At 38.5% G+C, this 144,099-nt stretch overlaps 1 protein-coding gene across 2 annotated transcripts; it reads left to right on the forward strand.

Annotated features, from left to right (window-relative positions):
- The first annotated feature begins 9,271 nt into the window (after positions 1 to 9,271).
- On the forward strand, positions 9,272 to 115,991 carry LOC145983952 (battenin-like). 2 transcript variants are annotated; one of them, XM_083117156.1, is made up of 9 exons: positions 9,272 to 9,308; positions 86,825 to 86,976; positions 88,889 to 89,022; positions 92,739 to 92,897; positions 93,850 to 93,993; positions 108,967 to 109,384; positions 110,471 to 110,620; positions 113,154 to 113,294; positions 115,177 to 115,991. In XM_083117156.1, the coding sequence occupies exons 2-9, from the start codon at positions 86,836 to 86,838 to the stop codon at positions 115,303 to 115,305; spliced, it is 1,416 nt and encodes a 471-aa protein (XP_082973282.1). In that variant the 5' UTR covers positions 9,272 to 9,308; positions 86,825 to 86,835; the 3' UTR covers positions 115,306 to 115,991. The 2 variants fall into 2 exon arrangements, with proteins under 2 accessions (XP_082973282.1, XP_082973281.1); XM_083117155.1 differs by lacking the exon at positions 9,272 to 9,308 and adding an exon at positions 83,294 to 83,388.
- The last annotated feature ends 28,108 nt before the right edge of the window (positions 115,992 to 144,099 follow it).

Here is a 144,099-nt window from a genome sequence, read left to right on the forward strand (position 1 = left end):
GCATGTTTGTTCCGGCATAACTCTCGAACGCCTAGAGCGATTTCAACCACGACTACTCCCTCTGGGTTGGGCAGGTGGGTGTGGATTTAAAATGGTTGAAGGATATGATGGTGCTGATGTAATGAGTGGTAGCATTAAGGGGATGAGATAGAAAATTTAAGAGAACTGTACATTGTTCAGCACATATTTTAACCCTGGCTGTTGGCCATTTCTGCGGAATTTCTGCGATATTGAGACTGTCAAGTCAGTTATAATTTTCCCCTCGAGTCTTCTCAAAGAAGATGCCCCCTGCAGTCAGAAGAGTGAATGTATGTATGTATGTGTGTATGCATGTATGTTCCGGCATAACTCTCGAACGCCTAGAGCCATTTCAACCAAATTTGGTACACATATCACTTGCAATCTGGAAGGAAATACTGTGGGGCTAAGACACCCCTGGCACCACTAGGGGTGGAGGTGGGAAGGGGAGACATGTAAAAATAATCGAAAACGACCGATATTAGTGTGGAATCCATAGTTTTGGGTGTCGCTAAGATGAATAGTGACACTCCCAATGTTTTCCAACTCTAAGACAACCCTGGCACCCCTAGATGTGGGGGTGGGAAGGAGGTGACATGTAAAACGACCGATATTAGTGTGGAATCCATAATTTTCGGGGTCGCTAAGATGAATAGTAACACTACCGCCGTTCAACTCCAATACAATACGTTCAACTCCAATACTCCGGTACCCCTAGGGATGGGAAGGGGGTGACATGTAAAAATAATCGAATACGACCGATATTAGTCTGAAATCCATAGTTTTCGGGATCGCTAATATGAATAGTACTACTCCACTACTCCACTATGGGGGGCATCTTCTTTGGGAAGATTCGAGGGGAAAAATTATAACTGACTTGACAGTCTCAATATCACAGAAATTCCACAGAAATGGCCAACAGCCAGGGTTAAAATATATGCTGAACAATGTACAGTTCTCTGAAATTTTCTATCTCATCCCCTTAATGCTGCCACTCATTACATCAGCACCATCATATCCTTCACCAACCATTTTAAATCCACACCCACCCGCCCAACCCAGAGGGAGTAGAGGTAGTAGCAGTGGCGTGCCCAGGATTTTCCAAAGGGAGGGGTTATGTATACTTTTTCTTGGTAGTCAGCACTCATTTTGTCATATTTTCCTTCCTTTGACGTTCTTTTCTATAGGAATACTGGGCGAAAGGGGGGGGGTATAACCCCCATCAACCCTCCTTGGGCACGCCACTGGGTAGTAGTACTAACCCAGTTAACCCAGATGCAGATACAATCTCCAATAGGGACAAATCGGAAAGGAAGTTTCCCATTCCGATGTAGACCTTCGGAAATGATTTATCGACCCTTCGGGATTATCAAACAGTTGAGCAATTTAAAATTATCAAAAAAATAGAACCTGAGGAATTCTTGAATGGTAACAAACCATATCGGGAACTTATAATGAAATGATAATGTTTGCACTGTAAGTTCACAAACAGCTGTTTCGGGCAGAAATTACATGTAGCAGTATAGAATTTGCGAAATGTCAGAAGTTTTCTGAGTATTTTCCAAAGAAATTCAGAAACTATCAGTAAATTGTAGATATTTGCTATCCAATACCATCTGGTGTGTGAAATTAATATCATTGCCATCCGTATCCCATCCTATACGCTTGTACGTACAGTAATTTAGGAGAACAAAATAAGTCTGAAGATATTTTTACGAACAAGTCTCTGTTCATAGCGGATAGAACAGGTAATCTGACAATTTTGCTGAACCAAAGGGGGGTTGGACCGGTTGACCACCCCCCCCTTAAATACGCCATGCACACATACACATATCTACGTACTAGCTGATTGCCCGGCGTTGCCCGGGTATTTATTTATACCAATCTTCTATTAGACAGGAAAATGATGAATTCTAACTATAGTGTAAATGAACTTGGAGTTAAACGGCATTGGGAGTGTCACTATTTATCTTACAAACCCCGTAAAGTATCGATTCCACACTAATATCAGTTGTTTTAGATTATTTTTACATGTCACTCCCTTCCCACTCCCATTCCTAGGGGTGCCATGGGTGTCTTGGAGTTGAATGGCGTTAGGAGTGTCACTATTCATATTAGCTACTCCGAAAACTATGGATTCCACACTAATATCGGACGTTTTCGATTATTTTTACATGTCACCCCCTTCCCATCCCTAGGGGTACCGGTACCGGTGTATTGAAGTTGAACGGCATTGGGAGTGTCACTGTTCATCTTAGCGACCCCGAAAACTATGGATTCCACACTAATATCGATCGTTTTAAATATCACCCCCTTCCCACCCCCTCCAATATGGGTGCCAGAGATGTCTTGGAGTTGAACGGCGGGAGTGTTACTATTAATCTTAGCGACCCCGAAAACTATGGATTCCACACTAATATCGGTCGTTTTCGATTATTTTTACATGTCACCCCTTTCCCACCCCTACCTCTAGGGGTGCCAGGTTTATCTTGGAGTTGAAAGACATTGGGAGTGTCACTATTCATCCTAGCGTCACCGAAAACTGTGGATTCCACACTAATATCGTTCGTTTTCGATTATTTTTACATGCCACCCCCTTCCCACCCCTACCCCTAGGGGTGCCAGGGGTGTCTTACCCCCACAGTATTTCTTTCCTGATTGCGAGTGATATGTGTACCAAGTTAGGTTGAAATCGTTCTTGGCGTTCGAGAGTTATGCCGGAACAAACATGAATAACTCACGTTTAATAACATTCAGATACATGAAAGTTGTATAAATGGAAAGAGAAACTCAAAAAGTTTCAGTGGTTGGTACAACTGTCTCGAAGTTATTGGTTTCGTCGCTAGGGGCGATAGGAGATAAAATGGCTGCCAACGAAGACAGGAAGGCTTTTTATGTGCTGGATTTTGAAGTCTGCAAATCTGTTATCACTGTGCAACGTAATTTTAGAACCAAGTTTGGTGAAGATGCACCCTGTGGGCCCAGTATCCGTAAGTGGTATTCTGACTTTAATGCAAGGGGATGCATCTGCAAGCGAAAGTCAACCGGCCGTCCACCAGTAAGCGAGGCAACTGTGGAGCGTGTGAGAGAGAGTTTCGTAGGAAGTCCACAGAAATCCACCACCACAGCCAGCAGAGAATTAGACATCCCGCAACCAATATTGTGTGGAAGATTTTACGCAAACGTTTGCGGTTCCATCCTTACCGTCTGCAATTGCTGCAGGCCCTGAAACCGGACGACAAAGCGAAGAGACTGGTTTCTGCGAGGACATGCAAATCGAAATGGAAACTGATGGTTTCACGGAATCATTGATGTTCAATGATGAAGCCACCTTCCTCCTGTCGGGCAAAGTACACAAAAAAAATGTCAGGATCTGGGGCCTGGAAAATCCTAGAGGATATGTGGAGCATGTATTCGACTTCAAGTAGCTGAATGTTTTTTGCGCTATCATCCATGAAAAGGTGTATGGCTCTTTCTTTTTCGACGAGAACACAATCACGGGGATTTCGTACCTACAAATGTTACGGACATGGCTTCTTTCACAACTGGAACAGAATATCGAAGGTTTAATTTTTCAACAGGATGGGGAACCACCCCATTTCCACGTAGATGTCAGACGTGAACTGAATAGGCGATTACGAAAGAGATGGATTGGGCGTGCTGTTCGTTTGGGTTGGCCTCCACGTTCCCCCGACCTTACACCCTGTGACTTTTTTCTCTGGGGTTTTGTCAAACAACACGTGTATCGGCCACCTTTACAACCTACCATCCAGGATCTTCGTGTTCGCATCATAGAGGCCATTGCATTAGTGACCGTCCTATGTTACAACGTGTATGGCAGGAATTGGACTACAGGCTCGATGTGTGTCGCGTGACACAGGGAGCTCACATTGAGCACATGTGATGTGATGTTGCGAACCAAATGTAATACAAAACGTTTTGAGTTTCTCTTTCCATTGATACCACTTTCATGTATCTGTGTGTTATTAAGTGTGAGTTATTCAAGTTTGTAATCGGAAAGATCATTTGTAAAAACCCTGTATAGATAGATTTATTTCGTAGAAAATGTTATCTCCAATGACGGTTGTATAACAAGAGATGAATAAATGAAATAGAGATTTTTCAGATAACTTTTAGATCAGGTTCTATTGTTGAACTTCCTTTAATAATGTATATAAGGGAATATTTTTTAATCTATAATGATGTTCCAAAAAAAAAAAAACTGTGCATACGCGCGTTACGAAACCAAAGGCTTTAGGTTCGAACTATCGTCAAGGCATGGATGTACAATTGTATCATTGTGTTAGTCTCATCTTCCATTTCATCTGTTCGTTCATCCTCGTCGTCGCGATTAACTCAATACAAACTGATAGAAATTTTGTGTAATGTATGTATGTAAATGAACACATAGATATGCACCACACGGAAACACACAGTAGTAATAGCGGCTCTATAGATCGTCGAGTCAGCAGAAATCTGACTCATCGGGTGCTATGTTACATCCGGTGACCTTGACGCAGCAATGATCAATGATCAATGACGCAGCAGAAATTTGATCCCCTGTTGGCCTTGAAGCCATCCGTCTCAGAGACCAGTGCCGAGGTGTAAGTGGGAGGGGGGTAATTGACCCCTGATGTTGTTTCTCGGTGTTTACTAACCTAACATGTGTGTGTGTGGAGGATATGCGCGCGCATTCAGCGTGACTGCGTGAAACCTAAGGACATGACGAAAGTGTTTTTAAGATGGCGGCAAAGGTGTTTTACCCCGAAAGCCTAGTGGCTAAGGTTATTGCTCTGTAATCAAGGGTGTCGAGTGTTCGAATCCTGGTAGAGTTAATATGGTACCGTAAGTTGATTGATAGATTGATTTGTTGTTTTAAGACCACTTTATACACAAAAAGGTTAATCGGGACGACCTACAGTTTAAAGCGGGAGCGGAACCACTGGGTGCCTCCACCGGGTATCGAACCCGGGATCTGTTGATTACAAGGCAATTACGCAACCACTGCGCCATCGGGGAGTTAACATTGTCTCGATTAGTCTGTGTGAGCTCAACAAGCAAGATGGCGGCGAAAAGCGAATGGTTAATGTTGTCGCCTGGTAACGAAGAGTTCCGGGTTCGATTCCCTAGGTAGTCAAATGGAGACAATTGTTTTTTCCCCTATTATAGGTCCCGATTAGCCCATCTATGCATAAATAGTATTTGAATAAAAACAATATGGCGGCCGCGTTTTGTGTGCGGCGCGGCGCGGGTGGTGTTTTTATACCCCGCGATATAGATAATAGTTTAACTATGAAATTATTAATTCTGCTGTTTTAATCAAGTTGTTCCGGATTCGATTCCCGATTTTGGCAAAATTGGATATTGAATTCTATTTGTTTAAAAGTCCCGATGAGCTTTTGTTCACAAATTGGAAATGAACTAAAGTGGAAATGGGGTGTAAAAGTTAATGCCGTAATCAAGAGGTTCCGGGTTCGATTCCCGATGTTGTCAAATGGCCTAATAATGATTTTGTCTTTGATTAAAAAAGAAATGTGTTATCACTCCCGATTAGTATTTATGCACGAACAGATAATCAAATAGCAAAACAAGATGGCTGACATTATTGTTTTGTATTCAAGACGTTCCGGGTTCGAGTCCCAATTCTGGCAAATTGCAGAATAACTGATTTGTTTAAAAAGTGAGTTACTATTTCCGATTAACATTGATACACACATAGTCCTGATTAGCCTATCTGTTCATAAATAGTATTTGTATAAAACAATATGGCGGAGGATATGCGCGCGCAACCAATTGTAAGATGCAAAGTTTTGAAGGAACCTGATTATGAGGTGGTGCCGAAGCTGGCGTAACCTCGAAAGCCTAGTGGCTAAGGTTTTTGCTTTGTAAAGAAGGTGTCGAGGGTTCGATTCCTGGTAGAGTCAATAATGAATTGTCTCGATTAGCCTCTGTGTACATAAACCCCAACAAGATGGCGATGTTCGAAAGTCGAGTTGGGTTAGTGGTTAAAGTTGTCGCCTGGTAACGAAGAGGCCCACTGTTCGATTCAGTAATCAGTCAAATGGAGTCAATTGCTTTAGCATTGGTCCCCCAAATATAGGTCCCGATTAGCCCATCTGTGCAAGAATAGTATTTGTAATAAAACATTATGGCGGCTGTGTTTTGTGTGAAGTGGAGGCGGCGCGGTTGTGGGCGATATAGATATTAGTTTAAGTATAAAATAGTTAAAGCTGATGTTTTAATCAAAGGGTTAAGAGTTCGATTCCCCAATATTGTCAAATTGCCTAATAATGATTTTCTCTTTAGATATAAAAGATGTATGTTATCAACCCCTCGATTAGCATTTATGCACGAACAGATATTCAAAAAGCAAAACAAGATGGCTGACACCGTTGTTGTATATTCAAGAGGTTCCAGGTTCGAGTCCCAATGCTGGCAAATTTCAGAATAACATTGATTTTTTTTAAAAAATGAGTTACTAATCCCAATTAACCTTGATACACAAATATAAATGGCTGACTTTGGGGTTTTGTAACCCAGGGGTTGAGGGTTCGATTCCCGCTGGTGCTATTGTTGGCGTTTTTTAACGAAGTATTGATTAACCGTACTGCATAAAGTTGTTCCACCGGATATCGAACATGGAACCCCTTTGATTACAGTGCAAAGACTTTACCACTAATGTATAAAGAGAAAGCAGATTCTGTTGTTTCACCGTGTGGACCTAGTACCGATTAGCTTTAATGCATAAATAGTAGGCAAGATAAGCAAGATGGCCGACACTATCGCTTTGTGATCACAGGGGGTCGCAGGTTCGACTCTCCCCAATGTAGGAAACAATCTATGTTTCAATTCCATGTAAAATTATAAAGTTATGTCTCGATGAGCCTTAATGCATAAATGGAAATTAAACAAAATAACAAACAAGATGGCGACAGATGTGTTAAAAAATACTTAGTTTCTATCAGTGTTTTTTTTATAGTGACAAGAAAAAACAGAGAATCACTGCTAGTATGAGAATAAAAATGAAGATACTTGCCTTTGCATGTCAAGCGTCGTGCAGAAAAGCTCTCATGCTTGTATCTCCGACAAGTCCACAATACACACCTTTTTTATTATAGTTAATTATTAATGTTGTTATGAAAACCGTTTATTAACAATAAAAACATAAACCATATGGATTTTTTATGGGGTTGATAAGTGATAGAAAAAGCAAACACATATATTTTGCCCCTGTTTATTACCAATATTTACAAATTCAAGAGAAACACATACACACACACGCACACCCCTACACACACCACACACACACCACACACACACACACACACACACACCCACACACACACACACACACACACGCACACATATGTAACATGTGTATTTTTACCACCAGTTTACCAGGATGTTATTTAGCAAGTTTTATTTTTAACCTTTGTTCACTCACTCACGAAAAGAATTGTGCCATTGTCATAGCCACTGTCTGCTGCAACCACTAAATTAAAATGTTTCACTATTTTTTCCACAAACAAGTTCTCACAAAATACAAATATTTCTTTGGAAAGTATTTTCCCGTCAATGTTTTGTATAGACAAAGGCTCAGGTTTTGTATATCCATGTAGGTGGGAAAGCACAAACTTCTCCTTATTACATGCATGGACAGGGGAAGATTTGTGCTTCGGAAACACTGTTCGCGAAGGTCGAGAATACAAGATTCCACATACTTCCCAAAATATGATTTCGGATATGGCGACACTGTTTCACACATAACCACCGCATGCTTGATGCATATGAATATGTTTATAGAGTTCCACCACAAACGTTTTGCGATGAACACTATCTCCAGGGAGCGGTAAGCTGTTTTTGTCCTTAGTATGATCTGACGGCGGTTGTACAGTGTGGTTAACATCAATTCTTGTTGCTCACTTATTGGATAGGAAACACGAGGCTGCTCACCTGGAATAGCGATGTAATTGTCGATCACTGGAAACAATTCGTGAAGAGCGTGCCACTCCTTCAAGTTCAGTTCAACACCAGCAACTCTGCTTCTGTGTAGCCTGATTACAGGTTGGAAATCAAAAGGAGAGGACAGTCCGATTGAGATAACCTTTCTTTTCGAAGCATTCAAATAGTAGATGTGTTCGAATAATATTGTCGGGCGTATATGACTGGTTAGTGGTTTCTGTTCCTCAGGCACTTGCTGATCGCTGTCTTTATGAAGAACCCCTTTGAAATTAGCGTACGGTTGAAATCTCTCTTTCAGCGGTATCGAAATAGAGGATTCCATGACGAAGAACTGTGAGATACTGTATGTTGCAGCAGCATGCACATATAGATTTGAAGAAATGTGCATGGGCGTGTTTTTTGGGACGCATGTGCGCTTAGCAAACCAAACATGTGTTGGACAAAGAGGTGGAGGGGGGCGGAACCTTACGAAGTGTAATGGTTAGAGAAGAGTCAGCAGAATATCACGGTCTCCACACCAGTCTCCACACCACATAGAATTGAATATCCAACATTAACTACTCGCTTTTCAACACCATCTTGCTTGTTGAGCTCACACAGACTAATCAAGACAAAGTTTACTCCTCGATGGCGCATTGGTTGCGTAATTGCCTTGTAATCAACAGATCCCGGATTGGATACCCGGTGGAGGCACACAATGGTTCGGATCCCGTTTTAAACTGTAGGTCTAGTCTCTTACTTCGCTCTTTGGTGCTACTTTTGGCTAAGTTGCGAAGATGGGAATGAGTGATGATATGATGAAATTGATGAATGAACACTCACAAGCATCCACGCCCAGGCCGGGGTTCGAACCCGGGAGCCCTAGAGTCGTAGCGCCATGTGCTAACCACCCCACCACGGGTGGGGGGTTATGCCTGTCTTGCACATGGTAAGGTTTTGAAATCGTTACTACTGTTAATTTGAATGTATCTGACCGCCACAATAAAGTAATTTAGCAACACTCGTTGAGGAGACAAACGTATGCTTCAAAATGTTTAAATTACTTACAAAGAGTTATTCGTAATTGTTCTGTACTTCCACACGGTCATATGGAACTTTGGGCAACCTGTCTGTTATCTGTATATTTTCTTTCAAGGCGTCATTACAGCTCACAGAACCAGCTACGGAAAACTGCCCACTCGGGTAAGGTATACAACAGTTATACAAGAACTCTTATCGAACTAAGACAGGCGAGAAGATAAAAAGTTTACTACCAAACAGCAAAGGAAAAGCAGGAGTCATCAGTCTATTCCATAATTTCAGTGAGTGCACATGATAGTCAAAGGCAGGTAAGGACTTAACAATCTGAAATACTCGTATTTATTACATTGTGCGAGTATGATACAATCTATTTTTAAGTGCCTTCTACAAAATTGAAAACTATGTTGATTTTTCCATTTCTTAATTAGAGGGTGAAAGTTGGGAGCAACCAATCGCTTTGAATCTGGAGATTCCTCCTCAAAATCAGTTGGTGGCAAAATTATCATTATTGCCAAAATGATTTCTGCCATATTTGGCTAATTGTGAAGATGAGAATGAGTGATGATATGATGAAATCGATGAAGGGACACTCAAATACCAGCAATGTCCAGATCAGAATTCGAACCCGGGACACTTGGCATCGCAGCGTACTAACAACTCCGCCACTGAAGTCGGAATCAACGCCGATATGATTGATTGATTGAGTTGGTGTTTTAAGTCCACTGTATTCACAGTAAGTCTAATTGGGACTGGACCTACAGTTTAAAGTGGGATCCGAACCACTATGTGCCTCGACCGGGACCTCAACGCCGATATGGTATCACCTTCCTGGAGGTGATGCGAAACGGTGTAAAATGAGTGAAAACGATAGAATCAACTGAATTTTTATTTAAGGATGTAGCACTACAAGTTAATGGCACTATATTCAGGAAAAACTACCGTTCCGTCGAGACGAGGAATAAAAAAAAAATGCTCGTATAAATTTATGAACACCTCCGCCTCGTTTTCGTCTTGATCTCAAAAGGACAAGATTCGGCCTCGTCTGGAGTCTCGAAAATGAAATATATAGGGCAAGCAACATATGTATCCAGCTTATCACTTCACAAAACTTTCACAGCGTATGGAGATCATTAAAGCAAATATAACGTTTCTGTTGTTTCTTGGGCGCTTCGATTCAACCCTCGAAAAATACGGGATTTTATCCTGAACATAATAAGCAACCATGCAGCACTGACTCACAAATTATCACTAAAGGATTGACTCTGAAGTGTCAAGGTAGATAAAGTTCCCCATGCAGTTTGAACAATGCCATGGGTAGGGGGATGTGGGGTAGAGCCGCATACATTATATCTCGCCCATGTTGGAGGTGATGTGAACAGCACCACTTCGCCTTTACCCCAAGTACCCATTGATTTGAGGCTGGGTGAGTCCCAGAGCCGCTTTATGCGGGGACAAGGCTGGAAAAATTCCGACCTTAGATCAAGGGAATCGAACCCGGGTCTCCCGCGTGGCAGTCAGGCGCCCTATCGAGTAGACCACAACGGCTCCGAAATGAATTAATGAATTCATTCAATTTTGGGGTTCGTCGGCAGGTATGTCCATTTTGCACCCTTCAATGTATGGATTGACTATAAACACAATATATAACTTACCTGTAATCAGACATATATCCGTTTGATATGTTCGAAAAAGTCGCATAGTAAAGTATATTTCGTTTAGGAAATTTTTCATATCAAAATCTCGAATGAGACAAAAAGTCTCGGACAATATGTCACGGTCTCGTCTCGATTTTCAGAGATCTTTCTCATCTCCTCTGGCAAGTCTTCAAGGGCCTGGTCCAGCGATTTGTCCACACACGCCCAACACCCCCCTAATTCTTCTCGCACAAAGCCCAATTTATGAGCATTTTGGCGCTAAATGTATCCTCCTAAAAATAGCCTTGCACCCCGATGGAAAATTCTGGATTATCCTTGGTCTAGTCTCTTTCTCATCTCAATGTTTACAAGGCCGTCTTAATCTCGGTACCATCGCCACGGATGAGCCATTAACACGTTTCGTTTGTTTGTTCCTTCATGTATTCCATCAAATCATCGTTCATCCTCACCGTCACGATTAACCTATAGTAGTATACAGTTGGACCGCTAGATAAGTAACTGCCACGTTGAGTGGTCACTCACGATTTCAACATCAACGGTTCTGGATTCGAATCCCTGCCCGGGAAGACAAATGCTACCACTACCTAGATAGAGGCGGCAAAATCTCCCTCGGACAAGCGAAATAGCGTTACGGTCCAGGTTAAGTTCGTGTGTAGGAACCGGTGACCAACAGTGCATAGTAATAAGCCATATCGAATAAAAACAAAGACATATGTACTTCCAAATTACCACCTCTTTACCTGTAGCCGGGAAGCGGCTAGCTGCATACCTGAAAATCACGGGTAGCGACATGCATACGAAAATGATATAGCCCAAAATTAACATGAAAATAAAAAGTATATTCTATTCATAACCAACAAAAATGGAACTATTACAGGTCCCCACACTTGCACTCTCACATTCTCTCTCAGATTCAATCCTCATGGGGTTATCGACACTAGAAATTATACATGACATGTACAGGTTTTATGACGACAAGCCCTAATTATTGCATTCTCAATTAATATTATCTTACTTTTTGTCTAATCAGGTCATTTGTGATTTTGCTCCAGTGCTACTTAAATCCTAGCCAGCCCTTACTTAAGTTCACCTTTTGTTTTTTAAAAAAGAACTTAGTCGGCGCGGTGACCAAACATTACTTGACCAGTATAAACAAAGGCGTCTCAACGGCAATTACATTCACGTGGGCGGACGTTTTCCTTTTACAAGACCTCACGTGGTTCAAACATAACAAATAACCTCCGTTGAGTGACGCAAACATGTACTCTCTAGCAGGCGGGACTTAAACACTTCGCCGCGACGAGCAATTCACATTACCAGGCAAATACTTTAACAAATAATCACATATGCGACCGGACATAGCTAGCAGCGACACAGCGCTGACACATAAAAATGAACAAACCTCAAGTAGAATATGCAAGTAGGCGGGCGGCGCTTTACTCTAATAGTACGCACTTTAAACAAATACAAAGGAGCACAAACAACAATGAATTTAAGATCATAAAAAAAAAATATCACAAGGAATAAGAAAAATTGACCTGAGACGAATAGATTACAAATGACAAGCGCGACGGGAGTTTGATGTAAAATTTCGAGTTGAGTGGGCGTTTTCAACATGTCGACGAATTTCAAGGGCGTTCTCTAAATCAATCGGGCCGTCACGTGGTAAGGTTCACACAGATGAATACTTTACCATCTCTCAGCTCCCGGGGTGCATCCTGGCGTCTTTATGGGCGATTGAAAACACATAGTATCCACGCGAAAGGTTTCTTTGATCGCGACGATGAAGATGCGAAAAGGATCCAAACACCTAGTTCCCCGGCTCCTCTTCCTCTCGGGATCGGTGGATCTCCGTGGTATGACGCGGTTCGGACGTCGCATCTGAGCGGTCGTTGTAGGCGTCGTCGGCGTCGTCGGGCGTCAGCATCTCTCTCTACATCTCTCTCTCCGTGGCGGGTAGGCATCGTCGGCGTGGCTCATCTTTCTCTCTCTCCCTCTCCGTGGCGGGTAGGCATCGTCGGCGTGGCTCATCTTTCTCTCTCTCTCTCTCTCCGTGGCGGCTGGTAGGCATCGTCGGCGTCGTCTCGTCTGACATCGGGCGAATCGACGTAGCGCCCCCATCTCTCTTCTTCCTCTAGCCCGCCATAGTTTCCGGTGTTCCTCGTTTCTCAAAAATTATAAATGGCGTAAGGTAATCACGGAAACACGGTTTCGCTTCAACTTCCCCCAGCGGTTGAGGTAGGCGCACTCGTGTAGACTTACTGCCTATCACACACACTGGTGTTCGCACAACACAACAAAGTCCACTGTACACGAAAGGTAGCACGAAGGTGCTCTCGATCCAAGAATCGCGGCAAAACTGTATATGGAGAGGTAGCACGGAGCTGCTCTCCCTACAAGGATCGCGGTAAGACTGTGTAACGAAAAACCATGTCCTTCGTTTTATTTGGATTTTGAAAAAGGACGCTATGCGCACGTTGGAGTAACCTTCCGAAGAGGTCAGTCCACTTTGCTCTATTGTCTCCCAAGTGGGACGAGCCGTGCTCGAAGTTGAGTTCGTGCGGATTAAGCTTCCGCCTGGCTGTCGCCCATAGCTCAATTGCAATCGCTGTCCACAAACTGATCAATTAGAACCGATTTGATCTGGCGTCCGTAATTGTCGCTTGATCGTGACGAAACTCCACATATCCGTCCTTGCACACATGCCGCTGCGCTGGTATAAGTTTCACATGAATCGGACCGTTGGAAACCGAGATATTTAAATGTTTGTCATTACGGTCGAATTTCCTAAGCTTTAGACGCATAGCGTGACCCTTCAGGTGCTCGCCCTTAACACACGCGAACCTCTCGTTCTTCCCGTCGGCTTGGCAAAAATCAAATATGTAATCTTACAAATTAAAACACTCAACACTTTGAATCAACACGTCTTTTTACCGCTACATACATGAATAATAATGATAATAATAATGACGGTAAATCTGACTGTCACAACCTCGCCCCTCTCCTTCTTCCAAGGATTTCGTAAGCGTGAAAAATTCGCTCTACACAGGGACAGAATTTTTTTTTGTTACAAATCCTTGAACACTCTGTATATAATCTTGACCAACAAATACATTAACACCCTGTATATAAAAATTGACAAACAAATACATGAACACCCTGTATATAAAAATTGACAAGCAAATACATGAAATCCCTGTATATAAATATTGACAAGCAAATACATGAACACCCTGTATATAAAAATTTACTCTCCGCACTGCACTGACACTGTGAACTTTCGGTTACTTAACACATATAATAACATCCTGAATATAAACATAATATGGAGAGTATATATATATATATATAACAAGAACAAGATGTGAGCATTTACGTGTCAGCTTGCATTCCTACGTCGCTCTTACTCTCGTACAGTGCTGTCCACTCTCTGCGCTTCTCATCGGAACAGTTCCACCTCTTGCAGTTCTCTATATGCTGGGGTGCTATGATCTTCCCAGACGTGCAGTCCACTAACTCCAGAATATTGGCGGCGAGCTTGCTCTTGCAGAAGTACGGACCATCATACATGAAAAAGAGCTTCTTGATTTTCCCTTCAATTTGAGAGCTAAGTCCGTGATTTTTTACGAATGCGAGGTCTCCAGTTCGAATCTCGGCGCCGTCTCTTGCCTGTCTTTCATTGGCCTTCCTCCTGGTTTCTCTCGTCCGTTCGACGGCCATCAGGATCTTTTGTTTGACAGTTGGGTCGCGGTTGTCCTCCCTCAATCCAAAGTGACGAATTACGTCTCTCCGAGGTGTGCTGCCGAATTGTAGCTCCGCTGGTGTGAACCCAAGGGTGTCGGATTCTGTGTTGTTTAGGAGGAGTACAATCGAGGTGACGTGCTTGCTCCATTCCTGATGCTGTTTATGGCAAAATAATCTCAAGAGGCGGTTCATTTCACAGTGCATGCGTTCGACCTTGTTTGCCTGCGGCCTGTAGCTCGGGGTCCATATGGGCTTCACTGCGTATGCTTCCAAAGTGTCCCTCCAGAGGTTACTTGTGAACTGAGCTCCGCGGTCCGTGAGAATGTAGCGCGGAGTTCCGAGGTGTACAAAGTAATTTTCTGTAAGCTTACGGAGCAGCACTCTCGTCGCGGTTGACCTGACTGGATACGCAACCAGAAAACGACTGCATCCATCCATGACTGTGAATAGGTACTTCATGCCGTCCTTGCTTTTCGGGAGTGGTCCCACGCAGTCTGCGAACAACACTTCCCGCGGTTTCTCTGCCACAAACGATGTTGGGTTTTTTGCTGCTCTGACGCGGTTAGGCTTAGTTTGCATACAAATGACGCAATCGCGCACCCATTTCTTAGCGTCTTTCCGCATCCCTTTCCAATAATAGGTACTCTCGAGGTATCTCCACATTTTCCTCCCCCCGAAGTGACCTGATTTGTCATGCGCTTCCTCCAAGATTTTCTTTCTCGCTTCAGCTGGCACATATACCCTCAGGCGCTCCGGGTTGTGGACATCCGTCTTGCACAGGATCCCGTTCGCGATGACAAAATGCTCTTTCACGCGTCGCTGGCGACGTGGATCTGCGGGTTGCTGGTCTTCCAGGATACTGAAGTACTGTGCGAGCTCGGCATCTTCGTGTTGCATTTCTATAAACCGCCCGCGGCTGAAGGTGGTCAGGTACAGGGAATCGAACTGCATCAAATTTACGTGCACTTTTGTTAATCCTTTTCCCCCAACGTATCTTGACAGGGCATCAGGCACAACATTCTCTCGCCCTTTCACATACTCCACCTCGAACGAGTAGCGCTGAAGGCGATTGCTCCACCTCGTTAGTCTCCCACTCCAGTTTTTTGCGCGGTGCAGCCATTGGAGATTCCGGTGGTCTGTTCTCACAATAAAGTGTCCTCCGGCCAGATAAACATGAAAGGTTTCGATGGCCCACACCACGGCCAGGCACTCGAGTTCTCCGACGGTGTAATTTCTCTCTGCCCCCCGCAGGGAACGACTGGCGTACTGAATCACACGTTTCTCCCCCTCCTTTTCTTGATAGAGTACTGCGCCCACGGCCGTGATCGAAGCGTCGCACTGGACGTAAAAAACGTCAGAAAAATCAGCGTGGTAGAGGCGAAGCTGTTCACAGACGGCATCCTTCAGTTTATCTAGGGCTCCTTGGTGTTGATCCGTCCACTTCCATGCCTTTCCTTGTTTCAGCAGTTCAAATATGGGTGACGCAAGTTCGCTGAAGTTCTGTATGAAGCGCCGGTGCCACGTAAATATCCCTAGAAGGCGCTGGACTCCTTTCCTTGATGTCGGGGGCTCGAGCTTCCTTATCGTGTCAAACTTAACTGGGTCCTGCCTCACGCCTTGCGCGTCTATGATGTGGCCCAAAAATTGCACTTCCGGTTGAAAGAAAGCCGATTTCTCGAGTTTAATTGTCATTCCCGCGTCTCGTAATTTAGTGAGGATCAGGTTTAGATGTTCGAAATGTTCTTCCTTGTTTCTTGAAAAGCACAAGATGTCATCAACATACCACAGACAGAAATCTTTCACTTCGTCTCCGAGCACTTCCGCCATGGCGTTCGTGAAAGCTTGCACGCCGTTAGAGATTCCGAACGGAACGACGGTAAACTCGTATAAGTTATCCTCGAATCCGAAGGCTGTATAAGGCATGCTCTGTTCGCACAAGGGGACCTGCCAGAATCCAGATAACATATCGATTTTTGAGAACACGTGTTTTCCATGGAACAGTTGTAGGGTGTCCTGTAGTTTTAATGTTCTGACGCGTTCCAGCTTACACCTTGTATTTAGCGCGCGAAAATCTCCGCAAATTCTGAGGCTATTGTCAAATTTCTTCACCACGAGAAGAGGATTCAAATGTACGGAGCGTGATTTCCTAATTACGCCCCACTCCAGCATCTGCTGCAGCTGCCGACGCACTTCCGGTCGATGTGTAAACGCTATCGGATAAGGCTTACTGACAACTGGACTTTCTCCCTCGACACGGATTTCATGCGTATACTTCCGGCACTTCCCTGGCCTTTCATCAAGAACGACGGCATTATCCCTCAAAAGATTGGCGAAAACTTGCTTTTGACTCGCCGAGAGATTCTCACATGAAGCAACTGCGGCGTGCAATCTTTCCTGTACTCCTTTGTCGCGGTCGACCTCCGAACATAAAGCGACGACGGGCTGGAACTCGCCATCTTCTCCTGCGCCTGACCTCCAGAATTCGACGTTAAACTCTTCGTCGCGATTATTCAAGGTTACAAAGTGTCGACCGATGTTGAGCACAGACGCATACCGGCTCAGGAAATCCATTCCTAGCAGCAGGTCCACGGACAATGACTGGACCACCAGAACCTCAACCTCAACGTGATGTTCATCCAGCGTTGCCTGCAGAATGGTGTGACCGAGGGGCCTCTCCCTCGCTTTGCCCGAGAAATCGATGAGTCTAAAGTCTCGTACGTGCCGAAGTTGTGGCCTGCGCACTCCCTTTGTCACGCGCCGCCAAGTTGCCTCCGAGCATAAGCTTGCCTCACTTCCCGTGTCCAGGAGCCCCATCACAATTTCATCGCCCACTCGCAGTTGTACATGTGGCGATTTCGAAGGCCAGCGGTCCTCGCGACTTTCCTCGGCTTCTTCGTCGGCGTGGATCTCCTCGTCCAGCCAAGCGGCACGAATCCTGATCGGCGTGGTCTTTGTTTCATCCGGGTGGTTCGGCTCAAGCGAAGGTGGATCAGGTGTAGTCTGCCCCGCATCCGAGCCCTGACGCGAGACTTTTATTAGTTTCCCGGATGCTGGTATCCCGACGGTCCTGGCCTGGGCGAACCGCGTCTGGAATTCGGCCTGGTCTCTTCTCTCGCTGGGCTCCGTTGCGTCCTCGCTCCACGGCGTCCTGCATCTCCCCGATCTGACTCCGGGCTGACCGACCTGCTATCCGCGTGGCGCTGATAAAATCCATCCCGGACTTGGCCGTTTTGAAAAAAACCGTCGTTTCTCCTTGGCGACGCACGAGTCGGACCTCCACGCCGTCTCCTGCCTCTGAACGGGCGTCTTCGTTGCGGTGAAGGTGGATCTTGCAGCTGGCGGTTCCTTTCAGCCCCTGGAGCGTGGTGCTGTCCTCTCCATCCCTGCTGGACTAGATGAACGCGCGGGTGTTTATTCCGGTGCGACGAATCATCTTCCGGTCGGCGCCGCTTGTTAAACTTCTCACCCCTGGTTTTCTGCCTCTCCTCCTCGCACTGAAACAGGTTTTCCAGTGTGAGGGACATCGCGTCGGCGTCAAACACGCATGCTCCATTGAGATGACGACGAATCTCGTGTGGAAAATGGTACACCAGAGCGGCTATTATCTCCGCCGTGGTCATTTGGGGTTGCAGAGACTTGAACTCATTGTAACGTTTCCAAAAGTACTGGGCATACGTGAGTCCTCCGCCCCTGTCGTATCGTTCGTTTCGCACCTGCATTAGCATCCTCTCGACCTGCAGGGGACGTTGAAAATAAGTGAGAAACGCTTCTTTGAACTCCTCATATGAATTGAAGTTCCCCTCGTTCCTGTCCATCCAGTTCTTGGCCCGGTCCTGCATTAAACCTTTCAGAATCAGAAGCCTATCCTCGTCCGTCAGACCTAACTCACGGGCGGTAGAATTAAATTCCTCGAGGTACGTGGAAGGAAGGATTCTGTCAGCACCCGAAAATTTTTTGAAGTGCTTCCGGTATTCGGGCGGAAACAGAGCTCTTCTGGCGGACGGTTGTAGTAACTGTAAATCCTCGTCCCTCTGCTCGCGGCGCGGACTCACCCGTGGTGACGCAGTGTCCTCTCTTCGAAGGGGGCGGGGCGTTCCTGGAGCTCGCTGGTCGCTTTCCCCGTTCGAACAAGTGGCGACGTCGGCTGCCGGTGGTGACGTCAATCTGGGCTCGCGCGACGATTGTGAAGTGCCGCTGCTAGTCATGCTCAGTTGACGCACTTTCATCTCGAGGTCTTCAATCCGTTCGGAATTCCCTTCGGCTCGAACTGAAATCCCTCTCACTTGTCGCCCCAGGGTGTCTATGCCACGGTCACATGTCGCTTCCAGCTGCACGCATTGTCGGGCCATCTGCTGCATACCATCCTCCTGGTCGCGCACGCTCTGAGACAGTGTTGCCATCTGGTTCTCTTGCCGCTCGACCCGCAAGTTGGTTTCGGTGATTTTGGCTTCGACACGGGATTCGCATTCCTGTACCCGAGTGACGAGTTCTTGCGTTATCACCTCACCGGAAGTACGGATGGTTTCCTGGAGGCGGTCTTCCGTCACTCGCATCTGGGTGCTGATGGCCTCTATCTTGCTTTGGGTAGCCTCCATCTTGGCTTCGAGCGAGGCTTCGATTCCGCTTCGCGTAGCTTCCATCTTTGATTCTAGCGAGGCTTCGATTCCGCTTCGCGTAGCTTCCATCTTGGCTTCGAGCGAGGCTCCCATCCGCAGTAGCATCTCGATGATCTGTTGGGAGTTGGTACCAATGAGGCTAGCTGCTTCGTTGACCCGTTCTGCTTCTCCCAGAGATACCTGTTGCACGATGGTCTCATTGGCTTGCCCCCCGCTGTTCGGTAGACTGGTTTCTTCACGTGGACCTAACGGGAGATCGCACCGGGAACAAACCTGTCTAGCTGTGCCGACGTTTTCACTTTCTGGGAACTCCTCGCTGCAGACATCGCAAATCACCCTTACGTCACTCATGTTTAAGTTCTCGATGCGGCGGTTGCGCAATTTCATGAAATCAAATATTCAACCCTCGGTCGATTCTCAATGCTCGCTGACAAGCGTAAACGTGAGCGCTCACAATATATACCAATATATATTTAAACAATTCACAAACGAAAAAAGATAAGGGCGGTCGATTCCCCCTTTGCCAGAACTCAACGCCTAATGCCATATGCCAAACAAATAAAATTTAAAAATGCCTAACGCCTTAAGTAGCTGCCCTACTACCTTGACAAAAATAAACGCCTAATGTCTCAATTACCACCTCACGTCAAAAATAAAACAATAAAATCTCACAATGAAACACAGTTACATGACACCAAAATACGCCTGACGTAGCCCTTACAAAAACGACATATACCTCTGCACTGAGGGTGCTTTCGATTTAAAATATACCGGTCCCTGTTCGGGCGCCAAAAGTTGTATGACTGAATGAAACACCCTCCCTTGCCCGGGAAGACAAATGCTACCACTACCTAGATAGAGGCGGCAAAATCTCCCTCGGACAAGCGAAATAGCGTTACGGTCCAGGTTAAGTTCGTGTGTAGGAACCGGTGACCAACAGTGCATAGTAATAAGCCATATCGAATAAAAACAAAGACATATGTACTTCCAAATTACCACCTCTTTACCTGTAGCCGGGAAGCGGCTAGCTGCATACCTGAAAATCACGGGTAGCGACATGCATACGAAAATGATATAGCCCAAAATTAACATGAAAATAAAAAGTATATTCTATTCATAACCAACAAAAATGGAACTATTACAGGTCCCCACACTTGCACTCTCACATTCTCTCTCAGATTCAATCCTCATGGGGTTATCGACACTAGAAATTATACATGACATGTACAGGTTTTATGACGACAAGCCCTAATTATTGCATTCTCAATTAATATTATCTTACTTTTTGTCTAATCAGGTCATTTGTGATTTTGCTCCAGTGCTACTTAAATCCTAGCCAGCCCTTACTTAAGTTCACCTTTTGTTTTTTAAAAAAGAACTTAGTCGGCGCGGTGACCAAACATTACTTGACCAGTATAAACAAAGGCGTCTCAACGGCAATTACATTCACGTGGGCGGACGTTTTCCTTTTACAAGACCTCACGTGGTTCAAACATAACAAATAACCTCCGTTGAGTGACGCAAACATGTACTCTCTAGCAGGCGGGACTTAAACACTTCGCCGCGACGAGCAATTCACATTACCAGGCAAATACTTTAACAAATAATCACATATGCGACCGGACATAGCTAGCAGCGACACAGCGCTGACACATAAAAATGAACAAACCTCAAGTAGAATATGCAAGTAGGCGGGCGGCGCTTTACTCTAATAGTACGCACTTTAAACAAATACAAAGGAGCACAAACAACAATGAATTTAAGATCATAAAAAAAAATATCACAAGGAATAAGAAAAATTGACCTGAGACGAATAGATTACAAATGACAAGCGCGACGGGAGTTTGATGTAAAATTTCGAGTTGAGTGGGCGTTTTCAACATGTCGACGAATTTCAAGGGCGTTCTCTAAATCAATCGGGCCGTCACGTGGTAAGGTTCACACAGATGAATACTTTACCATCTCTCAGCTCCCGGGGTGCATCCTGGCGTCTTTATGGGCGATTGAAAACACATAGTATCCACGCGAAAGGTTTCTTTGATCGCGACGATGAAGATGCGAAAAGGATCCAAACACCTAGTTCCCCGGCTCCTCTTCCTCTCGGGATCGGTGGATCTCCGTGGTATGACGCGGTTCGGACGTCGCATCTGAGCGGTCGTTGTAGGCGTCGTCGGCGTCGTCGGGCGTCAGCATCTCTCTCTACATCTCTCTCTCCGTGGCGGGTAGGCATCGTCGGCGTGGCTCATCTTTCTCTCTCTCCCTCTCCGTGGCGGGTAGGCATCGTCGGCGTGGCTCATCTTTCTCTCTCTCTCTCTCTCCGTGGCGGCTGGTAGGCATCGTCGGCGTCGTCTCGTCTGACATCGGGCGAATCGACGTAGCGCCCCCATCTCTCTTCTTCCTCTAGCCCGCCATAGTTTCCGGTGTTCCTCGTTTCTCAAAAATTATAAATGGCGTAAGGTAATCACGGAAACACGGTTTCGCTTCAACTTCCCCCAGCGGTTGAGGTAGGCGCACTCGTGTAGACTTACTGCCTATCACACACACTGGTGTTCGCACAACACAACAAAGTCCACTGTACACGAAAGGTAGCACGAAGGTGCTCTCGATCCAAGAATCGCGGCAAAACTGTATATGGAGAGGTAGCACGGAGCTGCTCTCCCTACAAGGATCGCGGTAAGACTGTGTAACGAAAAACCATGTCCTTCGTTTTATTTGGATTTTGAAAAAGGACGCTATGCGCACGTTGGAGTAACCTTCCGAAGAGGTCAGTCCACTTTGCTCTATTGTCTCCCAAGTGGGACGAGCCGTGCTCGAAGTTGAGTTCGTGCGGATTAAGCTTCCGCCTGGCTGTCGCCCATAGCTCAATTGCAATCGCTGTCCACAAACTGATCAATTAGAACCGATTTGATCTGGCGTCCGTAATTGTCGCTTGATCGTGACGAAACTCCACATATCCGTCCTTGCACACATGCCGCTGCGCTGGTATAAGTTTCACATGAATCGGACCGTTGGAAACCGAGATATTTAAATGTTTGTCATTACGGTCGAATTTCCTAAGCTTTAGACGCATAGCGTGACCCTTCAGGTGCTCGCCCTTAACACACGCGAACCTCTCGTTCTTCCCGTCGGCTTGGCAAAAATCAAATATGTAATCTTACAAATTAAAACACTCAACACTTTGAATCAACACGTCTTTTTACCGCTACATACATGAATAATAATGATAATAATAATGACGGTAAATCTGACTGTCACATCCCTTCCTCAGTTGGATTTTTATCCGTGGAACCACCCTCCAGTTTTATCTTCGCAATTAACCTAGAGGAAGATAAACGGCATAACATATTAAAAGTGCAACTACAAATTTGTTTTTTGAATTGAGATATGATATGTTTTATAATTTTTGTGATATTTTTTAAGTGTTTGAGACTACAAAGTTTCAAAATACACAAATTCTAGTTTATTTCCTTTGAACTGAACAAGTTGTGATCTGAAGTGTAGTGATTGATTGGTTTAGTTTATTTTACTTCGCTTTTCTACCACTTTGGCTCATTGCGAAGGTGAGGATGATTTTCGATAAGAGGAAATGAATGAAGAGACAATCACAAACATACAGGAACGACATATCACGAGCCAGTGGCGGATCCAGAAGTTACAGTTGGGAGGGGCGAAATTCAGACTAGTACCTCATCTCACCGAGAATCAAATCCAACCTACAGTTACACTATTTTATGTGAACAATATATCATGCTGTAAATAGGAACCAAGCTCCTTTCATGTTCTAGACATTAGAGTAGGTATAGTGTTGCCCACGAGACGAGACGGGACGAGACTTTGGTCTGTCCCGTCCCGTCTCGTGAAAATGCTGTCTCGTCTCGTCTCGTGTCTCGTCTCGAAAATATTATTTGTCCTGTCTCGTGTCCCGTCTCGAAGGGTTCTGTCCCGTCTCGTCTCGTCCCGTCTCGTTTTGTCTCGTCTCGTCTCGTAAAAGTGATCCGGGATATCATGCCAACAAAAGTCAAAAGTAGCAGAAACACAATATTTTCCCGGAAAGTGGGATAAAGCTCCAAATATTTTACCCATTGCGTGGTGAGAATAAATAAGGTTCGTTAATCATGAGGACATTAATATTAAAAATGCAGTTTGTTGGTCACTGATTGCTAGGTATCTTATGAAATCTACCTTGTGGTTTTTCTCGCTTCATACAACTATCTATCCATCGTACATTTATACCGAGTTTGTTAGAACCTGTCCCGTTTCCCGCGCCAGCGATCGCTCGACAGTTTTGGTGCCAATGAGAAACGAGAAAAAAGTCGTCTGCTGGGCAGCGAGGAGCGAATGGAAGCCAGAAGAGAGGAGCTTACGTAGACGCTGTTGTCACGTTGCGTATTTTAATTTGCTGCCTGGCTTTGGCTTTCTCCAGCACGGAGTTCAGGCGGTCTTCAGCCGCAACACCGCTTGGTTTATGCTAGAAAAGCCAGCAATCAGCTACCGCGGGAAGCGGGACAGGTTGTAACAAACACGGTATAACTATGGGTCTGGGAGGGAGGGGAAACCGTAAACGTCGTACAGTCTAGATTCCTAAAACAAGGGCTAGGAGTAGGGAGGGGTACGGCAACATGTGGCGCACTTAGGGAAATGGGAAAATTAAGAGAGGAAGTGGATGCCAAAATGAGGAGCATTAAATACTGGGCAAAACTGATCACCATGGAGGGGGGAAATTTGAAGAAACTCTGTGTACAATCACAGATAAGGGGGGGGGGGTGATGGGAGGCAATGGGTAGCAAAAATAAAGACGGAATTATACAGTATAGGGCTAGGATGGATGTGGGAAGAGGGAAAAGAGGGGAGGATTGATACGCAGATGCTAGGGGCCATACGTGCCAGACTGGAAGATATTACCAAACAGAAAATTTTGACAGAATGCGACGCAAAAATATCGTTAACATCGGCGAAAATAGTGGGTACGGATCGAGAATGGGGAAGGAGGAACTACGTAGATTTGTGTGGGGCAAAAGAAAGGTCAGGATTGGCCTGGTTCAGACTGGGGGGATGGGCACAAGTTAGACTTAAACGGGAGGACGGGAGCGTAGAATGCCCGTTATGCGGCGAAGACGAGACGAAATTTCACATTCTCCTCCAGTGTAAAGAAACAGGGGAGGCAAGACAAAAATATATCAGGGAAATAAATGAAGATAACATTGAGAATATAATGACAAGCGTTATTAGGAGGGAGAGACCGAGAGGAGGGGAGGCGCAAATAAGAAATCTGGGAACTTTCCTACACTACGCCTGGGTAATGAGATCAAAGAAGCTCAGTGGGGATAGCGAACATGTGTGAAAGGGGTAATAAATAAATAAATTAATAAATAAATTTGAGGAAATCTAGGAACCACTCAGGTAACAGGGCAAGTATAGGGAAAGATTTCAAATGACATAGTGTTTGTGAACTCCCAAGCAGTGGTGAAGGTGGAAGCAGACTAGAAAGAAGGAAGGGTGTAGGGAAAGTACACGAAAATTTTGCACTTGTATGGTATGTATAGCTGTAAAGGCTCATACTGGAAATAAATTCTATAGGTGAGTGCTCTTTTTCATTACTGCTATACCTTTTGGAAGTCTTGAAATGTTTTCCAATAGACCTTCTTTCTTTCTGAATGTCGAACTTCCGTGCACTATGAAAATGTACATTTTTTCTTTAAATTCTAAGCTTGGCGCTGGGGAGCAACAAAAAAGTTTTTAAATGTGTAGTACGAACACAAAAGACTATTTAAAATTTCAATATTTAGTATATTACAAATAGAAATCATTTATTGTTCTTAATATTGTTAAACATCTTCTATGACATACGTTTCAAAAAGTGTTTCTTTGTGATATTGTACTGTTTCTTATGCTCAGCTTATGACGCACATACTTCTTTGTTTTCCCTTTAGTCTCTAAGTCCGGTACCACCACCGCTTGATCTAATTTATCCTTCGGCAGGCACGCATCTAGAAATATATGTCTTGGGAGGGTGTCAGAGCCAAGTGTTTCAGAAAAAATGATAATAATAACATTAACGACAACAATTAAGCAAATGTTTAAATTAATGCATTAATATAATTCATAGGTCTATTCACTTGAATATGTAAATTAATCAATTCTATTATTGTTATTGCATGACATGTTACAAAGAAGGTAGAAGAATAGTAATATAACAGCACGAATATTAGCTAATATCTAGCTTACGTGTAGTTAAGATTGTCAAAATCTGCATAAAAACAGCTGTCCTGGCAAGAAAATTAATGTCAAAAAAGGTGATGAATTGAATATTTGCTGAATAACAAAAAATGATGTTACATCCAGTTGACGAAAAATAAAGTTCCTGATTAATATTTTATTCTCATTATTATAAGTAGTAGCGTGCATAAATCTTCATTGATACTGTCATTCAAAGCAGTATGATCCCAATAGAATCCTTGTTTTCTAGTAAGTTCGGCAGGAATATGTAAGCCTCGATTATGCTAAACAAATATATTTTTTTTAGCTAGAGCAAGGCCCCAGGAGGATGCAAGAAGCCGTTTCTGCAAAAGTGTATGTTTTACGAAGCGAAGAAACGTGACAAAACCACCACGTATGGAAGGCAAACCTGCATTTATTTTATATCGCACATTTACAGAGCCGTGCCTCCTGAAGTTATAAAAATCCCAACTTCCTGGATTCTTTTAGACATGCTATAGTTGAAAAAAATATGTTTAGATGCACCAAAAGTGCATCATTATCATATAACGTGTTATTGGAATCAACATATTTGTGTAAATTGGGTGCCTTCCTGATGGCGTAGTAATAACGTCGAGGTCTTGTAATGAAGGGTCCTCGCATTCGATACCCAATGGAGGCACAAAGAGGATCGGATCGCACTGTAGTTCGGTTCGCGATTTAGCCTATTTGTGAATCAATTGGACTTAAAAAAAAATTAACCTTAAGAATATTAGAATCCACTAATTCACCCGCAGGTAAATCAAATTTCACATATCCCTCTTCATCCTCGTTCATAGACTTCATGCAATAATCTTGTGTTGCATCCCACGAGGTGCGAGAAATGTGAAGTTATTATTTCCTTGTACTGCGTTATTTCTTTTCATAACAGTAAGGCTAAATTCTAGTTTTATCTGAACTTTTAATAAATGTGCAAAATACGTCTCTATCTTTAAACAACCACCCTTTCCCATGTATGTGTAAAATAATCCCACTCTGTCTCAGAAAACGTCTTCCTACGATCAAATGAAGGAAACAACTCTCCAAGTCTCAACAATTATAAATTTTTGCTTAAATTTCCTATCATTTATACAAACCGTAGCACATATCACGTCCTTTGGTGCAACACTGTGAACAGCTAATGTTACTTTTCTCGTCCTAATAAATTTACTTCCAACCAGTGATGGCGCCAGGGAAATATGACTGGGGTGGGGGGAAGGCTGGCAACAAAATATTGTAAGGGGGCAGTCACATTAAAACGCCCGAAAACACTACACATATATATGCTTATATAATAATACTTATAATAATAATTATTATTATTATTATTATAATTATTATTATATTCATGTATGGTGTTTTGTGTTTGTTTTTTATTTAGAGTGGACGTTTACTGTTTAAATTTACTTCTTGATTACGAGTTTATCTCCACATGATTCGTTTTAATAAAGACATTAATTTTTTTTTTATTGGTAAGTTGCGTTGTCTCTAGTGGCCTATTTCAGTATTGAAAGACATTCATAATTTTATAATTCATCGTCTTTCTTGAGATGAAACTACTGATATAAATATTTAAGTTATAAGATAATAATATAAATGATGAAAATAATGCTTCGAAGAGTTTAATTTTCTTGCAAAATGTACGTGACCTTGGAAGAAATGAATCTTCTTAAGTATTAGAAACAATGTGAGGCACTTAGTGAAGTGCAATTCTCCTGTAGGAGAATTCTGCTCTATGTGCTTTGGAGAACACATTGCCACCTTTGGCACGTCCAGGACTTGACATTTCTTCTCAATGGCAAGAACAGCCAAATGAGGGAGGCAGTTTGCATCCAGCATCCTGTTTCGAGCAAGCTTTTTCAAATATTTTAAGGACAACCATCTTCGTAACGCTGAAGAGTTTTGAGCAAAAATTGTGTTTCGCCTTTCAGGGAAATGTTATCACAGGATAAAAGATCAGACAAAGGTTACAGTTATCTCATAGTTCAAGAAATATTCGGACCCTGGCATTACTTACTCTTACTCTACCACTCCAACGTATGTCTGTGCTGCACAATTACAGGCACCTATGGATTTCGCGGGAAGAAGTTCTTCGATTTTGATATGTACGAGAAAGAGCGAACCTGCATCTAATGATTGAAGAGTGGCAAATCCTAATAAGCATTCTTTTACCTGCCCGCGATATGTTTTGAATCGAATTTTAAGTGTAATTTGCATTTTAAGGTTCACGTTCAATACATTTCCAAATATTATCCCCTCATTAGCTTCAAGAGTATCGAAGAAATTCCCTTTGTTAAGGTTTCCTCAGACTCATCATCTCGAAATTCAAGTCACTGAATAGTAAGAAACCGCGATGAATCCACAACAACTGACACGTAGTGTCGGGTTTTCGTCGATCACCTTTGGTCCTGGGTTCGATACCCAGTGGATGCACTTTAAACTGTAGGTCCAGTCCCGATTAGCCATACTGTGCATAAAGTGGACTTAAAACACCAAATCAACCAACCAACCAAATCTTGAACCAACTTTGAATGTCTTTTAATAATTAGCGTTGTCACTAACGACCACGCTTAGAATAATTTGCGCGTACTACAGATGATGTCTTGTGGTCCTGAAAATATTCGTGATGTTTTAAAACCATCCACATTCAACACATTTTCCCAGTTCGTAAGACTGGTTAAAAGTTAGGTTAATCTCGGCTATTACAGGACATAAATGAATGAGAAATCACCTATGCCCAGGTCGGCGCTCGAATCTTGGACGAAACAAATTAATATTTGTTAATCAAGTTGGTATTATAAGCAGGAAAGTGATATGATGCAGAATACACCACTTTGAAAAGGTGAACTCTCTTATTATTCGATATTTAATTAACTTCAGTTTGGGGCCCGGGCGGGGGCGGGGGGCGAAGTGTCTGACATGGGGCGTCCCCCTGCTCCCCTCTGGCGTCGTCACTGCCTCCAACCCTCTAATAACTTCGCTGCTGATAGCATCACCTTCTAAATGGAAGCTTGTGTGTCGGCGAATAATACAAAGAACGTGTGTTCACTGTCCCTCTTCCATTCAAAGTCTGCCGTTTTCCTTTTCAGCTTTTCCTGCAAAACTTTCTGTCAGCAAGCAAACCAAATTACAGAATTTTTATTGCATCAACTTTCATTCCTTCTTTAGGCCTGGATTTATGACACGTACCCGTTACTGCAGGTCAACCTCGCCCTATGTTTGGTGTTTGCACCCTGCAGCAACGGTGTCCATTGTTCAAAGCGAAATCTCTGTCAGTGGGGAACGGCGAAAAATAGTCTCGGAATACACCCTGGTCGTAAACAAGCTCCCGCCACCCTGACATTGCTGTCAGCTTCCCTCTGAAGTTCGATAAAACTACTTTGCGAAATGTGCTTAGTAACGAGTGAAAATGTAGACAGTAGATACTACATGTATTTTGCTCATAAACTTGAAGACTAAATTTACAGAATAAAAAGAACAGCAACAACATTCCTTCATCTGATTTACAGAAAGGCTAATCGGGACTGGACCCACTGTTTAAAGTGGGATTCAAATCACAATGTGCCTTCACCGGGTATCGAACCCGGGACCCCTTGATTACAAGGCGACGACGCTACCACTGTACCATCGGGGAGTCCCCTCATAGAACAAAGTTTCCTTCTACGACGATTATACAGAACTTAGTGCACTTCCTTCATTTGAAATCTATTCTATATCAGCCTCAGTATTTCGTTATTACAATCCAAGGAATAGTATTCTCCTTAAATAAGAAATTAATAAATAAAATAAAAGCATTGGAAATAATCTTCAAACGGACGTAAAAAAATCGAATCCAACCACCTGTAGAATGCCTGAGGGAAACAACAAGAATTTTCTCAACAAAGACATATCCGAAATTTCCATAACATTCTAATAATTTCGCAACCCGTGCAAATAATCATGTGGTAAAATCTTGTCGTGGTTTCCTGTAAACACTAAAATCACCAAATTACTTCTTTCCATCTCTTTAGCTCTCAGCTGTTCGGAGTGGGATAATGCAAGATTATTTGTCCCTAATTATCTCCTTCTCTTAGTCTTGCTAATATCTTGGATTCCTTAATAACTTTCCTAACAACTCCTTATCAATTTGTACTGCCATGTTTCCTACAATGTTTTTCCTACTTCCTAATAACATTCACTTCTGTACACCCTTTGATGTAAAAATTAAATAATAAAAATAAACCATATCCGTCGGTCCGTTTATCTTTCCAACCTATAGAGCTAAGACTATTTTTACAAGATAAACCTCGGACGCAGACATTCCACGATCTTTTGGCCCCTCCTTCCACCTTCTCTACCTGCCCTTTTACTTGACGTTATTCAGAATTGTATTAGTATCTGGAGTACTATCGTAACATAAAGTTATTAACCTTGAATAAAATGAAAAACAAAAATGGGTAGTAATGCTGTGTTTGGAAAGGGTATTGAAAATAAGTTTAGGTATTCATTCAATACCTTATCAACGTTTCTAATTGAAATACTTTATTTCAAGCAAACAAGTATTTGCAACTGATTAAATATTTTGCTTTTATTTTTTCGAGACATTCGAGACGAGACGAGACTTTTCAAAAGCCGTCCCGTCCCGTCCCGTCTCGTGTCTCGTCTCGAAAACGAGACGAGAAAGGCATTCCGTCTCGTCCCGTCTCGAATTTCAAAAGGCTTGTCCCGTCTCGTGTCTCGTCTCGAAAACGAGACGAGACACGAGACGAGACGGGACATGTCCCGTCCCGTGACCAACACTAAGTAGGTAGAGTAAGATGGGGCAAGACTGCGCAGTTTTTGTTCATTATGCTTTACTGAAGTTATAAATTTATAATTACATTCGGAAAAAGTAACACAGAATGCAGTATCCTTTGCCAACATACAGTAAATTTCCGAAAGCCTATAGCTCTTTTCAGTTGTTACGGCGTGCGCTCTAGAAGCTGGCAGGGTAGTGGAGAGCGGGGAAACGACCTATCCAGCGCAACGAGACAGGCCGGTTAGAGAGAGAGACTGCAACGTTGCCAGAGTAGCGGGAAAGGGGAGTTGAAATCAAAAGGACCATGAAATACAGACGTCCCATTGTTCGCGTATGGCCTGAGAATGCGTATTATCCCCATCTTGTGGTCAGTAGAATACCGATAAGTGTATGATATCAAGTGTATACGTTGTAGGAATTCTTTCCAACTGTACCGAATGTTAGCTAGCATTGTCCATTACAATCACTGCGTCTTTGATGTCCCTTTCGTCAAGCGTATCTAAAAACTGCAAAAACCACTGAAAACTAATTTACATTCCTGTAGAAAACCAGTGTGACTGGAACCTACGTGACAAACAATAATGTGCCCACCTTTACCCACGGGCAATTTTAAACCCCCTGTACCCTCTTTATTTTGCCAGATTTTCGTTGGAGTGTAATTCTGATGTATGTACGTTTCATCTAAATGAAATACCTATATAGGGCAAAGGTTCCTTATTTTTTAGAAGATGCATTTTTTGCAAAAACGTTACTCTGGCTGTAACTATATCGGCTCTCTCCATCAGAAATCGTCTACCGTCATTGCTCTTTTTGTACTTGAACCCCATATACTTCAGTATCCTCCACAACGACGAAACTCCCCACTGAAGCTTTATTTGTGTTTGCAAATGAACGCGTAACTTGTTCAGTGTTGGATATTCACCCTTTACATAATACCCGAGGATAATTCTTCTTATTATATCTTTATCGCAACCGTCTATTGCCTTTGTGGTACTGTTCCGTTTGATCCGTTTGCGCGGTGATTCAAATTACGTTGAACCCGACGCCTCAAGACTGTCTTTGCCTTCCCTAACAATACGCTGCACAGTTCGCGTACTCACTCCACAAGCTTCCGACACACTCTGTTGCACTTTGTGCACACTTACCAAGGGACCACTGTTTTCTGTTTCCTTTTGAAAATATCCATGATTGATTATTTTCCTGCATTGGCTACAAACTACCTCTTTCCTGTTCGCCATCGTACGATACTTACTGCGTTAATAAGCACAACGCTCCCTATGGAACAACGAGAGTACAAATAAACGTCACATTACATGCCACATACACGTTTATCGAAGAAACAATGCAGTTAGGCAATACACGACGCGACAACAATTACTCCCACGTATGTTATTCCTACATTCCGCTCATAACAAACAGGAATCAACACTGGGGCAAAACACCATCAGCAACGCGGTGAATTGGCAACACAGCAACGTGCAGAACGAAGTTAGCGCTGCAGCTTCCTCCCGCAACTGCGTAACTCTCGGCTCCACCGCTAGGTAGTCTGTTCTCTGGTTGGTCAGCGGCATGTTCCCCGGTCCCCACTTCCCCTGCCAGCTTCTAGAGCGCACGACGTAAGAACTGAAAAGAGCTATAGTAAACAATATTTCAGCAGAAAACAAACTAAAAACGTGACCATGCAAACGCGCAGTCTTACCCGCGGCGCGGGGTAAGACTGCGATCACGTTCGGGTAACACTTTCTAAACAGAGTCACATTCGTGTGAAGGTTCTATAAAAACGAACACAAATCACGAAAGAAAGTTCCTCTCTCATATGAGAAGCATTTGTCGTACCATCCAAACATGTGACACAGTGAATCAAATCCTCGGTTGGGGGATCGCTAACACAAATCACAAATGAAGGTTCCTGTGTCATACGAGGTGCAGTCTTCATGCCGCCAATCGTCACATGTGGCAAACTGAATCCAATCCGCGATTGAGAGTTCGCTGTACTTCTCATCACAACCAGGGCAACTGTACTCTTTCTTTTGACGTTGCCAGCTTGATACGTCTTCTTCAGCAAGGATGTTCGTTTTCATCATCGTATCAATAGCAGATGGCGGTACCCCATCAAGTAGTTCTGCTTTCATTATCTTCCGTGGAAAGATGAATGCTGGAGGAATGACGCGCTCATACGACATACAGCAGTGATGGTTTGTCCACGTTCTCCTCTAACAACTTTCTTAACAGATCCTTTCCCCTACACTATCTGTTCACCTAAAATTTATTGCGCATTCTTGCTCCATGCTGCAATCGGGAACAAAACACTCGAGGCTGTCGAGCCATTGCATAATGCAATGAAAACGAATACACAGGTGGACTCGGCATTAACACAGCTGCCTCTATGAATCAACAACGTCATATTCTCTTTTACAGTGAAGAAATTCTAAGAAAACTAGCATCAAAATAAATAGTAAACACCTCAAAATTGTTCTCGCTTTCCTTTCTCAGCACAACAAACTACCTACATGTCTTCACTAACATCCACGGCTAGCTTCTACCTCGGGCGAAGTGATGGTGGAGCAATGCTGCCAACCGTGTATTATTTTCACCTGACAAAAGCTGTTCGCAGTCTTACCCGATGCGTATTCTTACCCTTCTCTACTCTATATATTGCAAAATTAGGGGTCCTGGGATGGAATAGATTGTCATTGTACGTCGTCGTATCATAATTCTCCCCTTTGCACGCAAAATTGAACGACGAGATATGAGGAATAAAGTAAATAAACAAATGGTTCGTGTTCAATCCCTTTTTAGGCACATTGCACAGTTGTTCGGATCCAAATTTAAACTCTAAGTCCAGTTCCGAATAGTTTATGTGTATAAAGTGGACTTAAATAAAACTTTAAAAATGTTCCCGAGCCTGTTAATCTTGGTGATAAAAGATTGAGTATCTGAGTCTTCAAAATATTAGGCATAATGATATGTCCAGAAATGTGGCAGTTGGGAGGGGCGATCGCCCTTATCGCCCTCCCCGTGGATCCGCGCCTGTCCGCTCCACAGTTGATTATACTGGCTGTGAGTCTAGACTTCAGAGCCTCGCTAGTCTGCAAATGCAGTCCAGGGGTAGAGGGGTTGACATTTGGGTGTCTGGAAAACGTCACTCCTTACACCCCTAGTGATATTTGGTTTGAAACAGAAGTCAAACTGTAGAACTGATTGCCCTCTGTGACGCAAAGTAGACCTAAACAACATGCTATGGATTATGTTCGGACTCTGGGACCTTTGAAGTTCATGTACGAACTGATTGACATGAAGTGACCAGTTTGCACATATCTCTCTCAAAGATAAAGTTATCTTGAATGGCAAGGACATCAAGATGAATGTAAACGAAGTGACCTTATCAGACAATAGAAGACATTAAGTAACGTGATATCAACCTTTTGTAAATAACCCAAAAATAATCGGAATCTGGGTGATTCTTCTCTAGCAACAGAAAACCTCGTCACTGCTGTCATGTTCTAGGAAACGAAAGGGGTGAATTAGTAAGTACGTTCATACTAACAAATATTAGACTTGTTTGGATTTCGTTTTTCAATTAAATTCACTTTGAGTAAAAACTAAACAACGACGAACTTTTCGAAGGCACTTCTTTGTAGTGCTCTTTCACATCAGAGTGCCATACTAAAATGTTCTTAACAATATTTTAATTGTAAATTCAGAACAACCCCTCTTTCTTTTTAAACATGAGCCGGACCCTGTAGCCGAGTGGTTGTCGACCTCCGTGGCGAAGTGGTTGTCGACCTCCGTGGCGAAGTGGTTAGCAGAGCGCGCTACAACGCCAGGGGTTCTGGGTTCGAGTCCCGGGTAAGGCATGGGTATTTGTGTTCGTCCAGTTGATAAGAAACAAAGAAAAATGTAAGAATTGAAAAGTGTAAAAGTGAGAAAAAGAGTGAATGGTGGGGGATACCTCCGTGTAGGGGGTATTTCCTTTTTAAAAAAAAAAAAAAAAAAAAAAAAAAAAAAAAAAAAAAAAAAGTGGTTAGCAGAGCGCGCTGCAACGCCAGGGGTTCTGGGTTCGAGTCCCGGGTAAGGCATGGGTATTTGTGTTCGTCCAGTTGATAAGAAACAAAGGAAAAATGTAAGAATTGAAAAGCGTAAAAGTGAGAAAAAGAGTGAATGGTGGGGGATACCTCCGTGTAGGAGGTATTTCCTTTTAATAAAAAAATTTAAAAAAAGTGGTTAGCACATAGCGCTGCGACGCCATGTGTCCCGGGTTCGAATCCCGCTCGGGCTTGGTTGTTTGTGAATGTCCATTCATCAATTTCATCACTCATCCCCATCTTCGCAAATTAGCCAAGAGGCACAAAATGCGAAGTAAAATAAACTAAATCAATCAATCAATTTTTAAACATGCCTTTAGTTGATCTTCGTGTATTCTTTTTTTTTGTTTTGTTATTTTCCGCAATTTTTCTACTTCTCTAGGTTAACGATGAATAATGAATTGATAAAAGAGGAACAACATTATGGGTCCATTCCTCAGCCAAGATTCGAACCAAACATCTAAGGCTTCGTTGTGTAAAGAGCTAACGACTTGCCACAAAGACATGGAGGCTGACACATTTTAAGTTGACGAAGTGTTTAAACAGTATGTCCGATAAAGTGTACAGACCTTTTGAACAATTATGAACGTAATGTTCATTAGGATACAATCAAGTTTTATAATCTTTGATTGGTTGATATTTTTCCCCTTTGCTTTTTTGCCACTTTTGGCTAATCGCAAAGATGAGGATGTGTTATGATTGAGTAACTTTTTCTATTTTACTTCGCTTTTCTGTCACTTTTGGCTAGTCGCGAAGATGAGGATGAATGATGATATTATGAATTTGAATAAAGAACACTGGCAAAGAACACTCATGCCCATCCCGGGATTCGAACCCGGGACACCTGGCGTTGTAGCGCGATGTGCTAACCACTCCGGCAAGGAAGTCGGCATTCAATTATGTGTGTGTCTATGTATGTATGTATGTATATACGAGGCGTATTCTTTAAGTAAGTACCGTTTTGATATGTACAAAAAACAAGTAAACTTTTTGTAACAATTTTATTGTTATATGAAAGACCACACTTTTATCTACTTTTCCACATAATTGCCACCAATATTAAGGCACTTATCATATCGAACAAAACAAGCTTTTGTATTCCGTCGTCATAGAAGTTTGCCGCCTGAGTTAACAGCCACTGCAACACGGCCGTTTTGAGGCTATCGTCTGCTTAAACTTCGCTTTCTTGGGCGATGTTGAATGCCGCCATTCCATGGATTGTTTTGTTTCGGGTGTAACGTAGGCCACCCATGTTTCATTGCCTGTGACAATTTGGCTTAAGTACGCGTCACCTTCAGCTTCATAACGCACAAGAAAAGTCAAGGCGCCACCTAAATGTTTGCTTTTGTGTGCCTCAGTTAACATTTTTGGTACCCATCGTGAGCACAATTTTCGATAGTTTAAGCGTTCGGTAACAATTTCGTAGATAACACTTCTTGAAACTTCAGGGAACTCCTCTGATAACGAAGAAATCGTGAAACGTCTGTTCTCTTTCAAGTTTTCGTCGACTTTCTGCACCAAATCGACAGTGATCACCGAGGGTCACCCACTCCGTTCCTCGTCATGAACATCCTTTCGGCCATCTTTGAAAGCTCTTACCCATTTGCGTACCATTCCATCACTCATAATGTTTTGTTCGTACACTTCACAAATCTGACGGTGAATTTCAACTGCTTTCACGCCTTTAGCACTAAGAAAACGAATAACAGCGCGTATTTCACAGTCGGCGGGATTCTCAATCGGCGGAGGCATTTTAAATACGCAAAAGCAAATGTATACACGATCGATTATTGCCGCAATGGCGTCTGCGGCTCGCCAACAGATGTAGGTACACAGTTTTTCTTGCACGGGACACCGACCGCAGCGTTGCAGCGTTGCAGCGTTGCAGCGTCGGAATTTCTAAACGATACTTACTGTATAATCTAAACTGAAGAAGAAAGATTTAGATTTTTTAATTTTGTTCCAGATGTAACTCTTGCCCTTTCTGGTCCAGGCATTTCTGATATACAGACGAATGGAATTGCAAAAATCACAATTATTTCATTGGCTATTTGGGCGCTTTCTCTTTTAATGGCTCCTTTCAGTTCAGCGAATTTGGCCGTTTTTGTTCCATAAAAGCCATATTTGATGTGTCTTTATAAAAAAAATAAGTCCAACACTGTGAATGTAGAGTGATTTATCCACACACACACTTAACACCCCCATTAACTTTTTCACAAAGGTCCAATTTAAGGTCACTTTGACTTATCTGCGCTAAGATGGAAAATTCTGGACAAACACCTGATTCTGTGTACCTACCTTTACACCCAATTATTCTCGTCAAGACTGCTCCTCAACCTCAAACTTCTGTTGAACGAATGCATTTTAGATACGCAGTGTTTGGAAATATGTAGTTACTTATTCTTGTATACGTATTCTAACTATAACTAGTTACTTTTAAAAGTAAGTAGCTGTAATTCTAACAGAGATACGTTTTTGCAAATAGAGGTAACGTTAAACAACAGTTATTTTACGACACTTAAATTGTTAACTTGAAAGTTCGTAACTTGAAGGAAGATCTAAATTTGAGAATCCTGTTTCCAACTATGTGTTTTCTCTGGATGCTAAGGTGAAATACGTTTTTCCGTGGGATCGGCTAACGACAGGAAGCTAGGCATGCTAAATTTAGAACATCCACACTTTGTCACTTCTAATTGCACTTGAAGACTTCAGTGTTTTGTTCCGTCTTATTGCTTTGTTGTTAAGCGTTGGGGCACGGGGCACGTGCATGGCTACGTATTACAAAAAGTCATGATGATATAATTATTTCCAAAGGAACAAAGCCTTCTGTTACGTAATGTAGAATCCTTCAACAGCTTCCTTAAGTTTCCCAACTTACTTTTATAGAAAAAATAAAACAAAGTTACACAAATAGGCTAACCGGGACTGGACACAGAAGAGTGCTGCCACTATAAATGTAATCCCGAACACCTTGATTACAGGCCAATCATGTTAATACTACATCAGTACATGGCCTTAACGAATGACATACTGGTAGAGATTCTACGTAAATTTGCATTGAATGAAGAATATTTCCTGAGAATGTAATGCTCAATCTTATGCTTAATCGTTTGTAATACCAGCACCGTAACCAATAGGCGGACAGGCCCCGTCTTCGTTTCCTGATTCTTAACATTAATAACAACATACGACAAGGCCCCTGTGATCACCTGTACGCTAAGTCCGCCAGTAGAGATTTGACAATAAGCACTCAAAGAAAGAGAATAAAAGAGAGAGAGAGCGATAAAAGAGGGGAATAGAGAGAGGTAGATAAAGATGGAGAGAGAGAGAGAGAGAGAGAGAAACCGAGATACAGAAAGAGCACACACAGAGACACACACAGAGAGAGAGAGAGAGAGAGAGAGAGAGAGAGAGAGAGAGGAAATGAGAAAGAGAGAACACACACACACACAGAGAAAGGCAGAGACAGAGAGAGAGAGAGTGAGAGAAACAGAGATACAGAGAGAGGGAAAGAGAGAGAGAGAGAGATGGAGAGAGAAAGGATAGAAAAGTGTTTTTAGGCGTTTGTTTTAAGAGTTAACACTCAAAGAATAAAATAGACGATAGAAAGTGGATAAAGAGAGAAAGAGGGAATAAGGAGGCGAAATATTATAGGTGGCGAACCTGAGAAAGGGAGAGAGTTGAAAAAAAGGGGATAGAAAGATGTTCTTTGATATTTATTCTGATTGCCTGTTACCACTCAAAGAAGAAGAACATAAGAAAAAAGGGATAAAGATGGGAGAAAGAGAGAGAGAGAGAAACCGAGATACACAGAGAGAGAAATGGAAAGAGAATGGGTTGAAAAAAAGGGGTAGAAATGTGCTTTTAGGTGTTTATTTTTAGATTTAACACTCAAAAAATAAAAGAGACGATAGAAAGTGGATAGAGAGAAAGAGGGAATAAAGAGGCGAGAGATTATAGGTGGCGAACACGAGAAAGGGAGAGATTTGAAAAAAAGGGGGGTAGAAAGGTGTTTTTGGGAATTTATTGTGATATGTTTGACAAGTAACCCTCAAAAAATAAAAAGAGACGATTTTGTACAAAAAGAGACAATAAAAGAGGGGCTATAGAGAGATAAAGAGGGTGAGAGATCATAGGTGATGAACAGAAGAAAGAGAGACACGCGGAGAACGATGTTTTTGGATATGTTTTTGTTATCTACCACTCAAAGCCCAAAAAGAGACTATAAAAGAGGGGATATAGAGAGATAGAGAGGATAGAGAGAGTGAGAGATCATAGTTGATGAACACGAGAAAGAGAGAGAGCTAAAAATGGCGGAGAACGATGTATTTTGGACATGCTTTTCACACCTATCTCTCAAAGAAAGAAGATAAAGAGAGAGAGAGAAGAAGGAAATGAGAAAGAGGGTGTGTGTGTGTGTGTGAGAGAGAGAGAGAGAGAGAGAGAGAGAGAGAGAGAGAGAGAGGGAGGAAGACAGAAAGAGGAAATGGGAAAGAGGGTGAAGAGAGCGAGTTGAATAAGTGGTAATTGATGGAAGAATATTCACACAAAACAGAGAGAGAGAGAGGGGGGGAATAAGAAAGAAGGAGAGAGAGAAAGAGGAAATAAGAGGGAGAGAGAGAAAGATGAAATAAGAGGGAGAAAATGAAAATGAGAAAGAGAGAGAGAGAGAGGGAGAAATTAATAAAATAGTAGCCTAATTGATGGAAGAATACTCACGCAAAACAGCCATGCTTTGTTTGGGAGTGGAACCCAGTGGTGAGTTTGAAGGCGAGAACGAAATCTGAGCTGATTGAGAATATAGGAAGAATGGCATTGCTGATCATCCGTGGAACTGTTGTCTTGTGCTGAATTTTTGAAAGTAATGAAATTTCCGATGTTGTTTTGAAAATCCTAGAATGGAACTGTGACACCCTTTCTCCAGCACATTTACTGGTTTCCAACAGGAAGGTTTTCCAAAGGTACTGTAATGGCACACTTTCTTCGATCTATGACCGTTCATCGGCAGGAAGTGTATTTTCTATTTTGATGTCGATTGTCTGTTAATACCCTGAAGTGTTAACGGGAGACGCACTATTTCGGAAGATTGACTTCCTCCGATTTCGAGTCGTCGGATTAAAAATGGAGACAAACAAGCACAATGTGTTTGCGGAAAATTTTGTGCACCGATGACGTTGAAGTAGTTACTGTATCGACAACAGTATAAAATTAGATGATTGTCACCAGCTGTCACATTTCCGAAAGAAGCTCAAGAAGACGCAAGCTGTATTTGCTGACTTGTATCTGTAAATTAATACCAGGTAAGACTGTAGTAAGTTGTTATAATTTTACTGATTAATATTGCATTGTGTATTTGAGATAACAGTTTAATGCGAATTTTGTGCATTTTGTTAACTTTTTATTAGACTAATTGCGATGATGATGATGACAAAATTAAAAATGGCTTCTAGAGTTTATTTTATGCTCGGATAGGTTAATCAGGACTGGGTTTACATTTTAAATTAAGATCCGAAACAGTGCTCGGTGTTTCTAGACCGATATTTTAATACATCAGTCGCGGTGAGGGTTCACGAGTGGGAAACGCCACAAAGATGCGAACTTAGAATTTTTTTTTGTATTACAGTGAGGATTTTCTTAACTACCCAAGAAGCTAGCGTAATTTGAAAAAGGATTTTTTTTACTACCCAAGAAGTATTTGAGAGAGATAGATATTTGTATTTAGTAAAACAGAGAAATTTGAAGAAAATGGTGCTGGCGCATTTACGATTCGAACCTAAGACTTTTGATTTTGATGTCTCCCCCTATGGCGCAGTGGTAGCGTCTTTGCCTTGTAATCAAGGGGTCCCGGGTTCGATACCCGGTGGAGGCACAAGTGGTTCGGATCCCACTTTAAACTGTAGGTCCAGTCCCGATCAGCCTTACTGTGCATAAAGTGGACTTAAAACAGCAACTCAAACTTTTGATTTTGATGTGCACCAAGATTTTCTATTTTTATTTTATGTTATTTTTTCTACCACTTTTGGCTAAACGCGACGATGAGTGATCATGTGATGAAGGGATACTTACAAATAACATCTTTGCCTAATTCGAAATTCGAACAAGGGACCCTTTGGCGCGCCAGCATTCTTAAAATATAACTTTTGTAATTTAATGTAGCTTTTCCTACCGATCCGTAACCGCGACGGTAAGGATAAGTGATGATATGATGCAATTGATGAAAGAACACAAAGAAAAAAACCAATGAAAAAAAAAAAAAAGAGGGCGCCCCTCTGCGGAAATTTTTGTGAGTTTTTTCTAAGCGTGTGTGGCGATGTGGTTTCAATTTTTTATCCCATTTTAAATTGTAGCCTTACTGTGCATAAAATGAACCTAAATTACCAAATCAATCAATCAGCCAACAACCAAACGGTATGATATTTGGGAATCTGGTCTTCTGACATAAAGTTATGAGCATTGGAATATAATATTGTGTCAACTATGTAAAAGTATGTACTTTCACGGAAGTATCGAAGAGGAAATGATTGATAGCAATTATATTATGTAATAAATTTATAAAATTAAAAAAAATAACTAGCTTGAGACTTACCCAGATTTTATTTTTCAGCGAAATGACCATCGACGCAAACATGGTAATTGTGAACCCCATGGAAGTGGACGTAGTGTGTGTATGAAACGACCGAGGATATTACCCATGTTTTCACAGTCGAGTATTCATGATGGCAGTGAAGAACACCATCGAAATAGGCAATGATATTGTTACGGAAATTTTAACGTTCTGTACATGTTCGCACGATTATGTCGACGTGTACTGTCTCTGGAACTCATTGAAGCGTTACACTCCAGATTACGCTGTGATTTCCAATGGATGTTACGAATGTTTGGATAATCAGGATGGACATTCTTGTGAGATGGACCATTTCTTGAAATGCGGCGGCAAAGGTGTAGAATCTGAATGTCATCGGTGCATATGGAGCAAGATAAGAAGTGTGAGGCAGTATTTCCAGGAACCAGAGAATACGTTACATGTATTTCAGTTCTATCAACGGAGCCACCCTGAATTCAAGGGAGATCCGCTAGGTGATGAGCAGGTATTCTACAATACCCTTTGCACTCTTTGTGAGATGTCTTCACTGTTGAAAGAACTGGTGCTATGCATTGCAGAGAATGAGCGGACATATGGTGCGACCAGATGGCGAGATAGGTGTTAAGGTAATGGATGTTTTGTATAGATAAGTGATAATTTTTAAACAAGAACAATATTTTTTTGTTTTATTTTTAATAGTTTCAGTTACAGTGTAGCGCAAATAATTATTTTATTACTACGAAAACTAGTCATGTTGCTTCGGAGTTTACTACTAAGCGTATTGAGGGGCGGTGGAAGATGAAATGTGTTAATTATATTCACAATAGAATAGTTTGTATTACCGTGAGGATTTTTCTTTACTACCCAAGAACCTAGCGTTACTTGAAAGAGATAGATGTTTGTATTTAGCAAAACAGAGAAATTTGAAGAAAATGGTGCTGGCGCATTTACGATTCGAACCTAAGACTTTTGATTTTGATGTGCGCCAAGATTTTATTTTTATTTTATGCTATTTTTTTCTACCACTTTTGGCTAAACGCGACGATGAGTGACGATGTGATGAAGGGATACTTACAAATAACATTTTGACCTAATTCGGGATTCGAACAAGGGACCTCTTTGGCGCGCCAGCATTCTTAAAATGTAACTTTTGTAATTTAATGTCGCTTTTTCTACCGTTAATGTGAGTGAAGTATAGGTTTTGTTTAAAACTGTTGGTCCACTGCTCTTTCTACCCCCCCCAAAAAAAGTAAAATGGGTGGATAAGTTATTGTTAGAGAAAATGTTTGTCATATGAACTTGAATGTCCACAAGTGGATAGTGTGAAGCGTTCTTTCACGCTGTTGAAAAATACCGTGGTATTATGAAAAGTAAAAATGTGATAAGTATAGAGAACATGCCAAATGTGAAAATGTAAACGCTCATGCAATTAAATGTTTGGAAATTATACTGTTTTTTATTGTAATGATTACAAGAAATAAAATATGTTTAAAGTTTATGAATGTTTAGTTACAATTTTTGAAGTACATAATTGGTGCATATATAAATTATTTACAATGAAATGAGGGGGGATGTATATAAATGTATGCAATATGTAATAAGATAGAGGGCATGGTGGTTCGGATTTCACTTTTCAAACTGTAGGTCCTATCCTGATTAGTCACTTTGTGAATGAAATGGATGTAAAAACATACTGAAACTATTAACTCAGAGTGGTTGGAATTCGACTTTAAATTAATTAACTTAATGAACTAATGATGAAATGGTAACCTATTTTATTGTCTTGTATTTAACTGTTCTGAGTTTGACACCTAATGAAAATATCTATTCTATGTCCATCTCAAATTTACCAGCAGTAATGTTGTCACCTTGTAATAAAAATGCCTGGCTGAATACCCGGTGGGAACACATATTGTCCGGACCCACAAGGTCTTTGGAGATGTGTGGGGATAAAGTTCTCGGAATTGTAAGATTTGGGCGTAAAGTCTTGGAAGTTCACAACAGTCAAACTTGATAAATGTGTGTAAATTAAGAAGAGAGATTCCATAAATAATAGAAGTGGTTAACACATTTAATCTATGTGAATATGGAAAAGGTAAAATAATTGAGAGAATTATTTCTTTTGTTTTTCGCAAGTTGTAGTTGTAATGTTGTTAACATGCAATGATGCAAATAATATACTTATAATACCGGTTAACACAAATGTTCAAGGTTCCAAGGATGGAAACATGGTGGAGACACCAGTCTACGGTCGAACCAGGGACTCTTGAAGACAAATTTAAAAGGTTCAAAGGTTGCTGGTTAGATACCCGATGTATGTACCATCACTCCAATTCACATTGTTGTAATGAGAGCAAAGTGGCAGGAATACTACAGTAAAGAAATTAAGATAGTCAAGCAGTGACATTATGATCAAGGGGTCCCAGAATCGATACCCGATGACGATACACCAATTTCAAAGTTGCATCTTATGCCTTGATATTTTAACAGAGCTGTGTTCGAGTTCGAGTTCTTGTGATAAATACGTCCAACAGAAGTGTTATTTTATCGCATTTTCTGAAAAATGAACCGATTCGTACAACGGAACTAACATTTTCTGATTTTGCATATTAAGACAAAACCGGTGTCAAGCGGAATAATAGCATGCAGGGAGAAAAGAGAGATGAAGATAAAGAGAGGGAGAATAAATAGAAAGAATAACTATTTTTCTCTTGTTTTTTCCATGTGCGGCTGTGAAAAAGGAAAGATAGAAACAGAGAAAGAGTCAAAGAGATAGAGGAAAAAAACAGAAAATAAAAAGATATACAAATTCCCTCCTTTAGTCTTCTTCCTTTTTTTATCGTAACTCGAAAGGAGAGAAAAATAAATAAAATACAAAGAGTGATAAAAACAAACCGAAAGAAACATGAGAGAAAAAACACTCCCTCCCTTTTGTCTCTCAGAGTATATCCTTCACTGTTGTTTTCTCTCTCTTTAGATTCACACAGAGCTGCGACAAAGCAATAAAATACAACACCAATCATTTGTCGAGCAGATAACTGAACAGTAAACGGACTCTCGAAGACAAATTTGAAAAGGTCAAAGTGTCCCTGGTTCGAGACTCGATGGAGCATTCGCCTACGAACATCTCAAATTCACCTCATATACCTATTTCATATTTTGATAAGAAAAACCGTTGGAACAATTTGTGTGTGGTTTTTTAAGTGTGGTAGGGGAAAAATGTTGAGAATGGAAGAGAGTAAAGGAGTGGTGAGGGTTGGAATTGAACATTGAACAAACGTTTTACAAGGTTGAGAATTAAATAGTATCCAAGAATGTTCCAGAGTGTATTAGAATTTTGGAAATCTCTTAGATTATACCCTTCACTGCACTGTTGCTTTTTTTCCCAATACATTCACACAGATCTGATATAAAGCAATTAAACACAACGCAACACAAAACCTTTGACTAGCAGAAAACTGAACAGTAAACTGACTCTTGACGACAAGTTTGAAAAGATGAAAGGGGGTTCCTGGTTCGATACTCGATGACATTCGTCTACGGACATCTTATATTCCTTTTATATGCTTTTTCTTGTATCTTGATAACAAAAACCGTTGGGACAATCTGAAGGATTTAATGGTGATAAGGGAAAAAAGTTGGGAGTGAAGGGAAGTAAAAAATGGGCGTGTGTTGGATTTGATCAGAGAACAAACTTTTTTACAACATTGAGCATGAATTATTATCCGAAAATGTTCTAGGACGTATTAATTTTTTGGAAATTGAACAGTTTCTGCACGTCATGCGATATATTACTACAAATGGGATGATTTGTAATTGAAAAATTTGTCAAGACGGATTTGTTATCACCTAAGTAATATTTGGTGCAAAATTGAGTATTGACATGCCAAACTGGGAAAGAAATTGCAAAAGGGCGCATATGAAGTTTTAGATAAGGTATATTTTGTGATGTCATGTGATCTATGTTTTACCACTTTTTGATAATGGTGAAGGTAAAGGAATAGTGGTAAAGATTGATTGAGTTGGTATTTAAGTCCACTTTATGCACAGTAAGGCCAATCGAGACTGGACCTACCGTTTAAAGAAGGATCCGAACCACTATGTGCTTCCACCGGGTATCGAACCCTGGAGACAGAGAGAGAAAGAGGAAATGAGAAAGAGAGAACACAAACACAGAGAGAGAGAGAGAGAGACAGAGAGAGAGAGAGAGAGAGAGGAAATAAGAAAGGGAGAACAACACAGAGAAAGAGAGAGAGAGGGAGAGAGACTGGTGGAGCTTATAGTTTGTATCTTATGCCTCTCATTTCCTCTTTCTCTCTCTGTCTCCAGGGTTCAGGGTCCAGGGTTCAGGGAGTGTTTTTTCTCTCATGTTTCTTTCGGTTTGTTTTTATCACTCTTTGTATTTTATTTATTTTTCTCTCCTTTCGAGTTACGATAAAAAAAGGAAGAAGACAAAAGGAGGGAATTTGTATATCTTTTTATTTTCTGTTTTTTTCCTCTATCTCTTTGACTCTTTCTCTGTTTCTATCTTTCCTTTTTCACAGCCGCACATGGAAAAAACAAGAGAAAAATAGTTATTCTTTCTATTTATTCTCCCTCTCTTTATCTTCATCTCTCTTTTCTCCCTGCATGCTATTATTCCGCTTGACACCGGTTTTGTCTTAATATGCAAAATCAGAAAATGTTAGTTCCGTTGTACGAATCGGTTCATTTTTCAGAAAATGCGATAAAATAACACTTCTGTTGGACGTATTTATCACAAGAACTCGAACTCGAACACAGCTCTGTTAAAATATCAAGGCATAAGATGCAACTTTGAAATTGGTGTATCGTCATCGGGTATCGATTCTGGGACCCCTTGATCATAATGTCACTGCTTGACTATCTTAATTTCTTTACTGTAGTATTCCTGCCACTTTGCTCTCATTACAACAATGTGAATTGGAGTGATGGTACATACATCGGGTATCTAACCAGCAACCTTTGAACCTTTTAAATTTGTCTTCAAGAGTCCCTGGTTCGACCGTAGACTGGTGTCTCCACCATGTTTCCATCCTTGGAACCTTGAACATTTGTGTTAACCGGTATTATAAGTATATTATTTGCATCATTGCATGTTAACAACATTACAACTACAACTTGCGAAAAACAAAAGAAATAATTCTCTCAATTATTTTACCTTTTCCATATTCACATAGATTAAATGTGTTAACCACTTCTATTATTTATGGAATCTCTCTTCTTAATTTACACACATTTATCAAGTTTGACTGTTGTGAACTTCCAAGACTTTACGCCCAAATCTTACAATTCCGAGAACTTTATCCCCACACATCTCCAAAGACCTTGTGGGTCCGGACAATATGTGTTCCCACCGGGTATTCAGCCAGGCATTTTTATTACAAGGTGACAACATTACTGCTGGTAAATTTGAGATGGACATAGAATAGATATTTTCATTAGGTGTCAAACTCAGAACAGTTAAATACAAGACAATAAAATAGGTTACCATTTCATCATTAGTTCATTAAGTTAATTAATTTAAAGTCGAATTCCAACCACTCTGAGTTAATAGTTTCAGTATGTTTTTACATCCATTTCATTCACAAAGTGACTAATCAGGATAGGACCTACAGTTTGAAAAGTGAAATCCGAACCACCATGCCCTCTATCTTATTACATATTGCATACATTTATATACATCCCCCCTCATTTCATTGTAAATAATTTATATATGCACCAATTATGTACTTCAAAAATTGTAACTAAACATTCATAAACTTTAAACATATTTTATTTCTTGTAATCATTACAATAAAAAACAGTATAATTTCCAAACATTTAATTGCATGAGCGTTTACATTTTCACATTTGGCATGTTCTCTATACTTATCACATTTTTACTTTTCATAATACCACGGTATTTTTCAACAGCGTGAAAGAACGCTTCACACTATCCACTTGTGGACATTCAAGTTCATATGACAAACATTTTCTCTAACAATAACTTATCCACCCATTTTACTTTTTTTGGGGGGGGTAGAAAGAGCAGTGGACCAACAGTTTTAAACAAAACCTATACTTCACTCACATTAACGGTAGAAAAAGCGACATTAAATTACAAAAGTTACATTTTAAGAATGCTGGCGCGCCAAAGAGGTCCCTTGTTCGAATCCCGAATTAGGTCAAAATGTTATTTGTAAGTATCCCTTCATCACATCGTCACTCATCGTCGCGTTTAGCCAAAAGTGGTAGAAAAAAATAGCATAAAATAAAAATAAAATCTTGGCGCACATCAAAATCAAAAGTCTTAGGTTCGAATCGTAAATGCGCCAGCACCATTTTCTTCAAATTTCTCTGTTTTGCTAAATACAAACATCTATCTCTTTCAAGTAACGCTAGGTTCTTGGGTAGTAAAGAAAAATCCTCACGGTAATACAAACTATTCTATTGTGAATATAATTAACACATTTCATCTTCCACCGCCCCTCAATACGCTTAGTAGTAAACTCCGAAGCAACATGACTAGTTTTCGTAGTAATAAAATAATTATTTGCGCTACACTGTAACTGAAACTATTAAAAATAAAACAAAAAAATATTGTTCTTGTTTAAAAATTATCACTTATCTATACAAAACATCCATTACCTTAACACCTATCTCGCCATCTGGTCGCACCATATGTCCGCTCATTCTCTGCAATGCATAGCACCAGTTCTTTCAACAGTGAAGACATCTCACAAAGAGTGCAAAGGGTATTGTAGAATACCTGCTCATCACCTAGCGGATCTCCCTTGAATTCAGGGTGGCTCCGTTGATAGAACTGAAATACATGTAACGTATTCTCTGGTTCCTGGAAATACTGCCTCACACTTCTTATCTTGCTCCATATGCACCGATGACATTCAGATTCTACACCTTTGCCGCCGCATTTCAAGAAATGGTCCATCTCACAAGAATGTCCATCCTGATTATCCAAACATTCGTAACATCCATTGCAAATCACAGCGTAATCTGGAGTGTAACGCTTCAATGAGTTCCAGAGACAGTACACGTCGACATAATCGTGCGAACATGTACAGAACGTTAAAATTTCCGTAACAATATCATTGCCTATTTCGATGGTGTTCTTCACTGCCATCATGAATACTCGACTGTGAAAACATGGGTAATATCCTCGGTCGTTTCATACACACACTACGTCCACTTCCATGGGGTTCACAATTACCATGTTTGCGTCGATGGTCATTTCGCTGAAAAATAAAATCTGGGTAAGTCTCAAGGTAGTTATTTTTTTTAATTTTATAAATTTATTACATATAATACAATTGCTATCAATCATTTCCTCTTCGATACTTCCGTGAAAGTACATACTTTTACATAGTTGACACAATATTATATTCCAATGCTCATAACTTTATGTCAGAAGACCAGATTCCCAAATATCATACCGTTTGGTTGTTGGCTGATTGATTGATTTGGTAATTTAGGTCCATTTTATGCACAGTAAGGCTACAATTTAAAATGGGATAAAAAATTGAAACCACATCGCCACACACGCTTAGAAAAAACTCACAAAAATTTCCGCAGAGGGGCGCCCTCTTTTTTTTTTTTCATTGGTTTTTTTCTTTGTGTTCTTTCATCAATTGCATCATATCATCACTTATCCTTACCGTCGCGGTTACGGATCGGTAGGAAAAGCTACATTAAATTACAAAAGTTATATTTTAAGAATGCTGGCGCGCCAAAGGGTCCCTTGTTCGAATTTCGAATTAGGCAAAGATGTTATTTGTAAGTATCCCTTCATCACATGATCACTCATCGTCGCGTTTAGCCAAAAGTGGTAGAAAAAATAACATAAAATAAAAATAGAAAATCTTGGTGCACATCAAAATCAAAAGTTTGAGTTGCTGTTTTAAGTCCACTTTATGCACAGTAAGGCTGATCGGGACTGGACCTACAGTTTAAAGTGGGATCCGAACCACTTGTGCCTCCACCGGGTATCGAACCCGGGACCCCTTGATTACAAGGCAAAGACGCTACCACTGCGCCATAGGGGGAGACATCAAAATCAAAAGTCTTAGGTTCGAATCGTAAATGTGCCAGCACCATTTTCTTCAAATTTCTCTGTTTTTCTAAATACAAATATCTATCTCTCTCAAATACTTCTTGGGTAGTAAAAAAAATCCTTTTTCAAATTACGCTAGCTTCTTGGGTAGTTAAGAAAATCCTCACTGTAATACAAACTGTTCTATTGTGAATGTAATTAATACATTTCATCTTCCACCGCCCCCTCAATAGTTAACTCCGAAGCAACATCACTTGTTTTCATAGTAATGAAATAATTATATGCACTACACTGTAACTGAATCTATTAAAAATAAAACAAAAAATATTGTTCTTGTTTAAAAATTACTTACCGCTTCGTATTATCAAATACACTTCAAACAAAATAGAAAAGATGATCCGCACGAATAACCTGAAAAGAAAAAAAATGATATTAGTGTTTTCCGTACATTGTTCAATTAATTAAAATTCTAATAAATTTAAACAGATTATCGTGTGCAACAAATTTTATTTGAAAATTATTTGCATGCATTGCTACCATTCTTCCAGTCGGTGAAGTTAGCTAGAATTCAAAATCGTTAAAATGTCGGACCCCGTGGCCGAGTGGTTAGCATCGCCCTCCGACGCTAGAAGTCCCGCTTGGGCATAAATGTTTGTGAGTGTCCATTCATCAATTTTCATCCCCATCATCGCAAATTAGCCAAAAAGCACAAAATAAAATAAAGTAAATCAATCAATCAATGAAAATCAAAATCGTTCAAAATTGTTTGCATCCTATAATGCCAAAAACAATCTAAGTTCGAATCCTATATTATGTTTGACTCTTGATACTCGAGTATCAAGTATCAGTAGCGATGTATTCAAGGAAATCTTGGTCTAGAAAGATATTGATACAGTAATAATCTGCATTTAAAATATATAGATCCAGTCATCCAGTCAAAATTAACCTATGCGAGCATAAAATAACCTTAATAAAACAGTTTTCATCTTGTCAACATTCAGTCTCATCGTCGCGATGTATTCAAGGAAATCTTGGTCTAGAAAGATATTGATACAGTAATAGTTGTGATGTGTCTTGGCGTAGAAACATTGCACACTAGTTATAATCTGCATTTAAAATATATAGATCCAGTCATCCAGTCAAAATTAACCTATGCGAGCATAAAATAACCTTAATAAAACAGTTTTCATCTTGTCAACATTCAGTCTCATCGTCGCGATGTATTCAAGGAAATCTTGGTATAGAAAGATATTGCACACTGACTCGTTTTTTCAAGTTAGCAATAACCAATGCATAGAAATAATATCAATATATTCACTGCAATATTCACTGAATCGTTAATTTTAAAAAATAATGTTCCTTTAAAATTTACTTACCGATTTTTTTTATTTTCAAATATGCTTCACACAAAGTAGAAGGGTGATTCTGCAGTGTTAATCTGAAAAGAAAAAAAATAATATTAGTGTTTTCGGCAGATTTTTCAATTCATCTTTGCTCTAAACTAAAATCACAACAAATTTTATTTTGAAAGACATTCAGATGTCTTACTACCATTCTCCGAGACGGTAGCTACAAAGCAAAAAGTTAGCGGTTGGTTAACATCCTAGAGTGCCAAAAAAAATTTCTAAGTTCGCATCTTTGTGGCGTTTCCCACTCGTGAACCCTCACCGATGTATTAAAATATCGGTCTAGAAACACCGAGCACTGTTTCGGATCTTAATTTAAAATGTAAACCCAGTCCTGATTAACCTATCCGAGCATAAAATAAACTCTAGAAGCCATTTTTAATTTTGTCATCATCATCATCGCAATTAGTCTAATAAAAAGTTAACAAAATGCACAAAATTCGCATTAAACTGTTATCTCAAATACACAATGCAATATTAATCAGTAAAATTATAACAACTTACTACAGTCTTACCTGGTATTAATTTACAGATACAAGTCAGCAAATACAGCTTGCGTCTTCTTGAGCTTCTTTCGGAAATGTGACAGCTGGTGACAATCATCTAATTTTATACTGTTGTCGATACAGTAACTACTTCAACGTCATCGGTGCACAAAATTTTCCGCAAACACATTGTGCTTGTTTGTCTCCATTTTTAATCCGACGACTCGAAATCGGAGGAAGTCAATCTTCCGAAATAGTGCGTCTCCCGTTAACACTTCAGGGTATTAACAGACAATCGACATCAAAATAGAAAATACACTTCCTGCCGATGAACGGTCATAGATCGAAGAAAGTGTGCCATTACAGTACCTTTGGAAAACCTTCCTGTTGGAAACCAGTAAATGTGCTGGAGAAAGGGTGTCACAGTTCCATTCTAGGATTTTCAAAACAACATCGGAAATTTCATTACTTTCAAAAATTCAGCACAAGACAACAGTTCCACGGATGATCAGCAATGCCATTCTTCCTATATTCTCAATCAGCTCAGATTTCGTTCTCGCCTTCAAACTCACCACTGGGTTCCACTCCCAAACAAAGCATGGCTGTTTTGCGTGAGTATTCTTCCATCAATTAGGCTACTATTTTATTAATTTCTCCCTCTCTCTCTCTCTCTTTCTCATTTTCATTTTCTCCCTCTTATTTCATCTTTCTCTCTCTCCCTCTTATTTCCTCTTTCTCTCTCTCCTTCTTTCTTATTCCCCCCCTCTCTCTCTCTCTGTTTTGTGTGAATATTCTTCCATCAATTACCACTTATTCAACTCGCTCTCTTCACCCTCTTTCCCATTTCCTCTTTCTGTCTTCCTCCCTCTCTCTCTCTCTCTCTCTCTCTCTCTCTCTCTCTCTCTCTCACACACACACACACACCCTCTTTCTCATTTCCTTCTTCTCTCTCTCTCTTTATCTTCTTTCTTTGAGAGATAGGTGTGAAAAGCATGTCCAAAATACATCGTTCTCCGCCATTTTTAGCTCTCTCTCTTTCTCGTGTTCATCAACTATGATCTCTCACTCTCTCTATCCTCTCTATCTCTCTATATCCCCTCTTTTATAGTCTCTTTTTGGGCTTTGAGTGGTAGATAACAAAAACATATCCAAAAACATCGTTCTCCGCGTGTCTCTCTTTCTTCTGTTCATCACCTATGATCTCTCACCCTCTTTATCTCTCTATAGCCCCTCTTTTATTGTCTCTTTTTGTACAAAATCGTCTCTTTTTATTTTTTGAGGGTTACTTGTCAAACATATCACAATAAATTCCCAAAAACACCTTTCTACCCCCCTTTTTTTCAAATCTCTCCCTTTCTCGTGTTCGCCACCTATAATCTCTCGCCTCTTTATTCCCTCTTTCTCTCTATCCACTTTCTATCGTCTCTTTTATTTTTTGAGTGTTAAATCTAAAAATAAACACCTAAAAGCACATTTCTACCCCTTTTTTTCAACCCATTCTCTTTCCATTTCTCTCTCTGTGTATCTCGGTTTCTCTCTCTCTCTCTTTCTCCCATCTTTATCCCTTTTTTCTTATGTTCTTCTTCTTTGAGTGGTAACAGGCAATCAGAATAAATATCAAAGAACATCTTTCTATCCCCTTTTTTTCAACTCTCTCCCTTTCTCAGGTTCGCCACCTATAATATTTCGCCTCCTTATTCCCTCTTTCTCTCTTTATCCACTTTCTATCGTCTATTTTATTCTTTGAGTGTTAACTCTTAAAACAAACGCCTAAAAACACTTTTCTATCCTTTCTCTCTCCATCTCTCTCTCTCTCTCTTTCCCTCTCTCTGTATCTCTGTTTCTCTCACTCTCTCTCTCTCTGTCTCTGCCTTTCTCTGTGTGTGTGTGTGTTCTCTCTTTCTCATTTCCCCCCTCTCTCTCTCTCTCTCTCTCTCTCTCTCTCTGTGTGTGTCTCTGTGTGTGTGTGTGCTCTTTCTGTATCTCGGTTTCTCTCTCTCTCTCTCTCTTTCTCTCTCCATCTTTATCTACCTTTCTATATTCCCCTCTTTTATCGCTCTCTCTCTTTTATTCCCTTTCTTTGAGTGCTTGGTGTCAAATCTCTACTTCCGCCTTATTTTAAAATGGCGGATAAATTCAAGTTTTCAAGAAATAAAGGAATTTTTGACAATAGCTTGGTGTTTGATATATGTCTTTCTTATAACACTAGTAACATCAATTACAACATATTATGTTTTCTGCAGATCATTGACACGGTAGGTAACGGTGCCATATTGGAAGCACGGCGGATAATTTCAATATTTCGCATGAGAATGGAAATGACTTATAACAGAATGATATTTGGCAAATGTACAGCGTGTAACAAAAGTCCGGGAACACTTTAAAAAATTATTGTAGCCAAACGAGTAGCATTACAAAGTGACAAAGTACATAATTTCAAAGAGTAAAGTTGTAAGTTTTTTCTCATTGAAGTTGTTACGTGTAGTTCCATATATCGTCGCTAGGTGGTGTCATAATCAAGATGGTGCTTTCTGGAGCTGAGAAGGCTTTCTGCGTGCAAGAATTTGACAAAAACAAAGAGTGCAACGGATGTCCAACGAAAATTTAGGATGAAGTACGGGAAAGCAGCACCAACCAGGAAGGCAATCTACTACAATTGGCATGTAAAGTTGTTGAAACTGGGTGTTTGTGTGTCAAGAAGAGAAGTGGTAGGTCAGGTGTGAATGAAAATGACACTGAGCGAGTGAGAGAAGCTTTCAAAAGGAGTTCGAGAAAATCTATACGCACTATACGCAGAGCTTCATGTGAGTTGGAAATGTCAACAATGATTTTGTGGCAGGTTTTGCGTAAAAATTAAACATGAAACCGTGCAGACTACAGTTAGTGCAAAAGTTATATCCTAAAGACAAAGACCAACGATTCCAGTTTTGCTGTGCATTGGAGGTCAAAGATGATGCTTTTGTGAATTTGATAATTCTTTCGAACAGGCAAAATTGTACATTGCCTTCCTGGTTGGTGATGCTTTCCCATACTTCATCCTAAATTTTCGTTGGACATCCGTTGCACTCTTTGTTTTGTCAAATTCTAGCACGCAGAAAGCCTTCTCATCTCCAGAAAGCGCCATCTTGATTATGACACCACCTAGCGATGATATATGGAACTACACGTAACACCTGCAATGAGAAAAAAACCTTGCAACTTTACTCTTTGAAATGATTACTTTTGTCACTTTGTAATGCTACTCGTTTGGCTACAATATATTTTTTAAAGTGTTCTCGGACTTTTGTTACATGTTGTATTTGGTGTATAAGGTATGGCAGCATTCTGTAATATTTGCCGTCTCATCAGGCAGGCTATTGTTTTCACGTGTCTCGTTCTGTTCACAAACTAAATCAGATTGTCACTATGGTAATGCACACCTGTAGGCAACACACCACAAAAGACATATCTGAATCAAAGAGTTCGTCTCTTTCATCGTTGTCATGTTGGTCATCGACGTCTTCACCACTGTCTTCTCTAGAAACACTGAAAACAAGAATGAAATTCATACAGGAACACATTCGCAAGGGGCACATTAGGGTGTCAGTGTCGCCAGGGGAAAGTTTTACAGGGACGCTTGCCTCTACTAACGTTGAAGAAAGGTGAGGAATACATCTGGAATTGTTTCTATTATTTCTTAGAAATGGCATTTGACTGGTGAGAAAATCAACTGCAACCTGAAACTAAATATCAAGTTATAGCCCCCGTCACTACTTTGATAACACCTGCTCCAAACGATATACTGAATTTAATTTCACGAGGATGTACCAAAAACTGTGATACAGAATGTAGTTGCATGCAAGCAAGCTTAAGATGTTTCAGATTATGTGCGCTTTACGAAGACATTCTTGTTTTCAGTGTTCCTAAAGAAGACAATTGTGAAGACGTTGATGACCAACATGACAATGATGATTCAGATATGTATTTTGTAACGTGTTACCTACAGTTGTGTATTACCATAGTGACAATCTGATTTAGTTTGTGAAGAGAAAGAGACCAGTGAAGACAATAGTCTGCCTGATGAGGCGGCAAATATTACAGAATGTTGTCATACCTTACATACAAAACACATTTGCCAAATGTCATTCTATTATAAGTAATTTCCATCCTCATGCGAATGGATCTCACGGGATCGGCTGTGCCTAGTATCGTGCGGAACTTCACCTCCACATTTCTCTGGTACAACGTGACTTTTCAATCAGTGCTATGTGTTAAAATATAACCAGAGTCCCACAGACTCATGTGAGCTACAAACTCTGTCCAACTGAAAGCCGGGGGCCATAAAATGGAGGTTTTTTTTATTATTATTTTTTTTTACCAGTTACAAGATATCGGATTGCCCGAACAACGCAGTCCTCAAACGGTGACCACGATCCTCCGACTCAGTGTTGCTACCTACGGACGAGCATAGCCTCCAAAAAGAAAAACAGCAGCAGCCTGGACAAGAGATGCAGTCTTCTGGAGGCAACTCTCAGCAAATTGGACTCCAAAGTGTCGGAGGCTTTGAAGTCCTTGCCACACTGTCAGTCCACGGTAACAACGGCCGCCGCAGAGACAGTTTCAAAGAGCACCATCTTCGAATGCCTCCAAAAAGAAATCAAGGATCTTAAGAACCAGATATTGGAGCTGCGATCAGATATGGATAGTTTTCACAGCAGAATGCTATCACAGGAGGAAGCTATAGACGCCGCTGAGCAGTATAGCAGGAGAAACTGCCTTATCCTCCATGGAATCTCGGAAACGCCAGACGAGGACACGATGAGGGTTATCACGGACACTTTTTCATCGAAACTCGGCATCACTCTTAACGGCTCCGATGTGGATCGCCTGCACAGGTTGGGCCCCAAACGTACTCGGACGTCGGCTGAAGTTGTGCAGCAGTGACACCGCCCCATCATCGTTAAGTTCCTGAGGTACGTACCAAACTCGGGAACACGTGTATAAAAACAAAAAGAAGCTAAAAGGAAGCGGCCTCTTGATAACGGAATCCCTGACGACAACGAGACAGCATCTTCTCCGCCGCGCCAAGGAGACGTTCGGGGTGAGGAACTGCTGGACCTCTGATGGCCGGATCAGCATCCAGGGCAGCAACGGCAGAAAAACTATCAACACGGCTCGCGAGTTTGAAACTCTTCTGGAACCCACTAGAAATTCTAAATTTCGGACAATTCCCAGTCCCAGGCATATCGAAGCACGATCTTATTTTTATGTCCTATTCTCTTAAAACATATAAATACAAACCAAAAGTAATCTCTTTCAGAGATTTTAAACGACTTGACATTCAATCCCTGAATATCGAAGCAGCAAATATGCCATGGCACCTTGTTGCTTCTTTTCAAACGGTGGATGAGAAAGTAAACTTCCTAAACTATCTCATCGTACAGATTTACAACAAGCACGCGCCCGTTAAAAAAAAGAGAGTTGCGAGACCTCCCAGCCCGTGGATTACCTCCAAGATCCTGCAGCTGATGTCCCGCAAGGATGCAGCATACAGGCAATATAAGTCCGCACTCAAATCAAACCTGCAGTCAGTGCCTGATTATTTCGAAGAATACCGCATTCTTTGGAATTGGTTCACGCAGGAAATACGAAAGAGAAAGTTTTCCTTTGCCGGACAACTCTTAAACTATAGATCGCAACCGAAATCGCTGTGGAACAAACTTAAAATGTTCGGTGTTGAGAAAAAACGTGATAGAAATGAAATAATTGGCATTTCTACTGAAGAACTAAATGGTCATTTTCAGAACTCATCAGACATAAATCCTAAAATTAAGAAACGTACGATCGACGTAGTTTTGTTGCCACCCCTACTAGAATTGGCGTTCTTTTGGATACTCAACGAAAAGCTGAAATAGTGCTACACAATGAAAAAGTTAAAAAGAACAGGGAAATATTAAAGAGGTTGATTAACGCCGTCTGCTATTTAGCAAAGCAAGAATTGCCATTCAGAGGCCTTGAGGAAAATGCAGCATCTGTAAATAAGTACAATTACATGGAATTCCTTATTGCAAGTGCCGAGTTTGATCCCTCATTAAAAGAACATTTATTAAATTCTACAGTTTTTCGCGGTACTTCGGCAGGCATTCAAAATGATTTAATAAAAAACACAGACTTTGTGGCTATCATGGTCGATGAAACATCAGACATTAGCAAAAAATCCCAGGTGTCAACAGTGTTACGTTTTTTTTTCGGCCTCACAGAAAAAAAGTAATTGAAAGATTTCTTGGATTTCATGTCATGAGCGCCGATAAAAGTGCAGGAGCTCTTTTTAGTCACGTGACTGAAATAATGGATAAATATAAGTGTGGGGATAAATTAATTGCCCAGACATACGATGGCTATTCTGTAATGAGTAGTCATTTTAATGGCCTTCAAAGTAAAGTTTTGGAAAATTATCCGAAACCTTTTTTTACGCATTGTTATGTTCATGTCATGAACTTGGTGCTGCAACAATCGTTGGAATGTAACAACGAGCTTAAGGTGTTCTTTTGTGGTCTTAAATCACTGTCTACGTTTTTCTTTCATTCTCCAAAGAGGTTTCACAAACTTTCTGCTTTCATGTTCAGAAAGCTCCCGTCATTAGCTCCTACCAGATGGAATTTTACCTCTAGTCTACTGTATACAGTCAATGACAAGAGAGAAGCACTGCTTATGTTTTTTGAACATGTTAGTGAAAGTGGAGACTTCGATCATTTGACTGCAATGACTTCAAGAGGATTTTCTAGCTTCCTGAAGGATTTCGAAAATATATTTTTAAAAAAGGCTTTATCCAACTTGCTTGCCTTTTCGGACGTATTATTCAGTATATTGCAGTCTAAAAATGTTGATATTTTGAATTGCAGTAATAAAATAACTGAATTTCAACAACAGCTGAAAAGGGAAAGTGAGAATTTCGAAACACTATGGAATTCTATAACTGGTGCAGTAGAAGAGGAAGAGGTTGTTGAAATGAAAAGGAGGCGACTGAACAACGAATCACAGAAAGTCCACTGCCGGAGGCTTTACTTTGAAATCATTGATAATATCAGCAACCAGATAACAATTAGATTCGCATCATTTGAAAAATTTGCAATATTTTGATTTACTAAATCCCACAAAACGGGGCTACTTGAATAAAAGAGAGAACTTTCCTCACCATCTCGTACATAAATTGCAGGAAATTTAAGGCAGTCTGTTTAATTTAACCAAACTGCAGAATGAACTTTATGTTTGGTATGCTTCCACTGAAGGATCAGAGAAAACACCAGTTGAGATTGTAAATTATCTACTGGACACGAATCTGAGTGGGTGGGTTTACGGAAATATATAAATTAGCAGTGTTGATCGCAACAATTCCTTCCACGACGTCATCTGTCGAGAGATCGTTCTCATCATTGAAGAGGATCCACACATTCTGCCGCTCTACTCAAACTCAGAACCGGATGACGAATTTAAGTCTTATCTCCATCCAGAAAGAATTACTTTCTATGCTGGGAGAAGGGGATTAATCCAAATTTTATGAGGCGGTGATCAGCGCATTTCTCTCTAAAGAAAGAAGAATAGAGCTGGAATTCAAGTAACTGTAAGTAATGAGCAGTTGATTTTTCAAAATTTACTTTTTGGAAGGATAAATGAAGGGTAAGGGGAAAAACCGGGAATGTGCATGTGCATTTTATGAACGGGTCATTCTTATGTCCACGGTGTTTTTTTTAGGGGTGATGGGAGTTCCACCAACCCCTCTGGTTGCAATCTCGTGCTTTAAAAATTAATTGTATGGCGAAGTATTGAACATATTAATTTTCTCCTTACCCTTCAAATATATTAATACTTTAAATGAAGTATTTACTTCATTTAAAATAATTTATGTAATTTAATGTTTTTCTAAATATTTATAAAATTACACGAAAAAGGTACGGAGAAAATTTGTAATATTGGTTCACAGAAATCAGGGGGGGAGGGGTTAACATTTCTTATTTGCCAACGCCTGAAGTTCAGGGTCAGGAGACGCCACTGTTTTCAACATGACTTACTTAGCGTACGGTTATCGCCAGGGACTTCTGGTATGTTGTTATTAATGCCATAAAGACGCTACATATAAAATTTCAGCTTGTTATGAATTAGTTCCTTTATTTCGAAAAGAATCGTCTAAAGTGACTTCACTACAAACATATTATATTTGTATGTCCCTACAACTGCAAACAGAAAATGTTAATCACTAGAAAAGTAGAAAGTGAAGTACCAGATTAGATGAAAACTTTCTATAGCTGAATACTTCGTCATTGATTACGGCGCCGAAGGGTAGACGACAAGTAAGAAAATGTCCTTATCTACCGTGCTTTAGATATTCTAGTAAATCAAGTAAACAATAGATTTCAGAGTATGAAACAAATCAAAGAAAGCTTCACCTTCCCCACCGCTCTAACGAAACACACCGATAGAAATATGAAGAAGATGTATCTTGCGCTACAGCTACAGAAATGGTTTGCTTTCGGAATGTAGTGTCAGCTGAAATCAAAAGAAGAAACACGTGGAACATCAGCGAAGTTGCAGAATTCCTCTTGATAGAAAACAAAATTCTTGTTAGTAGCATTCCTGACGTATGCACTGCTTATGTTCTGTGACGTCTTCATCAGCTAAGAGGCAGTTTTCAAGCTAAAATTGATCGAAAATTACTTGAGAAGTACAATGACAAGTGAGATTGAATGGACTGGCGCTGTTAAGCATCGAAAGCAATCGGGTTCGAAAACTGGACTTGACTAAACTAGCACAAGAATTTGCTTCCATCAAAAAAAAACAGAGGACTGGTAATGGGCATTAAACAATATCCTAATTTTTGTAGTAACAGTGAATTTTCATAGATAATTATAATATGTAATTTTTTACAGTTTGTCTTGTTGTCTTAACCTTCCGTAACAGTTTTTACATTGATACGAATTACATGTATGTATTGTCATACTTGTAAATTTATATACGTACCTAATATCTTAATATAAATGTAGGTGTGTCGCGGGTTCGAATCCAGGCCTGGGCGTGGATGTTTGTGAGTGTCCTTTCATCAATTTCATCATATCATCACTCATCCCCATCTTCGCAAATTAGCCAAAAGTGGCACAAAAAGCGAAGTAAAATAAAGCAAATCAATCAATCAATCAACAAATGTAGGTGCGAATTAATGTTTTAGAAAAGAGAGCTTTATGCACAGTAAGATTAATTGGGACTGGACCTACAGTTTAAAGTGGGATCCGAACCACTATGTGCCTTCACTGGGTATCGAACCCGAGAATCAATTAGATTGTTACAAAACAGAACTGTCCTTGACTGTACATGGACGGGAAAAGGACAATAATTCTTAGTTGTAGGAAAAGTTGAAACTCCAATTTGATTAGCCGTTAACTTGAAGTTGATTCCCCATAACGAATATATGGGATTCTGTAATACTTATTCAGAATATTTTTCAAACATCGTGCCTAGCTTAATAATCAACTTTAAAAACCGCTTCCACTTTCAACATGGAGAGAAATGAATACATGCTGTATCGTTCAGCCGGGGTCTTTGTTAGTATCAGGAATGCTCAACATAGTAGCAAATGTTGACCTGCTACGTCACACAATTTTATGGTCCTTCCTGGATGCATTACAGGCCGGAGCCTTCAATTTGGCAACCCTGTAAACCGTGACATCAGCCGGCCGATGTTACTCAGAAAAAACATTAGAGAATGAACTTGCAGACGTAAGAAAGTAATAATTTTATGTAGTCTATTCATCCATGGACGTCCGCGGGATTTTTTCCAGGGAGGGGCAAGGAAGGTATTTTTTTCCAGGGGGGGAGCAAACGAAGGCAAAATTTCCCCAAAAATAGTGTTGTTCCCTAAAAAACATTGCTTAAATATGAATTTATGGTGTTCATGCAATAATTAACACAAATTATTGTGCCTAAAATGAAATTATATGTGTGAAATACATATTTTTTGGTTGACTTTCATTTTCCAGGGGGGGGCCACGCCCCCCCCCCCTTGCCCCCCCTTCCGGACGCCCATGTATTCATCCCGTAATCACTTCATTCGCTCAAATTGTATTCGCTAGCCCTAGTGTATTCAACGTTATTTTTCCTAAGTAAAGCAGTATGTTATTAAGTTGTTAAAAATATACATTACATTTTTTGAGCCGCATACCAGCATTTCACAAAGCATTCCGTTCGTTCGTTTCACATGTGGTGAATCATCAAATATAATAAATATCCAATATTGATGTCATTAATATTGGATATTTAACAAAATTATCATCCACTATCGCGCAGGGAGTACATTGTCACCAGCACTCGGTATTATTTTAGCCTTGTACTATATCTCCAGAAAGTAAATACTCCGTGGCTGTGGCCAAATCTGGAACTAACGATGATGTGAGAAATTATTTGCAACACGTAACAATGTCCTTTCACATTTACAATACGTGATATTTGTCACATTTTCCAGCTTGTAAAAATAAACTTGTGTATGTTAACAAAGTTTGCAAAATTACGGACGACTCTTATGACAAAATTTCAAGTTAGTTTGTTGGAGTGGTAAAGTGGGAAAGTGGTAAAGGCCTGGTAGGCCTTGATCCAGGCAACTTGTCGGTACCACTCGGGGGGACGGACTCTAATATGATTTTTCGGTAAGGTTGGGATGCCTCGAGATGGAAAATATGTGATAGCATGTCATAACTCTTTGTCTTCTATGTGTTATCACTCCACTCCCCAGATAACCTTGATGTAAATGGAAATTTTTGATAATTTTTAATATTTTGACTTTCACGATTAGTAATGACAATTATAGTAATTCTAATCTAAATTTATAATAATGATGATAATAAGATTATAATAACTAAGATTATAATATAGATGGCGAAATAGTCCACCTACCCAAGGTGGAAATTGACTTCCAAATTTCCGTACGAATGTTTGACATGCAATTTTCCATGCTTTGTGGAAAAATAAATTTACACTTTCACTTACATTTGGCAACACTGCATGAACAACACTGCACCCCGTTTGTTGTTTCTATGTTTAAAAATATCTACTTGGACAGGGCTAACATTTGGTGTATGACTTATGTATGTACAGGTTTCGGTTACAAAGTAACGCCACTCTTAATTCCCAGTTGCGCCGTTCGTGGGACACCCTGTAGTTACAAGGCAAGACCACACCCTTTTCACAAAAGTGTACAGAAAACCTCCCCATACAGGACAATATCTAAACTTCCTCTCCAACTACCCCAAGTCCATAAAAACCGGCATAATAAAAACACTCGTGCATCGAGCAAAAACCATATGTAAAATGGAAAAGGACCTTACCAATGAAAAGAAATCACTCTACAAAGATCTCGAAACGAATAACTACCCACACAAAATAATGAACCCCATAATATGAACAGAAGAAACAACAGACCCACTTCCAAAAGAAAAAAACACTGGCCACGATCCACACACCATACATAAAACGAATATCCGAAAGAATCCAAAAAATAACCAAGAAATATAACATCAGAACTACATTCCACTCCAGGAACACACTTCGATCCAACCTGGTCCACACTAAACCCCACACACCCGATATAAAAACAAAAAAAAACCGTAATCTACAGCATCCTATGTGAATGCGGGAGGGAATACATTGGGGAAACATGAAGAACACTTGAAGCGAGGGTGGGGGAACACAAAACAAACCTCAGGCTGGGATACTTCGAAAGATCCAAACTAGCGACCCACGCTAGGAAAAACAGCCACAGAATACAATGGGATAAAACACAGATAATAAACAGGGAAGAAAATGGCTACAGCAGAAAATTCAAGGGAGCATCGCATATGACAACAAGAACAGAACCGATCAGCCAACCCAGCCTAGAGATCAGACCAATATGGACACCATTAGTCAGAAACGTTTTCAAAGAACAATAGATGGCAGCACTACACCAACACATTAACATGTCATACATTTACCCACAGAACACAACATAAACACTAAAAAATAGTGAACAAATTGTACAAAAATACAAACTACAAAAATCATAAACAACAACGGGACCAGGGTACACAATTCGGGCACTATCCCTCCACACACATAAGATCTTACGCATATGAACTTTCCAGCTTGATCATTACTAGTGTGTAGTTAGAGATCGCTTAGTTCATTGAACTCTCCAGCCTAATTATTGCCAATTTTTGTGGGAGCAGGAAAAGGTTTATTATCCATTTTGCTTTGACTCATCTCCCTCAACAGGTCGCTAGGTGCCGTGGCTTGCCGCGAGTTGATAGTTTCCTGGAGATGAGGCCTTGCTCGAAAAGGTTTATTATCCTTTTTATTATCCATTTTGCCTTGTCTCATCTCAATCTACAAGTCGCTAGGTGCCGTGACTTGCCGCGAGTTGATATAGCTTCCTGGAGATGAGGCCTTGCTCGATGAAAAGGTTTATTATCCTTTACGTCAACGAATTACAAGTGATCGGTTAGTTCGTATGAACTTTCCAGCCTGATCGTTACAAGTGCGTAGTTAGAGATCGGTTAGTTCATTGAACTCTCCAGCCTAATTATTGCCTATTTTTGTGAGAGCAGGAAAAGGTTTATTATCCATTTTGCCTTGACTCATATCACTCAACAGGTCGCTAGGTGCCGTGGCATGCCGCGAGTTGATAGCTTCCTGGAGATGAGGCCTCATGACCTTGACGTGGTCATCTGACGAAGTGGAGCCTGGGCCACTGATAATCATACCTAGTAACTTTATGTTGAGCATTTTTCGTATATGTGATTTTTATTTGGTGAGGGAGCCAGTTCCAGTAAAACTAGTAAACCTGATCCAAATTACACTCCAGAATACTACGGCCAAAGTGAAAATTAATAATGATCTTACTGATCAGTTTGAAGTAAAATCTGGAGTGAAACAAGGTGACCCTTTGTCAGCACTTCTATTCAGCATCGTAATGGATGTGATAATATCCAAACTTGAAATAAGAGGTAATATCTCTACCCGATTAAAACAGCTATCTGCCTATGCTGATGATATATTAATAATGGCAAGGATAAAGCAGGCCATGCTAGACACATTCATAATGTTGAAAAATGAGGCAATAAAATATGGTCTAATAGCAAATGAAAGTAAAACAAAATATATGAAATGTGGGAGGAAACCAAATAAAGAGAATAAACTAATAATAGACACAATGAGTATTGATAATGTTGAATCTTTTAAATACTTAGGCTCAAAAGTGCATACCAATAATTCAATAGAAGAAGAAATAAGAGAAAGAATTATAGCAGGAAACAAAGCTTTTTATGCAAATTTAAACTTATTACAAAATAATACTCTAAAAAAAATCGGGTCCTGAAAGATAGCTTAATACAAATATTACTAATATTTGAAAGGAGAATATTAAGAAAAATCTTTGACCCCTCCAAATTGAGCGATGGCTCTTGGAGAATAAAAACAAATGACGAGTTAGACCATTTGATTAAGCATAAGAATATAATTCGATTCATAAAAGCCCAAAGATTAAGCTGGTTAGGACATATCGAACGATTGTCTAATGAGAGAACAGTCAAAAAGATATATAAATGGAAACCATTTGTCAAGAGGCCAGTAGGTAGACCTAAAATTAGATGGGAAGATGATGTTAGAAACGATATTAGAATAATGAAGATCTCAAATTGGAAGAAGGATGCCCAGGATAGAATTCAATGGAAGAAAATTGTTGAGCAGGCCAAAACTCATAAAGAGTTGTAGCGCCAAATAAAAATAATAAGAAGTAACTTTATGTACTTGTGACCGACAGACGCGGTAGAGCCTAGGCCACCAAGAATAATCCTCCAAGGCAACCATTTATAGACCATTTATATGATCTAACAGACTACACGCTACCCTGAAGACGGAGGCAGATTCAGCCTCCGAAACGTAGGCAAATCTCTTTTAAAAAATAACAGTGGTTTAAAGTCCAAAAACTAGAATGAATAAATCACCATTGATTAACTACAAAGAAGTATTAAATCTTGCCTGTAAATCCATAAACAGACGCAAACGTTTATGTTGTAGTTGTTAGTAGCCTCGTGGGAAGCTGTCATTTCATAAAGTGATGTCTCTTGCAATTTTCCATTTATATTTCTTCAGTTTCTATTAAAATAATAAATTATTTATGTTCTTGATTTGATTGATTCATTTTATTTTATTTCGCGTTTTGTGCCCCTTGGCTAATTTGCGAAGATGGGGATGTGTGATGAAAGGATGAAATTGATGAATGGACATTCACAAACAACCATACCGAGCGGGATTCGAACCCGGGACCCTTGAAATGATTTATGTTGTTTTATACCTTGAAAAATTATGAAGTTTTAGGTGTTGTATACATGCAGTGAGCGAATAAGATATCGACTTTGTATCACGTCACTCATCATTCCCTATCCACAGACAAACGTTTCTAAAACATTGAAAGAATATCATCAACGGCTGAGGGTTTGACGTGCTGACCCCATGTCACCCCATTAGCGGTTGAAGTTCTCCACACCTCTATGTAAGATTGTGGCAGGGAAGCTGGCAGTCGGGAGATAGGCCAAGACCATTCGAGGGCTTTCGCGCCATGGGTTATTTATTATTTATTTATTTAAGAAGGAAAAATCTAAGGTGCTTTTCGAAATTAGCAGGTGAAGTCATGGATTAAAGATGCATGTGTTGTGGTTACAGACGTAAAAAAAAATCACTGTCTAAACGCGGATTGGAACACACATATGTTGGTGCCTCATTGGCAACTATAAAACAAATAATCTGTAACCGCGCTCGAACACGCATACACACACTAACCACTCACCTACACGTTCTATTGGTAGGTTTTTTTTTTTTTACTTATAATGTAAGTTTTCGAATTGTTTCACTACTGGCGATGCGAATTTCTTTCGCTTATTTTCTTTCAGATGTAATTGTTTTTCCAGACCGATACATTTTTTTACCTTCTGCCACCCATGGAAATCCTTATGGAATACATAATTGGGACGCGAACTCACAGAAAAGAGAATATTTTGGTTTAAAAATACTTGAGGTGGGAATGATGTGTTCAGTTACGTCACACATTTGACCTCAAAATTTTTCATCTTTCAAGTTATGCTTGCAACGCCACCATCAACCGAGCATTTATTTTCTGGACATATAGTACATACAGATGGGTATATGTTTATCACATCCACAACTACTTTGTACGTCTTACATTTAGAACTTTAAGGCCAGTGTGTTAGGTCATTTAAATATTTAGTTGTTAAAGAACTACACATTATTTAGGGTGACCTGATATTTGTTCACCAAAAAGAGTATAGTCTATATGTTGAAGGTGCGCATGCACAAAACATAAAAAGAAAACGAAATTAAGGGTGGCTACTTGTTATTGCTTCTATTACAGACAGTATAAAATAGGCATACACTCTACAGATTCAAATTACTTATGGGTATAATGTAATTAGCTAATTACAAATACTTCCTCACCAATGGCACCATCGTTCATACTTCTGGTTGATGATTTTTATACAGAGTTAGAACAGGTCTTTGATAAATTTTCTCAGTATGATATGAAAATTGTGTTAGGTGACTGTAACGCACAGATTGGCAAAGAAGAGACATTTAAACCCACGATTGGTAAAGAAAGTCTTCATGAATTAAGTAATGATAATGGTATAAGATTGATTACTTTTGCAACCTCAAAGAATTTAATTGTGAAAAGTACCACTTTTAAACATAAAGATATCCATAAACATACCTGGTCTTCTCCAGATGGTAAAACTCATAATCAGATAGATCATATTCTCATTGATAAGAGACGGCATACTAGTATAATTGACGTTCGTACACATAGAGGTGCTGACTGTGCCAGTGACCATTATTTAGTAATTGCTAAATTAAGAGAAAGACTCTCAGTGATAAATCATAAGCAACAAAATCTAAAAGTTCTAAAATTTAATACAGAAAAATTTGCTGATGAAAGAATTAAGAAAGATTACCAAATTAAACTGTCAAATAGATTTGATGTTTTGCAGGATTTAAATGATGATGAAAATATAAATGAAACAGACGTAAATAAGAATTGGGAGCACATACGTAATGCAATAGAATCAGTAGCTAAAGAAAGTATAGCATACCATAAACCAAGAAAAAGTAAGCCATGGTTTGATAATGAATGTCATAATCTAATAGAAATAAGAAATCAGGCTAGACTTAGGTGGTTAAATAACTCTGATACAAATCTAAGCAATTATTATAGAATAAAGCTAGAAGTTAACCGTACGTTTAGAAGTAAAAAAGAGATTACTTGAAAAGCAAAATTAACGAAATTGAAACAAACAGCAAAAACAAAAATATCAGAGATTTATATAAAGGTGTAAATGAATTTAGAAAGGGGTGGCAACCTAAAGTAAACTTGATAAAAGATAATGACGGTGATTTTCTAACTGACCCAAGTGATATTCTAAATAGATGGAAGAACTACTTTAATGACCTTTTAAATGTTCATGTAGGAGATAAATCAGAAGTAAATGAAGTACACACAGCAGAACCTAACTTGACTGAAGTTAAAGATGCTATTAAAAGGCTAAAGAATAACAAAGCACCTGGCATTGATTTAATACCAGCTGAGTTAATTAAATATGGTGGAAATTCATTAATATGTCAAATTCATAAATTAATTTGTTTAATATGGAATAAAGAAGAAATCCCTAAACAGTGGAAAGAATCCATAATTGTTCCTGTGTTTAAAAAAGGCGATAAAATGAATTACAATAATTATCGTGGAATTTCTCTACTCTCAACAACATATAAAATATTATCTAACATTATTTTAACAAGACTAACCCCATATGCTAATGAAATTATAGGTGATTATCAATGTGGATTTAAACGTAACAGATCAACTACAGATCACATTTTTCACATCAGACAGACACTTGGGAAAAAGTGGGAAAAAAGGTAAAGTGTTCCCCTGTGCATAGCACCACGCCATGAAGGCGTATAGGGGGTGTGGGGGTAACGCCCCACACTTTCTTGATCCGGTCGTGAGTGGGGGTGATGTGATCAGCATCACGCCCCTGACCGCCTTTACCCCCCAGGGTTTCCCCCAGGTACCAATGTTATTCGACGCTGGGTAGGCGCCGGGGCCGCTTCCACCGTTAGAAAAGTTCCCGGATTTGAACCGGCCGGGGATCGAACCCGGGACCTTGAGCATGGTAGTCAGACGCGTTACCGACTGAGCCACCCGCGGGAAAAAGTGGGAATATAATCAAAATGTCCATCAGCTATTCACTGATTTCAAAAAAGCATATGATTCAGTCAAAAGAGATAAATTATATAATATATTAGTCGAGTTTGGAATACCTAAGAAGCTTGTTAGTATGATAAAAGTATGCACCAGTGAAACAAAGGAAAATTCGTGTGGGCATTAATGTATCTGACAAATTTACAATTCATGATGGGGTTAAAACAAGGAGATGCATTATCTCCATTGCTCTTTAATTTTGCCTTAGAATATGCTCTTAGGAAGGTAAAAGAAACTAAAGAAGGACTAAAATTAAATGGTATAACTTAGTTGTTAGCATGTGCAGATGATGCAGACTTATTAGGGGATGATATAAATACAATTAAGAATAATGCTAAAATATTTTTCAAAACTGCTAAAGAGATAGGTTTGGAAGTTAACAAAGAGAAAACTAAATATATGCTTACAGGCCGAAACCAAGTTTTAGGTAATTATCAAAATCTAATTATTGATAACAACTCGTTTGAACCAGTTTCCAAATTCAAATACTTAGGAGTAATATTAACAAATGAAAATCATATTAAAGAGGAAATAAAAAGTAGGCTTAATTCAGGAAATGCATGTTACTTTTCTCTTCATAAACTTTTGTCTTCTAGTTTAATATCTAAGAAACTAAAAGTTAAAATATACAAAACGGTAATTTTGCCTGTAATATTATATGGGTGTGAAACGTGGTCCCTTACATTGAAAGAGGAACATAAATTGAGAGTATTTGAAAATAAAATCTTTAGGAAAATCTTTGGACCTAAAAGGGATGAGGAGACAGGTGAGTGGAGAAGGTTACATAATTTAGAACTACATAATTTGTATTCATGTCCAGATATTATTAGAATAATTAAATCAAGAAGACTTAGGTGGGCAGGCCATGTGGCACGAATAGGAGAGGAAAGAGGAATTTACAGGATTCTTGTTGGGAAACCTAATGGTAAGGGGCCTGTAGGAAGGCCTAGACGAAGATGGAGGGACAATGTTGAGATGGACCTAAAGGAAATCGGTAGGGATGGAAAAGAGTATATAGATCTTGCTCAAGATAGGGACAGATGGAAGGCCTGTGTTGCTGCAGCCATGAACCTTCGGGTTTGAGAAGACTAGAGAGTTAGTTAGTTAGAGTATGGTTAAGTCGTCCTTTATTGCCACTCCAAACTCTTCACAGGTCATATCCACATTGAATTTCATTTTCATTACTAGTTCGAGTGTTGACACCAAGAGTGTACTTTATCCTCTCGCCAATAAGTTTTAATAACACTGAGGAGTCTTTCACAAGCAACATTTGTACCAGGCAGTGTAAACAAGAATTTTATAAGAGGTACAATCACTTTTAAATTTCACCCAGCCTGTACTGACCTCCACTTACCCATCATTGTTTCTTTTCTTTCTGCGGATTTTAAGGCATTTTTACGCGTAAAATAATGAATGAAATTAAATAGCAAGGAAAAGAGTATATTTGGGGATTTTTGCAAATTGAAAAGAGTATAGAGTACATGAACCTCTAAAAGAGTATAATACTCTTAAAAAGAGTATGTCTGGTCACCCTACATTATTGGAGAGTTCCATGCTGCGTATGAAATGCACAGTTGGCCTTGTGTTTTCTGCTTATTTCCAGTTATTTAACGGCCAATTTCTATTTCTATTGTTAATGTATGTTTTCCACTTACATCGTAATGTCAATCTGCTGTCCAGATTTGGAAAAAGAAAAACATTTGACACAGATTTCCTTGTTTCTTTAAGAGTCAACATCAATTTTGCTATTCGCACCCATGTTACGTAGCTTGATGTTTAGGCCGGCGAGACAGCGTTGCCACATTTCATGATTACGGTCTGTAATGGAGCTGGCCGTAGGTAGAGACGTTTACAGCTGAAAACAATTGAAAATCGCATTGCGTTTGCCCTGTGGCGTCTGCAGCGAAAATGATTGATTGATTGATTGATTGGGTTAGAGTTGTAAGTCCACTTTATGCACAGTAAGATTAATTTGGACTGGACCTACAGTGTAAAGTTGAGACGATCACAGGTTAATAATCTTGCAAGATTAGAATTAGTTCATAAATATTTTGAAATATAACACGAAGGTTAAGATCCAACTTCTATGATATTAGTAAAATAACTGAGCAATATGCAGTTCACTATTACCAGTATTTCCAATTCCCAACCCAGTGCCCAACGGGTCATAATACCCCCTCCCCCTTTTAGGGCCCAGTATTCCTAAAAGAAGAACGTCAAATACAGGAAAAATTGCAAAGTTAGGAATGACTACAAAAAATTGTACACATAACTTCCACCCACTTTCGAAAATCAAAAAACGATTTGATTTGGCTACTGAGCCAAAGATGCCGGGTTTGAATCTCGGTTTGGCAATGGGTGCTCTTTGTGTGTCCCTTCATCAATTTTATCGTATCGTCTTCGCTATTAGCCAAATATGGCGGAAAACGAAGTAAAATAAACCAAATCAAACAATCAATCAATGAATGATTTGATTTGATTCGCTTCTTTGATACATTTGGTTAATCGCGAAGATGATACGACAAAATTAATGAAGGGACAAACACAAAGAACACCCATGTCCAGGTAGGGGTTCGAACCCGGAACTCCTGGTGTCGTAGCGCGCTGTGGTAACCGCTCCCCCATGGTTGGTTGATTTGACGTTTTAAGTCCATTTTATACACAGAAAGGCTAATCGGGCCTAGACCTATAGTTTAATGTGGGATCCGAACCACTATATACCTCAATCGGGTACAGATCCGGGACCACTTGCACTCCCCACGGAGGTCGGCCGACAACAAACATGAGAGGAAGGCGCTAACCATTCGGATACGTGGGTATCGGTAAAGCAAACTGCATTTTTCGTGAGTAGTAATTTTCAATTGAATTTTTGAAATACCATCTTTATATATGATTAACGTTTTTCCAAAAAAAAATTGCATTGCTTGATTTCCATAATTTCCCCATCTCACGATATAGTTACGGAAGGATCCGGGCTCGAGCCCTGGCCTTTGCATGAGTGTTTCTTTGCAACCACTCTTCACCCGTTTAATTTAATCAACGTTCATCGTCATGGCAGAAATTAGGTAAAGCGATGGAAGAGAGAAGAAAATACAAATAATTTCATCCCAGTGCATCTGTGAAATCAGGAGCCTAGAATTCTCTGTTTATGATTATCCCTCGTGACTTTCCAAGCTCTTAGCTACTTATTCCGATTAAATCTATACAGCTACAAAAAGCGATGGGTAACAAAACACACCTTTAAACAAACCTTTTTTCTACTTTCTTCAATGATATTCATTTGGCTTTTTGAGTTCTGGGATACATGTTTCATTTCTATTTTTTTCATTATTCATTGCAGGCAGAGTACAACACATAGGAACAAGAATGCACGCTCGTCACGAATTCCGGCCTGAATTGTTCTTTGTGAGGTCCGTTCATCAGTTTCATCATATCATCACTCATCCTCATTTTCGCGATAACCAAATGTGGCAGAAAAGCGAAGTAAAATAAACCAAACCAACAACAATAATTAGAATGCGCGTTCTCTTGCCCAAATAAATACATCCGTATTTATGATTGTTTAGCTTATCCATTTTTTTTATTGGAGGCCAAGAGATTAGTATATTAAAATAAAACACTACTAAAACGAGAGTGAGAGAGAGCGTGAGCAAATATTTGTTATTTAATAATTATATAGTCTATTCCATATTTTAAAAAAAGCATAATTTTTTTGTCTGCACATAAGACGTTCCAATTGCATAAATAATAAAAGTACATCCCATATTATACATACATACTGTACAACGTGTAAAATGTTGTGTAAATACAGAGAACATAAGTACTGCAGAAAATTTTCGCTTGAGTTCTTTAGAGGATTTACAAAGGAATCGAATGGAAACCAATCCCCTATCTATCCTATAGGAGATAGACTGGGGGACCTGAAAGCACGGGCTTTCAACCATTGCAGCGGGGGCGAGGGGGCAAGGGAAGTAGAAGCAGAAATCTTCCCCTTCCCTTCAAAAACCCGTTTCTACCTGGAACTGTAAGGCGGAGAAAGAGCGAGCTAGGCCGCTGAACGCACCGAGGGACGAGAAGGGCGTGAAAAAAGTGTTGCATATGAACTGTGGCTTCAACAAAACAATAAATATTGTGATTTGAATATAATTCGAGATGTGAGATTGATTGATCTATCTCTGCTAGACTAGCTACTCCTCAGTGCACGTCACTGCTCTCCAGTGATTAATTTTTGGTGGACAATTATATACCATGCTGATCGGATTCGTGATGTAAGATGGTGAGCCTGAATATTATTCCATATTTCTCTCCACTTCATTCTGGGATTTTTCTCAATAATTTTACATGTTGGTTGTTCTAATTTACATAGTCTGCGATATATTTCCGATGTCACTGGTATTGTTAATATCGGAGATTGTAATAGGGCATAACTAATATCCATTATTGTTGACTTAAAATACCATAAAGTGTCTACCAGTTTAGTAATATCAATAGGAGCCTCTAGTGAAATATAGTCCTTAGCGCTTCTCAAAACTTTATTTGTGAGGCTGAGTGGATCAATGTCTGCGTGTCAGCTTGAATACGTAAGGCCTGGCATTTGAGTTCTATATTCACAAGATTCATTCCTCCCTCGGCAAAAGGCAAACAAAGTAACACATGTTACACCCTCAATATCTGACCATCAGATAAACCAATTTACTGCACTCTTAAGTTTATTTATATCTAACTTCCGTAGTGGGAGGATTTTTGCCATGTACCATACCTTTGAGAGTGCATACACCTGTACAAAGGTCACCCTTTACTGTAAACTAAGGCTGCGAAATTTATTTGTTTGTAATATCGCTTTAACCCCAGTTAATACTCTATCATAATTTAATTGGATCATACTTTGAATAGAGTGTGTATATATTATACCTAGTATACGTATAGTTTGTACAACCTTAAAATTACCTCGCTGCGAGTGAGAATGAACCAAATTTAAATTCAAAATTGACGATTTTTCTTGGTTTATTTTTAATCCAGCCATTTTCCAAATTTCTGTAATACTTGACATGTTTCATCAATATCAGACTGTTCATTTATTAATACAGTAATATGGTCAGCATACGCTAACACCTTAATGGTAGTAGAGTGTATGTTAATTCCTTGAACTTTTCGGCCTAATTCAGAAAGAATGGGTCTCAGTGCAATACAAAACGCTAACATCGACAAAGGATCTCCTTGACTTACACCTTTATAAATATAGAGTTCTTTTGTCAGAAAACCATTTATTTGAATTTTTGCTGTTGCATGACTATAAAGACTTTTAAATACTGAAAGAAAATGTCCACGTATACCGTAGCCCTGCAAAACGTTAAATAGATATTCATGATTTATCGAGTCAAAAGCACGTTCAAAGTCTAATGCTAATATAGCATTTTCAGAATTTTTGTTCTGTAGTCTATAACATGTAATTACTTCACGCATCGTTTGTAAAACATTTGTGATTTTCTTATTTAAACCAAAAACATATTGATCCTCTCCTACTAATTTGTCGACATAAGGCATAAGTCTGCCAAGCATACGTCGCGCCAATATTTTGTAATCCATACAAAGGAGGGTGATTGGTCTATAATGACCAGCTTCGCTTGGTTTTGGACATTTTGGGATTAGAATTATAATACCCGTATTGGAAGATTTACCCATTTGATACTTGCTAAACACTGCATTTATCCAATCCGTTATTGTTTGACCCATCAATTTCCAAAAGGTTTGATAAAACTTATTGGGTATCCCATCCCAACCAGGAGCTGAAAATGGTTGCCCTGCCTTAACCGCTCGAAACACTTCCTCACTTGTACATTCTTTGTTTAAGTTTTCACTTTCTTCATCTGTAAAACCCTCTGATTCGGATGCCAATGCATCCATTAAAGCTCCATTATGTGACGCTGGTTGGGAATATTGTTGCTCAAAATAATTATAAATGCAATTATGTATTTCAGGGGCTGAATTGATCTTTGTTCCCCCATTATCAAATATTTCACTAATACATCGTCTTTTAGCATTTTTTTCTTTCATGAATTACATGGCTGATAGAGGCGACCTCATCGTTGTCAAAATGAGGAAGTCTACTACGAATTTTGACCCCTTTCTGCAGTCATTTTTAACAGTACAGCTTGTATACGTTTGACTTCAGTTTGCACTTTTTTCCCGTCTGTTGCTTGCTGAATTTGTTCACGCAACACCCTGTAGTAAAATTTATATTTATTTGTCCAATCTCTCGACCGTTCCTTACAGTAACTGATACAAAATCTTTTTATACCCGGTATGAGAATCTCCTCCCACCAGCGGATTATATCTATCCTCCTCAAACGCTGTGTTATCCATCTCGACCATTGGTCATTAAATGCTTGTTGGAAATTTTTCTCATTAAGAATTGAAGCATTTAATTTCCAACTACCGTACCCTATAGGGACTATTGGAATGTCCACATTTATCATCATAATGACAGCACTGTGATCTGAAAAACATGTAGGTGTTATATTGATGGACTTTACGTACTGACGTAATATGAGTGTTACATAAAATCTATCCAATCGGGATGCACAATTGTCACGTATACCATACGTGAAACCCCTCTGCCCAAAACATTTGTCACTCCAGACATCTGTGAAGTTAAAGCCAGTTACTAATTTTTGCAATGAATTCGACGTGTTAAATCCAGGTCTTTGATCCTGCGGATACAATACACAATTGAAATCTCCCCCACATATTATGTGTTCTCTCCTACCCTGCATTTCAACCGCAACTTCCTGCGCAAAAAACTCATCCCTTTGTTTTCTACACTGTGACCCCGATGGAGCATATATGTTATATATCCATACATTGCAACTTTTGCTGATATGATTCTATTATTAGGATGACATACCACATTTGTGAGGGGAACCGTATTACGTGTTAACAAAGCTGTTCCTGTCGATTGGAAATTTGCATTATTATGAACTCTTATCGTTGGGGAAAAATTGAAATTCAGTTGTCCACATTCTTGGAGAAATACAATATCTAATGATGCTTGTATAATAAAGTCCTCTAACGCCGCCTGTTTTGTAAGGGATTTCATTTTGTTTATATTTATCGTCGCAAAACGAAGGGTCGTCATCATAAATACTATGAACAAAATTTTTGGGATTGGGTATTCCCAATACTTATACTCCCACCTTTGCCCCATCTAAGAGTAATAGTTCTTACACTATTTTTATATATCCCTAATGTTATACACAAAAAATTAACAAACACTAACAATATTATTTTAGTAAGGGGGAGGAAATACCCCTTCCCTTTGTATACCTTAATCCATAAATAACTACCACCACGCAATTCAACATCATTAACTTACTGACAGTCCATATAAAAATATTCATTCCAAATAATACTATTTTCTAATCTTAAAGTGATTACCTGTACCCAGTATTCACAAACTTTCATGGCCTATCGGACTCGGATCAATAACCATGTCTTGTACATTTGTTTTTACATGTCGCAATGATCGTCTTTCGTCCGATTGCTGCCTGACGCCTTTCCTTATGCTCTTTGGTCGTTTTTGTGAGCCGGAAACCGAACGACCCGTACTACTTTGGACACTTCCACTTTCACTATCCGTTTCCGAATCTTTTTCCTGTTCAGCTTCTTGTCTGAAGTCCTTTTGCTTGGTCTGATTCTGCTTCCTCTCCTTGTTGCTCTGTAGCACTTCATCACTCGATTCCTCTTGCACTTTAGTTATGTCTTCTTGTCGTCTTAGTGGTCCACCCTTCTTCTGCTCCATAGTATCCAGGGACATTTCTTCACTTTGTCACGTAAGTTGAACATTTAACACAGGTTCTTTTGGTTGCTCTTGCATATTTTCTTCAGTTCCTTCCTTGGTCAAAGTTTGTTGATCATTCTTGTGAATATTTTTCTCTTCCTGTATACGTATTCCCTGTTAAAGCCCTTCTATCACCGTCAGTTGTGCTGATTCTTGACTCACATTTATATCTTCGTGTGCAGCTGTATACGGTGAAATTGCTTAGCTATAGGACCGAACTGCACGACCCATGACTTTGAACACTGTTGGTTTCCGTAAGTTACAATTAAACCGCATGTGATCACTACTACCACACCATTCACAAGTCGGGATTTGACCATTATATACTACATGTGCCGTATATTGGCCTATTTTCACAAAGGAGGGAATTGGCTTCTTAATTGCCATCAAAACCTGACGCACCCCATTATACACTTTGTACCTAAATTTGTCACTCCAAGTTTCTGCTTTCAATTCATCGATTGTCCCATATTCACTCAGTTTTCACGAATGTGTCGTTCTGGCACTTCCAAAGGAAGATTAAACACTCAAACCGGCTTCACAATTCGATTCGCGTCACTCAGTTTCACTTGCGTCACAGTTCCACTACTATAATAAAAATTCACTTCACCAGTATTTTCTTCTAATATTTTTCTCATTTTTCCAGGACGCACTAATTCCAAAAATACACATTTAATCGTCGTGGGAATTTGTATGGCTGCAATTTCATCCACACTCAGTTTGAATTTATCATGAATAAATTCATGTACTTCCAAAGGACTAGGTTTCAAAACTGATTTGTATCGTATTTTCGCGATCCATTCTATACTTTTGTCCAATTCTTCACTAGCACAGTTCAACAGCACACCCTCTCCCACACGTACGTACCTATATCGCGCTGAACTTTCACTTTTCCTCAAAGCACAGAGCTCGTACAGCACGACCTACCTGTTCCGCGCTAGGCGCGAGACTGACCACTGAGGCATCGGGAGGCCCTTCCGTTATGTGTAGAGCATTGAATAAGCATGCAGTTTCTTTACGTAATTGCAACAAGAATTTAAAAATTCTGCGTCTTGACACAACCTCAAAAGAAAAATCTAGAGTTGTGTGTTTGATATTAGTGTAAGGTTTTCGGGGAGATTTTTAAGCGATTGATGAAGAATAAATGCTATATTATATAAATGGTATTCCGAAAATTCTTACACATCATATTTTTGAAACATCGTGTCCAGCTTTATAATCAACATACAGAAACGCTTACACTTACAACATGGAAAGAAATTCATACTCTTGAATTGATACACCCAGGTATTTTTTTTAGTAGCGGTACCCATTCGGACGATATTGAAATAAATGCACAACTGGTGCGTAACTGTACCTCCTCCCCTTAAAACTGACTTTCAAGGAGCTAGATTTAGGAAGTGCTTCCTAGAGTAATGTTAGTTGTCAAGGGGGTGGGGCCCTGCTATTATCGTTAACTCTAACTAAATTGATGACAATTTATTCTTAGTTTTCACCATCTAGATCCGGCGGCATCACCCATCTCATGGTCGTTTGAAATCGAAAATAAAGGATCCCCTGATAACAATATTATGCCAATTTCACGTCAACACAGCGCTATATATATAAAAAAGGAATATCACGTCACGTGCATAATGTATAATCATGGCAAAAGTTGGTCTATGTGGGCCGGAACCAGTGATGGCACCATAGTGGGGGTACGGGGGCAGGCGCCCCAGTTCACAGCCAAACGAGTGCAAGAAAAAGCCAGATCTGGCTCCAAGAGAGCTAAGTTGTCAAAACTGCCGCGGGGGAAGAGCTTGGGAAGAGCCCCGTGGAGACTGTCTCGCATGCCCTTAATAAGTTAATGCTTGTAGGACTAACAACAAATGCTGATCACAACGGACCAGAATTACTATGTAACACAAACACCGAAATTACATAGTGTTTCTGGTCGTGGCTATTGTTTATGATGTATAATTTATGTGATCCATCGTTTAATATTTAATAAGAATATGTTTAATAATAACAATAATTTTACAATTGGGTCTAACCGATTTTTCAGGAAAGGGGCGGGGGTAAAATGATCTCCTTGGGATGTCCCGTTTTTGGGTCAAAATATTATTGGCGCGGTCACCCTACTTTTCTGCAACTTTTGGCTAATCCCATCCTAAATGTGCCTTCATGGCACCACCGGGCTATATGCACGGGGAACTTTACCTTACAAAATATAGATAATTATTGGTATGATTGGTTAGCAACGCTTGAGTCAATGCTTAATGATGAATAATAAACATATTGATATTGGTATCACTCATTTCCTCATTTTTGATTCATTTTAATCCACTAATAAATCAATTTCAATATTTCTTCGAATTGTTTTCTGGGCACCAGTGCGATCTCCACCGAACACCTCTCATTCGTTTATTTCATCATTTTTAACATTCGTACTTACCTATTCTGCATTCCGAACACGAAAATAATTTCAATTTTTCACATTAACAGTAATTATTGATCTTCGTTTTTTTTTCGCTTCCGTTACAAACAATATAGCGGGTACAGCTTGAGTCGCGTCGTAGATCATGTGAGTATGCAGTGTTTCCAACCTTCGTAACAAAAAATACCTGAATAGCCTCACAAACCATTGACGCATAGCCCCACAAACCATTCACGGATAGCCTCAAAAACTATTGACGGATAGCCCCGAAAACCATTGACAGATAGCCACAAAAAAAAACATTTACGGATAGCCCCACGAACCATTTCAGGCAAGGTTAGGTTAGGTTAGGCAAGCATAGTTAAAATTTTGTTCGTAAAACAATGCGATACAGCTTTAAGAGAAAAAAGACCTTCACTTCTTGCAAAACAACGGCGTGGTTGGAAACACTGACAGGGGGTTACGTCATGACAGGCCCGTAGCCAGGAATTCTTTGTAGGGGGGGAGATCCTAGAGGGGCCAAATTTTTAATATATTGTGTCGCATTGGCAGATATAGCAGGGTACACAGAGGCACTTCCCCAGGCCCGTAGCCAGGAATTCTTTGTAGGGGGGGCGAAGTCAATCCTAGAGGGGGCAAAATTTTAATATATTGTGTCGCATTGGCAGATATAGCACGTTACACAGAGGCAGTTGCCCCACCCCCAAAAGAGATAAAGAACAGAAAAGGAATGATATCTTGAAACTCCAACGAACAAAAAAAACTTCGAGCAACATCAAAAAGCAATGACAAATCACTTTTCCAGATTGCCAAAGAATATAAAGTTTAACATAAATAGGCTAATAGGGACTGTATCTACTTGATATTTACAGGTCGATAATGTTAATAGATGATTAACATGTACCAACAGCTTTGGGCCTCTCTGAAGAACTGATTAAGGGAGCCCTTTATAAATCATACTTCATAATGATTTCCTCTAGTTTTCAGTATGCAAGATTTTTATGCACAAAGGAATCTAACGAGAATCCAACAACACCATTGTGTTGTGTTATGCAAGAAAAATCAAATTAATTAAATAATAATGGTTACATATTATCTACACTTTGATGAATTGTGTAACAATTTGTAATACATTTTTTGTAGGCCTACTTGCTAAAACATTAAAACATGGGTCCCTTACTCCACCACAGATTCTATTTGCTTCAAATGAAAGACTCTTGCATCATTACAGACAATTTTTGCCTACTGGTTACGTTAATCATTTTGCAAAATATTGTGTTGTTGAAATACATATGTTTGACACCCGAAAAATAAATAGGAATCCCTTGATTGATCAATGACTTCTTGGATTGCAGTGTCATCTTTAATATTTTATATCAAGTTTTATAGAAGGAAATGTTGTATCCTCTTTACATTATTTACCCCAAATATCAGTTGTTTTTTTTATGCCGATACTGATTTCTGCCAGTCACAGAATGGCTTAAGATATATGAATAAAATTAGGAGAGTCCACTCCATAGAAGAAGAGTTGACATAATTATTTGTAAAAAAATTAGGTTGTGCCTAAGGTACTTTAACAGACAACGTCTGCTACAGGCACAATGGATTGTCATTTTCTTGAACCTATATTCATAGGGTGCCGCCTGATAGCACCGACAACTTTCACAGTCTGTACAGGACATCAAGGCAAGCAAATTTTCTCAAGTCACTATTTGCTCGTCTAATTCTTCTTTCGATGTTACAAGCAATCGAAATATTGCATCTTGTGTCCTTAATGTATGCAATCCCATTGATAGCTTCGCAGTTGCAAATGTCATTTATTTTTACTGCCGTTTAAAATTCTGAGAGCAATATATAAGATGCTATGGAAACGATGTCATGGAAACAGTCAGGATTAAGACTCAAATTTTCTTTTATAAAATGGATACATAACACACGCCTATATTGCTTATCTTATTTGTGTATGCGAGCGAAGCGAGCAAGAAAATTTTACGAAATGTACTTTTATTTGTATAACATTTGAAATCGCTGTGCCCCCTGCAAGTGCCCTTAGCCGTCTGGAAGAAAAATGCAAGAAACACTTCAAAACTAATTCCATCTTGAGTATCCATTTGTCCTGCTATTCTTAGAGTCTGCTAGTCAGGTTTCTTTACTTCAATGTTTGCCGCCCCCCCCCGATTGGACTTTCTTCCAAGATTGGGGGGGACAATGCCCCTGCCCCCTGTGGTTGCAGCACTGTTTGTGAGTGCCTCATCATAAATTTCACGTCATCACTCATTGTCACGATTAGCTAGATGTGGCAGAAAATCAACGCTACGTAAAAAAATCAAATATCCACTTCCTCTCTCTATCACATGATTCGCTATTACCAAAAGGTAGACTTGGGAAACAAAAAATTATGCTGTTGAACCTTCATAGCAACACATCCAAGAAAAACATCCAAATTCATTAGGTACCTTTAATACAAGACCACTCAAAATGTCACAACTGTTCTAGAAAATTGAACTTTGAAAATTGTGAAATCATTTCACGAAGTCTGAATCTTGAAGGGAATTTTCCCCCCAATCCTGATACGACGTTATATGGAATCCCCCACACCTTCATAAATCACTAAATCAATAAATGTCTTTGTTATGTTGCTAGAGTAATACAGGATATAATTGTAAAGATTAGTGAGAATTCCAGGTAGAAATGTGTTCTGTATTTTTCACAGGGGGGGCAGTTGCCCCCCTGCCCCCCTCTAGCTACGGGCCTGCACTTCCCTCCCCCAAAAGAGATAAGTAAGTAACAGAAAAGGGATGATATCTTGAAACGAACAAGAAAAACTTCGAGCAACATCAAATAGCAATATTTCGATAATGAGTTTTCCAGATTGCCAAAGAATATAAAGTTTAACATAAATAAGCTAATAGGGGACTGCATCTACTTGATATTTACAGGTCGATAATGTTAATAGACGATTAATATGTACCAACAGCTTTGGGCCTCTCTGCAGAACTGATTAAGGGAGCCTTTTATAAATCATGCTTCATAATGATTCCCTCTAGTTTCCTGTATGCAAGATTTTTACGCACAAATGAATCCAACGAGAATCCAACACCATTGTGTTGTCTTATGCAAGAAAAATCGAATTACTAATTAAATAATAATGGTTACATATTATCTACACTTTGATGAATTGTGTAAAAATTCGTAATACATTTTTGTACTTGCTAAAACATTAAACCATGGGTGCCTTAGTTCACCACGGACTCATTTTCTTTCAAAGGGGTGACTCTTGCATCACTACAGACAATGTTTGCCTACTGGTTTTGTTAAACATTTTGCAAAATATTGTATGAATTGTATTATATTATAGTTGAAATACATGTTTTGACACCTGACAAAACAAATAGCAATCTCTTGATTGATCAATGTCTTCTTGGATTAGTGTCATCAGCAATATTCCATATTAAGTTTCATAGAATGAAATTGTTTTAAAAGGGCGAAATAATTTTACGGGGTGCCATGGCATCCTCTTTAACATTTTTTTTTACATTTAGATCGTTTGACTCCCAGGGCCGTCTCCCGCCACCCCATAGCTCTGGCTCTGAACTTGAACTATGAATAGCAGGTATTACGAGCGAATCGAGTAAGAAAATTTTACGAAATGTATTTTTATTTGTATAAAATTTGAAATCGAAATTGTTCCCTCTGTGCTCCTTGCAAGTGCCCTTGGCAGTCTGGAAGAAAAATGCAAGGAAAACGTAAAAACTAATTCCATCATGAGTATCTAATTGTCCTGCTATTCTTAGATTCTCTTAGTCTTGTTTTTTTTACTTCAATGTTTGCTTCGCCTAGAATGGACTTCCGTCCAAGGTCGGGGGGGGGGGGGCAATGCCACCTGTCTCTCTGTGGTTGCGGCACCGTTTATGAGTGTCTCTTCATCAATTTCACGTCATCACTCATTGTTGTGATTAGCTAGAAGTGGCAGAAAGCAATGCTAAGTAACAGAAATCAAATATCCACTCCCTCTCTCCATGGACGTCCGCAGGATTTTTTCCAGGGAGGGGCAAGCAAGGCAATTTTTTTCCAGGGGGGGCAAAGGACACATATTTCCCTCCAAAATAGTGATGCCCCCTCAAAAAACACTGTTTCAGTCTGAAATTATCATGTTTCTTCAACGAATTTATAATAATTAACATAAATTACTGTGATTGAAATGAAATTAAGTGTGTATTATATAATTTTTAGGTACACATTCATTTTCCAGGGGAGGCCCGTGGCCCCCCTTGCCCCCCCCCTTCCGGACGCCCATGCCTCTCTCTACCACATGAATCAACCCTAATAAATCACAAAATCAATAAGTGTATTTGTTATGTTGCTAGAGTAACACATGATATAATTGTAAAGATTAGTGAGAATTCCAGGCAGGAATGTGTTTTGTATTTTTCACAGGGGGCAAAGCAGGCTCTCAGGGGGGCAGTTCCCCCCCTGACCCCTCTAGCTACGGGCCTGCGTCATGAAACGTACGGAACATCCAGCACACGTAGAGGAAGCAACGGTCATTGTACGTCTAAGAGATATTTTTCTTCAAAAATACATGAATTCCCGTTCGAATAGATTCCTATGATTCCACGATGGAAGAAAATACCTCCACGAACTTTCAGAATGCTACAGAAACTCATTTCCGTAAGTAGTTTCTTCTGTAAAAATGAAGAAATCCGTTCGGCGGAGATCGCACTGTTCCCGTTTTCTGTAGTCAGTGAAAATAATAGTAATAGTTCTATTATTACTACTACTTAATCGTAGTGTTAGCAACAATAATAAAAATTGATGAAGTTGTGATCGGCGATATCAGTTCTTGTAAGATGAAGGGAAAATTTGATGAAACGGGATACATTTGAAGAAAAAGGGAAATATTTCACCTTTAAAAGGGAAATTGTGACGACAACATTGGCTGCTCTCTGACATTGGCTACAACGCGGCCGCTTTCAAAAGACATGAAGTGAGCTTATGTTCCAACCTGAACAAATCAATCTTTTTAATACCGATTTTATGTAACTGAATGGTGGTAGTCTGTGAACGTAGGAAAGAGCTTTAAAGAGAAGACTAACATAATTAATGCCCGCATAAACAAATATAAGTGACAATGCTTGAGTTCTTGCATTATGGTGAGTTAGTTAAGTAATGGTAACTTGAAACAAACTGTTTTTTGCCTTGCAATACTATTTTGAAAATGAAAGCTGAGTATGAATTCACAAATGGAAAAGGTCATTGCGTATGAAACTAAGCCATTGTGGTTTCTCAGATATTTTATTAGTAATGACTTGAAAATACAAATATTTCAATGCAACAGCAATAATAATAATAAAATAAATAAAAAATACATACAATTCGTGGGGTAAAGCAAAATATAACGCTAGCACGAACAAATGTTCAGCTATTCTTTGATTGAAACCCGGCAGTTGTATGTTGCATTCGTATCCATACTTTGATGCTTTATGGTTATACCTTAAACATAAAATTTATGAGCATACAATGCTCAATGGGTTGAAATTGAGGTATAGTCGATTAAAAATGAGCGTGTACTAAAATTATCGGTAACGGTTCCGATTGTTTTATGATTTCTCCTAGCACAAATACTAATTATCATAGAATTTTAGAAATCATTGGCACAAATTTGAACCTTCCTTAAAGTAATGAGCACTGTTTGTACTCAAAAAAATTTTTTATGTTGAAAAAAATAAACTTGAACATTACCTTACGCACTTCTCATGGACAAGATATTCTCCATTGACAAGCGATAGTAAATATCGTAGAAGCGTGGGAATGAATGTAGAAGTAAATGGGAACCTTAGTAGAATGTATTTAGGGACTTTATTTTAATGCTAAGAGAACCAAACCTAACCTGCCTAACCTAACCACGATAGCATATATTGAACAAAACCTTAAGTAATCGCTAAAACTCCGCAGTATGTGTTAACAGACATACATGGAAGTCGAACAATGCAAAAATTGCATTCGTAGCATAATGAAATCGCAATAAAACAAAAGGAACTTGGGCCAAATTATCCACCATTTTCAGTGACTTCGTTTAATGCAGTGTGAGGTTCGAGAGTTGCAATAAAAATCATCCTGTGAAAGTGCAATTTGCATCAATATATCCTTGAATTCGACTGTACGTGGTTTTAAATTACCCGAATGTATCTTTGGGAAGTCGGGGTTAAGACAGGTTCAACTACTGAATGTTATATGATGATGTAGTAGGTTAAGCTAAATAGAGTAGGAATTTTTGATAATGTTTTGAGTGGGTTAGGTTAGTTAGATTTGGTTGCTTGAATTTGTTGTACTGTCTTTTCCTGCAGGTTATTGAACAAAAAAAAACAAACATGCAAAACACCTGTACTTAAAGACTGAACTTCACTCATGAATAAAGAATAAAAAAGAAGACCTCACAATCAACAAAGCTTCTATGATATTTTCATATTACTTTCTAATATTGTGAATGCTTTTCTTTTCTGTACAGTGCAAAATCATCTAATGTATTGTAGTTATAGGTGTGTAGACAAGATTTTTTTTCTGAACGGGGCTGTACCTTTTATAAAAGATGCAACATGTTTGAAATTAAAGTAAGATAATAGTACTGAAATAACAATAAAAACTAAATATGCTGACCAAGGCAGAAATTTATTTTATTATAAAACATAAACTAAACGTAACGTAATGAAATAACAAGTTATGATGTACCTGTCACTAAATATATTTATTTGGACTACTGTATCTCTGTACACACCTGTACTTTTGGGAGCAGTGGTGTTTGTCTCATGTTTAGAACATTTGGAAGCATGAAATGTGCATATTTTTTCTGAGGACAGCTATTGTGATGCTCTAGTAAAATACTACATTCAAACTTACCATGGTAATGGTTCGAATTGTGTAATGATTTTTGCAAGTTATAAAGGAGAATATTTAGAATACTAGAAATGATTGTGGAAGTAAGTTTGGAGAAACTAAATTGTACATTTTAAAGACACTGAAAGTATTAATTTATTAGCAATTATGTCATGAGAAGTAGATTGCACAAGTAACCATACTTGTAGGTTATCACTGCATAAGCGTTGCTCTGTCACATGTGCTTGAGTTTTTGTTTCATGTCCACTTTATGCTGAACTATGCAAATTGGGACCAGGCTTATAGTTTGAAGTTGAATCTGAATCACTATGTGCCTCCAGTTTTGGTACATCATGGTTACAAAGGGATGGTGTTAGGACTATGCCATTGGGGTGGCACTCACTCTCCTTACAAGAGAAATGTTGTATGCATGTGCAGGAGATGAAGGAAAGCATTACATACAATCCTTGCTTACTTGAAAAGTATACATCATGAAATGACAAGCCTGTAGAAACCTAGAAATGGGATGGAAAAATTGTTGGTAATGGTTCCGATTGTTTCATGCTTTTTTCAAATTCTTCAAGCAGAAAGACTAATTATCATGGAATTTTGGCAATCATTATCACACAAAATTTGAACCTTTCTTAAAGTAATGAGTACTGTTTGGATTTTGAAAAATAAAACGTTATTTATGTTGGAAAGAAAAACTTAAAAATTTCCTTATGCAAGCATGTGCACTCTCCATGAACAATGTATTCTCCATTGGTAGAAGCCACATTGAGTGTCGTACACTAGTTGGAATGAATGTGGAAATAATTTTTGACCCTCCTGAAACTAATCAGCACAATTTTCATTTCAAAAAGTTCAATTAATTTGTAAAATAAGATGTACCTTGTGGGCTGTGATCAGTAGTAGAAAGCATTTCGGGATCTTATTTTAATGATAAGGGAACTAAACCTGACTTGCCTAACCTATCTATGAAAGCTTGTATTAAAAAAAAAACCTTTGTGCATTATGATAGAAAACAAATGGTTGTTGGCAAGTACAGAATTATATAGGAGTATATGGAAGTGAAAAACCAGTGTCAAGGAAATATGCAGTACGTAATCCCAATTAAGCGTCATATGTAGTGCTAAAAAGATGTTTTTTTTTTAGGTGTTTAAGAATCATTATATGCAGGACCAAAGTAAAATAAAGTGAAAATTAAAAAGTAATCATGAATATGTTAATAAAAGATACAGCACAACTGATCGTGTTACTTTTTCAGGTGTGATCGATGAAGGGTTGAACAATACAAATGCACATCACAATGTTTGAATGCTGGTCGAATGTCTGCAAATGGCATTTGTGCCTTGCAAAGAATCAAGAAACTTGGCAAGCATGCACAACATTGTGACCACATCAGAACAGTAGCAATATTTAAAAGTAGAACTTATTTTGTAGATAACCCTGGTACGCTCATTAAATCTATAATTTGGGCCTTTGCCATAATCAAGGAGTCCCACATTCGATCTCTGGTGGAGACATATTGTGACGTGGTGCAGATCCCACTTTAAATTATAGGCTCAGTCCCAATTAGCCTATCTGAGCATAAACAAGCTCCTTTTTTAATTGTGTACATTTCACACATAAGTTATTATTACTGAATTCGGGTTTTGACTAAATACTTGAACTATTGGCATTGGTATATTTTATATCACTTGTCTTTCCTTATAGACAGCAGCACCATGACAGCTGCATCTGGAGAAGGTCCGCGTAACAAACGGAATCTGCTGGGGTACTGGCTGCTGGGCCTTTGCAACAACTATGGATATGTTGTTATGCTGAGTGCTGCTCATGACATATTGAGTTCTGATTTTCACGCTGGTGTATGTATATATTTGTGAATTGTGATGTTTTCATTCATCCTTCTCCCAGTGTACAGGCTGATTCAAGAGCCCCATCCTGTAGAACAACTCAACTCCATTATTATTGCACATAAAAAAAAATCAGAAGAGGGAAAGTTGTTAGAATTATGTGCGTTTCAGTCCAAAGTGCTGAGGATTTTCAATCTAGCATGCACCTGTGAGGCTGTATGCTGGTATGAGCCTCAATGATAGCCAAAAATGCCATGTTACAATCTTCATCCGAAATAACTTATGTCACAATACCACACTTAAGAATTAAGAATTGATAACCATAATTTGAGGCAAAATAAAACGTGAAAATTTAACACAATAAGCTCCTTTCCTATCCAAAAAGAAAAACACTTACATATCAAGATATGGCTATTTTCTCATATCAGTTTACAGCCTCAGTTGTTTATGCTATATTGAAAATCCAAACACTTTAGACTGAAACCCACGTAGGATCAACAGCTTTCCCATTTTTTGCTATGTACACTAATAATGGAGTTGTCCTATGTAACTGGACTTTTGAATTGCCTTGTGTATTATTGAACAGCAGAAGAAATGTTTTTGACAAACAGAACTTGTATCACCTGAAATATATCTATATTGTAGTGTGCATTGGAAAGTAGATGACCCTTTTAATCGTACTATAAAAAATCATCTGCATCTTGAAAAAGGGCATAGATTTTCCTTGATTAACATCAGTGTCACTGAATACACAGTTATCGTTTTGATTCATTAGAGAATCAATTTTATTTCACGACACATGTGAGAAAATTGCTGTGAATTCTGATTTCTTCTATGCAATAATTTATTCTACCAAGTATTTATGATTTTCTAAGTCCGTGGCATTGAGTATTTCTTCCCAAAGTGAATAATTTTGGCCCCATACATGCATGGAATTCCAAGTGAAATGGGATATGTATGAACTGACACTGAGTGTGTCCACGAAACAGTATGGGGAGCCATTTTGCTCAAATGCTGAAGGATAGAGGCACATTTCAGGACCTAAAACTGCATCTCAAAAATTTAAATTATTCACATCTAATTATATGGTCCAGGTGCAAGAAACCTGTTTCAGGGAATATGCACATGACACTTAGGGAGATTTCAGACTGAAGCAACAAATAACATATGATGCATGTAGCTTGGGAACAAGCCAATCAACAGCGACATTTTACACCATAATGGCATGACAGGCTACACTACACAAGCCTGCATTCAATTGGTGAAATCCTAAGTGACACATGTTTGCTTGTTGCTTCAGTGCAAATTCTAAGAGATTCTAAGAAAGCATTGACTGTTGGATTGATAGACCCTCTGCCATAGTATCGTTCTACAATTCAAGTTCCATGAGTGTACAAGTCATATTTGCAAGACAAGAATGTTACATTTACAAGAGGTAGTTCTCAGCTCCTGTTTAAAACTTAATGCCCACTAAGATGTGGATAAACACAACAACAGAACTTATATTGTATGCTTCTATTGAAATCAAATTATGTGACACCCACTACAGCGAGATGCACGGAACCAAAGTGCAAAATTTCTGTGCCAGATGTCTGCAAGTGTCTAGGGTGGAAAATTTCCATTCGCCGCATCTCCAAATGCCCTCTTGTATAATTCCGCATCTCTTTGTTTATCTCTGGCAAGTTTCATGCTCAACCCCGCTTTAGCTGAGCATAAAAAATGTTTTGTGTGGCACTGTGATTTGAACCGTGGCGGCGCGGTACATGGACAAGCACACTTCTGGCATCTGGCAACTAATCAAAACTCATTAGCTGTGGAAAAAATGAGATAGGAAAGGATAATTAACAAGTATCTGAAAAAATTCTGGATATGCTGGAAAAAGAGAATACCAATTTTTTTTAGCAGATTTCCTTTTTTGTTGCAGGGGGAGACTGTTAAAAATGTTACCAATGGTTCAAGAGACTGCAACCCTACCTCAACGGGTGCCATTCTGCTGGCTGATGTGATTCCATCTCTTACAATTAAGATGATAGCTCCTTTTTTCCCATTTCTAGTGAAGTAAGTATCTGACTGAAAATATGACATACATGTGTAAGGCTGATCTTTAAAAAATATTAAAACAACCATGTAAAAAACAATAACTACATTTGAAATGGCAAGCTGTAGCTACTCAGAAGATAAAAATTGATTGAAGATGGAGATGGGTGGAAAGGCGATAGAAGAAGATAACATGTTTGAAGTACTGATTTAGGTTTAATACGAGGTGCATCCAGAAAGTAAGTTTCCCTATTTTTAAAAAAAAAAACCAACACAGTTTCAGGAAACCATTTATTGGCAACAGGTACAGCAAAGGTTCAGCTATTTTTCAACATAGCAACCACCAGAATTGAGACACTTGTCATATCGTGGTATCAACTTTTGGATCCCACTGTCGTAGAACTCTGCCGCCTGTGAATGGAACCAGCATGTGACAGACGTCTTCAGCTCTTCGTCGTTGCCAAAATGCTCACCAGAGGACAGGAACTTCTTGAGGTGCAAGAAAACGTGAAAATCGCTGGGAGCCAGATCAGGACTGTAAGGTGGATGATCAAACAACTCCAGCCAAATTCCGTCAAAACAGCTGCTGTGCGCCGAGCCGTATGTGGACGAGCATTGTCATGGAGGAGCACAACACCTGCAGTAAGCATGCCACGCCTCTTGTTTTGAATGGCACGTCGCAATTTCCTTAGTGTTTCACAGTAATGGTCAGCGTTCACCGTTTCACCTCTGGGGAGGAAGTCAATGAGCAAAATGCCCTTCCTGTCCCAAAACACGGTGCACATCACTTTCTGTACCGACAGCGTCTGTTTGAATTTCTTCTTGACCGGAGATCCACTATGCCGCCAATGCATTGACTGCTTCATGGTTTCCGGGGTGAAGTGCAAAATCCACATCTCATCGCCCGTGACGATCCTGTCTAGGAAATCATCGCCATCATCATGGTACCGTTGCAGGAATGTCAGTGCTGCTCCTGAACGTTTCATTTTGTGTTCGGGTGTCAGGTTTTTCGGCACCCACCTGGCACACAATTTTTTGAACAACAGGTGCTGCGTGACAATCTCATGCAACACGGATCGCGATATCTGCGGAAAAAGGCTACTCAACTCCATAATCGTGAAGCGACGGTTCTCTACGATGCGCTGCCGCACCAGTTCAACCAGATCATCAGTGATGAGGGACGGACGCCCACTGCGCTCTTCATCATGGACACTTTGACGACCTTCCGAAAACTGCCGACACCAGCGACGCACCATCTGCTTACTCATAATGTTTGGCCCATAGACCTCACAGAGCTGACGATGAATGTCAATTGGCGCAATGCTTTGTGCATTCGGGAACTTTATCACCGACCGAACCTCACATGCGGCGGGAGAAGGAATACAAGCTTCCATTTCAGACCACTGCTGCCTCGCTACTGGCATGCGGCGGGAGAAGGAATACGAGCTTCCACTTCGGACCACTGCTGCCTCGCTACTGGCGCAGGGCGGGATCTGTCCACCTCTCATATGATTGATACGTCTTAGCTCTGCTGCGCATGTGCAATTTACACAGCTCATTATGTTTACTTTCTCGGGAAAAAAATAGGGAAACTTACTTTCTGGATGCACCTCGTAATATATAACAACCCATGGTGAAACAGCCTGTGAGGGCCAGTGCCTACACACTGACTGCCAGTGTCACTCCCACCAGAGATCCAGTTATGGGGTGATGTGTGGTCAACATGGTGAACCCCAAGTCATCATTGTAGGTTTTCTCTGACTGTGTTATGGTACATTTCCTCATGATGGTGAATGACCACCAGTCATACACAAGCTGGAATCTCAGAAAAAAGTTGTTATGCTACCTCCAAAAGATTTGAAGCTGCTCATTTCCAGGCGCCCAAAGCTTGCACCTTATACTGCATGGCCATGGTGCGAGACTTAACAGTATAGTAGAGGTTTTCTATTACAGAGAGATAAAAAATCTCCTTCTCAGTACATGGGGCTTACAGGCAGATTGCACATTTCAGTAGGATGTTAGATGAAATTTGGAAAGTTTGTGAATTGAGAGGATTCTATAATTAGTAAAATTCAGGAATTATGTGAGAATGTTTGCTTGAGTGAATTTTTCTTCACAAATGTGGTAAAGTCCACTGCAAAGGACAGAGGAGAATATGTATTTTATTTTGCATATATTTGACCAACATAACATTTATACAAAATACATTTAGCTTTTATCATTTTTTAAAACTTATTTTGTGCAGTTGATTTCTTGATTATGATAAATGCACCAAAAGCAGGTAATACTAATCAACACAATCATCGTAAGGCATTTGTATCAAAATAGTTTTTCTCTTGTTTATTATAGGGTGGAGCATTTTCGACTACCTATTTTATAATGAATACAGATGATTTGCTGATTACATTTACTTTTATTTTTCATTTCTAGAACAAACATTGCACCTTTGGATTACAGAAAATGCATACATGAACAATGTACACACAATTATTTCTTGAAAATAACATCTTTCAAATGACGTCCCTGGCAGGCAACACATTGTGCAAGACGGTCTTGAAAGCTACGCATGACCCGTGCAATAACATCTGGATTAATAGGTGCAATCCCTTCTCTGATTTGTGCCTTCAGATCATCAGTTGTCTCCGGTCTGTTTGCAAAAACTTTCTCTTTCAGATAGCCCCAAAGGAAAAAAATCTGGGGCAGTTAAATCTGGTGATTGCGGAGGCCATGGAATGTCACCAAATTTTGAAATAATGCAACCCTGAAAATACTGAGGTAGTGTACCCATTCTGAGACAGGAAGTGTGGGCTGTTGCCCCATCCTGTTGAAACCATATACTATAAACTGGAACACCGAGGTTGTGTAGCTCAGGAATAAGAAACTGGTTAACCATTTGGATGTACCGTTCCGAATTCACAGTGGTTGGCCTTCCATTTTCTGTTTCAAAAAAGTATTGACCGATGATCCTCATCATGCCTACACTGCACCACACAATGACCTTTTCAGAATACACTGGTTTCTCGAAAGTTTCTTTCGGGTTTTCAGGTGCCCAATACCGATAATTCTGTTTATTTACATAACCCGATAAGTGAAAGTTTACCTCATCCTTCATCAAAGGAGAAGGAATGAAGTTACGGTGACCACAAATTTAAGTTAACAATATGTTACATACCTGAAGTCCTGTGTCCCTATCACAATTGCTGCACCATTTGAATCTCGTACGGATGGAACTGCAGGTCCATATGCAAGATCCTTTGCAGGCTTCGGCGTGTTATTTGTAGTTTCTGATAATGACGCTTTGCCAAACGCCAAGGACTGGGAACCACAGCAACGTGCACACGTTCAATGTTCTCTGGTGTTTTGACTGTTCTTTTTCTCCCATGCAGTTTATTTTGAACACTTCCAATTTCACGCCATTGCTTCCACCATTCATTGATTGTTTTCCTGTTATGAACTCGGAACGCACGCTGCACCACTACAATTGACTTCATCAACACGAACTGCTCCACACAAAACATACGTTGCTGTAGAGGCCAACGCTCCATTGCTACTGAAATCCAAAATTACAGTGTACATGAGGCAGGAGGAAACCACGCTTCCAATGCATTTGTTTTGCAGTGTTGCAAACTTCAAACTGTGAAGTCGAAAATGCTCCACCCTGTACAACATATCTTCTATTTGTAAATGTTTGCAAGTGATTGAGGATTTTTTACTTAAAATATTGTTCTTTCTTCTAGCATAAGGGTGCTCATGGTCATCATCCTAGGAGCTGCTGGATTTTTGCTTGTTGCGTTGTCATCTGCTCGATGGGTTGCTATTTTTGGCGTAGTTTGCACATCTTTGGGTTCTGGTTTGGGAGAAGGCACCTTTTTGTCTTACTCAGCCTTCTTTGAAAGGTGATTATTTTTTAATAATTCATATATTTCACATGATATTGATGTACAATATAATTTGTTTCACTATCTGAAAAGAACTTATTCATTTTTATGGATGGGACGATATGAAATTTTGGCCGATACCGATAAAGTACCGATATAAAATTTACCGATACCGATAACCGATATTCTACCGATCCGATATAAAATTAGAAATGGTCCTGGAAGAACCTGAAAGGTTCATTGACCTCCTTAAAAAATGTGTGTTTCAAAGTGACTGCAGTGCAAGAGAAATTGCATACTTAGACATTTACTTTTTAAAAAAGTAGGGCATCGAGATTATTCATAAAAATTACAACAAAAATGGCAGAATTTTGCACTAAACTATCAGATATTTATTGATATATCAGATCGTTAAAATAATCGGTAATTTTACCGATACACCGATATGCCTATATCTGCCGATACTGATAGAGTACCGATTAATCGGTCCCATCCCTAATTTTTAAGCTACTGGTTCAGTCTCCTTTGCTATACAAATCAGTTAATTGTATTTCAGATGAATTAAGTTTCCCTATAACAGACAAAACTTTTTTACAGGGCAGTAGAAGATGAAACAGTGTCATTGTTTGTGTAATATTTGATCAGCTTTTGAAGTATCCTATATTCAATTAATATTCCATATGCCAGTCTTTTTTAACTATGTGGAAATTCACGATACATTATGGGTTAATTCTGTTAAATTATAACAAGTCTTATGTTCGATTTCTTTGTGTGGCTATTGTTCAGTCCTATTTAGAACAGATCTAATTCAGATTATTCTCTGTGCAAAAGAAATACCTTAATACCATATTTTATAGCTTTATAACTTTCATTTCATCATGTTCTGGAAGTACTTTCATTGTGATCAAATCATGCTACTTTCACATTGATTTAATTTATTGAGACGTAATTGCTTTTTTCTTGAAATTAGAAATGTCATTTCCACGTGGTCGTCTGGCACTGGTGGTGCAGGCATAGCAGGCGCTGTGTCTTATGCATGGCTTACTGCTGGAGGAATTTCACCAAGGAATTCATTGCTGCTCATGCTGTCTGTTCAAGTTCTGATGGCATTCACGTAAGTAGATACGTTTTTTAAAAACATTTCCATTTGGTATGCTTATATGGTTTGTTATGTAATTTGCATCTTACTTCCTGCAGTACCTACATTGTGAAACATCTACGATGTTATTATATCTTTGAATATAGATGTTCAATTGTTTTGTTGTTCGGGTTGTCAAGCATGGAGTTAGCCATGTTTTAATATTCTGAGTTATGGATTAAATTATTATTTTGTATAAAACTTACACACATGAGTTATTATATTACCATGGTTGGTAACGCAGCAATTTGGCGACAATGTACGGGATTCAAGGACAGATTTTGGAACCTTTCTATGTGGATAATGGTAATATTGATTAGAATTTGGAACGGTTTGAACAGATTTGTGTTGCTAAAAGCATTACAAAGGAAAAGCAAATCAGTCATTTTATTGCATTTTGTGGAAGCAATTTATATGATGTTTTAAGAGATTTAGTTACTCCAGATTCTGTTGCTAGTAAAACATATGAAGCAATAAAAGATGTATTGTTGAATCATTTTCAAGCTAAGCATAGTGTGGTTGCAGAAAGATACCACTTTCATCTTCTGAAGCAAGAGTTAGGTCAATGTATCAGAATATATTGTTTCTCTTAAACATGAAGCTACCAAGTGTAACTTTGGAGCATTCTTAAACGATATACTAAGAGATCAGCTGGTGTTTGGAGTTAGTAGTGAAGTTACAAGGAAGAAATTGTTATCAGAGGGTGACATTTTCTTTCCTAAAGCTTGCTGCGACATAGCCGTGAATATGGAAATGGTTGTGTGGCTATTCCATCAAAAAGAAGGTTTTGTTGGTGATTTCAATGTAGACAAGCTTCAGGAAAGTAAGGCCAAAAATTTCCGAGCTTTTTCCAATAGGAAAACTTACTTTAATCCGGGTGAAAAGAGCACAGTTAATGATTGATTGATTGATTGATTGATTTGGTGTTTTAAGTCCACTTTATGCACAGTAAGGCTAATCGAGACTGGACCTACAGTTTAAAGTGGGATCCGAACCACTATGTGCCTCCACCGGGTATCGAACCCGGGACCCCTTGATTACAAGGCGACGACGCTGCCACTGCGCCATCGGAGAGGCCACCACACACAGTTAATGAATAACCGGGAACTTCAAGTCAATGGATTTGTTATAAGTGTGGAAAGATGCATGAGAAAGGTAAATGTTATTTAAAGCAAATCAGATGTAATTGTTGTGAATCCCTTGGACATATTAAGAAATTTTGTAGGTTTTGTAATAAACCGACTTATCAAGTTTTTAATTTAAATCTGCTGAATCTAACAGTTACTTAAGTAATGTGTCTCTTGATGTAATTTCGAAAGAATGTAAAGATTCTATTGAGTATAATGCAGAAAAGGAAACTCAAGAATTGTTAGTTTCACATGAGCCCTTGCACACTTTTCAGTTACCGCCCTACAAGTATGATTCTGCTTAAAAAAGGCAATTTGAATTTAACTCTGCAGCTGGAGCTTTGCATAATGCTGACAAATGTCCAATTGATTTAAATTGTAATGATAAATTAGTTAATTTTGAGATTGATACCAGAGCTTCTGTGAGTGTTTTTGATAGAATATTTCTCAATCAATCTTTTCCGTATTTAAAGATTCAACCTGCAAATATCAATTTGAAAAATACTGATGGAAGACCATTAGCATTAGAAGGCCAGGTTATGTTGGATGTATTGTGGAAAGAAAAGAAATATAGTATAAATGTTTTTGTTTGTAAGCAAAATCTGCCACAACCGATTGTAGGAAGAACTTGGCTGGACATTTCATGACCTAATTTTAGGAAAAGTTTTATATTACAGCAGATAGGAGTTCAGGGTTGTGCTAATAAGGAAGTACTGATAAATAATTTGTTGTCTGAGTACAAGACAGTATTTTCAGATTATCTTAGGGAGCCTATTAAATGTTTTAAAGCTGTGATTCCGGTTAAAGCTAACAGTACCCCTATTTTTAGGAAAGCTTATGAAGTACCTTATAGTTTAAGTGAACAGGTTAAAAAGGATATAAGTAAATTGATTTCCGATGGTATACTGTCAGAAGTAACTTATTCTAACTGGGCATCACCACTGGTAGTAGTTGTCAAGAAGTCAAATGATCTTGGGTTGTATGGTGATTTTAAGACAGGACTGAATACTTTACTTGAGAAAGTAACTTATCCATTACCAAAAATCGATGATATTTTGAACACACAGTGGCAGTGATTAGGGAGGGCGAGGGGGGCCAGTTGCCCCCGAACTATGCTAAACCTTATCTACAAAGGGAAATATACGGTCTTTGCCCCCCCCCCCCCCTGGGTTTGGAACGAAATCACCGCCACTGAGAGGCTCATTGCTGAAGCATTCCATCTGCCCCTACTGAATGGAAAATAGAATTGAGTTTGTACACCATAATCTTTCTTCTCCTCTTCTCCACGTTTTCTGCCTATCTGAATCTTGCAGCAGCTTCAATTCTATTAGGATTCAAAGTTCAGTGTGTTCACATTGGATACCAAGGATTGATTGTGTTCCTACAAGGCTCTCTTGATTACGCACTGTGCTATATGATAGGACTTTCTACTTTTTACAGTAAGCGGTAATGAAAATAGGACACCTAGATTTTTAAATATTCGCTTCCCTGTAATGCATTTTCTGTGTTGCCTAACTCTACGATGAGTGGAATTCAATATCAATTTTTCAATGGCAACTTCTACCCCACCACAGAGTTTGGCAGCACACATAACGCTTTGCATCGAAGCAAGTATTTCAGGATCTAGGTGTCCCATTTTTATTGCCGGTGACTGTACATAGGTAGTATCTTGACAAGGAAATTTACCAAAACATGAAATCCTAACAGTAACCAACAAAAATAACAAAATTTACACGGCAGTTTGAAACGAAACAGATTGAAACCATCTGCAGTCGAATTTGAACGAAAAAGAGGAGCCTCTGTAAAACCAGGAACTTTGTAAAATCTCTTTTCCATTTAAATTAGACCAGTCTGTTCTTTTTTTTAAACTCTCGTGTAATGTTTGTTTATTTTATTGGTTACTGTTTAAAATTCTAGCCCTTTGGTAAATTCATTTTTATTAAATTTTACCTCCCTCTATATCTTTTTAGTTATCTTTGTCAAGATCCCTTATTTGCACTCTCTCTATCCCTGGGTCCTTTGCTCTCTATATCTGCATTTTCATTATCATCAATCTTACATTTGCATACTCGTTCCTTTCATCTCCAGTTTCTTAGCACTGGAAGATAATGTTTTTTCTCAATCCATGGATATGTCGTAGATGCATTTCATAATTTTGATGATACACCTCGATTTAGATCAAGTTTACGATTTAGCCTCACTTTGTAAATACCTATTTACTAACAAAAACACTGTAATCACCTATGTTGATTAATTGATTGAGTTGGTGTTTTAAGTCCACTTTATGCACAGTAAGGTTAATTGGAACTGGAGTTTAAAGCGGGATCATAACCACTATGAGCCTCCACCAGGTATTGAAATCGATACCCCGTGATTATAAAGCGACGACACTAACACTACATCATCGGGGAGGTCTGTAAACACGTATGTCTTCTTCTGTTTCATGTTATGTTGCTTTTTGTCCTCTGTTAATCGCGAAGATGAGAATGTACGATTCATTGATGAAATAGATGAAGGCAGTGGCAGCAATTAGGGAGAGGGGCAACTGCTCCCCACTTTTGCCAATTTTGTCCCTGCCCTATGCTACAAATTATTTAACTTGTGGCCTCCCTGATGGCGCAGTGGTAGCATCGTCGCCTTTTAATCAAGGTGTCCCAGGTTCAATACCCAGTGGAGGCAGTTGGTACAGTGGTTCAGATCCCACTTTAAACTGTAGGTCCAGTCCTGATTAGCCTTATTGTGCATAAAGTGGACTTAAAACACTAAGTCAAGTCAAGTCAATAAACTGTCCTTTCTTCCCCAGTTTTGGCACCTTGCCCCCCTAGTTTTGGAACCCAATCACCGCCACTGTGAACACATTAGGTGATTCTGATACATATGTAGTACTTGACATGAAAAATGCATTTCTACAGTAGGAAGTAGATGAAGATTCAAAGAAATATTTGTTAATACACATTAATTTTGGTTTATTTAGCTACAACAGATTTCCTTTTGGTTTGCAGTGTAGTCCTTTGATATTTCAACATGTAATGGATCAGATATTGACAGGAATTCCATTTGCTAAATGTTACTTAGACGACATAATTATCTGTGGTAAAGGTTTAGAACAGTGTTATAAAAATGTGATTAATGTACTAGATCATCTACAGAAGAAGTATAATGTGAAGGTAAACACTAAGAACTGTCAATTTTTTGCTACAGAAGTTGAGTATTTAGGATTTTACATTTCTGGTGAAGAAATTAGACCTTCTGTGAAGAACTTAGATGCAATATCCAAATGTGCTGTACCTTGTAATGTCAGTCAACTAAAGTCATTCTTGGGAGGTATTTCATTTTACCATAGACATATACCCAACTTGTTAATATGTATACCTCATTTGCGTGAATTGCTGAAGAAAGTACATAAGTGGGACTGGACTGATATTCATCATCAGGAATATGTGTTAGTAAAGGAAATGGTGCAGAAAGCAGATGTCATTTTTACTTTTGATCAGAATTTAGAAGTTGTACTAATTACAGATACAAGTCCTGTAGGAATAGATTGCCAATTGTGTAATGTGTACAAAGGTAATTTACACATAGTAGCTTGTTCATCACCAACATTAATGGACACTCAGAAGAACTATTGTCAATTTGAACAGGAAGCTTTAGCTCTTATACATGGCGTGAAGAAATTTCATAAATATTTGTATGGAAAAACTTTTACTTACTGTGCATAGCGATTCTGTTCCTGTGAAGTATATTTTCGGGGAGAAAGCTAGAATTCCTTCTATGGGTAACAGTAGACTTCAAAGATGGGCTTTGCTTTTATCAACCTATGATTTTAAAATTGAGTACATTAGGCATGTGGAAGTGGCAGATCTGTTATCAAGATTAAAGGAAGCACCTGAAGATGATGTATCTAGCGATGAGTACGTATTTCACTTAGAATGTGAACCAGTCTTGTTACAAAGTAAAGGGTGTTCCGTATAGGATGCCAAATTTGAATCGAGTGCTATTGTTTTGTTTCGAGGTTGACAGACCTGTTCTTACCAGGAATGGCTGGCAAGGTCATGTGATCTTACACCCTGTGATTTCTTCTTATGGGGGTTTGTGAAATCACAGGTGTATGCCAACAAACCACAAACCCTTTTGAACTGAATGCGGAAATCATATGGGTGATTGGAGGTTTGGGACAGACATCTGTGAGAGGGTTATCAATAATTTTGTGGAGCCTATAAATGCATGCAGACTCAGTAGGGGTGGACATATGCCTGACATTGTCTTTCATACATAAATGGGAGATGTTACTCTTACATATGTGAAATATAACTATTTTCATGATAGTTTCCCTATTTTTACTTAATTTTCTAATTTGGCATCCTATACGGAACACCCTATATAAAGGGAGCAACTGCAAAAGACTTATTAGTACAGCAGATAAGGCTATATGTTACTGAAGGATGGCCAGTAAAGCTAAATAAAGATCAACAAGCTTCACCATTTGCACATTTTTTTCCGGAGAAGACATGAAATAGTTATTGAAAAAGAATGTTTGATATGGGGCAACAGGTTAAATATTCCAAGATCATCGTATGATACAGTCTCAGTCTTGAAAAACTGCATGCAAATCATCTAGGTTTGTGGAAATTACAACAATTAGCAAGATCTATGTATTGGTGGCCGCAAATTGATATTGACTTGGAAAGAGAAGTTATTAACTGTCCACAGTGTCAAGCACTTCAGAACAATGCTCCGCAAAATAAATATGTACCTTGGGAGCAAACAGATAAGCCATTTCAAAGAGTTCATTTGAATTTCTTACATTTTGCTGGTTGCACATGTTTATTGTTAGCTGATTCATGCACACGATGGATAGAAGTTTGTGAAATTAAGTCTACATCTAGCGAAGAAACACTAAAATGTCTTAAAGACTGTTTTGAGTGGTATAGATATCCTAGTGTAATCACATGTGATAATGGACCTCCGTTTTCGGGAAGGAAGCTTAAAGAATTTTGCACTAAGTTGGGAATACGAATTATTCATTCACCACCATATCATCCACCTAGCAATGGCTTAGCCGAGAAGTGGTCCCAAAACGTGAAAAGTACTCTGAAGAAGAGATGGTTGGAAGATTGCCATTCGGGAAGAACTTTCACCTTCAGAGAAGCAGTGGAAGGTGCGTTAAGAGTAGCCAGATTTACACCTTGCCATGCTACAGCGAAGACTCCTGCAGAGTTCTTGTTGTCATATCAACCTCGTAATATCTATAATTGGTCCTGGTTGCAAATAATGGTGAAGGAAGTGGTGCGAATCGAGACCAATGAGAACGAAGAATAATCATCAATCGGAGTTACAGTGTGGACAAGAAATTATACATCCAGATTTCCAAAATACGTATGAGCCACAGTTACGGGTCATTTAGGAAGACACATGTTATTGGTCAATTCCGGTGGAACAACGAGAAGGGTACACCTGCATCAAGTAAAGTTCAAATCTAACATGTCGGATACGGACAGTGAAGAAGATAACTTTTGGAACTTGGATGGTTCCGTGTCGACACAGGACAGGGATTGAGAGAAGGGTATACCTGAATCAAATAAAGTTCAAATCTAACATGTCGGATATGGACAGTGAAGAAGATAACTTTTGGATCTTCGATGGTTCCATGTTGGCACAAGAAAGGGATTGTAAAGAGAGACCATAGATGTCGCAAGAGGAAGCTGCCCCAGCTGTGAACAGTCCACGACTATCTTCTAGAAGGAAAAACCACCTGACAGGCTGCAGCTGTCATTCGGAAGAAGGGGAAAGTTGCAGTAGCTAGATTGTGAAACATGTGCAATGTTATTATATCTTTGAATATAGATGTTCAGTTGTTTTGTTGTTTGGGTTGTCAAGCATGGAGTTAGCCATGTAATATTCTGAGTTATGGATTAAATTATTATTTTGTATAAAACGAACCCACATGAGTTATTATATTACCGTGGTTGGTAACACAGCACTTCCCTTATCCACAATCCCTCCCACTCACTCTGCAATGAAAGTTTGATTGATGATTTTTTTGCACAAGTCTCAATTTAAAATATATTATTCCCTTTCAATGAAGACTAGGTGTAGTCACTTGTTTCAGTGCTGTCACCTTTAAACTTATTTGCATATGTACCAGGTGGTTATAATTAAAGTGACGGTGTTCAGAGTGGTACAGCACGGGCTGTAATGAGAGTAGTAGTCTGAAACTTCGTAGATATGATAATGAAGCAATGCGCTCGCGAATTATGCAAAAAAAAAAAAAAAAAAAAAAGTTCCAATTCTCGCCACCAGGGTAAAAAATGGCACTGTAAGCAGTCAAAACGTGGAATTTTCCGTAACTCTGACGTCAAAGTCGGTGACATTGCCTAACCATTGTGTGAGCTCCCTGGTTGTTGTTGGTGACGCTTGTTGCTTTTTTTTCCTTTAGTGATGTGGATGTTCGCCGAACATTAAAAGTTTGATTTTTCCCGTGTAAAAAGCAATGGCTATTGCGAAGAAAGACCGTGCACTGCTAGTGAAGTTGTTTTACCAGAATGGGAGCAATAGTAACGCTGCACTGCGGAAATATCGCCAACAGAAAGGGCTGAGAAGAGGGCCCATGTCAATTAATGGGCTGAAGAAGATGATGAAGAAATTCGAGGAAACAGGTGAATTGGGTGTTGCACCAGGGAGAGGAAGGCGGCCCATCCCCGTGGAAGTTGTGGACGAAGTTGCTGTAGCTGTAGCTGACCGTGCAGCACATGCCTCAACTTCTGCAACCAGTGCTAGAGCTGTGGCACGTGAATTGTCACTCCCCTGGTCAACAGTTCGCAAGGTATTGCGGTGCATTTTACACTGGTATCCCTACAAGATTCAAATTGTGCACCAATTGAAACCCCAAGATATTCCACAACGCCGTGAGTTTGCCCATCGGTTTTTGGCACGCATGGAAGTGGATGACATGTGGCCGGGGAATATTCTGTGGACTGACGAGGCGCATTTTACTCTGGTCGGTACAGTGAATACTCAGAACTGTCGCATATGGGGTTCCACTCGTCCACATGTTGTGCAGGAACAACCATTGCACTCAGTTTACGTGACTGCATGGTGTGGGTTCACTAGCTCCTTCATTCTTGGTCCATTTTTCTTTGAGGAGATGACACCTCAAGGGCCTGTTAGGTGTACAGTGACATCTGCACGTTATAGGGACCTCCTTGTGCAACACGTGATTCCAGCTTTGCAAGAACAGAACTGTGAACACACCACCATTTTCATGCAAGATGGGGCAACACCACATGTCGCTCGCCACGTGAAAGATTTGCTGCGAGAAACCTTCACTAATGACCGCATCATCTCTAGGCAGTTTCCAGATGATTGGCCTTCCAGATCCCCCGACCTTAATCCATGTGACTTCTGGCTGTGGGGATATTTAAAAGATCGTGTCTATCAGGGACATGTCCGGTCTCTGCCTGATCTGAAGGCTAGCATACAACGACATGTCGCTCAGATTTCACCAGACATGCTGCGAGCAACCGTCGACCATGCCGTGTTACGAATGCAGCATGTTGCTGAATTGGGAGGCCATATTGAACAGTTCTTGTAACCATAGTTCCTAATAAACATGCCAGAGCCATTATTCTCATGTGTTTGATCTTTCCTGCCTTTTTCCTGTAACTATACCACGTTTTGACTGCTTACAGCGCCATTTTTTACCCTGGTGGCGAGAATTGGAACTATTTTTTTTTTGCATAATTCGCGAGCGCATTGCTTCATTAGCATATCTACGAAGTTTCAGACTGCTACTCTCATTACAGCCCGTGCTGTACCACTCTGAACACCGTCACTTTAATTATAACCACCTTGTAGTATGATTTGATTAATATGGCTCTGATTTCACATATGTGTTGTTCATGTAGATTTTTGTAATATATATTTTTGTAAAAGATATCAGCAAGAAACGGATTTATACGTATGTAGTATAAATGTACTAAATATGTAAATACATATTTTGTTATTTTCACCAAAATATGAAGTTAAATATGGATATAAAATTGTAAAAATGTACCTTTTTAATAATACAAGATGCTACACAAGCTTCATAAAATACAGTACACTTACATTGACATTAATTGTAAAACACACAAAATGTGTTTTCATTTTCTGTTTCCAAAACAATGAATAACAAAATTTTGTTGTAAGTGTTCGAACTTGAATTTTCTTCTGTTCTCTCTTAAAATTGATATTTATTGATTAAAACTGCATTCAGCATCGCAAGAAGTGATGGAAGTGTATTTGAAATTTGTCAGCTATTTGCAAGAAATTTACCGAACTCTTTTGATGACACTGGGACATGTAGTTATTGCCAAATATGGAAATATGCAAATTTAGGAATATTCTGAAATATTGAAATACAAATAAAAATATATAAATAATTTACGTGAGTGAGTAGGAATGTTTCAGAACAACGTTTCGTAAGTCTGTACTACTTCCTTCATCAGGTAATTAAAAAACTTAAAAAACTTTAGGTGCCAAACATGGTACCACATTGTTAAATTGTAAGTTGAGGATTCAGGTTGAGGATAGAAAAGGTAAAAACTTACGGTGACAGCATAAACACTCCGATTGATGTCTTCGCTGGTTAAAAAATCCCTATGTTAAAAACAACAACTGAAACAAATAAAAATCAAAGACCTATTACAGTCCCCTGTTTACATCCATCAGGGTTGGGGTTGGGTAGAACACATGGACTGTCTTCTACCCATTTTTTTAATTGCCTGATGAAGGAAGTAGTACAGACCTCCGAAACGTCGTTCTGAAACATTCCTACTCACTCACATAAGTAATTTATATATTTTTATTTGATTTGATAGTGAGTAAAACGCACCATTGTAATATGTTTGTTAATATTGAAATAATGTGTCAAAATAACTAAAATATGTAAAATATGAGCCAAAACCTAATATATGTAAAAATATGGAATATAAATGTTGTATAACGACTAAAGATGTACCCCAGTGTGCACCAGACCTTATTAATGTATGTTATCTAACACAGTCCTGTTGTATTGTTTTAATCATGTATGCTGCAAATCTGCATCATCATTCATGATAAAGAAAGTATCTGTAGTGTCTGTATTATGATGTAAGTTGTTTATGCATATGTTGATGAGTTTGTGAAATACACACTTTTGCTTGTGACTTCAATCTGGTTGTATTCTTTTCTCCACACTTCGGCATACTGAAGAACCTGCACTCAACATTGGTGATGAAAATGTTGGGAATGTCATTTTCTACTTATATCTCGTAATTTCTACATATTTCCTGTGATTTCTATTCATGCTGTCTGTTGGAGGTAAGAATTTGTGTACATCATGCAAAAGTGGTCACAATTTTCTGAATTGTGCAGAGAACAGGGAAGCATTAACAAATATTTTGATAGATTCGAACATTTCTGTGAAGCTTCGCACATTCCCGATGATAAGGCTAAACATGTATTATTAGCAACAATCGGGTACAGAACGTATGCTGATTTGCATAATGTAGTACAACCAAAATCCATATCGGAGCTCAGTCTCGCTGAGATTAAACAATTATTGATCCAGCACTATGAGCCTAAGAAGAATCTCGTGCTTGAAGGGCATAAGTTTATCCTTGCAAAGCAGAAACGTAATCAAAGTATTCCTGATTTCATTGTACAAATCAAAAAGCAAGCCTTAGTGATTTTGGTGATCTTATTGATTCCATGTATTCTTGGTATAAGAAGTGTACATGTTAGAAATATATTATTGTCACATCCGGAAATGACCTTGAAGAAGGCAATAGATATGGTCATATACCTTAATGAGTTGGAGTTGAATGAAGGTATTCCTAACGATAGTTACTCGAAGAATACTGTAGAACATTATGAAACCCCGACCGAATTCACTTCACTAGTTCAAAATAGGTGCAAGGGCAATCTTCGAACTTTAGACAGAATAAATATAATTCAAGGAATGTTGACACCAAATCAAACACTGATGCTAGTAAACCATGTGGTAGTTGTAATTCCTTTCATCCTAACGAAAAATGTTTGGCTTTCAGGGCAATTTGGAGATATTGCAAAAAGAAAAATAATTTCTTAACCGCCTGCAGAAAGAGAGACTATAACAATTCAAAGAGAAACAAATTGATTTCTGGCACAAACATTGTGCATAACACACATGTTAATGAAAGATCTGTGAATTTTCAAGTTTATTCTAAATCTAATCATCACATTGATTTCAACAATATCTCCAGAGAATCATTCATTAATTATTCAGATTTCGATGTGCCTTGCATTCCGACACAAATTTACAGATGATGACGAATAAATATCAGAAAGCAAATTCGTTGATTGCAGCACTTCTGGTATCCACTGTAATGCTCAATATCCTGGAACTTTCAGTCCAGAAAGTCAAGAATGCCAACAAATAGTCAAGAAATCAACAGGTAGGTCAAGAAAGTCAAGAGATTACGCTTGTGGTCAAGAATTTTTGCATTTTTTTTTACAGTATACTGAATTTACATTGTTATATACTTGTACTGGGATTTGTTAAATTTAATATTTGGAAATCTAAAATTGCATTGAGTTGTGGTTATGATTTGTGTACTTCGTTCCTTAAGAATTTCATTCTTGCATGTGTAAAAATATTAAATAAAGTAATGTGGCCATTCCCCATCCAGAATGAAGCCTGAAGCATTAATTCTTACATGCATTAATAATTAAAGCAAGTTAAAAAAAATAATAAAAAAAAGCTTGTTAAAATACAGCTTCAGTTTTCATCTTAACCGACCCTGTAGTAGGGTTTTTTAATTAAATATAAAATATATTCTCTTAATTTCAAACTCTAACTAAGTGGGGGGGGGGGCAATAAAATGTTAAGAAAGAGGAAAAATAGTCAAGAAAATGGAAAAAATGTCAAGAAAAAGTCATGAAAAGTCAAGAATTTTCAGTTTGTTATTTTGGTAGACATCCTGTTTCATGACTTTCAGTGCTAAAGAAAGTGAGTCTGTTTATCATACAGAGGGATCATTGTTTATCGACTTAGAAATCAACAATTCTAAGATTCCATTCCTAGTGCATGTAGGTTCTGTTTATACTTTAATTGACAGTAGATAATTTGAGTCTTCATTGCGAGGTTACACTATACACAATTATCCTATCATTCTGAAAGCAGAATACTGTAATATTATTGGAGTTTTAGGAAAAGTCAATGTTGAAGTTGTATTTAGAGGATTGAAGCATAGCTTAGATGTGATTGTTGTAAAGACAAAATTGAGCTGTGCTATTATGGGCTTGTCTTAAATTGTCATTTTCATACCTCATGTTTGTTTATCATGTTCCTCAGATGGTTGCCACTACAGTTCAGTTTTCGGCTATAAAAGAAATGATTGAAAATCTAAAGAAAGGTTTTACTATACCTTTTGATGGTGATATGTCCAAGTCGATCAAGCACTTCGAGATAGACTTGCCATTGGATGACGGTGCTACACCAGTGTTCAAAAGATATTATGATGTCCCGTACTCACTGAAGGAACAAGTCAAAGAGAGAATTGCAGAAGTTAGTAAGTGATGGAGTCATTGAACCGATCAAATCGGCATCGTGGGCTTCACTTCGTGTGGTTGTTCGTAAGAAAAACAGTGAATGAAGGCTATGTGTGTCCTACAAAAACACTGTAAATCTGCAACTTAGGAAGATGGGCCATTCGTAACCAAAAATAGAGGATCTCTTTAACAAGATGGTTGGTTGCAGTTGGTTTGTTTCTTTCTACTTTTGAAGGGCTTACCTTTAGTTTCGCCTATCTGAACAGGTTCAGAAGGTTCTTGTCTTAAACACGGAATTCAGGTTATTCAGACAATTGAAGCTTCCCATCGAAGTAAACTCTGCCAGCGCCATTTTCCAAGCCATGATGGAGCAGATATTGATGGGCATAGACAAGGTTTCCATATTTCAAGATGACATTTTACTAGGAGTTACTCTTTAGGAATGTTGTAAGCCACCTGCTAATGTCAGCAAATTGAAGTCATTTCTCGGTATGGTCACCTATTATGCTTCGTACCTGCTAAAACTAGCTGACTGTGTTGCCAATTTATATGATTTGTTGAAGAATGGGGTGCAATGGTCATGGACAGATGTTCATCAGAAGGAATTTCAGGATGTCAAGGATCTACTATCAAAGGACTTAGTATGTATGGTGTATGATCCTAACAAAGACTTATACCTGACGTCAGATGCATCGTCAACTGCTACAGGAACGGCCATAATGCAAAAGATAATTGGAGTCCTCAGACCTATCTTGTGTTTGTAAGCTGTGGACAGAAACTACACTCAGTTAGAAAGGGAATCACTTGCATTGGTCCATGGAGTTAAAAATATTTTCACAAGTACCTTATTGGTTGTCATTTTGTTGCATTCACTGACTCGAAGCCATTATCTCATCTGCTAGATCCTAGAATTAACCTGCCTGCTCTACCCATCAGCAGAATCAACAGGTGAAAGTTAGTATTGGAAGAATAAGATTTCAAAACTGTATACATGCTTCATGTTGAGTTGGAGGATGCGCTGTGACTGTACAACTTTAGGCTGCCAACTCCAATGATACTATATTCCTCTCGTCACTGCGCGTATGCCTAGTGTTGGAAGGAATAGTCCATTTGCTTGGAGGTAGTTAGGTATCAAACTTACGTGTGGTATAAGAGAGAAGCACTGGTTCCGTTTCATGGCGTATATACAGCAGTGTTGCAACTATTAAATCTCCAACTCACATATTAACTGTTATCTTACGAATGTTAGTTTAAAAAGTTTTGACAGTCTTTAACAATACGGTATTGTGACTTTTTTATACGAGTATGGGAAATTTATTTTTAAGGAGAAACTATATCATCCATCCCTAAGTATAAAGAAATTTCAATTAAACGGGCTGGCTGACTCTGGCATACTGTGCCATTTCTCTACCAACTGAGCTACCGAGTCAGCCTGGTTTTGCCTGATATTTTGCTTCTGCTGTTTGACATGTGTGAATTGTCTTGGTCAGCGCTATTACTACAGGATCTGTTGCCCTTGAAACACTGATATGTCAATAGTGCCTACTTTTTTCTAGTATCGAGCTGTGTATTACCTCATAATTTGGTACAAATGGTGGATGTGCTTCGTAGAAATTTCAGCCAATCATTCTAAGAAACAATTAATTAATGTAATCATTGCTGAGTGCATAAAGTTCCTCAATAGCATAGTGGTGGTTAACCTGAGGTCAAGACATTATCCAATAAATATCACCCATCAAACCAGGTTTCATATCCTAGAGGTTCAGTTCCCACTTTAACTGTAGGGTTGGTCCTAATTAGCCTATTTGAGCATGAAGTTAACTTGAAACAAACGTTTTAAAACATTCACCTTCATGAAGTATAATCAACACCAAATAAAGAAAATTATTTGTGGAAAAAAAAGAAGTTACTTCAGAGCTCTATTAAGCATTGTTTTCAGAGTTCTACCCCAAACTGTTCACAATTCATTGTGTCTTACAACTTCTACCATGATGATGCAAGAATTTCCTAGAAAGAAACCTGCATGTTTGGTGTTTTCTTTAGGTGGGGTTTTCTAAAAAAAAATCGGCATGGTGCTCAGTCCATCAAGGTCAATCCTTACCTTAATGGATATGTGCTGAAAAGCACATTAAAAGGCCTTACAGGATAAATATATTATTTTGTTAATATTTTCCTTACAAGTGAATTTTTTTTTGTGCTAGATTTATTCAGTATTTCAACATTTTGTTACACTGCAACTTAACTTCATCTTTAATATTCTTTCTGTCCATAGATTTTGGTGCTTACTTAAGCATCCAGAAGGACAAGGAGTATGCTGTCCAAAGGCTGCCAGTAAAAGTACATCTGCAGTGCGCCCTGAATCTGCCGTCAGTGCTGCTGCCAGCACTGTCGCTAGTGCTGCTACTCACCTGACCATTGAAACCGAATCTTCCAGCAAGGAAATTTATCTTGAAATTCCCATTGGAGCGAGCGTTGAAATTAAAACTGAAATGCCCAGCGATGTGGAGACATCAACTGTACCCACACGACCAGACAGTCCACCAGGCACTCCTCCATCCGAAAGTGCTGATTTGAGAAGAAATATATTTTCTGAGTTTGTGGACAAGCTTAAGTCTGTACCAGCACTGTTTAGCTACATGCTTGCTCTGGGAACAGTCTTTTTGTTTGAATATTTCATCAACCAGGGGTTGGTAAGTTGCATGCAAAATGTGTTTGTTTATATTATAGATTAATATAAATTATCATAATTATTTTTCATGTAATTCATATACTCTACTTTTGTTTTGATACATGGTTTCTTTTTGTATGGCAAAATCAGGGTCCTCCCCAATGGTTTAGTGATAACATAATCGTCTTGTAATCAAGGAGTCCTAGGTTTGATAACCAGTGGAGGCACATAGTGGCTGAGATCCCACTTTAAACTGTAGATTCAGTTCCAATTAGCCTATATGTGCATAAAGTAGGCTTAAAACAAAAATTCAAACTAAGGAAAAATCTATTACAGCCAGCTGGAAAATCTTGAGAAAATTATTTTGAATCAGAGACTCGATGAGTCCTTTCCCATTTATGCTTGGAATATGACAAATAGAAGATTAGAGGTTCTCTTATTAAGACTGCATTTCATGATCACATTTTTCTGTAAGTGAGTATTTTGCTGAAGATCAGTGGGAGTTTTTGTAAAACCATAACAGATGAAGGCAAAAGAGGATCAGGCAACTGCCTCTTCTGCTGGCTGCAAACTCCACTGTCATTGAGACAGCATAGTAATTTTTAAATCATTCAGAGAGGAAAGGTGAAGATTGATTGGTAGGAATGTGTGTGATTAAAAATGTAATGATGCAGGCATCCCCGATGGTGCAGTGGTAGTGTGGTCACCTTGTAATCAAGGGGTCCCAGGTTCTATACCTGGTGGAGGCACATAGTGGTTCGGATCCCACTTTAAACTGTAGGTCCAGTCCCAATTAGCCTTTCTGTGCCTAAAGTGGACTTAAAACACCAAATCAACCAATCAATCAATCAAAAATGTAATGATGCAAATGACATTATGAAAATTCTCAAGATATCACCATCCTTGCAAATTCAAGGTATGATGAGGAGACACTTATTTGACTAAAATTCTAATTATAGCTTTCTTTAAAATTTTTCTGTTTCCTTCTCTAATTTATTTTATGTTGATTCCTCTACACTTGTTAAATTTACTTTATAAACCTGTTATCTGTGACGATGTATTTTTTATGTTTTATATTTTTATTTTCTTTATTTCTTCTTTTTTTTAGTTTGAACTGATCTACTTTGATAACACTTCGATAAACCACCAAGAACAGTACAGATGGTTTCAAGTTGTATACCAGATTGGCGTCTTTTTGTCTCGGTCATCGGTTAATTGTTTCACTATTGACCGTCTGTGGGTATTATCAGTATTGCAGGTAATTATGTCATGTGCCTACTCTAAAATGTTACATGATAATTGTTGTTATCATATTTAACAAATTCAAATAATAATTTAATTCATTATATATGCGTTAGACTTGTTTCATTCATGTTTCCATTTAACATTTGAAAGCCAGCATCTCCTGTAGTTATAGCCCATAGCAGTCATATATTTTATGGATAGTATATTTTGCCACCTTCCTGTGAGGCAGAGTGGTTAGCACAGGGAGCAATGTTGCCAGAGGTCCTGAGTTCGAATCCTGGTCTGGGCATTCTTTGTTAGTGTCTGTTCATCAGTTTCATCATATCACTCATCTACATCATCGTGATTAGTCAAAAGTGGCACTAAATAACGTAAATCAAATGAAATGTATATTTTGCCACCTTGATGGCACATTGAGTACTTGACTCAAAATCTTGCCACCTAACATTCAATGTTCAGGTCAGGAATATTATCTTTGCAGCAACATATTGTAGCCATTTCCTTGTTAGCTTTATGCACCAATCTTGAATGCCTTCTGTTTGATTGTGGAGGCTCTTAGCTCCAGAGTAAAAGAAAAGGACTATTCTTTGCATGTGATAGGTTAATATAATGAAATGCTTAATATGTAGTATTGTAAAGCTTGCCACAAGTTCATCCTCAAGTGTGATAGCTATGGCAGAGTGGTTAGAACAGTATACTATGTTGCCAGGGGTTGTAGGATCGAATCCTGACCTGGGTGTGGATGTTCTTTGTGAGTGTGTCTTATTCAATTTCATCATATCATCACTTCACAATTAGCTCAAAGTGACAGAAAAAGAGCAAAGTAAAATAAACTAAATCAATCTAGTGAGAACAATTGTATCATTATGTCAATAATAATAATTTGGTGGCAGGTCAGCCTTAAGCAATTTGTAGAATATACTACAGAGTGGTCCAAAAGTGGGCTGAATAAAACCAAAATACATGCGGTTATTGAAATTTTATATATTTTCGATAAGATGTCGGGTGTGCTGTTTGCACAATACTCGACAATTCTGTCTTTGAAATGTTCCATATCATGAATTTTTATGGAATAGACCAGTGATTTCACGTTGCACCACAGATGAAAATCGAGGGGTCAGGTCCGGCGAGCATGGTGCCCATTCCACAGACCCCCTGCGATCTATCCACCGATTGGGGAACTGGATGTTCAGATAGTCCCTAACATTGTGACCAAAATGCGGGAAGCGCCTTCATGTTGAAAGAACTCAGAGATACTGCCATCCTCGATCATGAGAGATGGAAACACTTGCGTATCCAGTAAGTTCAAATAATCCTTGGCATTGAAGGTACCGTCAATGAAGAAAGGTCCTACCACACGGGTTTTCCATATGCCACTCCATACCATCAGTTTCGAATGGAGGACTGTCCCAGATGTATCCACCCAATGAGGATTTGATTCAGACCAGTATCTCATGTTTTGTCTGTTCACCTCCCCATTGAGATAAAAGTTTGCTCCATCACTGAACAACACCATGTGAGGGAAGGTAGGGTCTTGTAACACCTTACGCCCGACCCTGTGGCCGAGTGGTTAGCACATTGCGTGCGACGCCAAGGGTCCCGGGTTCGAATCCCAGTCGGGTTTGGTTGTTTGTGAATGTCCATTCATCAATTTCATCATTTCATCACTCATCTCCATCTTCGCAAATTAGCCAAGAGGCACAAAACGCGAAGTAAAATAAACTAAATCAATCAATCAATGATTGTAACACCTTACAGGACATTTCTTCTGCAAATTCAACCATTCGGTCTGGATTGTCCTCACTCATTTGTTGAAGTAACTGGATCTTGTATGGATGTCATTTGTGCCTTTTCAGAATCTTCATAATGGAAGCACGACTCACACCAGTAACAAAAGCATGACTATGAGTACTGCTGTGCGGACTCAACGTAACTGATGCCAATACAGCTGTTGAGGTCGCTTCATCTGTGCCTACCTTAGGCCTACCTGATTGGGTCTGTTTGCAACAGATCCAGTCTCTCTGAACTTAGCAATCAGTTTCCGCACAGTGCTGTCAACAATGGGAGCTTGTTCTGGATGGTGCTGATTGAACTCATCGGCGATGACTTTCAAGCTTCTTTCCCCACACATCAGGATGATTTCCACGTGTTCTGCTTGTGTGAGCTCCATTTCTTAGTGCACCTGCAACAATGAGAGAAACTGCTGAAAGCACTTCTTTAATGAAGCATGAAGATGTAGCATGAACATGAATAAAGTTTTGCAAAAAAGAATGCTACCATCGTGTTTGTGAGCTTTTTTCCAGTGTAATTTCATGTGTCACATGCCTAGTTTCCCATTTGAAAAAAGTGATTTTGTTCCAAGATGGCGGCTTTCAAGATGGCGACCATATTTCAAAAGTGGTTCGGTAGGTTTTCCCCCATCCCCAAACTACATGTACACATATAAAATTTCAATAACCACATGCATTTCGGTTTTATTCGGCCCTTTCCGCACTTTTGGACCACCCTGTATATCTGTAAGTTTCTAAATAATATATATTTTTCAGGCTATAAATGTAGGTGTGTTTACGTTGCAAGTGATTTACATGTACATCCCAGTGATATGGATTGTTTTTGGTTTGGTCCTGTGGGAAGGCCTGCTTGGAGGAGCTGCTTATGTTAACACATACAACAAAATTTTGTACAGTGTAAGTATATAACACCAGCTACTTTGAACTTGAATAGGTAATAAATTGAAACCATTGTAGTTCTGGTAGTCACGTATAATTGAAAGTAAGATTTTAGTTTCATTAGTTATGTACAGGAACCAGGAAACATTGCAAGTTCACAGTTTACAAAACAAAATAAGCAAACAAAAAATAATTGTAAATTAAACAAATTGGAATTTTCTAAAAACTTGGAACATATCACACATTTTCCAAGTGGGAACAAAATACATCTTAAATTCTGCATTTGATTCTTATTTAACTCATAACATAAGGTTTACTGCATCTTCTTTAAAGCATTGTTGAATTAGCATAACTGCTTTTGATAAATGGGAATCCTCCTGTTATGACTGATGTATTGTGCTAGACTATGATACTGCAAGTAAACTGGAAATTTTAACTGAAGATCTGAATTATTTTAAGATCATATTTGACCCATTGAAAATGCCAAATAGCATGCCTTTGTTCTCACTGGCTTTTATTGTTCATTTTTCCTTTCACAATTACTGAAGAGAAAAGGAACGGGGATACATTTTCTACTTGTCTCCAAAGGTAATTTTTAAAAATAGTAGTTTATTTTGCAGGAGCAGAAATATGCAAGGGAACTTTATCCAAATATATTCCTGTGAATTCAAGAGACCAACCAGTCTTTAACACTGCAAATAATTATAAATACATATTTTTGGAAAATAGAAAGCAAAATTTCGGTACAAAAGTGGTAAATAAAATAAAGTTTTGGTGTTTTAGTGGTGAAAAATCGGATCAAAAGCGGTATGCAAAGTTGAGATTTTGGTTTGAAAATTGTGAATATAATCCTAAATTTGCACTACACTTATTACACAAAATAAACATATCCCTTCTAATAGTACATTTATGTAGTTAACAGAGAATTAAGTTTATTCATGTATAAAGGGGGTCATTTTTGCTTCTCAAATATTTACAGCAAAATTAATAAATTTTCCGTAAATTGCATAACTTGCAGGATAATTCAACTTCAGAAAGTGTTGCATTGGTAAGTAAACACTAAATTTCGTTTTAAGAGTCTATTTCGCATTTTGCAGTTCATTTCGTGACCAACCAGGGCAGAAAAATGCACCTCACACCATCCTGAAACATGAAAAATTATCATTTCAATGTGTTATTTCATATTTCGTGTTTTCATGAAAAACGAAATATGCATGCCTCTATAAATATATAAATGTGAAAAAAAAATATTAAGTCAATTGGAATTATGATGTAGTGGTAATGCTGAAGCCTTGTAATCAAGGGGTCCTGGGTTTGATCCCCATTGGAGGCACATTGCATAGTGGTTCGGACCCCAATTAAGTGGATCCAGCCGTGTTGAGCCTTTCTGAGCATGTGGACTTTAAACAAACAAACTTTGACTAAACTCTTTTGGTTTTCATTTACAGACTACACCAAGGTTAACATATGTTCTCTTTTCCCCAAATAATTCTTCTTAGATAATAAAGGGTCAACCAGGTGGATTTTCTTTTCAGATACCTGGGTTTTCTTACAAACCTTAAATTGACTCAAGGTTGTTGCAAGGCCAGGCATGCACAGAAATTATGCAACAAAATGGTTCATATGAATTCCTTCAGCATGGAAAAAAGTGAAGATCTTAGTTTCTCAGTTTGAAGTGCCAGTGCCCTACAAACTTGTGACCAAAGTAATTTATATCTGGTTAATGGTCCACTGAAGTGCAAGGCTTTGGGTGAGTGCCTCTCTAGGGATACATAACTGTAGAACAAGTAACATATATGCTCATAAACCCTCAATCAAATATAGAACACACACCACTTCATAATGGTAGTGTCGTGAAGATATAGTGTGAGTAAAATTGATGTTTTTTTCTCTTTTCTAGATTCCAGAAGAACAGAGGGAATTCTCGATGGGAATAACATGTGTTGCAGATGCTATTGGAATTACCTTGGCAGGAGTGCTTTCTATCCCAGTTCATAACATATTGTGCGCCCTGCCAGAGCCTCAATAAAGAAAAAAAATTCTGGAAAGTTGCAGTTACGAAGAATTATGTTATCAATACTAAGATTTGTTCAGTGTTTAATGTTGTTCAAGATTCTTAATTTTTTTTAAAGTGTTCATGTGGTCAACCACCTAAGATTTTAAATTGGTGTTGTCTATATGTAGTTAGTTCAGATTTCTTGTTTCCAAAATATTAAAGGACAGTTCCGGGAGTTTTTCTAAATGTTTTGAAACAGTGACTCTTTAACTATCACATGTTTATTTTAATTATTGATCTGTAAGTGCTAGATAGTTGAAAATTTTTTATTAGATAAAGATATCAACAGAAATTGATACAATTACTTTTTTGGATTTGTTTGACTCATGTATATTAAATAAAATTCATGTTTCCTGAATGATATTAAGTATTATGGGAGATTTCAAGTGTGATGTTTATGAATCAAACCAAAGAAACATTGTGATACTAGTGATATAAGATTTTAGATGTGAAAAACTGTTCGAATATATCTAGTCTGTTACATACACACACACATTATTTGGCTGGTACTGCCATATCTCATTCCATGTTCAGAAAAGTTATTGAGTGGTACTTAACATACTTTTCTTAAAGCCTTTCTATCAGCATTTTAAGTACCTGCAGAAAATTAATGTAGAAAGTTGAAAGTGTATTTGTTAATAGTTAAGAAGTTTTTCTTATCCAAATTCTTCATGTTAAGTCATAAAAGTTTCATGTGTGTCAAAGAAAATGTAAGACATATTATTAACACGTGATAATAATTAATATGGTTTTGTGTTGAAGCAAAAATGCTGTTCAGATGAATGTTATTAAAATTTATTATTTCGATAAATTTGTCAGCTGTTTCATTCTTGTGCAATCCACACACCACTGGCATATCCTGGATTTTCATAAAGAGCATACTGTACAGTGGTGGAAAAAAGTTCTTCCCCATAAGACTTTAATGGCAGTAAATAATGCCGGAAGGGTAGGCAACACACATTGCACCATTAGGTGATCGGGTGATTCTGTCTGTCTCAAGAGCAACTCGTCTTTCATGCAAAAGCCAACAGGCACAGGAAATGTAAGAAAGTCACGTGACTTGTCAGGTGGAATGTTGTTAGTCAGATAATCGCCTTTTCTCAAGCCAGGTCGCAGAACCGACAAGAGCTACACATTATATGTCCGAAAATGATTCGCCTAAAAACGTTGAACGAAACGTTAAAACAATTATTGCCTTAATTACATAGGCTACTATACTATATGTGCCGCAGTAGCTCAGTCATTAGGGCGTTTTATTACCATGCGAGAGATCTGGGTTCGATCACCGACAGGGGAGAATCTGGATTTTGTCCACCTGTTCAAGCTGCTCCGGTGCCCACCCAGCGTAGTATAAAGTGGGTGCCTGTAGAAAACTGTGGGGAAGGGAGGGGGTTAAGGCGGCCAGGGGCGTGGTGCTGATTACATCATCCCCACCTTACGTCTGATGAAGAAAGCTTGGGGCCTTATTTCCACACTCCCTATACGCCTTCATGGCTTGGTGTAAACCACAAGGTAGTAAAGTAAAAAAGTAAAAAAAAGTAAAGTGTTCCCCTGTGCTTAGCACCACGCCATGAAGGCGTATAGGGGGTGTGGGGGTAACGCCCCACACTTTCTTGATTCGGTCCTGAGCCTAAAAACGTTGAACGAAACGTTAAAACAATTATTGCCTTAATTACATAGGCTACTATACTATATGTGCCGCAGTAGCTCAGTCATTAGGGCGTTTTATTACCATGCGAGAGATCTGGGTTCGATCACCGACAGGGACAAGGTAGAACTTTGCTTTTTAATTTACTATACACCCCGATTTTGTCGGAACAGAACTTCCCAATCTCCACGTGGGGTTTCTTCCAAGTTCCGTAGGGATGTGAATAGGCTCCAATTTTTCTTGACACAATTCATACATGTTATATTTCGTTATAAAAACAACAGCCGATATCTTTTGTGTGCGTGTGTGTGTGTGTGGAGGGGGGGGGGTATAATCCAAACATGTGAGGTGATCCTTCTCCCACTCAGAAACAAATCTCAATTCCACAGACTGAAAATGTAGCACTTTCTACATCTTAGCATGCAAATATCTAGTAGCAAAGTAATGTGTGGAAAGAGAAAAATTAACGATTTGGAACGCCACAATGGAAATTTCGTATTTTTTTTTCAATTTGTATTGACATTCATAATATTCATTAACAATCCCAATATTGACAAAATAATAGCTTAGTCGTTCTGCTACTTTCAATTCTTCATTACCGTAGTCACCGTAACTCTCTCTCTCTCTCTTAGCCTTTCCGATGGCGCAGTGGTTCCGGCGTCGCCTTGTAATCAAAGAGTCCCCGGTTCGATACCCGGTGGACAAACATAGTGGTTCGGATCCCACTTTAAACTATAGATACAGTCTCGATTAGCCTTACTGTGCATAAAGCTGGACTTAAAATACCAAATGAAATTAAAAATAAAAATCACCGTAACTCTCTACAAAGCCAGAGAATCAAGGTTCGAAACCTGTTGAGGCTTAGATGTAGCATTGCATTCGTATTAGTACCCATCATCTTCATTGTCGTGATTATCGCAAGAGGTAAAAATGCGACACAAAAGAACCCAAACAGAAGCTTGGAATCAATCTGAATATTGGTTACGTTGGATACGTGGTAGAATTGTCTTAAAAATTACTTCTTGTGATGTAATAGGGTTTTTGATTAGAGACCATTTGTATAATACATATCGTTGTTGCGAAGTAGTTTCACGTTCACCACACTCTTCGATTGTTTAGAAATCGTAAGGAAGAAGGAACTCTAAATTTCTGCTTTCACATGTCAATGAAACTTTAACATAAATTCAGTGTAGGTCACAAAAGAGATTTACATATTGTTATGATATCTATTAAACGTCACGAAATCTAATTCCAATAGAATACAATACTACTCCTTACGTTCCTGTAAATGTTCACCATTAGTCTGGCGAAAAAAAAGTAACGAAGATTTCCGTGTTTCCTTGAGCAGAGATAAGGCGCCTGCTTGTAACAAGCAAGAACCAACTCCTTCGATCAGTGACCTTCACTGCCAGAGTGACTCACAGCAGGCCTCCGCTCGTTCCAGTGTGCGTATAAAACAGGTATTTTATTTCGTTCTTTCCAATCCACAGTTATATGAAGCTAACGTTCTAATATTTTCGTAAAATATGTAGTAAACAAGTTGTATACATTATGGTCATCCAGAGTGTTGTTGCCTGCTATTTACACGCGGGAGATGGGGGTTGTTGTAAACATTTCTGAACCCAAAGGTCGAGCACGAATATAATGTTGTGTAAGCATTGGAGGTAATAACAAGGTAATAGAAGTTGAAGGAATGCTGAAATAAATTATATCAGAAATTGGAGTAAAAACAGTTTTCATCACACATAGGGCTATCAGGTCACTCTTCAGCGGAAAGTAGGACAAATTGTCTCAAAACGTTGGACACAAACGCATTTGCAGTGAATATAATAGGTTACTAGGACATTGTAGCATATAACGAGAATGTGACACATCTTCAGCTCAAAAATTAATGTTGAAGTGAACGGTTGAGTTCAAAATTCCTCAACTGCTAATTAATAGCACGGCCTTATGTGCTTTCAACTTGTGTATGGAAGACAGAACGTTTTTCGTCGAGGCGGGACCAGGAAGAGAAAACAATTCATGAATTCGGGAAGGAAAAAGTTCACAATTTCATAAACAAAGTCTGGAAGTTCTTGTTTATTGAAATGTAAAAAACTAATATACACTGGGAAAAAACAGAATCGTGTGCCTTATTTCTCCAATAAGGACTGCTTATGTAATTTCTGGAATGAAACTTGTTACTTCGGACAAATTACCAACACTTGTAGTCTCGATAAACCTTCACAAAGTAAGCATTTTTATACATATAACCGGACTTTTCCGGATCTAGAAAATCGGGAAGTAATTTCGGAGCTGGGATTGTAATTATTTTTTCTGAACATCCAGTAGCAACCTTGTACACTCTTTGATTTAAACATACTTCTCCAAGGAACCACATTATCGTAGACTCCCCTCAGATTTTCTGTTTCTCCATCTAATTTGAAGTTACGTGATGCCCAAAATACGTATAAGACATTTGAGATTTCTTTCAAATTCCTTCCGGAGGCCAGACACAACTATAAAATCTAGGACACGTCCGGAAATAAGAATGATTCTTTTAACCTCTTTTTATTTTCTTATTTTTCTTTCACCTTTTGCTAATCGCGACGACGATTGATGAAGGGCCACTCACAAAGAACACCCATACCCACGACGGGATTCGAACACAGCACATCAGACATCGTAGCACACTGTGCTAACACTCCGTCACGGATGGAATTCTTATGTCCCTAATCGTTCCACAACCATTTTTCCTATCTTTAACTACACACGAAACATAAAGAACAATCTAAATAAACAGGTGCCAGTTCACACTAACCGTAAAAAAAATATATGCATGTGAAAATGCAAAATAATATTTATTTTTAGGTAGTTGTGATTTATTATTGTATATTAAAGAAGTATATTAGTGATAAAATGACGGAAGTAGAGGAACATCTCCAATGAAACACTCATGCCTTATGGATATTTGTATTTTTTGCCGAACAAGGTTCCGAGTTCGAGTTTCGACCAAAATGGGTTCATTGTGTATGTTCATTCATGTCTTTAATGTAATCATAAATGATCGTGATGGATAATTTAACTTCAGAGGAAGAAAACTGAGGTCATTACTAATAATAACAAAAACAAAACAAATTTGATCTTAAAGCGCTGGCTTTGGACTACATATTCCATCACGGGGACCATAGGCGTGCGCACAGGGAGGCAGGGGGGGGCAAATGCCCCCTAATCATGGACGTCCGCAGATTTTTTTCCACGAAGAAACAAGCAAGGTATTTTTCCATGTGGCATATTACCCCGATAATAGTGTTGCCCCCTCAAAAGACACCTCTTGAATTTGAAATTCTCGCATTCCTGCATCCTCATTACCATAATTAATGTAAATTATTATGACTGAAATCAAATTATACATGTGAAAACGTACTCTTTGGTTGACATTCGTTTTCTAAGGGGAAGATGTGGCAATCCTTGCCCCCCTTCCAGACAACTATGCTCCTATATTATTATATTTTCACCTAGAAATTTAGGATAGGTGAATCTTATCGCCGTTATTAAACGATATTATACTCTTAAACAAAATTCAGTATTTTCAAGGCGATGAAAGTTCAAAACAACTACGGGGGAACGGGGTGCAGTGGCGCAACCACAGCCCCCTCCCTCAACCTTGAACGGAAATCATTTTTGAGGGGGCAAACATGGAAGTAAAGGAAAGCAAAACTAGCAGAATCTAAGAGTAGAAGGACAAAAGGATATTAAAGATGGAATTAGTTTTTACGTCTTTCTTGCATTATTTCTTCCAGAACGCCAAGAACACCTGCGGGGGGAAGGGGCGAGGACAGAGCTGCAATAGCCCCCTTGATTTCAAATTTTATACAAATATAAATACATTTTGTAAAATGTTCTTGTTCGCTTCGCTCGCAATGTCTGCTTTTCTTGCAGTCTTGTCAAGTTCAGAGCCGTAGCTAGGGGTCGGCGGGAGTCAACCCGGTAACAGTAGTATAAGCCGGAGACACATTAAACTCGTTTGTTTTCAAATAAAAATCATTGCTACTTACCTCATATGCATAGCGGAAGATTTTTCAAGCTGGAAATCACTTTTTTTCCATGAAAAAAGCGTTATTTTTAACATTATAATCATTTATTGGTCGTTGCTAATTCGGCAGGCAAATTTTGACTCACGTTGTCTATCGTCAGCTGATATGCAGTATCGTCAGCTGATGTGCAGTGTTTCAAAACTTACGAACCGATAAATGCCGCACAAACTATTCACAAAAGGTTTTTAAGCGAAAATTGAGGCTAGACTCTACTTTACGTCCTTATCTGCATGGTGATTGCTTCTTTGCGTTCGCGGTGCGTGATCGTGGTGCGGCACCCGGCATCTCTTCGGGTGAGTACCTTTTTCTTTTAACACTTTCTGTTCACGATAGCCCCACTATCCATTCACGGGGTCGAGGTATGCCTACGAGGTTAGGTTAGGCCTGTTAGGTTAGGTTCCATTAGCACTCATTTCACCCCTAAATATGTGCTTCATCATCTAAAAAAATCCTCAGTGCGTTCAATTGCGCATATCTGGACAACATCGTTTTTTCTCGATTTACTCCTTCAGGAAATTTTTGCTCGCTTTGAGATTTACGTTGTTGAATTCCTTATAAAATAAGCTTTCCAACGATATATGACACGTATTCCTTACGAAAAGGACGTAAACTAGAGTCTTACCTTACATTGGAAAAAAAAACCGCTCACACGTCATCTTGTCAAACTTCCGCGTGGTTGCTACACTGTGAGGGGGTTACATAACCGAACGCACGAAACATTTGAATCACGTAGTCGACGGTAATGGCGGCACGAACTATCGTACAACGGAGATGCATGATTGACGAAAAATACCTTATTTACAGGCAAAATACGTTGCACAATTCTAAAAAACAATTTCCCCGGCTTCAGAAAATCCTCAAGAACGCAATTCCGTAAGTACTTTCTCGTCTTTTCTCCTGTAAATTTTAAGAAATCCGTCTCCGGCTTATACTACTGTTACCGTTAACCCTGGACGCCAAATGATCTAAATGAAAGAAAAGGTAAAGATAATAATATGGCGATTAAATCGATATTGTTTTCATTTTGCAAAAATTTGGATCTGAAAATTTATTGCGAGCGAATGCATTTTAAATTACCGAGGAGAGAAGTACTGCTGCTAAAAGGAACGCGCAGAATTGAGAGACAATTTATATGATTTTTACTGTTGGTATATATGTATATGTGTGGCGGGCGGGGGGAGGGCTGTATATATAAACACACCCATCAATGCAATAAAATTCAAACAAGTGAGATGAAATTACGTTTATCTTTCCCGCCTGAACTATCATCAATGCTCTTGCCCCCCCTAATCAGAGGGTCTGCGCACGCCTCTGACGGGGCTGACACTTTACGTAGGTGTAGACACGCTTCGTACAATTTAATGATATCGCGATTACCTAATGGATGTGCATCCAGTTAACTGAAGCCCCAAAATTCCCATTTTATTACTAAATTCTAAATTAGCATAATATCACATAATTTACGTATTCATAATATGCGCTGCTTTGTTACACTTTGTGGTTGTTTTTTTTAAATTAATGTTGCATTAATCAACATCAGGTTAATCGCGGCAGGCAAAGTGGAGGGAAAATGACAGTGAAGCAGAACGAGAGGGGCCTTGGTTCCCGATTTATGAAACTTTGTCTACATGCAACTGAATCGCTGCGTGAAATCGCTGGGAATGTTATTTATTAATATCTTAATTTTGTTTATTTTATATTGCTACTCTAGCACTTGCGTCAACAAAGGCGATGAGGATGATTAATGAAGTTATGAAATGAATGATAGGACATGATGATCCATGCCTTACACAAAATTCTAAGTTGGAACTAATGAATATCGATTCGTCTTATCATTTGTCAATTGTTTTTAACTCCAATCTTTTTCAAGGACTTCTGCGTTGACAGCATGTGTGTTGCGCGATGATGATTCGATGAAAACCACCATTCAGTGAACTTTCTTGACAATGACTCTAATATCAGTTAAGAGAAAATTTCCTTACGAGTAGCTGTTGTTAAGAAACCAATTCCTAAAACTTTTTCTGGTGGTCTCACGGCAGTCAGCTATTGTTGGTTGTGGCTGGGCCTGGGGGTGTGACTCACGGTGCTGTCAATACTCAATTGTTTCCGAGAATCCAGGTCCGCCAGGCAAAACTAAACGACAATATTGTTATTTGGGTTGCATAGACAACAGGCTTTAAGATGTTACGATATCGTAGGTCTCGTGGCCCAAGAAGTACTTTCTCTGACTGTACACATTTTTTTAAAAATATATATATTATGGATGGGGGATAGCATTATACATATTCAATAGTTGACGATTTGCTCATTAACATTTCTAGATATTGCATAACATATAAAGTAATGAAATATGGATAATAAAAGTTTAAATCTCACTAGTGATAATATCTAGACTACAGTCAAAGAAAACTACACGAAAATTCACGTCAATGCTCTAGAAGCAATTCTAAGCTCATGTAATTTTTCATATTTTGGAATATCACAGCAGTTTTTTGAATGGAGAAGATTTTTTTAAAAAATTCACCCATTCGGGTGTCAAAGGTCCAGCCGAGCCGTAAATAGCACACAGTAACATACATTTACTAACTAAATCAATAATCAAAGGATACCCCGTGATAAAAGCAAATAGTGAAAACTTTAGACCCCTTCCAAGATAGCTCTCCCTTCTTCATAGTACAGGTAAAAAACCCTTACGCTTTGTTCTCCTTGTTCAAAGTAAAGTTCTCGCTCCAATCTAATTGGGTATCCAAAAATCGTTTTTCTTGTGTTCTCGGTAACCTTGGCCTACTTAGACAGAAACCTGTTCTGACATGCAGTAGATTATGCAGGATTTCATCAAGGGGGGGGGGTGTTATTTCTAAAACGTTTTTCCAAATTCACATTACCATTGTCTTATTATACTTTAATTAAATAATAATAATCACAATTAATTAATAATACTTATAATTAATTAATTAGCTGAATTAATACTAATAATACTACTAATACCACTACTACTACTATTAAGTAGTAGAGATCTACATAACTATAGTATTTATGAAAACAATAGAACGAAATTACTTTCTAGTCATTCGTTTTCTATCAAACTCTGGGAGCATTTTTTTGTTTCTTTGTTACGAAATAATTGTCTGGTCAACGAGGTGTGAAGAATATCCATAAAAACAAGAAAATATATCAAAATAAATTCAAATAATCAAAGTATGGAACTTGATTTGATTTGATTTGATTTGATTTTAAAATTCTGGGTGCGTCAGCACTTAGGCTATTTTGCACCCGTCACATTATCCGGGGTCCAGCCCCTTATCTTTACAAAGAACAACTCTAACGTTGCATAAGTAAAATCTTAAAAGCTTAAAATGTTCTGACTTTCGTTAAAAGCTGAGGCTGTAAAGGGGCACTCAGCACACACAAGGACATAAAACAGGACAACACACACAAAATTATACTGGCCAGAGTGCCAGTCGCCAGAGCCTCGTTCGTCTGCATAACGCAGTCCAGGGTGTACTAACGTGGAAGTGAGGTTGACAGTTGGGTGTACTACGTGGAAAATCACCCCTTACACCCCAAAGTATGGAACTCATCCAAGGAGCTGCGGTGGTCTGGTTGTTAGAGCGTCTGACAATGACGCGGGAGATCTGGATTCGATTCCCAAAATTGGTTGAAATTTTTCAGGCTTCTTCCCCGTATAAATTTCTCCGATAATACACATCTGGATTGTCTCGCGGTTCTAACCAACAAAACATTTTACAATAGTTAAGCTTATTATCGTTTGAATTGTCTAATCAACAAGGTGAGACATTTTAAAGACACATTCAAACGTGCTGCGGTAAATGATGGGAAGGCGGACTGGTGACTGTTCTTGTCTGCCTAGGCTTTGTCTATACATTAGCCGCTTACAACGAACCAAGAACTTTCTTTACTTAGTTCTCATTGTTCACACACACAAAAAAAATACATGTTCGTTGAACACTGGCATACGTAGAGGGGTGGCCGATGGTGTTCCAGCCCCTACCTACATATTGAAAAAAATCAGAATTTTCAAATAAAAATCCGTTAAGAACTTTAAAAAATCAAAATGTTTAAATGCGAAACCTCTTTTAAAGTGAATCCCGATTACCATTTTTGTCTTTGAATACAATTTTAATAGACTGAAAAGCTCCAAAAATATGAAATACGAAAACGAAGCGATGTACTATCCACATTTATTATTCCCGCCCCTCCCGAAAAAAAATACTGAACATTGTTGCAACTGAGATACAAAACAAACTTTTTTATCTTTAAAATCATAGTTACCCTAACCTAACCTAACCTCATAAACTGGTGTTTATTTTCAAGGCATCACTCTGAAAGATGCGTGTGTTTGGAATGCTGTGCTTTTCTCCATGCTGCATGGAAATAATAATTCAAATTATTATTATTATTATTATTAGTAGTAGTAGTAATAGTAGTAGTAGAAGTAGTGATAGTAATATTATTGTCCCAGATCTTTGACTGTGATAAATTGACCATTGGTTTTTTTTCCACAGCATTTTCGCAATATTTCACAAGCTCAAGGGGGGGGTTTAAACCCCGTAACCCCCCCTTGCGTACGCCACTGCTGACATGCAAGCGCTCTAGCCTAAAACCCGCGCTAAAGCGTCCTGTGCCTTGGAGGCAACCCTGAGCGGAATATTAATTGGCGGCGGAAACCGGTTCTACAAGCGACGCATAGCTTCAGAGTTTGGCATTGAGCGCGCATTCTCAGACATTCCTTTGTTCTAGTGTTCTAGAAAACTTTGGCCTACTTTGACAGAAACATGTTCTAGCATGGAAGCGACGCACAGTTTCAAAAAATTTGACCCTTGCTTCGCATTTCCAGACATCCTTTGTTGTCTGGTTCAATCCCTCCCCTGCCCTACGGCGTTGCATACCTTTCCCCTGTTCTTGCCTTTTGATTAACCTTGGAAAAACCGGTTCTGATTGACGAATCAGGTTCTCGCGGAGAGGAGAAAGGAATTTGGGGGATGTGCGGTCAAGGTCAAATGACGTCAGAACGCCAGAACAAAGAAAGAACCCGATTGACCAATCAGAGCCGGTTTTCCCAAGGTTAATTAGAACGCAAGAACAGGAGAAAGGTATGCAACGCCATAGGGCAGGGGAGGGATTGATCCAGACAACAAAGGATGTCTGGGAATGCGCAGCAATATTCAATTTTTTGAAACTGTGCGTCGCTTGCATGCTAGAACATGTTTCTGTCTAAGTAGGTCAAGGTTTTCTAGAACACTAGAACAAAGGATGTCAGGGACTGCGCGATCTAGGTCAAATCTCTGAAGCTATGTGTCGCTTGTAGAACCAGTTTCCGCCGCCAATTAATATTCCGCTCAGGGTTGCCCTAAGGCACAGGACGCTTTAGCGCGGATTTTAGGCTAGAACGCTTGCATGTTAGAACAGGTTTCTGTCTAAGTAAGCCAAGGTTACCGAGAACACAAGAAAAAAGGATTTTTGGATACCCAATTAGATTGGAGCGAGAACTTTAATTTGCACAAGGAGAACGAAGCGTAAGGGTTTTAATCTGTACTAGGAAGAAGGGAGAGCTATCAGGGACTGGGCCTACAGTTTTCACTACTTGCTTTTATCACTTAGTAACGAACTTAGGACCCTTTGATTATTGATTTAGGTAGTAAATTTTTGTTGCTGTGTGCTATTTAACATACTATTGAGTTTATTTTTACCAAACTTTGACTTTATGTCAATCATTTTCCCAGCTTATCCTTATTTTTATCAAAATAACACAATTCAATCTGTTCAGGAAATACTTTTAGTTACATTTTCGACACACAAAGTGTGTGTTCTCAACTTCTATCTGTTTATTTCACAAGTTAAGGCTTATTATTACTCAAATAACACAATTTAATCTGTTCAGGAAAGAGTTTTAGTTATATTTTCGACACACAAAGTGTGTGTTCTCAACTTTTATCTGTTTATTTCACAAATTTATACCTATTTTTACCAAAATAACACTATTTATACTATTCAGGAAATACTTTTAGTTATATTTTCGACACACAAGTGTGTGTTTAGTCAAGTTTTACCCTTTTATTTTACAAATTTAGGCTTAATGTTACTCAAATAACAAGACGAAGTTCACAGACGACTGACTATATGGACCATAGCTCCATTTGCTAAACTTTTTTCTATGCTAGAAGAATAACTTAGCATTATAGCCTTTTTCAAGGTATTTTTGAAGTATTACTGGTTTTTTGGGTGCATCAACACTTGGGTTATTTCCATTTGGTTTATTATACGAGGCTACAATCACTATCTGAACACTGAAATCCTCTGATTGAAACTAAAAGCTTAGGCTGTAACTAGGGATTTAGTATGTATATCGACAAGTTATAGGACAACACGAACCTTACAAAGGATTATAGGTGACGTAGGACCACACGCCAGAGCTTTGTTAATCTGCAAGAAGCACTTACAGCTAATATTACGAGGAAATGAGGTTGATTCTTACTGTTTCACAAGAATGCTATTTTTTTATACACCCAATTTTTGCATTTTCAAGTAACTATTTGTACCAGAAGCATTTACAGGCCAACTCTAACTAGACTTCGACTTATTCTATATCAGGTGCTAAATTTATAAAGAACTATGATTGTGTATATTTCTGAGGAAGTACGCAAAAGCAGATTACTCGATTATAGTATCTGAAAAACAGATTTTTCTATGCAAGTATATTTTTATTGACTGGATTATTTAACAGATCAAACAGGAAGACTGCAAAATTCATTAAATGTAGTTCTATAGTATAGGTGGTTTCAGAGATATAAAAGAACAAATATAAGATTTCGCTTTTTTTTTTTTTTTGCTTCTGAGGCTAATCGCGACGCTAAGGGTAAATGGCGAGGAAATGTAATGGAGGAGAAACAGTCCCAAAAGTTATGGGCTGCATGTAAGTTAATACCACAGAGATATTACAGTAGGTGTAGGTTCTACCACCAGAACTTTTCTATCATAATAATACTGGTTGTGGTGTACTGTTAGCTAAAGATGCTGATATTTGAGAAACTTAAAAGCTTATTTGCAAAATTTTAGATAAATAATAATATGTTAGACTGTAAACATATTATTCATCTAAAATTTTGCAAATAAGCTTTTAAGTTTCTGTTAGACTGTAAACATATTTTATATCCATTCTGCAAAATATCCGATGACAAAATTTAAAAATTGTAATCGCCCAGAAAGGGACTAATAAAGATCTAAGAAAAAAAGCAAACAACCTAAGTCAAATTCAAGCAGCAAGAGGAATACACAGAAACCAACATGGCATCCAGAAAGAGAAATCAATAGTCACACCCATAGCACAGTTTAAAAAACTACATAACTGAAACCTTAGAGAAACATAAAACTGCAAACACAATATATCTAGATTCTTCCAAGGCATAGGATAGAGTAAAAACATGGCTTGCTTATGGACAAACTCAACAACATAGGAATAAAATAGACAAGCAATCCTTTTTTCAGTAGAAAATTCCAATTACTCAAGTAACCTACATCATACGTAGTACATAAGAAGAGCAAATTAACATCATCAGCAGTAAACCATCATGCAACTTCTACCTGCTGAAACAACTAAGTGAGTATAATTTATCAGAAAAATGCCTACATTTCAGCCTAATTTACCTCTACATTAATAATACTACCAGAATACTAAGGCTTCAAAAGTGAACACTAAGAATAATGTTCAGACTAAAGTATAGGGCATCTTGCAAAGGATTATTACTCCCTACATCTACAAGTCAATAACAATTATTCTAAATACTACGAACTTGGACAAAATATAGTCAAATACACAACACAAGAAGGAAAATAATTACAAGTAAAACAGCAGACACTCAATATCTCAAAACAATCCGGTAAAAATATTCTACAACAAACTGCCTCATAACATAAAACTGCTAAGTCCCCAAAACATATACAAATACAATCAATAAAAACTACTTGAAATGGGAAAACTGTCTACAGTCTCACAGAGTTGATGTGAAATAACAGCAAAACTTAGAAGCATGCACAGTCAATAGTGCTCAATTTGCATACAGTTCACATGCAAACTCTCATGAAAAGGTTCAAAACAGTCTCCCAGCTCAGTTCTCATCTATACTTGGACAACAAAATCCTGCAACAAATTCTCAGAAATCCTACCTTTCCTACCCTTGCTTAAATAGCTAAAGTGCAATCTTCATACTAAAATATTGAAAAAAGGCATATCTACTTACATAAAAGTGTGTACACATATGTTTGTCTGCGTGTACTCTTAGATAAATTGATAAAAACAGCAATATAGTTATAAATCAAAGACTATACCTAATAATATTAATTTCAAAATAAGCTGATAGAAAAAAATATAATAACTACAGTATAAGCTTTTACTTTTTGTTAATTACAAAAAATAAAAGTTAAATACAGTAAATAAACCTGGTCCCTTACATTGAAAAAGGAACATAAATTGAGAGTATTTGAAAATAAGATCCTTAGGAAAATATTTGGGCCTAAAACAGATGAGGAGACAGATGAGTGAAGAAGGTTACATAATTTAGAACTACATAATTTGTATTCATGTCCAGATATTATTAGAATGATTAAATCAAGAAGACTTAGGTGTGTAGATCAAGTGGTACGAATAGGAGAGGAAAGAAGAGTATACAGGATTCTTGTTGGGAAACCTGATGGTAAAAGACCAATAGGAAGACCAAAACAAAGATGGAGGGATAATGTAGAGATTTACCTAAAGGAAATTGGTAGGGAAGGAAAGGAGTATATAGATCTTGCTCAGGACAGGGACAGATGAAAGGCATGTGTTGCTGCAGCCATGAACATTCGGGTTTAAGAAGGCTAGAGAGTTAGTTAGTTATACATTAAATAAGTATAAAATTGGATTGTAAGTAGAGAATATAACAAATGTACAATGCATTGTGCGAAAACTGTCAACTTAGCATTATAAGCAGAAAATTAAACCAGTTTGCCCTAGAAATACATTTTAAGAACAGCCCAAAATAGCATGCGTAATAGAAAATTAAGAAAACTTTCTGATGCATAAAAGTACTGACTAGTGCTGAATGAATCAATTACAGTAAAATATTATTCTCTGATTCAAGTAATTTAACTGTAAACATTATCTTTTGTGTGTAAAATATAATTGTTAGTTGAACTGATAAGTACAAATATTAACTTTATAAGTAGTGTAATTGGCTATACTACTGGCGCGAGAAAGTATGAACCCCCCTCAGGCAGATTTGCCTACACTTAAAACTAGCTCAACATGCCCATATGAGCTTTTTGCTCAAGTGTGGAACCCTGTCTAATCCAAGATTTTTGTAAAAATGCCCTCGGGAATTTCCCGGGAAAGTATGACCCCCCTCAGAATGATTTGACTACACTTACAAAAGGCACTTCTGTGAGATTGTTGTCCATAAGCTTGTTAAAAATAAGCACCTCTTGATATTGTTTTTGGCTAGACTTAAAACTAGAGCAAACGTATTAACACACACACACACACACACACACACACACACACACCAACACAAGTAGTGTAATTGATGCTATAATAAACCCCACTTATAAGTGTAGAAAAGAAGAGCTCATATGATTAAACAGCCCGATTTGCCTACACTTAAAACTAAGCCAAGATCCCCTTATTCCCCATTTCTTCAAGTGTGATATGCTCTTAATCTCCAAGAATTTTGAATCCTAGTGTAGAAAAGAAGAGTTCATATGCCCCGATTTGCCCACACTTAAAATTATGTCAAGAGGGGGCATATAGCCCAATCGGCCATGTGTGTACATATTTAAATCTAAAGAATTTTGAATTCTTGTGTAGAACTCCTCTCAGACAGATTTGCCCATGTGTGTAAAAGCTACATCTCTCAGTTTGTTGTCCATAAACTTGTCAAAAATATGCCCCTCTTGATAATTTTTTGGCTACACTTAAAACTAAGGCAAAATGCCACACACACACCTACACACCCACACCCCCCCCCCACACACACACACAAAGCACATTGTTGAACCCAACTGATATTTTTTATTAAGTATAGAGTTTTGATTTGAACCCCAAGAAATTTTATATAAATACCAAAGCCAAAAATATTCACACACATACACACACACACACACACTGAATATACAAAACACACTGCTGAACCCAACTGATATTTTCTATTAAGCATAGAATTTTGAATTGAGGCCAGGAAATTTTATATAATAAACAACAACAAAAATGCCGAATCAAAAATATTGTAATCAATGCAATGAGAATATATCCAGCCCCAATTGGGTTAAGCACCAAAAGAATTGTAATCCAGATAAAAGCAGAATTCTCACAAAAATATGCCCAAAATGCTATAGAAAATATAACATGAAATATTTCTCTTATACTTGTTCTGCACAGTCATCAACATTTCCAAACAAAATTGATTGGAAATATTTATGTGATTGCCCTGTATAACTTAGATTGCAAGGCCATATTTTGTAATTTTCTAGACCAGGAGCTAGACCCTGTGCACCAGAAACAGGCCATAAAGTGCCTCTCCACAAATTATGTGAGCATCTTGGAGCACACAATACACTTTACAATTTTGAGAATCTCAATTTAAATTCCGGAACAAGAGATTTGGATTTGTTGTATCTGGAAATATCCCTTCTTTCAAAAAATGTTTGCATCTTGAATCAACCTGCAAACAATATTACATGTTAGGCTGGGCTATCTCAACAGCAGAGGCATGCAGCTTAGTGGTTTCCTGCACTCACACTCTGTAAATACATTCCATGATTTTATTATTCTATTAAAGCATCCAATGCTGCAATTTTTAAATTTTTGCTGAAGAAGATACATGATTATCTCAGTCATGTTCAACATCTGAGAATTGTATGCATCAAAATATTGCAGGTGATGATTAAAATCTGCACCACTATACAACATTCCACTATCTGTGGTAACAAATTCTGCCTTTTGGAACCTATCCAGATGCATCATCAAAAGTCTAAAATGTTTCCAGTTTGAGCTCTGATTGGGAAGAATCTCAAAATCATAGAATCTCCCCACACTTGCATGATTTGAAAACCATCCTCTATAATAGGAAAAATCAATATAATAATAATAAAAAAAACAGTCCCACAATTCTCCTTCAAGAATTATACTTGTGGCACTCAAAATCAGTGTTGTATCTCAAGTTTAGATATTTGAAGCTTTGTGTGCTGTTCAGGGCCCAGCGGAACTCTGTTTCATTATTGATTGAAAATAAATCATACTCTGAGAGTGTTGAGAATCTAATTTTGAAATCAGGAAGAAGAGATTCAGATCTAATATATTTTGCAACATCTCTTCTGTCAAAAAATGACATGAGCATTGATCCTATTGTGCACCTACACAATTGTGGAGAGCAATCATGTAGATATAAACAGAAATTGTACATGGCTCTGTGTACCTCCCGATCAGAATTTGAGGTTGAGATTTGAAGATTGCAAAAAATTGCAGTTTAAAGGTTCAAAATATCTCAAATCATGAAATTTTATCTTCAAACTCAGCAAATACAGAATAATCTCATTTGCATTTATGACCCCTGAGATATATTTTCCCCTTCTAACAAAATCCGCACCAGAAAACACCAAGCCTGTATCTGTGGTTACAAGTTCAAAATCATCATAGGATCTCAAATAAGTATCATAATTTAAATGTTTCCAGTTCTCAGATATGTCAAATGGGATATGAAAACAATACATTGATTCAAAATATTTTGTTGTGAACCAATAATTTTTTCTGTAACAATCATAAAAACCTACAAACAGCCCAACAATTCTCCTGTGCAACAGATATATGTATTTTTCCTTCTTGCCCAACAATCCCAGATGTATGCATCCAAATTCATGGTCACTGTCAAGCACCCACCTAAATTCTGTCTCATTTCTAACTGCAAACACATCATATTCACATAAATCGGAAAATGCAAGCTTGAACCTTTCCAACAGTGATTCCGATTGTATATATTGTGACAAATTCCTTCTCTCAAAAAACATTGCAACAAGTGCTGTGTGTTATCCTTCTAAAACAATGACACATTCAAAAATGCAATGCTGTAATTTTTTAAGAGCATGCCCAACACTATGCTTAATAATATTGTTTTTTTGTTGCTGATAATCCCGATTTATTTCCAAATCACACTGCCCGGGATACATGTTTGCTGAACAATATTGCAAAATTGGAACTGTAGCAACTATGTATGTATTATTGGGAGCTTAGATAATTGTTTCCCGCACCTGCATGTTTCATTCCAAGAGGTTTTGTCTAGGCACAGTGCAAGGCACTTACTGCTGCAATTTCTGAATTTTTGCCTCAGAAAATACAGAACAAGCTCATTCAGGCATTTGTGTTTTATATACCCAACAAGATCCGGGTGGAAATCATCTGCACTGAACAAGTGCCCATCATCTGTGGTCACAAATTCAATATTCCTATTAAACAGATTGGGATTGGAAATTATTCTGTTCAAAAATTTAAAATGCACCCAATTTAAGCTCTGATCAGCCATGAGCTCTAAATCATAATCTTCATACCCATCACAACAATTGCTGTACCAACATTCATCAAACAATTTCAACCTGCAGAAATAATAATAGCTCCCAGTGTGGTGATGCACAAACAATCCACAAATTCTCTTAAACTTGTTGTACATAAATTTTTCAAACTTGCTTACATCCTTCAGTGACAAGTATTGAAAATTCTTGTCACTGTTAAGAACCCAGTGCATTTCAGTCTCATTCTGAACATACGTTGAAACGTTTATATAGGAACAATGGTGGAAAATATCAGAATCAGATTATCTGGATTCTCTGAGTATGACCTGTTTGCAGTTTGCAATGAAACAGAGATGCAGTGGGTGCTTAACAGTGAATTGCCTTTTCACTACCTATGCCTTAAATATATAAGCAAGTTTGAAAACATTGTGTACAATAATTATGGCAGAATTGCTGGATATTTTGTGAATTTTGAATTGCTGGATGATTTTGATCCTGATTGTGTGTGGTACTCTAAACATATATACCTGAATGAGATTATAATGTATTTTATAAGACAAAAATTCAAAGATTGTGATTCTGATTGTATTGCAAAAATTCTAGGTGGAAATAATCTTAGCAGAAGATGCAATTGTGGGAAACAATTGTGGGAAACAATTATTTAAATTAAAAATATTTTCAGACACAGCAGAAACAACAGACACAGCAGGGACAGCAGAAACAACAGACACAGCAGGGACAGCAGGGAGTGCAGAAATAGAGCAGAAACAGGATTCAAGGTATAGAATGAATTTTTTGTTCCCAACATATTGACTGTACAGAATAGTGAAAGCCTAGATATAAATATAACCCATAGATATTCTGTTGCCCCCACTTGCAAGATGTCTGAAGATTATATTGTAAAATATATAAACAATCAGTATCTTGTCTACAGTATATATGAAACAAATGCAAGAGATTTTTCAGATAATTTTAATCACAGAACTGTTTGTTTTGAAGAGAACCCATATGTCCCCACACAAATTATGCAAGTGAGCATCATAGATGCATTGAATACAAATCAACAACTTGTCAGCATCCTGGGGAATTATGTCACAGAGATAAGCCTTGTAGATTTCAAAATTGTTGTTAAAATTTCAAATAAAGGCACAAAATGTTATGTCAACAAGATTTTCAGACCTGAGCTAAGCACATCCCTGAGCAGTGATGGGATCCTCAGGTTCTGTGACAACATTGTGAGCCCCCCTGAAAATAAGATCAATCTGTTCAAGCTCAATACCCACAAATACAATCAGTTGCTCAGGTATGTATACTCTGAGGTTGGGTACTATGATGATTTTTATGTTATGACCCTTGTAGGAACAACAAAAATATATTTTGTAGAATTTCAGGACAAAGCACCTGATAATATCATCACATATGAATACATAGAGAATATAGGATATGCATTCATCAAAAATTCCAAGACCTCAGCAGAAAAATCTAATTATATGAGCTCTATCAACTATGTTGATTGTTTCTCTACAAAAATTATATACAATTCAGAATCTGTAAATGCCATTGTTTCATGCTACCTCCTTTTCAGAACAGCAAAAAATAACACCGAGAGGGTTCTTGCAGTTGAGTGCTTCATGCAACTTGACAGATTGGAATATATTAAATTGAAAAAATTACCCCATCTCATATACAATATTGTTTTGGATGAAACAAGTGACACTGTAATTGTTCACTGTGTAATATCTTTGATGGGCCTTGAATCACATAAAAACAGTTTCATCTCAAAATTTGCAACAATCATAAACAATGAGGCTGTATCGGAATGCATTGAGTAAAGGGTTTTCATGATTCTGTTCCTTGCATATTCATGCCAGTGTGTAATTATTAAATATGCAGAATTTTTTGACAGAAGAGCAATTTCAAAATACATCAAATCACAATCACTTATTGGGGATTTCAGGCTTAGGTTCTTGAATCTGTCCGAGCATGACCTGTTCTCTGTTGGGAATGAAACTGAAATGCAATAGGTGCTTTCAAGTGATTTTGCCTTTCACTACCTGTCCCTGAAATCCCTAATAAGATTTGAAATATCCATGTTAAATACATGAAAAAGAATTGTTGGATTTTTTGTGCATTATTCTGTAGAGTATTATTATTGGCATTGTGGATTTGCAATGTATGATGGTACAACAATTGCAATGAGAATTGTTTTGTGTACAGAATGGACATAATTATGCCACAGAGTCTAAACTGGATCCACTATAATATCACCAACAGAATTTCTGTACCTCTACCCCTGAATCATATTGAATATGTCACCACAGATGAGGGAAATTTGTATCGACTTGAAGATTTTAAGCCAGGCATGAACAAATTTTCAAAATAAACACATTTCAGTGAGATTCTAATGTATATGTTTAGGCAAAAATTTAAAAATTGTGAGCATGAATGCATATGCCTGTCACTTGAAGCGCACAACATACAAAATACATGCCAATGTGACAGGGAATTGTTCACATTGCCACTAACCTTGTCATAATGCAGAATTTTTTTGACAGAAGGGGAATTTCAAAATACATAAAATCCGAATCACTTGTTCAAGATTTTAGGCTTAGGTTCCTGAACCTGTCCGAGTATAATTTGTTTGCAGTTCAGAATGAGACTGAAATGCACTGGGTTCTTAACAGTGACAAGAATTTTCAATACTTGTCACTGAAGGATGTAAGCAAGTTTGAAAAATTTATGTACAACAAGTTTAAGAGAATTTGTGGATTGTTTGTGCATCACCACACTGGGAGCTATTATTATTTCTGCAGGTCGAAATTGTTTGATGAATGTTGGTACAGCAATTGTTGTGATGGGTATGAAGATTATGATTTAGAGCTCATGGCTGATCAGAGCTTAAATTGGGTGCATTTTAAATTTTTGAACAGAATAATTTCCAATCCCAATCTGTTTAATAGGAATATTGAATTTGTGACCACAGATGATGGGCACTTGTTCAGTGCAGATGATTTCCACCCGGATCTTGTTGGGTATTTAAAGCACAAATGCCTGAATGAGCTTGTTCTGTATTTTCTGAGGCAAAAATTCAGAAATTGCAGCAGTAAGTGCCTTGCACTGTGCCTAGACAAAACCTCTTGGAATGAAACATGCAGGTGTGGGGAACAATTATCTAAGCTCCCAATAATACATACATAATTGCTACAATTCCAATTTTGCAATATTGTTCAGCAAACATGTATCCCGGGCAGTGTGATTTGGAAATAAATCGGGATTATCAGCAACAAAAAAACAATATTATTAAGCATAGTGTTGGGCATGCTCTTAAAAAATTACAGCATTGCATTTTTGAATGTGCATTGTTTTAGAAGAATAACACACAGCACTTGTTGCAATGTTTTTTGAGAGAAGGAATTTGTCACAATATACACAATCGGAATCACTGTTGGAAAGGTTCAAGCTTGCATTTTCCGATTTATGTGAATATGATGTGTTTGCAGTTAGAAATGAGACAGAATTTAGGTGGGTGCTTGAAAGTGACCATGAATTTGGATGCATACATCTGGGATTGTTGAGCAAGAAGGAAAAATACATATATCTGTTGCACAGGAGAATTGTTGGGCTGTTTGTAGGTTTTTATGATTGTTACAGAAAAAATTATTGGTTCACAACAAAATATTTTGAATCAATGTATTGTTTTCATATCCCATTTGACATATCTGAGAACTGGAAACATTTAAATTATGATACTTATTTGAAATCCTATGATGATTTTGAATTTGTAACCACAGATACAGGCTTGGTGTTTTCTGGTGCGGATTTTGTTAGAAGGGGAAAATATATCTCAGGGGTCATAAATGCAAATGAGATTATTCTGTATTTGCTGAGTTTGAAGATAAAATTTCATGATTTGAGATATTTTGAACCTTTAAACTGCAAGATTCTTCAAATCTCAACCTCAAATTCTGATCGGGAGGTACACAGAGTCATGTACAATTTCTGTTTATATCTACATGATTGCTCTCCACAATTGTGTAGGTGCACAATTGGATCAACGCTCAAGTCATTTTTTGACAGAAGAGATGTTGCAAAATATATTAGATCTGAATCTCTTCTTCCTGATTTCAAAATTAGATTCTCAACACTCTCAGAGTATGATTTATTTTCAATCAATAATGAAACAGAGTTCCACTGGGCACTGCACAGCACACAAAGCTTCAAATATCTAAACTTGAGATACATCACTGATTTTGAGTGCCACAAGTATAATTCTTGAAGAAGAATTGTGGGACAGTTTGTTGTTTTTTTTATTATTATATTGATTTTTCCTATTATGGAGGATGGTTTTCAAATCATGCAAGTGTGGGGAGATTCTATGATTTTGAGATTCTTCCCAATCAGAGCTCAAACTGGAAACATTTCAGATTTTTGCTGATGGATCTGGATAGGTTCCAAAAGGCAGAATTTGTTACAACAGATAGTGGAATGTTGTGTAGTGGTGCAGATTTTAATCATCACCTGCAATATTTTGATGCATACAATTCTCAGATGTTGAACATGACTGAGATAATCATGTATCTTCTTCAGCAAAAATTTAAAAATTGCAGCATTGGGTGCTTTAATAGAATAATAAAATCATGGAATGTATTTACAGAGTGTGAGTGCGGGAAACCACTAAGCTGCATGCCTCTGCTGTTGAGATAGCCCAGCCTAACATGTAATATTGTTTGCAGGTTGATTCAAGATGCAAACATTTTTTGAAAAAAGGGATATTTCTAGATACATCAAATCCAAATCTCTTGTTCCTGAATTTAAATTGAGATTCTCAAAATTGTAAAGTGTATTGTGGCCTGTTTCTGGTGCATAGGGTCTAGCTCCTGGTCTAGATAATTACAAAATATGGCCTTGCAATCTAAATTATAGAGGGCAATCACACAAATATTTCCATTCAATTTTGTTTGGAAATGTTGATGACTGTGCAGAACAAGTATAAGTGAAATATTTCATGTTATATTTTCTATAGCATTTTGGGCATATTTTTGTGGGAGTTCTGCATTTGTCTGGATTACAATTCTTTTGATGCTTAGCCCAATTGGGGCTGGATATATTTTTATTGCATTGATTACAATATTTTTGATTTGGCATTTTTTATTGTTGGTTTATTATATAAAATTTCTTGGGGTTCAAATCAAAATTCTATGCTTAATAAAAAAATATCAGTTGGGTTCAGTAGTGTGTTTTGTATATTTAGTGTGTGTGTGTGTGTATGTGTGTGAATATTTTTGGCTTTGGTATTTATATAAAATTTCTTGGGGTTCAAATCAAAACTCTATACTTAATAAACCTATGACAGGTTGTCAAAAATTCTGTATATTAAATCAAATAAATTTGTAATTCAATTTATACAAATCTGCAATATTTTTGTGTTTAAAAAATATGAGCAGCACTGCAACAACACACCCTTACTCTTCAACAACTCTCACAATACTGGCTGATATGCAATGCAAAATCTCTTTATATAGCCTAAGCACAGACCGCATTGAAAACATCTGAAACAATAAGCCAATCAGAATATAACACATCATCACATTATGTCATAACCAACCAATCAGAAAACAACACATGTCTAATAATTTGTTGCACAACATGATGCAATAGAAATAAACCAGAAATAGGTCACAAGTGGACCGGAAGTAGGCAAACCGGAAGTGGACCGTAGGTGAACCGGAAGTGAACCGGAAGTAAATATGTGTGGGTGTGGGTGTATGTGGGTTTTATGAGCATCTTGGCTTAGTTTCAAGTGTGGGCAAAAAAAATATCAAGAGGGGCATATTTTTAACAAATTTATGGACAACAATCTGACAGAAGTGCCTTTTATAAGTGTAGGCAAATCAATCTGAGGGGGTCATACTTTCTCAGGAAATTCCCGAGAGCATTTTTACAAAAATCTTGGATTAGACGGGGTTCCACACTTGAGCAAAAAGCTCATATGGGCATGTTGAGCAAGTTTTAAGTGTAGTCAAATCTGCCTGAGGGGGGTTCATACTTTCTCGCGCCAGTAGTAGTATCAATTACACTACTTTTATATGCCTTCATATACTCTAAATAACATAACTTTGATATATAAATTAGTAACAATTTGTTAAAATTAAGTTAAACTGTAGAATTGTTTTCTTAAATAAATATAAAGTAGTAAAAATACTAAACAAATAATTCCTTCTTTTCCTATTTAAAGGATGCCAAACAGTGTAAACAATATTTTTAAAAAATACTGTTTTTTACCTAACTTTGTGAATTAAATACTAGTACATTTTGTCAAATTATAAATAAAATATACCTATTTCTTTGGTATTTGTACTAAAGTGAAGAAAATGTTACTAAAATTTGGCTAGTACAGTAAATCTGAGAGTTTTAGCTTTATTTGTCCATAACTGGATATAATTGTAACTTGTTAATCTTGCCAAACACAATTTTTACCTCAATTTTGGAAGCTAGTTGAACTTTAGCATTTCGAATTACATATAGTGAAGACCTCTATAGTGGAAAAATACACCCAGTCTGTACAAATTTGGAAATCTTGTCTCCTTCTCTGTCGAACCAGACCAAGAGTGTTCTCAAGTGTTTCAATATATTTCTTAACATAACTTTTCAAGAAAAAAATACCTTGTGCCCAGATAGCTTAGTTGGTATAGCGTTAGGCTTTTAGCCTATCTGTCCAGGGTTCGAGTCCCTGTCTGGGCGATTACAATTTTTAAATTTTGTCATCAGATATTTTGCAGAATGGATATAAAATATGTTTACAGTCTAACAGAAACTTAAAAGCTTATTTGCAAAATTTTAGATAAATAATATGTTTACAGTCTAACATATAATTATTTATCTAAAATTTTGCAAATAAGCTTTTAAGTTTCTCAAATATCAGCATCTTTAGCTAACAGTACACCATAACCAGTATTATTATGATAGAAAAGTTCTGGTGGTAGAACCTACACCTACTGTAATATCTCTGTGGTATTAACTTACATGCAGCCCATAACTTTTGGGACTGTTTCTCCTCCATTACATTTCCTCGCCATTTACCCTTAGCGTCGCGATTAGCCTCAGAAGCAAAAAAAAAGCGAAATCTTATATTTGGTCTTTTTATATCTCTCATGGCCGTGTGCACGAACGAAGATCAAATTTTAAACTCGGATCGGGAAAGGATCACTGGAAAATTCCATTGCACGAAGACGGTTTAACACTTGATCGCGATCTAGGAACATCAAAACGAGTTTATCTTCTGATCGGCCATTCGCCACCGTTTTGGTGGCCGATCCTGGTTCACGATACTGACGCTTCGACTGCAGGCAGTTGTTTTTGAATTCAAAAAGAGCGGAAAGTGATATCGAGGCAGGCCCGTAGCCAGTATTTCTTACTAGGGGGGGCAAAGTCAATCCTAGAGGGGGCAAATTTCTAATATATTGTGTTGCATTGGCAGATATAGCAGGGTACAGAGGGGCGCTTGCCCCCCTCCTCCGAAAGTGATAAGTAACAGCATAGACTAGTTAGGTTAGGTTAGGTTAGGTTAGGTTCTAACTATTCTATGGTAACAGGAAAGGGATGATATCTTGAAAATCCAACGAACAAAAAAAGTTCAAGCAACATCAAATACCAATATTTCGATAATGACCTTTCGGACTAACAAAGAATAAAAAGATGAAGTTTAACATATATAGGCTAATTGGGATTTTATCTACTTTATATTTACATGTCAATAATGTTAATAGACGATTAATATGTAACTTTGGGCTTCTCTGCAGAACTGATTAAGGAAGTCCTTTATAAATTGTGCTTCATAATGTACTCTAATTTCCAGTATGCAATATTTTTACACACAAAGGAATCTAACGAGAATCCAACACCACCATTATGTTGTGTTATGCAAGAAAAATCGAATTAATTAAATAATAATGGTTACATGTTATCTACACTTTGATGAATTGTGTAAAAATTTGTATAATTTTTTGTAGGCCTAATTGCTAAAACATGGCTCCTATTTGCTTCAAAGGGGAGAGACTTGCATCACTACAGACAATGTTTGCCTACTTGTTACGTTAACCATTTTGCAAAATATTGTGTCATTGAAATACATGTGTTTGACACCCGACAAACAAATAAGAATCCTTTGATTGATCAATGACTTCTTGGATTACAGTGTCATCATTCATATTTCATATCAAGTTTTATAGAGGGAAATGTTGTATCCTCTTTACGTTATAAAAAAATACCTTCCTTAATGACTATGGTACGAAACCAAATAATCTAAGGGGCCTCCTTCGCCTTCCCCCATTTCCGAAAAAGCGAGGTCTCTGGGCCACTTATCGCCACCACTTTTTGAGCAGAAGCGTACAAACCCAAAATATCAGGGTTTTTTATGCTGATACTGATTTCTGCCAGTCACAGAATGGCTTAATATATATGAACAAAATTAGGAGAATCCACTCCATAGCAGAAGAGTTGACATAATTATTTGTCAAAAAATTAGGTTGTGCATGAGGTATTTTAACAGACAACGTCTGCTACAGACACAATGTAATATTATAAATATAAGAAAATAAATAGAAAATAATTTGAGAGATTTTCAATTGTATTTATTTCACTGCAGCTTTTTTCTACTTGTCATTTTCTTGAACCTATATTCATAGGGTGCCGCCTGATAACATCGAAAATTTTCACAGTGTGTACAGGACATCAAGGAAGGCAACTTTTATCAATGACTATTTACTCGTCTAATTCTTCTTTCGATGTTACAAGCAATCGAAATATGGCATCTTATGACCTTAATGTATGTAATCCCATTGTAAGCTTCGCAGTTGCAAATGTAATTTATTTTTACTGCCGTTTAAAATTCTTGAGAGCAGTATATATAACATGCTATGGAAACGATATCATGCAAACAGTCAGGGTTAAAACTTAACTTTCCCTTTATAAAATGGATATCATGACACACACCTATGTTGCTTATCATATTTAATGCATTTGCATAGAGAAATGATTCATGAGATTTGAAATTCACATTTATATTTCATAAGATGCTTAGTGTAACCCGTCTCACACTACAAATTTTATCGCTTTCTAACTGAAATAATAAATATGAAACACTATCACATTTTCATCGTGTTTGATAATAATTTGAGCCAGTAAGCTGTCCTACATCTTCCACTAGCCGACCTCCATGGTGGGATGGTTTATAACACACTACGAAGCCAGGGGTTCCAGGTTAGAGCCTGGGCATGAATGTTCTTTGTGAGCAGAGGCGAAACCACAAATCTTTATATGGAGAGGGGTCAAGTACCAGGACAAACATGCCAATTATAATAATAGTAATATAGTGGTGGTAGTGGTAGTAACAATAGTAACATTAAAAGGACGTTATTATTGTCGTAAATCATGCAAAAGGGGGTACAAGTCGATGATAAAGCATTTGTGTTTGAACAAATAATTTGAAATATTAACTAATAATGGAAAACAAGCACACAAACTGTATTTTTGAAAGACAGAATATGCATGACGAACATTATTCTTTTTGCACATATGACATGTATAACTTTCATGTACAACATATTTTTTACACATATGCAACATGGAGCGACATAAAATAAGAAAATACTTATGCAACATGTTAACTCTAAATTGTGTACGTATTCAAAATTTCTTTAATATATATATATATATATTATTTAAATACATTACATGATCAATTCATCCACCAAATTGTCTCTCAAATGTGCGACAACAATCTGAAGTATATATCTGGCCTTACTTCTCTCTCAGGTAATTTACAATGTATTACAGAAAATAATCATTTTGGGATCCAAGCAAGCAGGAAAATCTTTAGATCCAAATATTTGCAAAGTGAAAACAATATTGATTTAATTGGGCGCAAATAATTTCACTGGGCGCCATGGGAATCTCTTTAACATTTTTTTTTCTCATTTAGATCGTTTTGGCCCAGGGTTGACTCCCGCTGACCCCTAGCTGCGGCTCTGCACTACGGACTATAAGAATAGTAGATATCATGCGAAATTTTACGAAATGTACTTTTATTTGTATAAAATTTGAAATCGGCGGGGGGGGGGCAATTGCCACTCTGTGCCCCCTGTAAATGCCCTTAGCCGTTTGGAAGAAAAATGCAAGAAACACTTGAAAACTTATTCCATCTTGAGTATCTATTTGTCCTGTTATTCTTAGATTCTGCTAGTCATGTTTCTAGCTGTCCAACATCTTTCACTAGGTGACCTCCATGATGGGATGGTTACATAATACACTACGAAGCCAATAGTTCCAAGTTCGAGCCTGTGTACGGGTGTTCTTTGTGAGCAGAGGCGAAACCACAATTTTTTTATATGGAGAAGGGGCGGGGTCAAGTACCAGGACAAACGTCCAATAATAATAGTAATATAGTGGTGGTAGTAATAATAGTAGCATTAAAAGACGTTATTATCGTCGTAA

This window comes from Lepisma saccharinum, chromosome 2, assembly GCF_977018435.1.
Source record: "Lepisma saccharinum chromosome 2, izLepSacc3.1, whole genome shotgun sequence".
NCBI classification, from domain to species: Eukaryota; Metazoa; Arthropoda; class Insecta; order Zygentoma; family Lepismatidae; genus Lepisma; species Lepisma saccharinum.

What these genes read in the sequence shown, in the direction of transcription:
- LOC145983952 (XM_083117155.1), top strand. Translation starts at nt 83,367, where the DNA reads ATGCTTGAGTTCTTGCATTATG. An exon ending in TTTTTCCCATTTCTAGTGAA is followed by an intron (nt 89,023 to 92,738) that starts GTAAGTATCTGA and finishes TCTTTCTTCTAG; the next exon opens with CATAAGGGTGCTCATGGTCA. An exon ending in TACTCAGCCTTCTTTGAAAG is followed by an intron (nt 92,898 to 93,849) that starts GTGATTATTTTT and finishes TCTTGAAATTAG; the next exon opens with AAATGTCATTTCCACGTGGT.